The sequence below is a fragment of the Ostrinia nubilalis genome, chromosome 18 (assembly GCF_963855985.1).
Source record: "Ostrinia nubilalis chromosome 18, ilOstNubi1.1, whole genome shotgun sequence".
Taxonomy (NCBI): Eukaryota; Metazoa; Arthropoda; class Insecta; order Lepidoptera; family Crambidae; genus Ostrinia; species Ostrinia nubilalis.
The window spans coordinates 926,556-1,046,218 of NC_087105.1; the positions used below are offsets into that span (position 1 = coordinate 926,556).

Consider the following 119,663-nt stretch of genomic DNA (forward strand, 5'->3'; position numbering starts at 1 on the left):
GCGGCCCGTGCTGTCCCGGCCGGTTACCTCAGCTCCAGGCGGTCGTGGCGCAGCAGCTGGTGCAGCCAGGGCATGGCGCGGCGCGTGCCGTGGCGCTCCACCAGCTCGAGCAGCAGCGCGGGCTGGCGGCCCAGCAGGCGGCCCGTGCTGTCCCGGCCGGTTACCTCAGCTCCAGGCGGTCGTGGCGCAGCAGCTGGTGCAGCCAGGGCATGGCGCGGCGCGTGCCGTGGCGCTCCACCAGCTCGAGCAGCAGCGCGGGCTGGCGGCCCAGCAGGCGGCCCGTGCTGTCCCGGCCGGTTACCTCAGCTCCAGGCGGTCGTGGCGCAGCAGCTGGTGCAGCCAGGGCATGGCGCGGCGCGTGCCGTGGCGCTCCACCAGCTCGAGCAGCAGCGCGGGCTGGCGGCCCAGCAGGCGGCCCGTGCTGTCCCGGCCGGTTACCTCAGCTCCAGGCGGTCGTGGCGCAGCAGCTGGTGCAGCCAGGGCATGGCGCGGCGCGTGCCGTGGCGCTCCACCAGCTCGAGCAGCAGCGCGGGCTGGCGGCCCAGCAGGCGGCCCGTGCTGTCCCGGCCGGTTACCTCAGCTCCAGGCGGTCGTGGCGCAGCAGCTGGTGCAGCCAGGGCATGGCGCGGCGCGTGCCGTGGCGCTCCACCAGCTCGAGCAGCAGCGCGGGCTGGCGGCACAGCAGGCGGCCCAGGCGCAGCTGTCCGCTCAGCGCTTGCAGCGTCTCCAGCACGCCGGCTGGTGGTTTGCGCGCCGGGCCCAGCGGGTCCATAGTCGTGAGCTAAGGGGACACAAAAAGCTTTATCAAAAATGCAAAGTTGCTTTCTTAGGTTTGATTTCCTCCTACGCTGACGTCGGTCGCGTACATCGGTCGAGCGTACGAATAAACACAATGTTCTATGAAGCACCGCACTGCAACGCCGTCGTCAGCGGGAGATGATTACATAGAACTAGTGTGTAACCGTGCGCGCCGCTGATGTCGGTCACAAATGTCAGCCTAATCAAGCCTTAAGCTTCTTGCACATAACCTGCGCAAGCGCAGCGTGATGTTTCGACTCCAATTGACAGCCCTAAACTCGTGCGTGTGTAACAATACAGCTTTGCATAAAGCACCGTATGTTCAATGGAATATTTTGCACTGCCAATCTATTGAAATACTTTATCGTGAACTGTCAATGAGGGCTTATCGTTTTTATACTTAACAGTTGGCACCCCTGGCGATTGACAGGACCTTACTCTACAGTGGCGCCATCTTGATGAGTGCAAATGCGATAGTCCTCCTACCACTTTAGCGCTCACCAGTTGGTGCCACTGTCTTCGCTACTAGCAAGTGACAGGAGCTTACTCTACAGTGGCGTTAACTGGTGAGCGCTAAAACGATAGCCCTCATTGGCTTCCCCTTGTACCTGGCTAAGCAGACGCGAGGAGTGTTCAGTGAGCGGCAGCTTGGCGTTAGAAGCGGCCGCCAAGTGTGTCTCCAACTGCAGGATGGCGGCGCGCTCGGCCTCCGCCCGCTCTGCCTCCGCCGCTGGGTTGGTGTTCCACTCTATGCTCGGTTTTCTGAGGGGCATAGATTATGAAACTTATTTTAAATCTATACTAATATTATAAAGAGGAAAGATTTGTACCTACCTATTTTTGTATGTTTGTAATGAATAGGCTCAAAAACCACTGAACGGATTTTGATGATACTTTACAGTATTATTGTTCATAATCCAGAATAACATATAGGCTATAATTTATGACGATCTGTGACAAACGAAATTTCACGCGTGCGAAGCCGCGGGCGGAAAGCTAGTGGGTTATACATAAATGCAGATTGTCCCAAAATTAACATGTCACACTAACACTAGAGATAGATAAGCCTAAGTGCATCTTCAAATTACTACTGTAGTTTACAATACTAGTTTCCATACAATATCTAGAAGCACAACAGCCGCACGTCTTTGTTACACTGTCACTTCCGTAGTGGCGCTGCAACTGCGCATTTAAAATTGTATGAAAACTATGAGTGACGCAACAAGCTCTCCACAATGCTGCCACTGCAGCGCTTCCTCGCGCGTCTAATTTGTAGGCGCCCTAAGACACATATTCACGCCCGTATTCACAAACATTACTATGAGGTCTCGTGCGCGTAGACGCACAGGTTTACACGTGAACCAATCACAGAGCTCTATTCAACGCTGTGTGTTAGATTTGCTGCGTCACTTGAGCAAACATCGTTTGTGAATACGGGTGTCAGTCGTGCTAATTTTGGCACATCCTGGATAAAAAAGAAATAATCTTTTCATGTTGAGCTATATTCTTTAGGAGTGGCAGCGACAGCGACGTATAGCAATAACGTCACTTATGCAATTTTTTTAAAAACTCAACTGATTATGAGAAAATACTCAAATCTACCTCTTTACTTGGTTTACTTTGATTCAGTTAAGTTTTGAAAAAAATTGCATAAGTGACGTTATTGCACCGTAGGTGTGGTATAGATGACCCACGCTGAACTGTCCCACCAAACTCAATGACAGGGGGGCGCTACCATCGTTCAACTATATGGTTTCCAACATGGCAAAAATCGGAACCAGCGACCCGGTATTGACGGTGGCGCCCCACTGTCAATGTCATGCATAGGACAGTTCAGTATTTTGGAACTATACAGGGTGGAAACGATAAGTGATCTCACTCAATTATTTCTAAACTATACAAGATATCAATAAACTAGTTACTGATCCTGAAAGTACTTCATGAGCTCTATCAAACGGTATTAATAATAGGTTACAGAATAAACTGGATCCATGCGAAAATTCAATATTTTCAGCTTCCATACATCTAGTAAAGTCACATTATTTTAAAAACTACACAAGATATCGTAAAACTGATTTCTGATTCCAAAAGTGCTTCACAAGTTCGATCCAATGGTATCAATAATAGGTTACAGAATAAACTGGATGTATCCAAAAATGCAATGTTTCCTTCTTCCATACATTTAGTACTACCACAGTGATGGCACTCATCTCTTGACAATATTATAGCAAGTAAAGCCTAAAACCAATGTTTTCCATGAATCATTTTAAATAATAATACAATTCACGACTTTATTTTAAGAGTTTATTATTAAATAAAAAAAATTACACTTCTAATATTGTGTGTCTGGCATACATTTAGTATGGAAGCTGGAAACATTGAATTTTCAGATAGATCCAGTTTATTCTGTAACCTATTATTGGTACCGTTTGAAAGAGCTCATGAAGCACTTTCAGGATCAGTAACCAGTTTTTCAATATCTTGTATAGTTTAGAAATAATCGAGTGAGATCACTTAACGTTTCCACCCTGTATACTGATGATGATAATGATGCTGACATGTTCACTGACCCGGTGATGCATGTCTCGATGAGCGCTCGCAGCGTGGGGTACGTGGCGGCGGCTCGCTCGGCGAACGACTGCGGGTTGTGTGCCGCCAGCATCGCCAGCAGCACCCAGCCGCGCCAGTACAGAGATGTGATGGCCAGCGCGGGAGGCGTGTACCTGGTGGAAAGATCAGTGCCATTGAAAGAAAGAAAGAAACATTTATTGCCATGGACATCACAAAAGACAAAAGATGTAAAATAAAAAAAAAAGCAAATAAGACAGAGGTGACATAAAACATACAATGAAAGAGCAAGTAAACTAAACAGTGCCACCCTGTCGCACAGCGATGCCCATCGCAATGGGACCCCACTCAGCATATGCCGTGGCCCCCGGTGAGGGAGGCCACGACGCTGGTTTTCAGTGTGCCCCATGCCGAGTGAGAGTCACGGACACTAACCGACTAACTAACCATTGGTTAGTGAGGGCACTTGCCAGTTGACGTCAATCTGGTGAGTGAGACCCTGATACTCGCCAGCTAGCGGCATTGACAATCGAATAAATGTCACTCGTCAGTTGGCGCCGTCGCGTCGTCGAATAAGTTCCTGTCACTAAAGCCTGGTCCGTGAGCACGTAGAATTTTGTCCAATGACCCCAAACTACCCATCCTTATTGCTCGCGCGTAATTATGTTGCTGTCGCGCTCGCACACTCACTGCGGGCGCCCGTCGCACAGTCGCGACAGCAATATAATTACGCGCGAGCGATAAGGATGGGTAGCTTGGGGTCATTGGACAAAATTCTACGTGCTCACGGACTAGGCTTTAGTCAGTTGCCGCCACTGGCGAACAAGTCCTTGCACTCGTCAGTTGACGTCATTGGCGAGTTAAGTTTAGTGACTCGAAGATTGGGGTTAGTTAGGGGCAAGTTAAATTCTGTCATTCGTCAGGTGCCACTAGCGAGGCCCTGTTAAAACTCAGTTGGCACCATTGGCGAGAAGTTTTGTCATTAGCCACTTAGCGCAAACAGCGATATGTTCTTCTAACGCACACTAAATGGCATCCGGTGACACGTAGTCATAAAAATAGATCAAAATATCAGGATAAATATAACTACATATATCAAATCTACCTAAGCATTGATTCATCCATCATACCTAAGCTAAGACAATAACATTAAATCCAGATCAATTTAACTTAACTCACCCGGCAGGCAGCGTGATGTTCTCTGGCGGGGAGAACTGGCACAGCTGGAACACATATTCGGCCAGCTCGAGCTTGTCCACATGCAGAGGGTTGTCTTCGGGTGGTAGTGCGCAGGCTCTTCGTACCAACTGCTCTACAAGTTCTAGGGCTTCGGCTGGAGCCACTGGAATGTCCTGGGGGAAAACTGTTAGGTGAGGAGCTGTTTGGAGGGTACATATTTCAAGTAATGAGTAAAACTTTAGCTCATAATTTGACATTTTAGTCATAGGACTGCTTAAGACTCCCTCAATGATTTCCAGATTAGTTAGTTGAAGAAGCTTGCATCCAGTGCTTTCGTGCAACCTTCTTAGATCTGTATTTTGACGGATTCAGATCGGACTTAGTGCGAAACTGCACTGAAGACCTACGCTGAAACTTGAGCGGGCGCATGCACTAGAAAGTATAGAATGAGCACTATGAGCAGCGCAGTGTGGAGCGGACGCGTGAGAAGTGTTTGGCGGACGCAAGTCGCGAGAGTGTATCGGTAGACGCTACCCGCCCGCTACAAACCTTAGGAGCGTCCGCTCAATGCGCATTTTTTACTGTATTTTTTTTAAAGATTACTAGTAATTTGTTATTGCACAAATTAATTACTAATAGTCCCGTTAGCCCCTCGCTACTAAGCCAAATATGCTTGTCACGAGTGAGCTCATCACAATACTCGGTCGCGGCGGGGACCGATCCCGCGTTCTCCAGATCACGAGTCGGCCAGTCCGACCCCTTCACCGTTCGGCTATCGTAGCTTGGTGGTATTGTACAGCACTGCGCAGTACCTTGGACAGCCCGATGAAGATGATGCGCAGCAGGTTGTGCTGCGGCAGCGGCGCCTCGCAGCACACGCGGTGCGCCAGCGCGCGCTCGCACTCCGGCGGCCAGTTGTCCGCCTTGCTGTCCGCCTGCTCTCCACGAACATCATCCGACACAGACACTGCGCAGTACCTTGGACAGCCCGATGAAGATGATGCGCAGCAGGTTGTGCTGCGGCAGCGGCGCCTCGCAGCACACGCGGTGCGCCAGCGCGCGCTCGCACTCCGGCGGCCAGTTGTCCGCCTTGCTGTCCGCCTGCTCTCCACGAACATCATCCGACACAGACACTGCGCAGTACCTTGGACAGCCCGATGAAGATGATGCGCAGCAGGTTGTGCTGCGGCAGCGGCGCCTCGCAGCACACGCGGTGCGCCAGCGCGCGCTCGCACTCCGGCGGCCAGTTGTCCGCCTTGCTGTCCGCCTGCTCTCCACGAACATCATCCGACACAGACACTGCGCAGTACCTTGGACAGCCCGATGAAGATGATGCGCAGCAGGTTGTGCTGCGGCAGCGGCGCCTCGCAGCACACGCGGTGCGCCAGCGCGCGCTCGCACTCCGGCGGCCAGTTGTCCGCCTTGCTGTCCGCCTGCTCTCCACGAACATCATCCGACACAGACACTGCGCAGTACCTTGGACAGCCCGATGAAGATGATGCGCAGCAGGTTGTGCTGCGGCAGCGGCGCCTCGCAGCACACGCGGTGCGCCAGCGCGCGCTCGCACTCCGGCGGCCAGTTGTCCGCCTTGCTGTACGCCTCCGCGCTCTCCACGAACATTATCTGACACAGACACGTTCATTATGTATTTTATATCTTCAATAAGGTTTTTTTTAAGGGACGCGCGCTCGTAACTTGGAGAGCTTTTCCAGCTTCACCGGGCAGAGTGGTCATTAGCCACTTAGCGAGAGTGGTCGGTCGCAGACCGACGTTCGCGATCGGGCCGTATCGAGCGCATAAGGCGCCCAATCAGTGGCGAACCCAACTAAAGCCCGGACCGTGAGCACGTAGAATTTTGTCCAATGACCCCTAGCTACCCATCCTTATCACTCGCGCGTAATTATATTGCTGTCGTGACTGTGCGACTGACACTCGCAGTGAGTGTGCGAGCGCGATAGCACTAATTACGCGCGAGCGATAAGGATGGGTAGCTAGGGGTCATTGGACAAAATTCTACGTGCTCACGAATCAGACTATACAGGGTGGCCAAAACAGTGAGGTCTAAAAGAAAAATTTAGATTCCTTACATCAAGGTGTACCTAAATCACCCCCATGTATATAATACGATTGTGCTTAGTTCAGGAAATAGAGTTAATTTTGTGATATTTTTAAATTTTATGACCTAGTAGGCTTTAAACATTTTTATCTTTTTTTTGGGTTGACTTTTTTCAGATTTCTTTTTTTCGACAGATTTGTTATGAATTGCAGATGTTTGAAAAAAATAATCACCTTCCTATCTTTGATTCAAGATACAAAAGTTTTGCTAGAAACATTAAAATTATACTTTTATCGGAACACTATCAAATTTTCAACTTAAAAGTTTAAGCAAAAAAAAGAACTTCCATAGGTCCAAAACCATTTTAAAAACTGCGCCGTTTCCTGAACATTCATAATAATACGATGTTTGCGCTCGCTGCTCGGCCGTTATTTATTGTGAAATTTGTCAAATAATACAATCCAAGATGTTCAACTGTCCATTGTGTAACAATAACTGCTCGGACGGTGTTAGATGCTCGAAGTGCACTGTGTCATACTGTTTCTCGTGTGCAAACATAACTGAAGCTAACTATCGTAAACTTGGGCCGGCACGACAAGCCAGCATCCAATGTACCAGTTGCAAGACCAACCAATCTCATGTGGCTGCGATGTCCCCTGGAGTGCCGTCACCTTCCTCTGCTGCGACCCTTGATCTTGTCCTACAGGAGTTGCGCAGCGGTATTAATGGAATAAATCACCGCCTTGAGCAGCTACCGTCCATCGTTCAAGATATAAAAAACATGAAGGATAACTTACAAAATCTCGAATTATCGTTGAGTGGCATAAGTCAAGAAGTATCTGGAAACACAATTAAACTGGCGAAAGTTGAGGAAAGAGTAAATAATCTGGAAAAACGCCCCCAAGCTGATACAGACTACCCTCAGCTACGGGCTGAAATTACCAAATTATCTAATGATCTCACTATCAAGGACCAATTGTTGAGATTTAACAACATAGAAATCAAGGGAATCCCACAGAAAAAAAACGAGAATTTGTTTGAGGTACTGTGTAAAATTGGGAACGCACTAGGCCAACACATTGATAAAAATGACATCAATTTTATAACCCGTGCGCGCTCCACAACCCAACAGAAGCCAATTATAGTGGGTTTCTTAGTCAGATATAAGAAACAAGACTTTGTGGCCTCCGCCAGGCTACGCAGACCAGGCCTGACGGCCGAGGACCTGGGCTTCGCGGGAGACCCGACCAAGATCTACGTAAACGACCACCTAACAAAAGAAAACAAGCAACTTCTCACCAAAACCAAGAGGATAGCCGCTGAACGGGGATATAACTATGTATGGATTCAGAACTGCAAAATTCTAGTCAGAAAAAATGAAACATCTCCAATTCTAGCCATAAACAGTGAAAGTGATCTCCCTAAAATTAAATGACTATTTTCTGTGTCTCAGTTAGTTCTAAAATACTACGAACCTATAGTATACCTAATTCTTTCTGTATTTGTGTTATGTTTTGTGTACAAGCCATACCAGGATGTCGAAATGTCGTTAAAAAAACAGTATGTATCATTTAATTTTGTTTTTTTGAAGTCTAATTGCCAAAATGTCTCCAACTCTCATTTAATGCCGTTAAATTGCTACTTCAATCATGATTTAATAAACAGAGTACTTAATTACCTACTTATTATCTGTTTTTTACCTATACCTGTGCATAATACAGCAAGTAGAATTCCTGACACATATGCAATTCTTTATTTTGGTTACATACACAGCCACTTCTACATATTTACTATAAAAATACGTCATCATTTATCTCACTTATGCCACTGCCGACCTACGAGTCGCATAATACTTACTTATTTTGCATACCAAACGATTTACCTACCTCAACTCAATTATGTAGACGCATTCACTTTACACAGTTATAAATTATATTGTGCCGCCCTCGCTCCGTTCACCTCTGACATTCTAAATACATTACTGAATACGTGCTTATTTATTTACTGTTGTGTGGTTCGGCCCGGCCGAAAATTATATTTTGGCCGGACCGTAATCGATAATGGTTAATATTTACTATCAGAATGTCAGAGGTCTGCGGACGAAGACGGTACAGTTTAAACGAAGTGTGCAACTACACAACTATGATATTGTGCTGTTAACTGAGACGTGGCTACTTGATGGAATTAGTAATAATGAACTATTCAGTGATGTGTATACGGTGTGGCGGCGAGACCGCGACTACTCGAGTGTCGGGCAGTCGCGCGGAGGTGGGGTCCTCATTGCGATCCGCCGTGACCTTGTAGCGCACGCGCGCCCCGAATGGCATTCTACGGCGGAGGATATTTGGGTTTCTCTTGATATTGGTGCGAACAAAACAAATAATTATCCTTTTACATTACATATTGGCTGTATATATTTATGCGAACAAAATCAGGGTTTATCTCTCGCCACGCAATTATCTAATTTTTCTGACAAAGTCCTTTCTGCCTGTGCTAGTAGTCCTCATGACAAATTTTTTATAGCCGGTGACTTTAACCTGAGCGATATTTCTTGGTGCTCGCTAAGTCACACTACTCATCTTACTCCTGCATTTCGCAGTACTGATATCAATCATAGCGAAATACAAGACCTATTGAATATTTGCGACCTGAACCAATTTAATAACATTAGGAATCATAGGAGCGAGTTACTTGACCTAGTTTTATCAAATAGTGATGTGTCGGTTTTCCACTGCACTGAACCACTGGTGGAGGAAGATGCTTACCATCCAGCCCTAATTTGCCACTTAAACTCCATTGAGCTACCTGATTTAAAGCCTCAACCTAGACCCAAATATCTTTTCAACAAGGGAGATTTTACCGCCTTATGCACTGATCTTGACAACCAGGACTGGGATACCCTTCTGTCCTGTGGGACGGTGGACGATGCGGTCGAGTCATTTAACACTTTACTATGTACCTTAAGAGACAAGTATATACCGTCTAAATCTGTCCACCCGGGTCGATACCCAGTGTGGTACTCTCCTGCGTTGAAGAAAATCCTTAAAGAAAAAAATAAGGTTCATAAAAAACTTAGGATATATGGTAATAGGGCCGATTATGTCACATTCAAAGTTCTACGGGAGCGAGTAAAAAGGGTGGAACAGGAATGCTTTGATATTTATATAAAGAATACTGAACTTTCCATTCGTGATAATCCTAAAGCTTTCTGGTCCTACATACATGCTAGCTCGAAACATAGCTCGTATCCCTCCTCTATGACTATTGATAATAGTACCGTAACGTCAGGTGACGAGATCTGTAATGCCTTTGCCGAGTTCTTTAGCTCTAACTTTCTGAAACCGGGTTCTGAAACTAATGTTCCTCCCAGTGATACTTCGTTGTCTGATGTGACACTCTCGGTCTCTCCCGATATTTGCTCTATCGAAATCGTTGAAGAAAAAGTGTACAATATTCTAAAATCACTCGATTGCAATAAATCGGCGGGACCAGACGGCTTGCACCCGGTCCTTATTTCAAGATGCGCGGAAAATCTGACTTTTCCTATTAGTTATTTGTTTAACCGTTCTATAAAAGAAGGTGTGGTACCTAGGATCTGGAAAACCGCGACCGTCACTCCTATTCATAAAAAAGGCCCTAAACGTGAGATTGCAAATTATAGACCAATATCCAAACTCTGTGTTTTAGCTAAAGTACTGGAAAAAATAATTCACGAACAAGTGTATGTTGCCCTCAAGCATGCTTTCATACCCCAGCAACATGGTTTCTTAAGAGGAAGATCTACAGCTAGCAATCTCGTGGCATTTCTGGATGACGTATCTCATGGTATGCAGTCCGGAGGCCAGATTGACACAATATATACAGATTATACCAAAGCATTTGACCGAATTGATCACGCGATCCTGCTCACTAAGCTACAGTCCGCTGGAATTCACGGGGATCTCTTTAGATGGTTTCGATCCTACATCGCGGATAGATGTCAGACTGTAGTTCTTAATGGTTTCTCTTCTAATTCACGTTTCTCCGCCATTCCATCAGGCGTTCCACAGGGTTCGATCCTGGGTCCACTGTTATTTATACTTTTTATAAATGACATTCATAAATGTTTCATTCATTCTCGGTGTCTATTATTTGCTGATGACATGAAGGTATACAAAAAAGTTAGCACTTTGAGTGACTGTATTCACTTGCAGCAGGATCTGGATAGACTGCACCGTTATTGTATCTTAAATAAACTTGATCTTAACATTTCCAAATGTAGCTGTATGACATTCACTAGATCCCGAAATGCAATATTCTACAAGTACACATTAAACGGGCAAGCGCTTCAGAGAACCGAATATATACGAGATCTTGGCGTCATTCTGGACCCTAAGCTTCTTCTTGACAGGCATATTGACTCAATAACTTCTAAAGCCACAAAAACCCTTGGATTCGTAATTAGACTCACGAAAAACTTTAAAATGGCTAAGTCACTTAAAATATTATATTGTTCACTGGTTAGAAGCCAGCTTGAATATGCATGTCAAGCATGGAATCCCCAATATGATTATTACATACAAAGAATTGAAAAAATTCAGAAAAAGTTTCTTAGATTTTTAAACTTCAAACACCGGATAATGGGCACGACTTACGAGGCTGACTGTAAGCATCATCATCTACTTCCATTAAAACTGCGAAGAGAAGTCGCTGATCTTACCTTCCTCCATAACCTAATTAATGGTAAAATAGACTGCAGTGAGCTTCTTTCGCGAATCAAGTTACAGGTGCCAACTCGTGCCAATGTCAGGAGAAATTATCTTAGACTTCACGTTGATGCATGTACCACTAATTATGGACGCAATTCCTTCTTTAACAGAGTTTTCAAAACTTTTAACAGCAATTATTCTGAAAATGTTGACCTTTTTCATATTGTGAGACCAAACTACTTCAAAAATCAAAGTAATAAAGAATTCTTTGGCGACACTACTTAGCACTCTCCCGGTAAAAAGTTGAAGTATCTGTTTACTGCTTAATATTCTGCTATTTTGGTATGGCTTTAGTAGGTATTTTCTGTATTGTTTTAACTTTTTTCATATATTGTAGTTATACTGCATGCTAAATGGTTTTGTTTTGGATTGTATCTTGATATGCTATTTGTGAAAACTATGTAAGGCATTTTTGATCTTAACCGCCTCATCTATTAATAATGCATATATGCTGTTTGTTTTCCATAAAATAAATAAATAAATAAATAAATAAATAAATAAATAAATAAATAAATACAAAAAAACATGTACTTAATAGGCCACTATTTCCTGTAATCGGTCCACTAAAGTGGTAAGTCGGAGATTCCGTTACATGTTTTTGACTTTCTTAGAGTGAATTAATATTGGGAATCCTCTAAGTTTACATTACGTAGAACAAATTTAAAGCAGTAACTGGACAGAACATGTTTTTATTCTCAACGAGGAAGCTCTTGCCCTTCATCACACCTGGTGGAAACTGATGATTAGGCTGAAGGTGGAAGGGAACTTCAACTACAGAGGAACTATGGCTTCCTACCTCCAAATGCCGGAATACAGTAATGCTATTAACATTATTGTTATAGTGACAGACTTAGGAAAATAGAGTTGCTAGCCAGACAGACTTAGATCAAACCCTACCACCAACCAAACCGAGCAGAAAATTTCACCTCCACTGGGAATCAAACCCGGGACCTCTGAAGCTTACCTCTTACCACTTGAAGACAGAGGCAGTTGTTACATTTTACTATTACCCTTGAAATACCTACTACAGTGAGAAGAAGAAGGAGGGATATTTGGTTTAAGTTCATCAAAACTTACTTAAAATAACAATGTGTTCCGGAATTTGGAGGTAGGAAGCCATAGTTCCTTTGTAGTTGAAGTTCCCTTCCACCTTCAGCATAATCATCAGTTTCCACCAAGTGTGATGAAGGGCAAGAGCTTCCTCGTTGAGAATAAAAACATGTTCTGTCCAGTTTTTGCTCTAAATCTGTTCTACGTAATGTAAACTTAGAGGATTCCCAATATTAATTCACTCTAAGAAAGTCAAAAACATGTAACGGAATCTCCGACTTACCACTTTAGTGGACCGATTACAGGAAATAGTGGCCTATTGAGTACATGTTTTTTTGTATCATTATGAATGTTCAGGAAACGGCGAAGTTTTTAAAATAGTTTTGGACCTATGGAAATTCTTTTTTTTACTTAAACTTTTAAGTTTAAAATTTGATAGTGTTCTGATAAAAGCATAATTTTAATGTTTCTAGCAAAACTTTTGTATCTTGAATCAAAGATAGGAAGGTGATTATTTTTTTCAAACATTTGCAATTCATAACAAATCTGTTGAAAAAAAGAAATCCGAAAAAAGTCAATCCAAAAAAAAGATAAAAATGTTTAAAGCCTACTAGGTCATAAAATTTTAAAATATCACAAAATTAACTCTATCTCCTAAACTAAGCACAATCGTATAATATACATGGGGGTGATTTAGGTACACCTTGATGTAAGGAATCTAAATTTTTCTTTTAGACCTCACTGTTTTGGCCACCCTGTATCTGCAAAAAATAATCCAACAGTAATCAAAACGAGTTCAAAGAGCGAATTTGACTATGGCGGAGACTGAATCGAGTCTTGATCATTATTAAGCTTCATGTAGTGTTTTGAGTTAATGATAGATCGCGCTGTGTGTAGGTTGATTGCGGTATGTAAGATTTTGACGGCTACCCAAGTAAACTCCGACAAACGTTACTTCCGACAAAGGATATTCGCCTTTGTCTAAGTAGTGTAGTGTGTCGAAGTAAAGTCATGTCGATATTCAGTAGTGTCGTAGTAACGTAATGTCGAAGTAACGTTTGTCGGAGTAGCATTTTATAGCCGATTTTGACGGCCCACACATATTGTCAATCTTGTTCCGGAATAAATGAGACTTGCCACTGGAATCTTCGTTTTATTCAAGTGACTACCTGCGGGCTTTTTGGTACTTGTACAAGTGGTGCTGTACCTTGGCACCTTGGATGGCCACGTGGCGCCCTGAACTGCCACGTTGCGCCCATGATGGCCACGTGGCGCCCTTGACGGCCTCGTGGCGCCCTGGATGGCCACGTGGCGCCCTATATGGCCACGTGGCTCCCCCGTGTGCTGCGTACCTTGTTGAGCGCCAGTTGGAAGTCGTGGCGCGAGGGCCGATAGACGAGCACGGCGGTGTCGAGCAGCCAGCTGAGCGCGGCGCCCTATATGGCCACGTGGCGCCCCCGTGTGCTGCGTACCTTGTTGAGCGCCAGTTGGAAGTCGTGGTGCGAGGGCCGGTAGACGGGCACGGCGGTGTCGAGCAGCCAACCGAGCGCGGCGCCCTGGATGGCCACGTGGCGCCCTGTATGGCCACGTGGCGCCCTATATGGCCACGTGGCGCCCCCGTGTGCTGCGTACCTTGTTGAGCGCCAGCTGGAAGTCGTGGCGGGAAGGCCGGTAGACGGGCACGGCGGTGTCGAGCAGCCAGCCGAGCGCGGCGCCCTGGATGGCGCTGAGCTGTGCGCGGAACTCGGGCACGTGCTTGCTGTGCGAGCCCGTCACCAGGCAGCAGCAGCAGAACAGGTCCGCCAGGGATGAGAACGCGCGCTCGCGCACCTGGGACACAATCACAATCCATTACAATTATAGTCCAATCGGAATAACCTTACTTTTCGAGCAAGCTCTTTTAACTTAACCAGACCTGTTTGTCTTCCCGAGTAGCTATGGAAAACAAAACTCGCACAGCGTACCCGCTGGCAGGTTTAATCCGACTCGGACAAAGGATTCACGATCAAGCTCTGTGAAGCAAGCGCGGTTACTTCGTCCATTGTAAAAAAAAAATACTGTCACAGTTAAACACGGTCAAGAGGGCACGCCTTAATAAACTAATCTCGGCAGCGCGTGCAAGCGGCAGCAGCGCCTGCGCATCGGCTCTTGCTGCTCTCACGCACTCTCTCGTGAGTGCTCGCAGCGGCCGGAGATAGTCTTCTGGCCTTAGCAGCAGCTCGTGGTAGAGTCAGCGTCAAGTAATTCGTGACACCCAAAGGGCAAAATAGTCAAAAAGTTCGCAACACGCCCTTTTTTACTATTGAAATAAGGTTGTATTGTCGACTTTCTGGCCACTTTAGGTGTCACGAACTATTACACGCTGACTGTATGTATTGTGTCCCTTATAGACCAACCTCAGCGGCGGGCTCGTGGGGCGGCGGCTGCGCCAACGCCCTCGCAAGCGGCAGCAGCGCTTGCGCATCAGCTCTTGCCGCCCTCACACATTCCCTCGTCAGCGCTCGCAGCGGCCGCAGATAGTCTTCTGGCCTTAGCAATAACTCGTGGTAGGTGTCGGCCATAGCGGCGGGCACCAGCTGCGGCTGCGCCTGGATGAGCGCGGCCAGCACGGCCAAGTTGTTGGGCGACCTAAGATAGTTAGATAGGCCTAAGATAGTCTTCTGGCCTTAGCAGCAGCTCGTGGTAGGTATCTAACATCGCTTTCACATTTAGGCGACTTGTGCGCAAACGTACGACAGTCGCGTTGCTAATAATTCCATACTCTATGACAGCGCGGCAACTGCTGAAAAAACTGCTGAGTTTTTATTATTTGAAAGCCTTAACTCCTATTGAACCAACCTCAGCGGCGGGCTCATGCGGCGGCGGTTGTGCCAACGCACGTGCTAGCGGCAGCAGCGCCTGCGCATCGGCTCTTGCTGCTCTCACACATTCCCTCGTCAGCGCTCGCAGCGGCCGTAAATAGTCTTCAGGTCTTAGCAGCAGCTCGTGGTAGGTGTCTAACAGCGCTTTGACATTTAAGCGACTTTAGCGCAAACGCACGACAGTCGCGTTACTAATAATTTTATACTATTTTTATAAAGTGAAGGCTGACATCGACTGCTATCGTGCTTCTGACGCACTAATACCTATCGCACTAACCTCAGCGGCGGGCTCATGCGGCGGCGGCTGCGCCAACGCCCTCGCAAGCGGCAGCACCGCTTGCGCATCTGCTCTTGCTGCTCTCACACATTCCCTCGTCAGCGCTCGCAGCGGCCGCAGATAGTCTTCTGGCCTTAGCAATAACTCGTGGTAGGTGTCGGCCATAGCAGCGGGCACCAACTGCGGCTGCGCCTGGATGAGCGCGGCGAGCACGGCCATGTTGTTGGGCGACCTAAGATAGTTAGATAGGCCTAAGATAATCCCTAAGACTGCGATCAACGCGTCACTATGCTTACTATAGAAATGCATTGTGGTGGTCTCTTACAGATGTTGAGGGCGTATAGCGTTTAATAGGAGATCGTAGCATAAGGAACCAACCTCAGCGGCAGGTTCATGCGGCGGCGGCTGCGCCAACGCTCTCGCAAGCGGCAACAGCGCCTGCGCATCGGCTCTTGCTGCTCTCACACATTCCCTCGTCAGCGCTCGCAGCGGCCGAAGATAGTCTTCTGGACTTAACAGCAGCTCGTGGTAGGTGTCTCACAGCGCTTTCACATTTAAGCGACTTTTGCGCAAACGCACGACAGTCGCGTTACTAATAATTTCATACTATTTGCAGTTTTTATAAAGTGAAGGCTGACATTGACTGCTATCCTGCTTCTGACGCACTAATGTCTATCGCACTAACCTCAGCGGCGGCGGTTGCGCCAACGCCCTTGCAAGCGGCAGCAGCGCCTGCGCATCGGCTCTTGCCGCCCTCACGCACTCTCTCGTAAGCGCTCGCAGCGGCCGGAGATAGTCTTCAGGCCTTAACAGCAGCTCGTGGTAGGTGTCGTAACCCTAAGACTGCGGTTTCCGCATCACAATGCTTACTATAGAAATGCATTGTGGTGGTCTCCTTCAGACGTTGATGACGTATAGCGTTTAATAGGAGATCGTAGCCTAAGGAACCAACCTCAGCAGCGGGTTCATGCGGCGGCGGCTGCGCCAACGCCCTCGCAAGCGGTAACAGCGCTTGCGCATCGGCTCTTGCTGCTCTCACGCACTCTCTTGTAAGCGCTCGCAGCGGCCGAAGATAATCTTCAGGCCTTAGCAGCAGCTCGTGGTAGATGTCGTAACCCTTAGGCTATGCGCATGGTGACTTTTCACCGTGACAGGTATGACTATCTTTTTCTGTTTATAAAAGTGTAAAAAAGAAAGATATACTGTCACGGTGACAAAAGGCACTCTTTCGCGTGCGCTTTTGTAAACTAACCTCAGCAGCAGGTTCATGCGGCGGAGGCTGCGCCAACGCCCTCGCAAGCGGCAACAGCGCTTGCGCATCTGTTCTTGCTGCTCTCACACATTCCCTCGTCAGCGTTCGCAGCGGCCGCAGATAATCCTCTGGCCTTAGCAACAATTCGTGGTAGGTGTCAGCCATAGCAGCGGGCACCAGCTGCGGCTGCGCCTGGATGAGCGCGGCGAGCACGGCCATGTTGTTGGGCGACCTAAGATAGTTAGATAGGCCGAAGATAATCCTCTGGCCTTAGCAGCAGCTCGTGGTAGGTATCTAACATCGCTTTCACATTTAAGCGACCTTAGCGCAAACGCACGACAGTCACGTTGCTAATAATTCCATACTCTATGACAGCGCGGCAACTGCTGAAAAAACTGCAGAGTTTTTATTATTTGAAAGCCTTAACTCCTATTGAACCAACCTCAGCGGCGGGCTCATGCGGCGGCGGCTGCGCCAACGCCCTCGCAAGCGGCAACAGCGCTTGCGCATCGGCTCTTGCGGCCCTCACGCACTCCCTCGTCAGCGCTCGCAGCGGCCGCAGATAATCTTCAGGCCGCAGCAATAATTCGTGGTAGGTGTCAGCCATAGCAGCGGGCACCAGCTGCGGCTGCGCCTGGATGAGCGCGGCGAGCACGGCCATGTTGTTGGGCGACCTAAGATAGGCCTAAGATAGTCTTCTGGCCTTAGCAGCAGCTCGTGGTAGGTATCTAACATCGCTTTCACATTTAGGCGACTTGTGCGCAAACGTACGACAGTCGCGTTGCTAATAATTCCATACCATATGACAGCGCGGCAACTGCTGAAAAAACTGCTGAGTTTTTATTATTTGAAAGCCTTAACGCCTATCGCACTTACCTCAGCGGCCGGTTCATGCGGCGGCGGCTGCGCCAACGCCCTTGCAAGCGGCAACAGCGCTTGCGCATCGGCTCTTGCTGCTCTCACACACTCCCTCGTCAGCGCTCGCAGCGGCCGCAGATAATCCTCTGGCCTTAGCAACAATTCGTGGTAGGTGTCAGCCATGGCGGCGGGCACCAGCTGCGGCTGCGCCTGGATGAGCGCGGCGAGCACGGCCATGTTGTTGGGCGACCTAAGATAGTTAGATAGGCCGAAGATAATCCTCTGGCCTTAGCAGCAGCTCGTGGTAGGTGTCGTAACCCTAAGACTGCGGTTTCCGCATCACAATGCTTACTATAGAAATGCATTGTGGTGGTCTCCTTCAGACGTTGATGGCGTATAGCGTTTAATAGGAGATCGTAGACTAAGGAACCAACCTCGGCAGCAGGCTCATGCGGCGGCGGCTGCGCCAACGCCCTCGCAAGCGGCAACAGCGCTTGCGCATCTGCTCTTGCCGCTCTCACACATTCCCTCGTCAGCGCTCGCAGCGGCCGAAGATAGTCTTCAGGCCGCAGCAGTAATTCGTGGTAGGTGTCAGCCATAGCAGCGGGCACCAGCTGCGGCTGCGCCTGTATGAGCGCGGCCAGCACGGCCATGTTGTTCGGCGACCTAAGATAGTTAGATAGGCCTAAGATAGTCTTCTGGCCTTAGCAGCAGCTCGTGGTAGGTATCTAACATCGCTTTCACATTTAGGCGACTTGTGCGCAAACGTACGACAGTCGCGTTGCTAATAATTCCATACCATATGACAGCGCGGCAACTGCTGAAAAAACTGCTGAGTTTTTATTATTTGAAAGCCTTAACTCCTATTGAACCAACCTCAGCGGCGGGCTCATGAGGCGGCGGCTGCGCCAGCGCCCTTGCAAGCGGCAACAGCGCTTGCGCATCGGCTCTTGCCGCTCTCACACATTCCCTCGTCAGCGCTCGCAGCGGCCGCAGATAGTCTTCTGGCCTTAACAGCAGCTCGTGGTAGGTGTCTAACAGCACTTTCACATTTAAGCGACTTTAGCGCAAACGCACGACAGTCACGTTGCTAATAATTCCATACTATATGACAGCGCGGCAGCAGTTTTAATTATTTGAAAGCCTTAACGCCTATTGAACCAACCTCAGCGGCGGGCTCATGCGGCGGCGGCTGCGCCAGCGCTCTCGCAAGCGGCAGCAGCGCTTGCGCATCGGCTCTTGCGGCCCTCACACATTCCCTCGTCAGCGCTCGCAGCGGCCGCAGATAGTCTTCAGGCCGCAGCAATAATTCGTGGTAGGTGTCGGCCATGGCGGCGGGCACCAGCTGCGGCTGCGCCTGGATGAGCGCGGCGAGCACGGCCATGTTGTTGGGCGACCTAAGATAGTCTTCTGGCCTTAACAGCAATTCGTGGTAGGTGTCTAACAGCGCATTCACCTTTAGGCGACTTTTGCGCAAACGCACGACAGTCGCGTTACCAATAATTTTATACTATTTGCATTTTTTATTAAGTGAAGGCTGGCATCCACTGCTGTCGCGCTTCTGACGCCTTAATGCCTATCGCACTAACCTCAGCGGCCGGTTCATGCGGCGGCGGCTGCGCCAGCGCTCTCGCAAGCGGCAGCAGCGCTTGCGCATCTGCTCTTGCTGCTCTCACACATTCCCTCGTCAGCGCTCGCAGCGGCCGAAGATAATCCTCTGGCCTTAACAATAATTCGTGGTAGGTGTCAGCCATAGCAGCGGGCACCAGCTGCGGCTGCGCCTGGATGAGCGCGGCGAGCACGGCCATGTTGTTCGGCGAACGCACGTTGGACAGCTCGTTGTAGATCGTGTGCGTCACTACGCTGCGCAACAGCGCGGGACTGTCTGACACCATCTCCCTGCAGGCGAATTGTGCACTTTAATTGAGAATGTTACTAGGTATGCAAAATCACTTGAAACCTATGTTACAGTTAAGCTTTTACATTTACAAATACATTAGTTTTTATTTCATTCAAAAATACCCAGTAGTTATGATTTTATAGGCATTCAAAGTTCGCCTAAATATCGAGTCCCGCCGACGGTCACGTGACCCCGCGTGACTTACATTCACAGTGTCCGCTCACTAGAAAACGGATATAAACATACTTAAATACATTTTTTTTTGTAAATACAAACTTATTATACATATTAACACCCAGACCCATCACAGAAATTAAAATTGAACCAAACCCAAACTTGATGCGATTGTGTCGTTTTATTGTAAATTACCTTCCAGCTCCATCATTAGACCCTGATTACTATATAGAATTGAAATACTCATCAATACAAAACGAACGAGCCCAAACTCGATGCATTTAAGTCGTTTTATTATAGAGTTCCTATGGCCACCTTCCAGCTCCATCATCAGATCAGCTCCATGTCATCATAATATTGCATGGTCATCCAAATGATATGTGTTTGCGAAATTACAGCTTAATCGGTTGCCTGGAAGTGGGTCTTAATTCAGCTTGCAAGATTCCACCCCTACAAATATGAGCCAGTCACTGTAATATGACGTCACGCGCATAAAATGGAGGGCCGGCCGCCGCCCGCACTTTTAAAATTCAATATCTTGGAAACTAATTGACGTATCGAAATAATTCTTTCACGTGTATTTTTTATTTTTAACAGAGAATACAGAAAGCTAAAAAACAAAATTAGTGAACATTCTTCATTGCTGCTTGTGATACTCATGAGGGAAAATATCCATTAGTATTTGTATCGGAAAAGACATTGACAAATGGAGTAGATGGAATTTTGATGTTGATAACTTTTGGTTGAATGTAAGTAGGGTAGGTTTATGTTGCAACTTCAAGCAGGCCTAGTAGACAACCTGCAGAACAGTACAGTACAGTACCTCAGGCAGGCCTGGTAGGCGGCCTGCAGCGGCTTGGTCTTGAGCCGCATGCGCGCCAGCTGCGCCAGCACCTCGTGGTCGCGGGCCGCGGTGGGCCCGCAGGCGTCGGCGTGCAGTACAGTACCTCAGGCAGGCCTGGTAGGCGGCCTGCAGCGGCTTGGTCTTGAGCCGCATGCGCGCCAGCTGCGCCAGCACCTCGTGGTCGCGGGCCGCGGTGGGCCCGCAGGCGTCGGCGTGCAGTAAAGTACCTCAGGCAGGCCTGGTAGGCGGCCTGCAGCGGCTTGGTCTTGAGCCGCATGCGCGCCAGCTGCGCCAGCACCTCGTGGTCGCGGGCCGCGGTGGGCCCGCAGGCGTCGGCGTGCAGTAAAGTACCTCAGGCAGGCCTGGTAGGCGGCCTGCAGCGGCTTGGTCTTGAGCCGCATGCGCGCCAGCTGCGCCAGCACCTCGTGGTCGCGGGCCGCGGTGGGCCCGCAGGCGTCGGCGTGCAGTAAAGTACCTCAGGCAGGCCTGGTAGGCGGCCTGCAGCGGCTTGGTCTTGAGCCGCATGCGCGCCAGCTGCGCCAGCACCTCGTGGTCGCGGGCCGCGGTGGGCCCGCAGGCGTCGGCGTGCAGTAAAGTACCTCAGGCAGGCCTGGTAGGCGGCCTGCAGCGGCTTGGTCTTGAGCCGCATGCGCGCCAGCTGCGCCAGCACCTCGTGGTCGCGGGCCGCGGTGGGCCCGCAGGCGTCGGCGTTGCAGCACACGTAGGCTAGAAGCTCCTGGGCGCAGCGCCACAGCTTGCCCGAGTGCAGCCACGCTTCCAGCCGGGATGCGGATATCATGCGGATCTGCGGGTGCGAGAGATGTCTCCAGGTGCTTGTTTCGCATCGCACAAGAGACAAGGAACCGAGATAGGAGACTGCGACCGGTACTTGACTTTAGGTAATGTATAAGCATCAATTCGCGAGCGAGATAGAAGTCCTAATGCCCGTTTTCACCATCAATCCCTAAGTTTTAAGTGACCTCTATGAAAACAAAATTCCTGTTATGTGTTAGCATAGGGGTCACTTAAAAATTATGCGTAAAGGTTGCGGTCTCCTGTTTTGATCGCTTGTCTCTATCGCGGCGTCAACCGACGCCATCTCAAAAGATTACCAAGAAACAAATTTCTTAACTTGACTAAATTAAGCAGATGTATTAAATTAAATATTTATTGTGTTTCATCAAATTCAAATACGTCCAAAATAAATAAACACGTTATTTTAAGAATTTATTACCTCCGGAAAACCGCAAGTAGCAGCCAGGAGCTTGAGGAACCCGCGATGGATGGCATCAGGGGCTGCGCGGCGGATTATCTGCTCCTTGATGGCTTCCAGCACCAACGCCTCCACTGTTTCATAGCTACTGGAATATCTGCGCCAAAAGATTAACAATGGAGGTGTGCTTTAATATATTTAAATTAAACAGAAAAACAGCAACATCTTGATGTGAAAGCAGTCTAAGCAACATGCACAGAATGAGGGTTTTCGCGATTGAAAAATCCGCCAGATGGCAATACGTAGACGCGAGGTCCAAATGCTGCATGATTGGTTATTTTTGACATGACATTGACAGATATGACAAAATCCACCAATCACGCAGCAGTCAGACCCCGCATCCACGTCCCGCCATCTAGCGGATCTTTCATTCGCGAAAGCCCTCATTGAAATCATTTTGGGAACTCTAGATCATGGTGTTTTACAATGGTGAGTAAGATTAGATTGTAAATATCATGTTAAATGTGAGACTTACCTCGGAAATACGGAATACTCTAGTTCGGTATTATCAGTGTCATCATCAGTGCTGCCCATCAATGGAGAACCAGAGCCAGAAGGTGACATTGTACCTACAAATTCAAGTTAGTTATCACCTTAATACATACTGGACTATATGAAACTAAAAATACACTGTACAAACTATGGTGCTTTGCAATTATTGTTGCTTACCAAGTGTATTTTCAGATGGTATGAGGTATGGTGGTGGGTGTTTCGTGTTGAATGCCGTGACGATGTTTTCAACCAAACACTTGCACCAGGAACATTCTACCCACCAGCGCTCATTTAAAGCGTCTTCAATGTACACCTGCAGACACATAGTAATACATAATGAGTTGCTTGCATAATTATTTAATTTTATTACTGATTGATTTTGTTTATTTGCAAATAATTGTAGGTTCAAAAGAGATGTGTTGACGGTTTACATGACTAAAAAACATAAAAAAGTGTGTAGAAATTTTTTTTTGCTTTATTCTATCTGCAATCAGCCATCAGCCTTTATCAGATTAGATGAATTCGCATTAATGTAGAAAATATGAAATACCTTTATAAACGTATCTGGCCAGTTGTTACTCTCTTTGTGCCCTGCGTACAGCATATTGCAAGCCAGCACAAACACCAGCGGGTTCCCCTTGCTCTTGAAAGCCGCACCTTGCTCTCTCTTCAGGAGTGTACACAAGCTCTGAGTGACGGTCTCATGGGCAAACATGTTGGGACGTATCTTGGTGAGGTAAAGCATACTCATGCAGAGAATCGGGTCCGGTTTAGAGCGCTGGGATTTCAGTAGGCGAATCGATCCAGTCAGGAGGCCAAGCTGTAATAATTACATTTAGAAAATAAAAAATGTCTGTTGTAGCTCGTCTTCTCAGCACTTGCCAAATGTTTGTCTCGAAGCGCTGGTAGGGCAAATAAAAATGAGACTCCTTAAGAGCATTTGACGATTTGTAAGTACTCATTTAATTAGTCTAAACAAAGATAATTTTGATTTTTGAATGATTCAAACTTTTTAACATAAATTTGATTTTCTGAATTGACCAACCAGTTTGTCAGAGTTGTGTGTGTCCAGGGCCTGCAGCACATTGGGCACCAGGTCCACAGGGTCGACTTCCAGGGAGGTCCCTCCGACAGCCTCTGCAGGAGATCCGATCCTCGCTCTCTTGCTTGGTGGTTGGCTGCCAAAGCCAGCGGTCTCACGCTTGCGTTCGACGCCTTGAACACATTAATTTTAGTATGTTTAGTACGATAAGGCCTGATTATGCTAATGAAAAACCCGCGGCAGAGGATAACAGCCTAAAAGATGGACGGATGACGGCAACAAGCTGGAATAAACTGGATGCAAGCAGGGACAAAAGTTAGTTGAAGGTTGAAGAGGAGGTCTGTGTTCGAAGACGAACCCCAAAGGCATAATCAGATCGATAGATGCGATCTAATATTATTCCAATTTTTGTAAAAGCTAAACAGACACAACATAACCTCTTACTTACCGCTGGTAGAGGGTTTGTGGATGTTCCGTTTTTCAGAGTCCCTGTTAACGACCACGGTGGACTTGCTGCCCAGCGCGAAGATGTCCTGCGGATGCTGCGGCGCCTTGGACTTGGCGCCGCGGCCCGCAGACGTCATCTTGCCGCGGTCCATCTTGGTTGGGACTTTATGCTTTCGTCAGGTATGCGAACTCATGAAGATGCCTTTAGTTGCGTGTCGCCGGAATCTTGCTTGAATGAGCAAGGTTTTTTGAGAGAAAAGCGAAGTTCCGGATTGGTAACGCCGACAAACAGAAAAGCGATTTTTCGCAGGAAAATAGCAAACAACTGTTTGACAAACAGTGTTTGTCAGAATTTGACAGTTTGATGTTTGACGTTTGCGGTTTGGCACATTTTTTTTCTCCATTAGGTGAAGGCAACGACATACGTGTCAAACAGTTTACATCAAATTCAGAAATAATTCAATCTTTACTTATGTATGCCTGACCAGGAACATAAAAACCCTGGCATAGAGGCGCGTCAATTGCATTTGATAGTGCAACACTGAGTACAGTCGTACATGTGTTAAATTAATAGGCTAAATTTATGTATCAGGATTCAGGATTACGGGCTAATCTGATATTTTCATAAATTAACGAAAAAATATTATTAAAGGTAACCTGGTTTAAAAAAATTAAATGAAACCATCAATCTAGCTAGTAGGATTTATTTTATTATTCATCAATAATCAAATTCAGAACTTGAATATTCAACTGCAATGTCTGCTCATTAACGCTTCAAACTCGGTACTTCTTTCCCAATTCCATAAAATTCAAAACTTAGAAAGTGACAAAAAACTTTAAAATAGGTAGTTGAAACAGAATACAGCTAATTTTCATAGTGGACTGTACTATACGATAAACATGTCAGTCAATTTGACAACCTTTGTCGGAAACATTATTCAATGAAAATATTGTCCGAACCCTTAGTATTTCTCTTCGACAAATACATTAACACATTGTGAACCACTTTTCTTTCACGACTATAAAAATATTTTAGCAATTTAATTCACAAAATCAATTGCACACATTTAAAATAAAGTTTGTTTACACTTTGACAACAATAGACTGACATGCAAGGTGACATGACAATGAAGTTTTCAGTTACTGTTGCCATTAAAAGAAATTAGTACCATTAGTTTTCCGCAACATGGCGAGGGTTTTTATGTTCCTGTGGGTCTAGTCAAAATGCCATCGCAAACCAATGTGAAGTTTTCACTAATGTCAGTCGCCGCGTCACCAGTGATTCGATTCGATCGGAAAATGGCAGCCAAAATGCACATTGAACCACCAACGACGCGGCGATATAAAAGTTCATTCAAAATCGAATAAAAGTTAAAAAATGTCTATGACTTTGCGATTGTTTTTACTTTTTCTAGCTTTTTTTTTTAAATTAGTTTCTGCCTTCTTTCTGTGGGTCTAGTCAAAATGCCATCACAAACCAATAGGAAGTTTTCACTAATGTCAGTCGCCGCGTCACCAGTAATTCGATTCGATCGGAAAATGGCAGCCAAAATGCACATTGAACCACCAACGACGCGGCGATATAAAAGTTCATTCAAAATCGAATAAAAGTTAAAAAATGTCTATGACTTTGCGATTGTTTTTACTTTTTCTAGCTTTTTTTTTTAAATTAGTTTCTTCCTTCTTTCTGCTCTCTGTTTACGTCTATGCTTCGCTGTCAAACTAGCTGTCAAAACGACATCGCGATACGGATTTGTCAAAACAACCTTAGGGTGGGTTGCACCATCTTAGTTTAACTTTGACAAACGTCTAAAATCTGTCAAACTCCATACAAAAAACACCGGTTAACGTCATAGTTACGGTCAAAGTTAGGTGGTGCAACTCACCCTATTGGTTTCGATCGAATCGAAGCTTATCACCGGGGTTTTAGTAATCGCAATGAAAATGGCGGGTGTTGCGATTCGATTCGATTTTGATTGAGTCTTAAATGCATGTTGGCTAAGCCTTTGTATGGGAAATTTCAATCCAGTCTTTCGATTATCGATAGGTAGGGCTTTGCGATTCGATTTTTTGCCGTTTGACTAAGCCTTTTTTGTTATCGACCTCTTTTGCGATTTGTTTATTTGTTTGCGACTGGTTTGCGATGGGTTTGCGATTTTAAAGTGCGTTTTGACTAGACCCGCTGCTCTCTGTTTACGTCTATGCTTCGCTGTCAAACTAGCTGTCAAAACGACATCGCGATACGGATTTGTCAAAACAGCCTTAGGGTGGGTTGCACCATCTTAGTTTAACTTTGACAAACGTCTAAAATCTGTCAAACTCCATACAAAAAACACCGGTTAACGTCATAGTTACGTTTAAAGTTAGGTGGTGCAACTCACCCTATTGGTTTTCGATCGAATCCAAGCTTAACACCGGGGTTTTAGTGATCGCAATGAAAATGGCGGGTGTTGCGATTCGATTCGATTTTGATTGAGTCTTAAATGCATGTTGGCTAAGCCTTTGTATGGGAAATTTCAAACCAGTCTTTCGATTATCGATAGGTAGGGCTTTGCGATTCGATTTTTTGCCGTTTGACTAAGCCTTTTTTGTTATCGACCTCTTTTGCGATTTGTTTATTTGTTTGCGACTGGTTTGCGATGGGTTTGCGATTTTAAAGTGCGTTTTGACTAGACCCGCTGGTCAGGCTATACGAAGTTCGAATACACAGTTCAATTTTGTGGTAATCTTGGGTATTTACAATCACCTACTTTAAAATCGCTTTAATGCTACAAAGTTCTAATGCGAACAAAACTAAAATAAAAACAAAAAAATTATAATTCAACGAAATGTAATTAACAGCACATAACAAACAACGTTTATAATTAATTAACAGTAAAGTTAAACGAAACCAATTTATTTTTATCTTTTAAATCAATATTAAATCAAGTTAAAATTACTTCAACTTCTTATTCTTTGGGTCTGAGCGCTTGCTTTTGAAAAATGTTTTGTCTTGTTTCTTCAAATCATTCTTCACTTGTGAGAGTGAAATTAGATCCTGCAAAGAATATTCAATTAAAAATAGTAAGTATGGATATCAATGAAACAGCAATGTTTTCACAGAATGGTGCAATGGCGGCTTGAATTAACTCACATCGTTATTATTGCTGGCCTTATACTTGAGACCCCCATGTGCCGCCGGTACCCCAGCACGTCTCTTCAGCGAGTTGAGAGGCGTGGGAGCCACGCGCTCGCCGCGTGACAAAGCCTCAAAGCGGCGGTTCACCTCCGACGGCTGCAAAATTTAAACTGAATTTTAGAAAAAAAAAATACCTTCCCACTTCCAATACGTATCACTTATCTTTTGCTGTTAATTCAAGGACAGATAGTGAAACCTTGAAGGATCTAATAGTTTTGCACTCTTTTACCACAGAGAGCTCGACCATTGAAAGTCTCGTCGAGCACCTGGTATGATGAGTACTAGCATAGCACTCGTACTTATCCATCTGTTTACAACCGAGCCTAATGTTACAGGTTGTAAATGTTACGCTACTACAACCTGGCCCATCTTTCCCATTGGGCACTTAGGGCACGTGCCCAGGGCCCCGCGACCGAGGGGGCCCCCGTCTGCTCAAAAGACCTTTCTCCAGATGATAAGGGCCACCCTTGATCCTTAAGTACCTAGGGCCCCTAGTAAGTTAAAGACGGCCCTGACTACAACTCTTAAAGTTATTCTTCTCTGGGGGTCACAGCACAAGACACCTCTTCTTTTAAACCATCGTAACTTTGCAAATACAGCAATATCAAGGCTTACGTCAAGGGTATCCCCGTCCATGCTGCCGTCACTGAACAGGCTGAATAGCATGCTGTCCAGCTGCTTCGGCTCGGCGCGGGGTACTGCGAACTGCGGCGTCGGAAGCTTCGGGGATAAATCCTGGAAGGAGAAAAGTGGAACCTTGGAGATTGAAGCTAATTTCTCATTCATATAAACATCATCATTCCAGCTACAGGATTTCCTCTGCTGAACATAGATCTCTCCCAAATGGTTTCCAGATTGATCGGCCTTCATCCAGCGCCATCCTTTGAGGCAGGCAATTTTTAACCACAAAATAATCTATACAATCTTATAAGATGCTGATGGCTGAAAACAGAATCTGCTACTAAAGCCCGGTCCTTAAGCACGTAGAATTTTGTCCAATGACCCCTAGCTACCCATCCTTATCGCTCGCGCGTAATTATATTGCTGTCGCGACTATGCGACTGGCACCCGCAGTGAGTGTGCGAGCGCGATAGCAACATAATTACGCGCGAGCGATAAGGATGGGTAGCTAGGGGTCATTGGACAAAATTCTACGTGCTCCCGGACCAGACTATAACACAAACCTTGGAAGGCGCACACATGACAGCATTGTCGTCTTGCTCGGGCGGCAGTCGGTTTGCGGAAGGCAACACTCGCCCGGTCAGCTCCTTCTGAATGTTGTCGATCGTGTTCTGCATGCTCTGGATCTTGTCTTGAAGCCGTTCCTACAGGAATCAGTGATCATTAGAACATCATCAAATTAAAATTGTCTTTAAAATTCATGACTCATACCTTCTCAGCGCGGATCTCCAGAATGATGGACATTTGTTTTGAGAGCTCGTCATCTTTAGTCTGAAAATTATGTAAAAAATATTCCGAATTACTTTCCACTATAAACATAAAGAAAAAGCTGTAAGTAGGTAGAAATAGAAATAGGCCTACTTTCCACCAGGATATAAAAAATAAGGTAATTACTTAATTAAGGGTAGAAATGAATCAGCTCTTGCGGTTGGATCCAGATCATCCAGCATTTTGTTTCAGAATTAAAATTTCTAATCTCAAGCAGGAAAAATACATTATGGATAGAAATTACTCAGCTCTGCCATCAGATCTATTGACATAATCCATCGTCAGTTGACCACTAACCCTGACGACGACCTCCAGCTGCTCGACTTGCTTCGATATCCTCTTCTCCCTCTCACTAGCGGCCTCCCTTTCCATCTCGGCCTCCTTGCGAAGCTTCTGTACACTAAGCTCGAGGCGGCCGCGCGCGTCCGTAGCGGCTTTCAGCTCAGTCATGAGTTGAGCTATGGTGCTCGCCTTCGTGTCTAGTTCCTTGTCTTTGGAGCTGATGGCTTCGGATAGCTCTTTGGTTTGCTGTGAGGATGACGCCCTGGGAAAGGCAAGATAGGTAGATATTTAAGACCGTAGTGAACTATACTTACGAGCAAAAGTAAAATCACCCCCTTGTCTTTTTATCCGAGCGATCTTAAGAACTGAATGACTGTATAAGTATCTATGGTATCAATTTAAAGTTTATCATATTACCTTTGAAATGGTACCATTTTTATTTATCTTCTATAAGTCATTTACTTAGTTCTTATGATCATTCGAAACAAACAGGGTGATTCCATATTTTTGCTCGCGAGTGTAGTTTTACATGGGAGATGAAGATTGCAAGAAAAGTCTTGCTAAGTAACCAAGTATAACTTGGTGCTAAATTATGCATAAATAGTTGCTTCTATTCCAGTCTGATCCTCTAAAACGATGTAATATTCTTTGTTTAGAATTTAGTTGATACAGTAAGTAGGTACCTAGGTAGGTACAGAGTAGGTAGCTACGCCAACATAATGCAAAAATAAGATTGAAAACTTACTTCAGTTCGTCCAACTCAGTTTCACGATCTGCTAACTTCTTCTGCAGATCCTGAACCTGAGTCTCCAACTCTTGAATACGCTGGGCCTTCATGTCGCAGTCTTCTTTTGATGCAGTCAGATTGGCTACTACCTCTGTATTCGCGACTTCCAATGCAGATAACTGATCCACCAGTTTCTGTATTTCTGCTTCTGAACTCTTTTGAAGCTATTCAACAACATAATTAGGTAAGTAAGCTATTAAATTAGTAGCAAATTCCAAAAAACTAAATAATTTAATGTCCTATACTGACCTGATCTTTCTGGGCGATATCATTCCTCAGTTCATCTTGTGTCTCGTTGAGCATGGCCACCACTGTTTTGTAATCTTCATTTTTCTCAGTAGCAGCCTGTAAAATTGCAATCCCATCAAAAACAATACTTGTAAAAAAAACCAAGTCTCGCAACTCAGTTGTTCTACGGTAAAAAGTTGTGAGATCCATGTAATACCAAGTCCAGGCCAGGAAATCTTTAACGTTTTACATAAATTATTGACTTGGCCATCGCACTAAATAATTTAATTTACACGTGTTTTCATGCGATGGCCAAGTCAATATATTATTTCATTGTAGTGCAACCGACTACCGTGCCCCCAAATATTTTAGTTTTTCCTTGATTCTTACACCAAACACTACTTAAATTCCAAATTTGAAGCTTCTAGGTCTGCTAGAAGTGCCTTAGAATTTTGATGATCGGTGAGTCAGTGAGTCAGTGAGTGACAAAATTAAGTAACTTTGACCCGTTATAATTCTTAAACTACTGGTTCAAATTGAATGAAATTTTAAATATACCGTGTCTTTACAATGCCTGCATAGCTAATGAAAATTCAGCCTTCTAGTTTTATCCACAACGAAGTTACATGCGGTCGAAAATGGCCTGAATTGCTTCGAGAAAAGGATGGTACGGCCGTGCCGCTTTTTTGCTCGACTTGGTGGGGGCACTGCCGTGCCCCCAGATTGTTTCACAGGAACTATAGGTAAGTTTAAATAAAATAAGTGACTTTCAGCCGATTTCAAGCAACTAGCTAAATAGTAAGTACCTACCTATGTCTAAGGATTTATCAATGATCTTTATTTTTACCTGGAGTTTTGCCTCCAAGTCCTTATTAGTGTTGGTCATAGCAATGTTTTCATCCTCTAATGCAGATAACTTCTCCTGAAGCTGGTTGTTCTGGTCGCAGATGCCCTTGGTGAAGGTCTCCTGGTTGCTGAGGGCCTTCTTCAGTGCTTCGTTACTTTCTACTGCTTCTTTGAGTCTGGAGAGTGCAATACGTAGGATATAATGCAGAATTTTTAAGACATAAGTAAGTAATACAAGCAGTTCAAATTCAGAGATGAAAAACATCCTAGCGCTTAACAATGCAATGATATAAACTCTCGTGAAGAGCCAATACGAATATATGGAATCTACTCAATAGAAAGTAGTCCTGTAGTAACTGCTATCCCTTTTTAACTCTTACTCTTTTTCCTGTTTCAGCATAGAGCTCTTCATGTCGGAGGCCTGTAAGTTGAACTCGTGGAGCAGTTGTTTCATGTCATTCTGAAGAGAAGAGATGGATTCCTCTTTCTAGAACAAAGATTGGTTTATTAATCTCATCTTCTCATCACTAGGATTCTTTTTTACCATAATTAACTGCAACAAATCATTCTCGATTCTTCCCTTTTTTTACAAGATTATAAGATAAGAGGTAGGTAGGTATAAAAACTTTTAAACTTGAATAAGCAGTCAAAAACACTTTAGTAGAGAGCTTAGTCAGAAGTTGCTAAACCTTCGCATTTATTTTTAAAATCTAGTTCCTCGTTAATTTACCTTCTGCAAGTCGTGTTGATTGAGGTCCAGACTCCTGCACAGCTCGTTTAGGGCTGCTACCAGCTCCTCTTTCTGTGTAACGGTAGCGGCCAACTTCTGCTTGGTGTCGGCCAGCTCGGCGTCGGGAAGTACCTACTGCAAGAACTGGTTCAGAAGTCTAAGATGATCAAAGACGTTACCTTCTGCAAGTCATGTTGGTTGAGGTCCAGACTCCTGCGCAGCTCGTTTAGGGCTGCTACCAGCTCCTCTTTCTGTGTAACGGTAGCGGCCAACTTCTGCTTGGTGTCGGCCAGCTCGGCGTCTCCCTGCTGCTGGCTGCTAACAAGTACTGCAAGAGCTGGTTCTTAAGTCTAAGATGATCAACAACATTACCTTCTGCAAGTCGTGTTGGTTGAGGTCGAGACTCCTGCGCAGTTCGTTGACGGCTGCTACCAGCTCCTCTTTCTGTGTGACGGTAGCGGCCAACTTCTGCTTGGTGTCGGCCAGCTCGGCGTCTCCCTGCTGCTTGGCCGCCGAGAAGTGCTGCAAGAGCTGGTTCTAAAGTCTAAGATGATTAACAACGTTACCTTCTGCAAGTCATGTTGGTTGAGGTCGAGACTCCTGCGCAGTTCGTTGACGGCTGCTATCAGCTCTTCTTTCTGTGTGACGGTAGCGGCCAACTTCTGCTTGGTGTCGGCCAGCTCGGCGTCTCCCTGCTGCTTGGCTGCCGAGAAGTACTGCAAGAGCTGGTTCTGATGCTCGCTTGTTAGTTTTACTGCAACGAATTTAAAGATGTTGTAAGTCGGCTAACCTGTGAACTATAGTCTGGTCTGCGAGCACGTAGAATTTTGTCCAATGACCCCAAGCTATAGCCATCCTTATCGCTCGCGCGTAATTATGTTGCTGTCGCGCTCGCACACTCACTGCGGGCGTCCGTCGCACAGTCGCGACAGCAATATAGTTAATTAAAATTCTACGTGCTCACAGACCGGGCTTTACCTGTTACTATAGCGCCACGATCTCGACAAGTTTTACACTTATTACCTTTTTCTTCAAGTCTCTCGATGACTTGGCGGTTTTTCTCGTCTCCTTGGAGTTGCTTCTGTTTGATGTCCCTCACGAGCTGTCCAGACTTCTGGTATGCGTCGTACAATGTGGACTGATCGTTCTTGCATCGGGACAGCGTTTCCTTTAGCCGCTCGCTGTATTCCTCTAGCACATCACAAATTTCGCGGGTGCTACTCATTCTGTAAAATAATCAGGTAATTTTAAGAAGTTCGATTTAAAGCGTAAAAAGCGTCTATAAATTGAACGCTTTTAGTAAACGTGTCTCTTACTTAGGTTATTTTCAAGACAAATTGATTATTTTAATATTGATTGATAAGTAATAAGGATGAATTTAATACTTGTTCAAAGTTTCTGGTCGAAGCCTAAGTTCATCTTGGTACTGCCCGGAGATTGCCTCGTGTTGCATCTGCACCTCGACCATATTCTGCTGCAGCCGCTCATGGTTGCCCTCAACCTGCTGGAGCTTTTCCTTGAGGTCCCAGTACGCGGTGTCTTGGGCGACCTAAGGGCACCACGCAAAAAGTTATTGTAGTTAGTATAGTAACTATCAGATTTTTAGTATCTTAATCTTAAATAGTAGGCATTTATAAACGATTAGGAGCACAACGTATTGATTAAAAATGTAGCATAAACAAAAGAATGCTAAACTCACCTTCAACTTGATAATTTTTGCAGTTTCGCGAGAAACTTTTTCACGAAGTTTCTCAGCATCTACGTTCAGTCTTTTTCTACTCGCAACTTTACTTAAGTCACCGATATCCATATCTGACGACTATTTAATTAATTTGTTACTGATTAAAGTTGAAACTATGAATACGCGCCGAATGGAATGATGGACGGTCAACGTAAAAATGGCGGGAACTCAACTCTTAAGTTTTTTTTTTGGCAAAATCCAAGCAATGACAAAAATAATTATAGTGCATTCTAAAAATATTCTAAACAAGGTTTGGATATAAATTATCTGTGGTCTGGGTGTAGCACTCTAATCCATATCTGTGGTGTAGCACATTAAAAAAAAACCAACTCCACTGTCAGTCATCTGTCAAAAACTGTCAAAATTCGGAAGACAGTAGTGAACACAAAAAGGTAATTTGGTTTAATAAAATAAAATTAAATCAGTATTTATAGAACGATTTATTAAATACCCTCACAATATTTGATGGCGGTACTAAAATTTGTTAACAATTATGATATTTTTTAACATTTGTTATGTAACTCGTATTTGAGGTTAGATTCGTACCGTATTTCAGATGCTCAGCTCCTCACTTCTTGGTGGCCTGCGGGCAGCTCGCTCCTCGGTGGTGATTACCCGCAACCTGGCGGCAGCGCAGAAGGCCACAGACCCCATCCAGCAGCTGTTCTTGGACAAAATCAGGGAATACAAGCAGAAGAGCTCGTAAGTTCATTCATGATTGACCTTGCAGTTTTCAAATTGGATAATAGTGATGATACTTTTGAGGTTTGGCTGTAATGTAATCTAATAGTTTTGATTTTTGATAGAATAGGTACATGTTGCACTGTATAAAAAAATCAGTTTACATTATTCTTCATGATTTACGATATTTACCCTGTAAATCTGATTGGAAATTAGTAAGATAAAATTTTCATACTAAAGAAATAATGTTCTAATCACTTTCTTTCAGTGGTGGAAAACTGGTTGACCCCAGCCCAGCTATTGAGAAAGAACTCAAAACTGAGTTGGAGAAACTGGAGAAGCAATATGGTGGTGGTTCTGGTGTAGACATGACCTCATTTCCCTCATTCAAATTTGAAGAACCCAAGCTGGACCCCATCGATGAGGCACAACAAGTGGCGAAGAAGAAGTGAACGTACTGATAGCAATCCATAGCATAATGTGCATCCAATGTGTTAATGTCCTCAACATTTAAAGCTGGTGAATAAATTATCGTATTAGGTTTTTGGTATTTTTATTTTCCTCATATTATTATCGCGTTGTTGACAAACAATACTGAAAATATTTGGCTTCCCATCATTTATTTTTCTTGGTTGGTAACTTGTTAATGCGGCAATAGGAATAAGCATTACATTAAATAATGAAAACTACTTACTGACGCGTCGTGGTCTTAGCTTAATAATTATTAAAATAATTTCTTTACTTTGATGAATAGGGGATGAAAATCTGCTTAAGAGCCATTTTACATTTTCGTGCGAATTTCTAAGATTTTGGAAGCATGAATTACTATCTTAAGCAACACCCAGAGATTATTGAATAACTGCGAAAGATAGGTCAATCCTTGGTGTTGACCATTAATGAAACGGATTTACTAAAACTCTTTTGCTTAATTCACAGTGCCCCATCTCCCACAACCATTTTACGGAAAAATTGCCGCAGACTCATTTTCAAAGTCCTGTATCTATTATTTATGCTCATATAATAAGCTTAAAAATATATAGTAATCATCGGACATTATTCTTGTAGTCCATTAATGAAATAGATTCTTGAATTTCATTACCATTATTGAGTAAAATCTAAAAATAATTTGCCAAATTTGAAGATTAACGTCACATTTTGATCGTGGTTTTTGGTTTAAAAACACAGCAATAACTGCAACAAAAGTATCCCAAAATAAAGAATATTCATTGTAGAATTGATTTCTACAGTTATTGTTTAAATATTAGTAACCACTTTGTCAAAATATTGATGTGAATATCAGTATAAATTACAATGCGCAAGCCAACATTGATTAGTATGGCGCGAGCGCCCGTCAAGGCAGGACCTGTGTCATTTTTCCCGCCGTGACGTTTACGTGCGTTCGTGTCGTAAAGCGGTGATTTGTACGGCGACCAAATACATTTGATACTATGCCGAGAGGCTGTTTCGAGTCGGCCGGCCGAGCAGAAATTGAAATGTTGAATTTTAATTTCTTTGACGGATCTGGGTGTAACTATGTATAAGTAGGTACCATGTATTTAATTTAATAAATAAATTATAAAAAAAGTATATCCATTATGCTACCACCCTTAACACAAGTATATTGGTTGCCTACTTTTGGACTAGATGGCGCTTTGAAATTGTTCAAAGATTTGTTTATTTATTTATCCGCTTTGAGTTTTGTTTCGTGAAGAAGAAAAAGAAGCGTTTTGTTTCGAGAGGGAAGCTTTGTTGTTAAATCTATACTAATAAAAGAGGAAAGATTTAATTGTTTGTTTGTTTGTTTGGAGGCAATAGGCTCCGAAAAATAATTCTTTCTATGTAGGCTATAAAATATTTTCAAAAACTTTAGTACAAAATCTTTGATAACTTATAAATATACATATATCCTATTGATAGATGACGTGCTTCGTATTTTATTAAAATAATTACCTGACTATGTTAAAAAGGTGTGGAATGTTATTTTGGAGATAACTTGGTTCCATAGAAATATAGAGAGATGCTAAGTAATGCGCTGAGTTCGAAACTCAGTGTCGTATTAGAAATTGACACACACAAAGAAATCAAATTATGTGATCATTATCCACTGCGGTATCAGTATTCAACGTTCGAATAATCTTTAGTACTATGCAAGCAATATAAACTGTTTACATAATGACGTCGGTACTGTCATCATTGCTTTCACAAGCAATATGTTCCAATTTGTCCGTTGTCACATTTCCTTTTAGTTTCTGTGATCTGTGCTTGTTTCTAAGTTGATATCAATGAAATATTCCTTAGTACTTTTGATTTTTTTTTTTTATTTGTTTTTTATTGTCACGTGTTTGAAAAATCAAGGTCAGATTACAATAAAATAACAAGTGAAAACGTAACATTGCATTGCAACTCGCAATTTCGCAATATTGATGAGGAGATTCCATTGGAAAGTCTGTATTTATTCCTAGGATTCCCCCAACACCATCAAATTCAAGAGAATTCAAGAGAGTGCAGTTTCCCATCTCATGCTTAGGGACCACGGTTTAAAATAGTGTGGTTGCATAGAGCCTGCAACGGGCAACCTCGTGCGCAGCTGCTCATACTAATTTTCGATAAAAAGCAAGTGTTGGCGCCCTCACGAGTTTTAGCGGAGTTCCATATGGTAGCGGGAGTAGACTTAATGGAAATCTATGCTTCTCCGACGACCAGTTAGTATGTGGAATACTCCAGAGTATGCGCACACAATAACCTGGTGATTTTAGCACCTGAAGGAAAAACAAAAAAACATTGTTTACAAAGAAATCTGCGGCAGGTGTAGCGTTTTAATTTTGTTTTAGAAAGATCTCATAATTTTGTAAGTATTTAAACGTAATAATTTGTAGATTTTATATAAAAAAAACATAATCATTTATTTTAGCAAAATTAATTTTCTTAGAATATTTTAATTCTATTAGAACCATTTTCCACTTCATCGCAGAAGAAGCGGGCGAAAAGCTAGTATGAAATATGTAGTATTGCCCCCGGCTTCACCCGCTTTAAATTTAGTTTGTCACAGATCGTCATAAATTATAGCCTATACATTGTTATTCTGGTCGATGCCAGGGATGGATGAGCGTCGCTGTCGCTGGCGACAGGGTCTTCTGGTTCAGGGTTCATGGCGTAGGTCTCAGGCAAAATGAAATCGACTCGTAGAAATTAATAAACTCAGTGTATTCACGAAAATAATTACACACAGCACTAGAGTCGTATCGGAACTGAGTGAACCAAAGGTCCTGCGATAGGAACTGCCGACCCGAGTGATAGTTGAACACAGACTGCCTAGTACTGCTGTACTGTACTGTAAAGTTTCATCAAAATCTGTTCAGTAGTTTTTGCGTGAAAGTGTTACAAACATCCAGACATCCACACAAACTTTCGTATTTATAATATTAGTAAGACTAGTAAGAAGTAAGATAGTAAGATGAATTATTTTAGTGATTTGTTTACTTATAATAATATTTATTTATTTATTTCTTAGCTCTGTCTGATAATGGATCTGGAGGAGATGCAATGGCCACCTCCGTAACAAAACAATAGAACCCTATGGAGTTTGGGCTTGTGTGATTCGCCTTGACGAATATTTCGTATCCAGGGCCCGATGATGGAGCTGTAAGGGGGCAGATTTTTTTTTCACTATGTGACTGTCTTTATTTTGTACTTAATATATATTTTACATATTATAGGTACCTATTCGTGTTTCATTATGAATCGAAATATAAAAGACTTATTAAACTCTATTAAAAATTTAAATTAATTTATCAAGTTTGAATACCTCATTCTACCTTAAAATTAATAACTTAAATCAAGTCTTAATACGGTCACGGCTCAAGATTTTTTTGTCCATTTCAGCGTTCTTTTTACTCTTTTGACGTTGCGTTGACAGCTTTTACCTAAATTCGCGCGGAATATTTTTGTGAAATGGCTCTTAAGAGCGTTGTAGCAAAAAGTTGGCGTTCGAATTTTAGGTTTTTATTGCTTGACGTCGCGTAGTGAGTGCGCAAACTGCATTTATCTGTACAATTTCAACGCTGCGTCGACTAAACGATCTTAATCCGTAGTTGTATCGTACCTAAGACAGTACATCATACATAATAATAAAGAAATAATGTATAATTTACCTATTTGATTTTTTCTCAGATCAGACTTTTAGCAAAATCAAGTTACGTAATTAATGTATTTTTTACACTAGTAAATCCCGCAACAAGTTTTTAATCTTTAAATTGAGTAAAGTAATAAGTTGATGGGTTTGAAAGAATTTATGTTTTATTTTATTCTTTTTACAGCATCAAAAGCTTGTTTATGTAAAATATTTACCATTTAAATTTTACTTTTGACTTTTTAGTTTTTATGATGCGGGATGGAAAAATTAAAATTTATTCTGATTTTGTGACGTTTCCGCACATAAATATGGATAGGTTAAATAAATAGAATGAAATGTATGAAAACGAGCGTGCCATTTTTTAAACGTTATCTACAGGGTGGAATTTTGTAATGCCACCTGGAGGGAAAGTACTCTTAATATTGTAGATAGAAAAAAAATCTCAAAGAATACATTCCTTTATTTTTGAAATGAAATAGAACTGCATTCAAAGATTTCCAAAAATTTGCTTGCCACACCCGGAAATCGAATCAACTAAAATCTGTTAAAAATTACACCCTGTATTTTTATTACATCGATCGTTAGGGTTAAGTATAAAGATGAAATCTCTCTAACAAACTTGATAAATCAAATGAAAGGAAAACTATGCAATCTTAAATTATTTTAATTATGTTACAGAAAATTGTATGGTATGGTAGTGACTTTTCCAAAAAAAATCGAAAATCTTTGAATGTAGTTCTCTTTGTTTTCAAAAATAAAGGAATGTTTCCTTTCAGTAAAATTTTTTATCTGCAGTATTAAGAGTACTTTCCCTCCAGGTGGCATTACAAAATTCCACCCTGTATAATATCTGTGTCCATCAAAGAGCTCGTAACTAAACATCGTAAGCGCCATTCACATTATTATCTAAAAGTTAATAATAAATATTTAGTTTTTGTAAATCTAAACAAGTCAGGAAATCAAAGAGGTAAATACTGATATCATTGTGATTTTATAGAATTTATTATTATAAACCACGGTCGTATAATGCTAAAAAATCAGAGGTAACTTTAAGATTTTTATCCATAGAGCAAAATTTATCTAATCGTGTTTTTAAACAGTTATCCCATTAGGTACACATGCGTTCTGTAATACAAACCCATCAAAAACAATACTTGTCAAAAAACCAAGTCTCACTACTCAGTTGTTCTACGGTAAAAAGTTGTGAGATCCATGTAATACCAAGTCCAGTCGAAGAAATCATTAACGTTTTACATAAATATATTGACTTGGCCATCGCATGAAAACACGTGTAAATTAAATTATTTAGTGCGAAATGAAACGAAATTTTGCATGCCTGTGTAGACATGCAAAATTTCAGCTCAATGGGAAAACGGGAAGTAAGTCAATTTTAAGTTGCAAGATTTTACAACTCCAGATGTCAATGAAAATAAAAGCTTGTAGATAGCTTTACAAAGAAAAGAAAGATTTATGAAGAAAATAAAAAGTACTGTCTACGATACATTTGTTAAGCCGTGTTGCACCGTCTTACTTTAACATTGACATCAAAATTTTGGATGTCAAAAATCTGTCTAACATAAAACACCGGTTATTGTCAGTTAGGGTCAAAGTTAGGTGGTGCATCTCAGCCTTAGTGTATTTTAATTAAATTTAATACAAATAAGGATGACGAAAATAATCGATAAGTGATCTCACTCGAATATTTCTTATAGTAGGTATACAAGATGTCGAACAAATGATTACTTACTGAAAAAGTGCTTCATGAGACCTAGCAAACGGCATCAATAATAATTATGTTTAAGAACGAACTGAATCTATTCAAAAAACCTATATTTCCAGCTTTCATACATTTAATACACTTACAAACAAACACGAAATCAATGGTTTCTGAGAATTCTGAGTGCCTTAATGCCGTCCCCTTTATCTGTTTATTTAGTATTTATTAATTAGTATCTCTTGATGATATTGTAGCAAGTTAAACCTAAAATCATGTTTTCCGTAAATAATTTAAATAAGAATGCAATTTACGAGTTTGTTGTTTGATTATTATATATTACTCAATTAAATTTTAAATTTAAAAAATTAACACTTCTAATAGGTAGGTATGGCTTCTGGTAGGTATGGCTGGCGGCATACATTTAGTATGAAATTCGGAAACATTGAATTTTCGCATAGATCCAGTTTATTCTTTGACCTATTTATTGTTATTGTTTTAAAGAGCTCATGAAGCACTTACAGAAACAGTAAACAGTTTCTCGATATCTTGTATATTTAAAAATCAAGTGAAATCACTTATCGTTTCCACCCTGTACCTATACTTTTAAAAATAAACTCATTTTATACGTTCATTTGTGTATAAGTATCTACAATACAAATACCTAACCAACTTAGTTGACGTTTTATAAAACTATTTGTCTAAGTGTCATCGAGCGACCGCTGGTGGATTTGCCATTTACCTGACCTACCCCTTTATTACTAAACGTTTAATATCAGATGAATAGTTACGCACCAATTTCTTTCATTCAGTCGTCAGTAATTGAACTTTCGGAAAAACATGACGAAGCGTTGTGTGACCATACAGACGCTATTCAACTTTTATTAGTAAGGAAGAGTATATTTTATGTTGGTAGAAACAAAATAGCATAGACTAATGTTTTGACACCCTGTTAAAATTTTTATTAGTCATTTATTTTTTCCTGACCAAACAGATACCATAATAATATCTTTTATCTATTCTACCCATATTCTGTAAGTAAAATAATAAAAAGTTTGAAAAGAAAGAAATTACAAGTCCGATTTACCTAAACAAATAAATTAAAAATACTTGCGGATCAAAAGTACTCAATCATACTACAATTTACGAAAAAATCACGCGTGACGCATTTACGTCAGTGGGCAGTCAACTGACATAGACCCGGCGTCTACGAGTGCCAAAGCACGACTGATTTATGCCATTTGATGCACCCGATTTTATAGTATTTTCAAATTAATTTTTCATTTGAAGATTGAAGATAGATATTTTTTCTTTTTCACACAATAATAGTACTATGTTTCTTCTTAAGTATAAAGTAGTTTATGTTGCCAAATGACTTTTAGATTATGAGATGTGACCTGTTTTCTTGCAGTAATTTTCTCGAATTTTGACTATCTTAGACATGATAAAAATGCATTTTAATGAATTAAACATCAAAATTTTCTCAATACACTTTCTTCTTCAGGGTATGCTTATTCTAATGAATACATTATATCTTCTTACTTAGAAATGAATTTGTTGTAATATTAGTTCAAAGTTGTGCCTTCGCGAGTTACCTGGAAATCGGGCTTTCGAAATTCGCTGTTTTCGTAGGCAAAAATCCAATTTGAACGAGATTTTGTCAATAGACATTCCGTAAAAACGTATGATAATTACGATGATATAAGTCAAAAGAAGCTATAACAATAAATTATATGACTAAAATCATTTCGAAATCTGCCAAATTCTCGATTTCTGCATGAAAAATGTGACAACGCTCTTAAGTGGAAATGTTTCATAGGGTATGCAAGCAGTAACAATGTAAAAGTAAATAACTACTTCCTAATAAGCGAACAGATGCGAACTTAGCAACTTAATTTTAAAGTATTATATTATCTGTTGTTTTATGTAGGTTATGTGTAGGTGTTTTATGTATGTAGTAAAATATTTGATAAAACCAAAATATTTTTGCAATAAATTGACTAACGCCATCTAGAGTTTTGATGTGGAACGATCCGTCTATAGAAGTTAATCATAAAGTAAGTATTAACCAGGCGATTCAGTAGAGGTCACTAGTAGGAGTAGTAGGCACTGCTTATTGAATTTTATTTTATTTGCTTCATTAGAATAAAACTTGGATTCTTAAAATGTTTTTAATGTGCATGTGCTTTCATTTTTTATTTTTATTTCCTCTGTCATTTAGGATCACAACGTTTTTTTAGAATGGCATCACTAAAATTCGGGGAATCCTGTATTGTTAGAGTTAATTTTGTAATGGTAATGGTGAGAAGCACGAGCAACACGACTATTAATGAATGAACAATACTCTTTGCTGATTACGTGGTGGTCAGTGTGCGGTTCATGTCCGTTTGTGTAACTCGTATCTCAGTTTCTGTATACTTACCTAATGATTTGATATTACTGTAGTCTGTAACATTTTGTGCAGGTAGTCCTACCTTATCCTTAGTATCACTTGTTATTTTTTAATATTAATTAATTTATGGGAAGTTACTTACCGGTTTTGAAACAAGAAAAATCCATGTGAGTACCTACCTCTAGCATGAACAACTTTCGTCTTCGAATCGTTTGCGTACTCGATAAAATTCGATACTTAATCTTCGAATTAAATGATAACGGGACAATTTTGATACTCAAAATAAGTTTCGTGCAACCACATCTCATACTAAGTTCACTTTATGACACGTTCACAAGGGCGCTGTTGTAGTTTTCTTACTAAATCTTTTGATGGCGATTCGAGTACGCTAACGATTTGAACTCGAAAGTTTTTCGTGCTAGCCGTATAGTAACACCTACTTATTAGATTTATCCATATTTTATAATATGCAGGGGTTTAATTTAACACATCATAACACCATCAAAATCAATACATCATAACTACTATACCAAAGTTTTTGAGTTAAACCAGTTAGTTACTTAAACGGTGACTCTCAAATCTATCAGTAACGTAGTAATTTGCCATAATAGGTATATTAAGCTAAATTTCATAAGAGTTCAGCCACAACATTATTTTTGACATAAAAATTTCATAAGGAGCTTTTGAAAGTCTGCTTATCGCAAACACGTTGATAAGCGTCGCGCCTCTCTCGCGTTGACATGAAACATCCGACTTTGTCAACTTTGTTCAATAAGTAGGTACCTACTTTGGTTATTAATTATATTTATAGCTTTTAGCCTACTATTATTTTATTAAATAATTTTTATTTCTTTGATTGTATCTTTCTTGCACATGGTGAAGTTGTAGAAATGGCGGACTTAATGCAAATACGCATTACCTACCTATATGTAGATAGAACCTCTTTCTTTACCTAAGCTTATAACTAAATATTCATCAGACAGAGAAAATTTAATGCAAGCTATGCATAAATTCCTGACAGTCTTAACAAATGTAAATAGTTAGGTCCTAAGTATTTAACTTTACTTGGATATACGAGTTTAACTAACCTACCTACTTAAAACAAGTAACCTTTAATTTTATTAAACACGTTTACTAATAAGTAGGTACATAATAGTCTAGCTAGGAATGGCAGAGATACATACACGTAGGTACCTTGTGTTTGTAAGGGTTTTCGATAGATATAAAATATTTTTTATATTATCACACTACCATTCAATTTATTTATTCATATATATTTATTTATTTATTTTCAGTCAGTAACATGAGTGGCGAAAATGAAGAGAACCCTACATTTGAATGGAGTGAGGACAGATTGGAAGAGATCGCGTTTAAAGAGTTATTTCCACTATCTGTCACGGACATATTATCAGTTCAAAAAGATATAATAAAACGGTTCCTCGATTTTTATTTAGGAGGTAGAGTCCAAAAAGGCATAGGTGTGGACGACCTAGTATTTGCTGTTTTGTCCATATTGCCGGTATCTCCGTATGATGAAAAAAAAATATGGAGTGACGCAATGTTTACAAATGGCGGTATGGCTTTCTTTTTAACTCCCGAAGAAAAAAATGCGTTTCAATCCCGATCGACGAACGACAGTCAGGAAGACGTCCAGAGCACAGGAGAGCCGATGGAGTCGCCTTACCCAGAGTCTGTAGACTCTACTGAGGATCCTGTAAGTATTTCTAACGATACCGAAAACATTCACCTAGATGATGATGATGATCATGATGATGATGAAGGAGATTTTACAATAGAGGATGAGACTACAGCTAACCGAAATAAAGACAACCTTAGTGAAAGCAGCAACGAAATAAATAATGTTTATGATGATGATGATGATGATGATGGTAATAGTAACATTTCCGAAGAGCCAATCAATGAGAATATGGAACCCGAACCACAACCATTCAGTCCACCTATAGAGTTGCCGGAAAATATAAATTTCGCCCAGAAACCAATTTCGAAGGAAAATAAAATTCTGACTTATGGCCCTGTTGAAAATGCTGCATTTATATCATGTTGCCATGAATTACTTAATAGATGGGATTCAGAGTCACGTTCCAGAGCAGTACTGAAATCGTTCTTTGCTGTGGTAGCTTTGGTGCTGATGCGTGCTACTACGAAGGGCTACAAACATCTCATTTCTACGTTCTACAGTCAAAAGTTTCTTCGATTACTTCGCCACAGTATCAAATGCGGGCTCTCGAAGTATTCTCCACCGCACAAGCGCTGCCTCAAGCGAGCCTATAGGACTTTCCGTCGAAGAGACGGTAACACGCCCACAATGTTCGCTAAACTCGTATTATTATCGAAAAATTTAAGTAGATTTAAATACATAAATTATATCATATTTAACGGTCTTTTAAACTATACGGCAGAATATGGGTTTAATTTGATACAGCTGCTTCGAACTTTGTGCAATGAAATTGAAGATGGTAGTGTGACAAGGGTGATGGAGGCGACCTGGTGCGAAGCTACTGCGGCGTCTTGGATGAAAGTGGCGATATTTTTGAATGAACGTTATACGACTTCGTCTTCGGATTCGAGTTACAAGTGGGCACGAGTGTTGGACGGACGGTTCTTCAAGGGATTGTCGTGCCAACAGAACTACGGTCTGGCAGTGATAATGTCAATTTTCGTGGAGAAGCTCACTGGTAATTTAGATGTATGGAAAGCAACTTGGGTGGAAAACGATGAATTGGAAAAGTATCGCGAACTCGGAAGTCGATTATATGAACGGTTTATTTGTTGAAACGATGAATTATTAAAAATATTTATTGTTTCGTTCCTAGAATAGTAAATTGTTATTGTATTAAACACAAAATATAGTTTTATTGGCATTCAATGTTTTTTCTTTTTTTACATTAGGTGTGGTTTATTAGAATGCTTGGTATCTTTAGAAGCAATTCAAGTACCAACTTAAGGTAAACCTACAATGTTGCGTTTCACCAATCAAGATAAACGCCGGCAGGCTGGTAACCCTGCGCTCCAGGCGCTGTGACTTCGCACTTTAGTTAGCAGTCAGTAGCTACGCGTACTGCCGCGTGGTCGGAGGTGTCGTGCGTCATGGCGGCCGGCTTCGTGGGCTCCACCAAGAGTTTCCCGTTCTCCTTCGATGTGGACGTGGAGGAGGAGCTGGAGGACCAGGGAAGAGCTGTCACCCCGCACCTGAGCAAGAGAATAGGTCAGTGGCGACACATGTTTACATTTTGCAGGATTGTTTTGTTTAGGCGGCTCAGTAGGCACAAACAGTAAATAAAACATTCGGTTTTGCAATATAGTAACTTGGATAATAATTCAGCTAAACTGAACAATTTTTTTACGACTGAGGCATTTTCAGTTTAGACTTATTCGTTCTATTTACAATTATATTTGATGTAGTAGGTATTGACTGTTAATTAGTATCTAAAGGAAAATTTTAACAACAAAGGTCGTGTTACTCATCACATACATTTTTACCTTTTTGTTATCACGCCATAACGAAGCAAACAACACAAAATACCTACCTTCTAGATAATAAACAGAAAACCTATCTGCACCATGGAAAATTCAAACAAAAATCCAGATAAATAATTTGTAATGATGATTTCATATGTAAAAGACACCAAGATGTTAATCCTTGATTCCCTAATAAATGCAGAAACAGATGATCTGTCAGCTCAATCAGATAAAAGTTAAGCAGAAATAAAATTCAAATCTAAGGTAGGTAGTTGATAACAATGCGTTATTGCGTGTTTTTATTATGGTCAGCTTACTCACACCACTCACCATACTGCGGTGTTATAATAACCCTGCCAGTTCGGAAAGCCCCTGCTGCCCCGGTTGCTAACCGGGAAAGGCGCCCATTTCCCACGCGCCGGGTGCTCGGATCGATACGGCATCAGCTGACGGGTCCGTCTGCCGCAAGTCTCAAACGTGTGTTGTGTATGTGATAAAATGTATACCTACTACACTACTTACTCATTCGTCTTCTTTTTGAACTGGCTGAATTGTTAGGAAACGTTGAGGCCTTCTTTTGGTGTTCTTAAAAAAAGAATTAGGTACGAGTACATACGTAGGAAATTCATGTGAAACTTAAAATCTTGTAAAAGGCTTTGGATTTCAGAAAGATCGATGGAGTCCTTCAGGGAACTAAACTTTCACCTCTAAGTTTTATTATGCGAAAATTAATTTGAACATCATCCCAAACATAATTAGCTACTTACTTAGGTACCCTTTGGTCTAGTCTAGTGATTCGCTAACCAGACTGCATCGCTATGCTAGTCACGGACTTTAAAATAAGTTAGGTCCCTAATTTCGCTATAAAATTAACCAAACTAGTTACAGGCTTTACAATGAAATCCCTGTGAACGTTCAAGCTGAATAATCAGAGAAATATTTACCAGCCAGATAAGCTGTTTCATATACTTATAGATAAGCAACTCGTGGGCGGACAATGCCGCTTAATAATTTTCCGACTGTCTGCAATAATTCATTGAAAAGACCAAATTTTCAGGATTATAACGCAGATTTTTTGTGCATTCAGAGTTACCTTCCTGGGGGTGTTCCCTTTGCCGCCTAGAATCGATTAAAACTACCTAGATTGTTATATTTCAATAATTATTGGAATGTGTGTGAAGAAGAACAATTATTTCATTTACCTAGATATCGTGACTGTGAGAACTGATAAGGATAAGATAGCGCACTTTACAAACGCCCTGCTCTACCTATCGCGATATCCGCCAAAGAGCCGACCAAAAAGATACAAATGATTATAAATTCACAAGGTTTTTTCCATAAAATCACGTAATAAGCACCGCAAGCGTTTAACCACAGCAAACAATACCCATTGTAGGAAAACCAGTTATCAGTACTGAACCAGGGTGACCCGAATTATTTTTGAGCAAGGGACACAAGAGCAAATTACAACCTATATCAAAGAGCTTTACTCAAATGGCCCCTGTCTGATGCGATGTCTGTTTTCTAGACGCCTAGCCTTTTGTGGCTCACAGGCCTTTATTTTGAAAACGATTCACGCAATGTTAATTCCTTGTGGAATTCGATTTGATGAAGTCGAAAAACTTACAGTTTTGTACCCAACTGACGGAACTTTCTAACTCTCAATGCAATCGCGAAACTGAGTAGTTTTATGGTTTACTCCTACTAAATTTTAACAATATGAATGACTCTCGCTATAAGTAGCAGTCCCCTCTTTCCTACGTCAAAGCCCCGTTTGCTCTAGAAACAGCAATAACACCTGTAAATACTAATTGTTTGTAACGTGATCGCTGAAAAGTTATCTAATTTTGCAATTTCAGATAAAAAAAAAGCTTGATCCTTAAAAAAATGCTTATGACCCCCAATGGGTTATAGACTGCCTTGATAAGAAGTACCCTTGTAGTACAGTAGACAGACAGACAGCCAATTGATCAGTAGTAACGTTGTTTTGAGCGGACATCATTTATAAGGACGATAGCGGCCCCCACCGACTTATTATTGTCACCCCAGCAATACCCAAACGTTTCAATAGGGGTCACAAATACGTCTTAGATGAGACACAAAAGATTATATTTTGTTCCCCTTGACAATCCGTATGAGGAAGGACAGTGCAAGGCCACGAAGATGTATCGTGGGAAACGCAATTGTGCTAGTAAAGATTTCTGCGTCAAATCAGTAACTCTGCAGCTCCGTGGAAAATTGAACTGTATGAAAATACTTCATTCCTGAACTTTCTATTCATTCCCTCCTAACAAATCCTTCCGGTCCTGCACTGTGCGTCTTTTGTAGAAGTAGGTTAACGGGTACAGTCAACAAACAGGATTGGCGCAACTGCGCGACGCGCAGCTCAGTGTGACCTATCTCTACATTGGGCATTGGCTACGTCTTAGAAAACTTGTTTTGAACGGACAACGCATATCAGGACTCAGGAGTGAACAGGACGATAGCGGGCTTCGAATTATTTCGCGATTTTATTTTTACGAATCCAGATTTTGTGATGTAAGTCACATCTATTGGCAGGCCTTTACAGGCACCAACCCACATTGGTAGAGCTAGAGATCGTTGACTTGTAAGCCAGCGATATAAAATTACAAACAAACCATTTTTTACACTTCTATCTAATAACGTTAGGATCATAATATTAAAGCTTATGTCAAAACCTCTCCCAAGTTTTAGGATTTAGTCAGTCAACGCCTAAGATCATAGTTACCGTGTTATAGTCTGAGGTCAGCGCTATACTAGGTACCTACTCGTACGTAGGTGTATGCTCCTATCACGCCACATGTGTTTTATTATAAACAAGTTTAAAAGTAAATCAATCTAGAGATTTTTTGTGAATCAATTTGGGTCAAATCTTCTCCGGTACATCTGTGATCTGGCAAGGATTATGTCTCATTTCATTCTAATAAAATTAAACCTGTGAAGCGATAGCTGGCCTCGTGCCAATAACAGGTAAAAATACTGGAAACATTTGATCAGAGATTCAATCGTGATATTCGTGGTGTTCTAAATAGATCGTAGGAACTATAACCAGTTAAAATAATTTGAATACACTACGTTATGCGGACTGTACACGGAATATTTCCAGTGTCTGACTTCTTGTTCTACAGGTCTTTGACAATGATAAAATACTGATTGTGCTCTATCTACATTAGTACTTTTACAGGTAATATTGGATCAAAACTTTATTTTATTACAAGTAAAAAGTATTTCAGTGCTATTAAAAACTATCTAACTAAAAGTTACTGTAGCGGACAGCCGACAGAATAAAGATGTATTTCTGCGTTAAATGCCCTGACGGCTATCAAAAAACATATACTTTCAAAACTAAAAACCAAAAAGTATTAAAAATAATAAAAAAAGTAAAAAAACATAGACAATTATCAAAAAGAGGTTGGTCCACCTATCGGTTCCCAACAGTTACTATTACTAAAAGTTACTATTACTAACCCTAGTTAAGTAAACTTATATCTATCCTAGATTTTCCCGAATGATAGGGAAAGAGGGAAAATACTAATAGCTAACGTCCGATAACATGCATACGAAGAGTCCCCAGAACAAAATATGATGCGTTTTCAGCTTTGTCTGTTGCTCTACGGCGTAAGGCGTAGGCGACGTGGGCCACCGCCTACGGCCTCGCGGAACAAGGGGCCTCGCGCATCAAAAATTTTGAAACATTGACTATTAAATAATATAAATTATTGATAGCTAAACAATGTAGATAAATTTTTTTTTTTCCAAACAAATTCAGCCATAATCAGACACAAAATTAAGCAACAACACGCTTTAAGTGACGAACATTATTCTTTGGCGCAAAATTCCTTTAAAAATAATCACTGAATCAAGAAATCAGAAACTGTCAATGAATAGACCCGTTTTTTTTATTATTTCATAAAATCCGTAGTTGCGTAGTAAGTAGGTAGGTATGATGTCATTCTTTCTTCTGTGATAGTACCTAGGTATGTTTAATTTATTTGTCTTATGTTAAAATAGGTATGAATGAAGACATTGTATTAAAATAAGTACTTTTTTATCCTAAGTAGGTATTTAAAATGTTATTTTTACAAAGGTAAAATAACACTAATACTTACCTACATACGTACCTCATTACAAATACCTAAGTATGTAGATTAATTCTATTTTTTCACTAGACAGCATAGCAACCCTAGCAGCGTAAGAAGAGTTCAGAGGCACGCGATAGAAAGAGACAAAACTTGTAGGTGAATAAAATTGTAGGTACGTAGTGCTGTGCGAGCTGAATTCCACTGTATCGCATCGTAGCAAGACTCGCATTTATTTAAATCGTCTTGCGGAGTAATCCTTCTGTACCTGTACTATTACTTATTCTGTGTCTTCAGGTCGCCACAGAACAAGGCCTCGCGAAATCTGTCTTGCCCACATCAAATTTAGGTCTTGCCCCGCCACTGACTCATATCATCATGTCTCTACAATTAGACATGGAATGATTTTGTGTATAACAACGACGTGCTCAGCATAATGAATATTCTAGAATATAATTTGTCTTCGCTTTTACATTTTCAGAAAGAGTTACTTTATGTATTTTGTCTCTATCATTACTGCGATGGAGTATATCGTCATATCTATTACTCGTAATTAATGGTGTTGCGGTTGTGCTTAAGGTTGCCAGGTGTCCGGCTAAAGTAGTAAGATGATAGTTGATGATAGTACTCACTTAAAAAAGGTATGTCCGGTAATTAGGTTTGTCCGGCCAAATTAGGTTAAGTGTACGGCCAAATTAAGCACCGAGTCTGGCTTTTGTTGGACCTGGCAACCCTAGTTGCGCTCTCAGCAATGGAAAATTTGCTTGTTATCTAATATGGTATAGGTGTAGGTGAGAGACTGCGACCCCATCACCTTTGTGGTCGTTCATCGCCCTCTGTTGCCCTCGGCGAGACAGGTCGAAGCTATTTCAGTAAACACGCTTCCAAAGTGCCGCGTACGTTCATAATTTCAGTTGCCATAAAAATGATCATGCAACAACAGAATGCTGTCTCAAGATATGAAGTAAGTACTTAAAGTATAATAAAAGGGTAATGTTAACTATTGTTTGCCATATCTACTCGGAAAAACGCATCGCGATCGGAAAATTGTTGGGAAATTCTATGAGAAAAACTCGTTATGTTACTTTGAATTTCTTTGTGATACGGTTAGGAAAAATTAGGTTCATAAGAACCAAAGTTTACAAAGGTATTAGCAATGTTTAGTAGACAATCTAATTTGGAGTAGAAAAGAAAATGATAGGTCTTATTTCTCGTCTCTTGTTTCAATCCAATTTAGAGAAATTTCAATCCTGAAACACAATGTTAGATGAATGTTAGCGTAGGTATTCTAGGAACTGAAATGAACGGAATTTTCCTTTTCCCCGAAATAAATTATTGTTCATTTGTGTTATCTAGCAGAAAGAAAATGACCTTAGTTTGTTCTACGGTAAACATTAGCCTATATACGTGAATTACCCACGTTAATCTTACTACTAACAATGTTTTTAATAGAACGCCGTGACGACATCGCGACATGATTGTGCTAAACACAAAAGCGTGCCGAGCGGCGCCCGTGCCAGCCCGTGCTCAGTCTACGTCCCAACATTCGTACAATAACATTCTCTAGTATTTTTCAGAGAAAAATATTCAAAAAGTGCATTAATAAGTGAAAAAAGTAAATTTTAATTTTGGAGGTTAGTTTTGGCGCGAGTTTTGACGTTAGACGTGAGTTGGCGCGTTCCGTTTCACACTGGAAAATTCCAGTCCTGAATTTATGAGGCGCAGGTGTCGTTTTCATGTTGCTTTGAATGCTGAAGTGTAATTGATGCTTGCATTTGCGTCGTGGACGGTGGCATTGAGGTGTGGTGAGCGTGAAATTGATCAGACGGACTCTGCTACATAACACCCGTCAACGTATAAGATGGCATAGTTAGTTTATTTATGAAACAGAACATTATTAATATTGAAAACAACACGATACAGCTTATTCATTTTTGTGTAGTATTCATCTAGAATGATGTTATCTTTTTTCTTGTCCCAAGAATTTTGTTTCAAAGAAATGCTCTTTATAAACTTTCCTTGCTGCTTCTCAGAAAGTATGAAAGCTTTTTCGACCTTGAGGTTTGAATGGTCCTTTCATGCGTCTTCATCTACATAACACCGTTTAACGTCGACCTTGTTGAAAAGACAGACCTTGAAGTAGTTTCGAACTGCTCCAATTACTATCTGTTCCAGTTTACCCTGCTAAAGTCGAAACGCTAGATTTTTCTGAAAAATTACCTGAAAAACTTTCAAGAACGACTGCCGGATGATCATGAAAATAATAATAAAGAATCGTTTTCACTACTTACAGGACAATGTTTCACAAAAATCGAGTTGCTTAATAATATGTTGATCTCTACCATATCATTGAATAATAAAAGTCATTTACTGCCACAAAAAAGTTTTGGAAAGTGGAAATGAAAATTCGTCATCGGAATTAGGCAAAAACGAGTTGATATTCACCCTTATCGATGCTTTGCCTCTTAGTGAGTACGATATTTAGTTTTTCATGGGGTATTGTATTCTGACTGACATTCAAACAGTAGCGCTGAATACTTAATGGTACCCACTATGTATCAACAATAGCCAATCCATGATTCATTCGTCGGAAATCTGAAACATTTCGCTTTGTTATTTCTCCGATTTGGTGAATGTTTTCGATAAAATCACGCGCCAAGAGTTATTCATGGCTGACAAAGCCGGCTACATAATGGACCAGAACTTATTTTCCTCAAGGCAATCTAACAATTGGTTTTGTTGAGCACGTGGATCGGAAAAAAACTGTATTTTTGTAGCCGTGCTTACAGACTTCATAAAATGGTTTGATATTAGGTACTGATATTACTTATTAACAGGGGCTTCAGCTCTCCCGAAATCAAGTAATGAAAATGAAAATTTTCCTTTTCATGGGATTAAGTTTTTTCATCTTGCTTGATAAGACAGATTCTTGTGATTAAATCTTATGGATTCGCAATAGCTGCTGAAGAAAATGAAAATCGATATTGTTAAACTACTCCTTTTCCCTCTGATCTAGGCAAGTAAACGTATCGCAATAACTACTTACAATTTACAAACTACAACCAGATACAACAGAACTACGAGTATAATGGTTGTCCTACCTACTTTCGGTGTTTCTTTTGGTAGGTCAATTAGGCTTAAACCTGAAATATCCTTACCAAAATTGGGAACCAAATCAGTGAATTCACAAGTCTTTGTTTGCACCGGGAAATGGAGAGTCCAAAACACTTTGTGGAATAAATCAGTAGGTCTTTGACATTGGCGCGGCGATCGAGTGGGCGGCGGACGAAAATAGAGAGTGCGCACGCTGAGTAATCGCTATAATACGGTACGTCGTGTGCTTCCGATGCAATAATTAATTAGTTGTGTTGCAAACGGAGTAATTACTTAGATAGGATGGACAAGCCACGCTTGCCGACCGACCGCAGATAGACGTAGTCTTGTTGTTTATTGGTCTTCTATCGACCTCAAACTGCAGACATCGCTTGTTGTTTATTGGTCTTGCCATCAAAGCTTCAAATCCCACGGACGTAGGCAGTCATTTTGAGTCCAAATTAATTAGACCACCTACTAACAAGCTTCTTTGTACATACTTAACTATTGTGCATAGAGTTCAGACACGTTATAAACGTTTTCTCTTTAACACAAATGACTTGTGGTCCTGAAAAGAGTTTTTCTCCAGAAAATATTTCAAATTTCAGTTTTATTTAGTACAAGCTTTGCTTAGTTTGGGACTAGAAGCGTAGTGTAAAATGTCCAAGGAAATTTTTTTTTATAAATTTTACTTAGAGCAGGTTTTGTGACAAAAAATGTAGAGGCGGTTTTGTCTTAATTCTATCAATGTTTGTGTCTTTAAAGGCATTTCAGGTTCGAATATACAGGGTGGAATTTTGTAATGCCACCTGGAGGGAAAGTACTCTTAATACTGCAGATAGAAAATTTTACTGAAAGAAAACATTCCTTTATTTTTGAAAAGAAAGAGAACTGCATTCAAAGATTTTCGAAAATTCTCTACCACGCCATACAATTTTCTGTACATAATTAAAATAATTTAAGATTTCATGGTTGGGTACTTCTCATTTACACTCAAATTTGATGGTCACACAATAATAGTTCATAAACGGTATAAGTTAGAACAATAACTTTGTAATCAGATGATAAAATATCTATTTAGCTACATACAAAATAAATTTTATCGTAATAGAAGCAAAAATAATACGAAAAAATCACATGAAACGATAAAAAACGGGGTCATTTTTCGCGTTCTCATCGTGTCACACCTTCGGTTGCAATGAAACATTTGGTTACTGCATTCACAATTTTCATTCAATTTGTGTGTAGCATATACTAAAATCATCGTAATTAAATATACTTTCTACACAATAGTCAAAAAAATATCTTCTTATAATTATTTTCAATTGAGAAAGCGAAATACGTTGGTCACACGATTTTAGGTACCTAAAATTTTGAGTAATAATACAAGATTGCCGTTAAACCGAACACCAACAACCAATCACAGCGTTCTATTCGGTTAACGTCAGTCGCGCTTCGACCATTGGGGAGGTGAGATAGGTCGATCGTCGCTCCGCGAAAAAAATACGTAACTTTTTGTGATTATCCATAGACATACCGTCGCTTGCTTGAACAATATTTTCTACCTCAAATATTTAAACAATTTAATTGAAACTTTGCCATTGAACACTTAACATGTTAGACTTATTTGTGTAGTATTCAACTTGAACCGTTAAATTCAAATTTAAGGATAATTCATAAAAAACTAAAATTTTCGTCACCTTCGTGGCATCACCTTCGTGGTGTTTTATACACGAAGGTGATTTAAGGCCACGAAAGTGATTTCTTGCTTTGGTTTATTTTAAAATATAGTGACTGGTGTTTATGTTTTTACAATATTTTAATAACTAATAAATTATACGTGGTAAGTAGAGATCACTACATCAATAAATAAATAAGGGCCTCGTATTTTTGTTGTCTGTCTGTCTGTGTGACTGTATGTATGTCTGTATATGTGACTGTGTGTGTATCTGTTTGTAAGATAAATTTAATCTGAAGTTTGAGTTAAAAGTTGTACAACAAAAATGCGAGGCCCTCTGCCCTAAATAAAAAATATATTTTTGTTGAGGGACTGATAATCAGTTCTTTTTATTGAGGTACTGATAATACGTTTTTTGCTTCTTTAGCATATCAGAATGCCACCAGTGTCACCCTTAAAACCAATTGCGTAGAATCTTGTAACTTAGTAGGTGACGTAATCGGTAAAATTTTATCTCGTATTTAAGTAGGTACCTATTTATATTATGTTATTGCTATTTATCTATGAAAATAAGACAAAATATATGTTTTATAAACACTTAAAAGAGTCATTTACAGTAGTGAAGTTTGAAAAAAATATTGCTGTGAAGTACAGAATCACTTTCGTGGCATCAAAAAATTCTTCCAAACGAGACTCACTATTTGACTGATTTACTGAGAATACAATCTTCACATCAAGCGCTACAATTTTTGTTTAAAAAAAATTGAAATAAGTTAGAAATAAAATTCGCCACGAAGGTGACGATGAGAACCGTGGCGATGAGAAATAGCCGGTTATCCTTTCATTTGATTTATCAAGTTTGTTAGAGAGATTTCATCCTTATACTTAACCCTAACGATCGATGTAATAAAAATACGGGGTGTAATTTTTAACAGATTTTAGTTGGTTCGATTCCCGGGTGTGGCAAGCAAATTTTTAAAAATCTTTGAAAGCAGTTCTATTTCTTTTCAAAAATAAAGGAATGTTTTTTTTGAGAAAAAAATTCTATCTACAATATTAAGAGTACTTTCCCTCCAGGTGGCATTACAAAATTCCATCCTGTATACCCACATATTAATATTAAAATTAAATGGAATCGAAATAAAACTAAAAACAGCGAAGTCGTCCACATTTTTCAAGAAACAAAAACACGTAAACAGCAGCAGATTTAAACGTTTCGAATTCAGGTTGTTTACAGGATTTGGGTCGGATATTGATCCCATATGTTTCTCTTTGAAACTGTAGTGTGCTGTGAAATACAGAATTGGCAAACGATATCATGATTCACTTCGATGTAAAAAATATCCAAAGGAACTGCCAGATTTTGCTTACCGTATATTTTTAGCCGTTGTTTCTAAGTAGCTCTTTTTGTCTTGATTGTAGAGTGATTTATTGTGTTTATGATGACACACAGATCACAGTAAATTTTTAAAAGTGACGGTGTTATTTTCCAGTTGGAGTAGATTTGCACTGTTTATTACGGTACTCTAATTTCAGGCACTGAGTTTCTGAAAAAATTCAAACCACTATTATAATTATCATTAAAACACCGAATAGGTAGGTAGACCAATAAGTTAATTATCTAACTAATAGCAATAGTAAAGGAGCTTTAGTGTTTATTTATGGTTTGATAGAGTCACCCACCATCGACTTTTCAACTAATCTGAAAGTTTCTGGTTTCCATCAAATCTAAAGACAATCTTACCTTATCGTCTTACCTACTTCAACACTGCCTTAATTGGTCCTAAGTACATAATAATGCTGACGACAGTCTAGCTAGAGCAACCTAAACTTTTTTCAAAACTATGTTTTTACCGAGTTACTCGGTACTCGAATAATACAAAACCCGTAAATAGACAAATAAACATTATTCCGTTATCATCGGCACACATCATCAATCACTATTACTGATTATCACTGCATTACCCGCCATTACACCTCTTATAAGTATTATCACTATACTTATTTCCCAACAAATATTTGCAGCGCCAACTCGCATCTAATGTTATTTAAAGTGTATTTTTGTTAAGTTTTGTATGAATATAGTGTTGTGTATGTAGTGAGAAATAAGTGAAAATGTCTATACGAGGAGTGCCAGATGGGTCGCGGTCTCCGCGGATCATGACCGACTCATTCTTCGATGACGGAGGTAAGGAATCAGAGTGAGGTCGACTGGTTTGTGTTACTAATGCAAGCTAGATACTAATAACACATTTTTATTGCAATTTTAATAAGATAGCACGGGGCTATTCCCACCTCTCGTTCCCACTGCTGCATCTCCTGGTTATCAACAATGTGAAAATCAACAATCTTAGTCAGGTCTTCTAATAAATAATATCTGGCGCTTATCGTTGCGAAACGTCATGTGTTTCACAAAAATTACCTCATATTTGCCATGAAAAAAAGTTGCCACTTTAGCTTAATTGACAAGGATCACGCAATGGCGGATGTAGGTACTAGTTTCGGTAGAAATGGTTCATTTTTTGTTGTTTTGGTGTGAGAAATGAAACACCAAATGCCTCAAAAGTAGTTAGCAGCTCTACATTTAAAGTGTTTCGTGTGTTGATAATTTCTATCTGGACCTGAGCCTCTCGAAGACAATAAAACCCACTATAATTTTTTTTTTTATGTTATTTTCTTGATTAGGAAAACATACGTAGCTTATTATAAACAGGTAGCATACAAAAAATGTCTTACACAGCGAATTTATAATTATCGTAGTCCATCTACAGAATAATAAATTGATTCTGAAATAAAGAAATCAAAATCAAACAAAAGTAAATAATTAAGTATCAGAAAAAAATACAAAAAGATTCCTTCGAGCCGGATTTGAACCAGCGACCTATGGATTTCAACAGAGAGTTCACTACTACAGTCCACCGCTCTACCAACTGAGCTATCGAAGGTATACGAGTGCAGTCGAAATTATCTTACGCTGTCTAAGAAAAAAGATTAGGGTGACCTCGTTGTAATTGCGCAAAACAGAACTGGATTTTTGTTGGCATTATAACACTGGAAGATTTTATAAACCTTTTTTTTTACAAAAAGACTCCTATTAAGTATTGTGTTAGTGTCCTTTTTGCGTCATAATAGGTTACCATTTATAGGACTTGATAAATGACTGTTGTTTTGTATGTGATGAATATTAATAGTAGTCTTAATTGTTGTTGTGTGTGGCCTTTGTAATTTACCTACAAGTCTACGATAACAATGACGCTCCTTGTTTACATTGCGCCTGTTGAGTCGTGCGAGAAAAGTTATGAATGTTATGATGTTATAAAATATTATTTTATATAACATAGATAATAATAATATGTTCTTATCATAAAAATATGCATTTTCCACGTTTACCACTTTTAGTAAAAGTTTTTTTTTTTACTAAGTATGAATAACTAGCTTTCCGCCCGCGGCTTCGCCCGCGTGGAATTTTGTCTGTCACAGAAAAACTTTATCGCGCGCGTCCCTGTTTCAAAAACCGGGATAAAAACTATCCTATGTTCTTTCCCGGGACTCAAACTATCTCTATGCCAAATTTCATCAAAATCGGTTGCGAGGTTTAAGCGGGAAAGCGTAACAGACAGACAGACGGACAGACAGACAGACAGACAGACAGAGTTACTTTCGCATTTATAATATTAGTTGGGATATGAATAACTAGCTTTCCGCCCGCGGCTTCGCCCGCGTGGAATTTTGTCTGTCACAGAAAAACTTTATCGCGCGCGTCCCTGTTTCAAAAACCGGGATAAAAACTATCCTATGTTCTTTCCCGGGACTCAAACTATCTCTATGCCAAATTTCATCAAAATCGGTTGCGAGGTTTAAGCGGGAAAGCGTAACAGACAGACAGACGGACAGACAGACAGACAGACAGACAGAGTTACTTTCGCATTTATAATATTAGTTGGGATTATGCACTGAAACTAGCTTTCACTGTAGGTAAGCAAATCATTATTTATGACATTACTTAGAGAAAGAAGTACGTAAATATCAAAACATAATGAGGGAATTCAGATAGACGTGTAGGTATGTTTTTATGTTTATACCTACACAAGTAGGTAATTATTGATTCAGCTGCATCAGGAAGTTCATACAGTTCGTACATCAAACGCGTTAGCAAATGCGCAGTTTGTGGTTCACGAAGTTTGTTATCACCTTTAAAAAGGTTAATCGTAATAACTGGTGTTACACCAAGTTTAAATTATGCAATGTCGATTCCGTTTATTGCCTCACCTATTTGTTTGCTGGGGTCGAGTGCAGTCCGCCGCCCGCGGCATTCGGCAGCCACCGCCACTTCGCCAGTAGGGCCTCGCCGTCTGAACCGCTCGCTAGCACGGCTGGCGTGATTGACAACGCGCGTGGCAAAACATATTGATAATATACCGTAACTTGACTGTTCCATATCGATTTTTATGACACTGTGATTATTTCTGTCATGCTTAATTAAAAATTACCTCAAAATACAACTTATAAAGTGATATTTGCACAGTTACTTGACAATATGTTGACTACGCTGTTGCTCGCTGGAATTTAAATCGCGTGAATGTCAATGCAGATTCCTCGTGTCTAATTGACGAACCTGTTGTGTTTTCGCCTGCTTCTTTCCGGTGTGTCATTCCACTTTTTAAAACATCCGTTAGCGTGATGGTTCCCTGCCGAGGATAATGTGCGAGTATTGTTTTAAGTTTTTAACGTATTCTTAACGTTCTTACAATGGTTGTTTTTGAAAAGTTACTAATTATTTATGCAATGAATTGTAATCATACATCTATCTACTAACCTTTGGTTCTAAGATATCTAAAAGTGTGAAAATCGTCACATCAATATCATATTAACTATTATGATTGATAGCTATTGAACTTTTGTTATTGGCACATTTCGATAAATTTTCATCAGTAGATGAATGGTATAATAGTAGCCCATATGATATCATAGCAAAGATAACAAATGCCAAAGCGATTCTGTCTGCTTATCATGTAACTGGGAGACCAATGGAATACAAATTAAACTTCGCTGGAGTTTAACCATTGCGTCACAATGTAACATTTTTGTGCTTAAGATTGCAGGTGTTTGTTTATCATAACCAGGTTCGCATAAATTAGAAAGTTCTACCAGTCAACTTTGTTAAATACCGGTAACCAGGTCCAAATTCGTAGGGTCATTACAATGCATTTATAGTCACAATTTTTTATCTTTTCTCAATTAAAATTAATATGTGATCTCATACATATTATCGTATTATTTATTAGAATTTTTGACATATAAAATATTATTTTATTATTGTTATAGGTAATTAATGAAAATTTATCCTCATTCCCGACCCCAAGCTTTGTTATCAATGTATTGTGGCCTGAAATAACGTTAATAATACCTACCAATAATATGAAAAATTGTTTAAATAAAATTAGCACATAGAAATAATTTTACAATTTGTCTGCTTGACCTCGTCTGAGCGAAGCAGCTTGTAATCGTAATGGTGTGATAACAACACGTAATAAATACGCACTTCATCACGTAATGTAGTCGGGACTTGGGGCAAGGAGTGATGGGGTCGTAAATTGGAAGCCAAGTGGCTGCTCGCCTCGCCCAGCAAACCAGTGGCGGGGTTCCGTCGTACACTACATCAATTATGACTGTTATGTTAGTTAGGTTTAGGTAGTAGGTACCTATGTTTGGACTATAGAAATAGTAATACACTTTAACAGCATTCAACTAAATTCAAATGTTTTATCCAGTGGATAAATCATGGCAAATCTGATATTTTAATAGATATTTTTACTGTTGATTATTAGAAGCCTATTTCAAAGCATGTACCTATTTCAGCCGAATCCGTGGCCACCCTACTTTTCCGTAGAATGTTTTTTTTTGCGAATTTAGTAAATTCATTTCACTTGTAGATTTTTTAATTTTTAAACAATTTCATGTAGAAATAGGATTTCTATTTCATTTATAATTTAAGAAATATCAATAACTAAGTAGCTATTAAGTAGGTATCTGTTATAGCCCTTTTACCAAATTATGGTTGTGATTATCTTTTTTCATGTCATTGTTTATCGCAGATCTACTTACGCTAGATTAATCTTCAAACAATGTATAGGAAAAAAACACAACTGAGCAGAAGAACAAACATGGCTATTGTGTACAAAAATAAATTTATCGGAATCGCCTTTGAACTGTGCAAATAAAGCTTTCTTACGACAGAAATATTCCTGTGTCATAACATTAACTTGCGTAGTTATTTTGAAGCTTATCTTGAATGAGAGATAACCTCCGACTCATCTGGTAAAAGTAATACCAGTAGGACAGTGAACAAGACTGCTGTGCTGACGTGTGGTGACAATAATATCCACGAGTGATGTGATTATTACAACATTTTATATCGATAGTGATAAACATGTACAGCTTCGACAAGGACCTGTGGCATGTGCGCCGCCCTTCCGAAACTCAGGAGGAGACCGTGCCAGGTGATCGGAGCAGTAAATATTTTAAATATATTTTCTTTGTTTAATTACAGAAGTATTTGGGTTGAGGTTTCCACTGGGTAATCTGAGCTAGAGAGAATGTATTAGATTTAAAAGTAAAATAATTCAAGCGTGTAAAATGTAACATATTATTTGCTGAGAAAAATCCCCATAATTCACGAGACAAAGAAAAATCTGTAGTGTAAAGTCAAATAAAAATGCTTACACTAAATTATTCTTTCAATAATTATTGTTTTTAGTCTCGCGACATCCTAATGCGCCGTGGAGTGCAATAAATAATTGTAATGTGTCGCCGTCCGCACACCCGCAATGCGTAAACCGATTTTATGAACCACTCGAGTGGCGCTTGGCAGCGGACTGCGGGCTCAATGTACTTCCTTGGTCTTACTCGGACCACCGAATCTTTAATGGGTTTGGAAGTTTGGACGACAGTTAACTTTGCAAAATATAATACTTTGAAAAGTCTCGGTTTTTGGAAATTTTAATCAAAATGTGTTGAATTTACCATTCAAACACAACTACGAATATTTTTTTGTGGAAAATTTCAGCATCGTTTTCTCGGAAAAAGTTGTTGCAATTGAGTAGGTAGTAGAATTAATTCTTTTTGATCACCTACCAATGAATCACCCTGTAATTTGTCACCAACAGCGTCACTATTCTAGGCAAATTTCGGCACTTTTAGTATCCAATGAAATTACAAAGCTCTACATTCCACGAAACGGCTTTTCCTCAGTTAATAAAACCAATTGTATTCGTCCATTCTTTTCATGAAAACACCTGCTTTAATTTGAGATGATCAAATTGTTTGTTCATCCATTACTTTACGTTTGTTTCGTAGTTTCATTCGACATTGTTGTTCATTAATCGGTGAAATATTTTAGAAATCGAGCATGCATGTCAGTGCTGGATTGGTCTCGTTCGTAGTTTACTTTCCGTTCTAAGGAAGTTTTCCATTTTTTTACCCAATTTGACAACTATTCAATTCATTACACTGGTAGTGTCCGAAAAGTATGAAAAAGTACATAATGTTTATTATTGCAACATTTGTGCAATATCTCTACTATCGATAGTAGGTAAAACCTACCTATTTATTCAGTTTTCACCTCCAATGTAAGGTTTTTTATTTAAATTTCAGATGCATTTAAATTGAAGCAGCTTGTTTCGAACTCTAGCCATTTGCATTCTGTCACGTTGCTCGCGCGAGCTACATTATGCATAGCAGACCTTGACCGAATGCGTTGTCGGCTGTGCCCGATCCCCGATCCCTTCGCCCCCTTACCCCCTATTTCTCTGGTTAGTTCAGCGGTCACGTCACGACTGAACGACGATTATCAGTTTGTCACTTGGCAACAAGTTCCCAAGACTGACAGCCCCTTGAATATAAATTTTCAAACGCTACCAATTTAAGAGTTTTTGTTAGCTATAGAACAAAACCAAAACAAATTAATGACGTAGTTAAATCACTTAAAAAAACATGTTATTTCCAATAACAAAATAGTTATCGTATATTGACATTAATAAATGTATACTTTTTTTAAAGTAAGGTACTTGATACAAATAAGGCCTACCTAACTTTAAATGCTTATATTTCAATAAATATTAACGCCAGTCAACAAAAACAAGGTTTATTAACTTCTTCCATCCTTTAATTTTTATAATATTACAAAAAATAACACAATTTTTAACTAAATCTATTCAAAATAAGCAAATTACGAAACCACTGATTTTGGCTTTATTAAATCACCTACACGGAATAAGGCCTATATGATTCAAATGCCTGTAAGGTAAGTGCCCCCTACTTCGGTATATTAAGGCTCTTACGACTTTAACATTTTATTTAAAAATAACCAAGCATGATATCAGTATGAAAGCTTTTGTATGCTAAACTTTGGTCTTTTGACAGTAAGTTAATACATAATTTATAGTTATATAGTTTGAACTTTTTTTTATATTAATTGTTCTGCGGACCTCTTGTTTGGATCCTGTTTCGTGACAAAATTTTGCTCTGTTTCTAAGTTCGTGAACTCATGTCCCCTATTTCGGGATAAGGTTTTATGCATCCAGTTAGGATATTTTAATAATGATTAAGGGTTTAATAAATTTAAAAACGATAATAAAAATTTAGAATAAAATAATTATGTGAAATTGACGATATTACTTACCTACATAATTAATATTACATAAGAAATATTGTGTCTAGTATAATATTTTGATTTGTTAATTCTAACAATATGTGAAAATATTTATACTATAACCATTAGAAATGTAGGGGGGGGGACTTAACCCCCCCCCCCCCCCCTTCGTACCCATAAAATTTTGATTTGTTATTTCTAGCGACATGTGAAAATATTTATTTAACCATTAGAAATGTGGGGGGACTTACCCCCCCCCCCCCTTCGTAGCCATAAAATTTTGATTTGTTATTTGTAACCCCTCCCCCCCCCCTTTCTCCCCATAATCCCACCCCTGGAGCTGTTTCAAGTGACGGTAGCCCCCCCCCCCCCCCTAAAAATAACCCCAGATACGCCAATGACTCATAATAAAAAGTAAGTAATTAATTAATTTCTTAGGTAGGTAAGTATTAAAAACTAAAAAATATGTCGATTTCTTTAATGGTATGTGTCATAAAAGTACCTAACACCATACATTTATATGTCACGAACTTGGAAAAAAGTAACAATAATACGGTTCCTTGTTTCGTGATACTGATTATTCCAAATTCCCCAAGTAAAATTCATGGATTATTGTCAAAATGTGTCAATTAACTATTATCTATCCCATATAAAATACAAATAAACAAAGATAAATAAAACAAATCGAAATAAACCCAAAATTATGCTGGTACTACTTATGCTAATTTATCTTAAAATTGGTCATATATGTGAACTTCAAACTGGTGTCATATAAATTCTAGTGAACGAAACATATACCGAATTTAGGTCATGAGAAACTTAAATAAATGCATTATTTGTTTCATAACTTACATTTAAATTATCATAAATAATCATTTAAAAACCAAGCATCAAAATGTTATCCATAATATCCTTGAATCGGTAGTGTCACGAAATAGGGGACACCCGAAAAATAATATGTACGCTATTTCGTGAGTCAATTAATCGCAATTTTAAAGGAATTCTAAGTTTTCATATAACTTTTTTCTAAGCCAAATCCATTGTCAACGAACACATGAAACCACTATTACAAGTTTTATTTAAATGGACGTTCCTTCGCCTTTTTATAAGCTTAAGAAGTTGGAGCGCTAACCTTACGGTGAGAACAACCTTTGCAAGCCGCACGGCTGTTTTTGGCTCTCTGAGAGTTTGAAGCTTCGTATTGCTCTCATTTTTGGCGCTACAATGTTGGTACTTGGTTTTTTAGATAGCTTAAATAATAGAGTTTTTGTAGTAATGAAGAATTTTTATAAATAATATTCCAATTGCTTATTATTTGAGCTAGAGAAAAAACTTACGAACTTACGTACTATCACGAACTAGTAGCCGTTTACCTTAGATCTTAAAATTGAGGTTGTATTAAACAAAATGCGGTTTTATAACATTAAACACGTCGATTTGTTTGCGTCATCAAAATTTTACATACCAAGTAAACAGAAAATATACTGTATATCTCTAGATAAACTTAAATTCCACTTATTAAGAATAATACATAAATTATAGATAAAATTAAATATTCATAGTAACAAAGTAATGATTCTTTACTTAAATTATCAAAAAAAATATCAAAAACAAACAATATTATTTTTTTGTATAGGGCTTATTAAAACACCGTGTTCGAATAAGGCCTACACATAAAACCTTTTAAATAAATCAGTTTAGGAACATCATTTAGTCTTGATTTTTTGTAAACAAAATGAGATCTCAATTTTTGTTAGAACCAGGGCATAAAAAGGCTTCTGAATCATCTTTACGAACTCCTACACAATCTTTATGATACCACCAAAAGCATTCCTTTATGGTAGCATATCTGCTACATTGTCTTCGAGACAGGCATGATAATACCAGCTTTGATTCTCCTATCCTTTAGAATTATACATACGGCTTTTTTTTCTTATTTTTTATTGGTTTTGTATTTTGTTTCTTTTTTTTACAGGTTTAGTAAATTTTTTTTACTCTGTTTTCTTTTTATTTTCTGTGCTGTTAGTAACATTCTTATTAAATAAATATTTAGTTACTCTTTGACTCATTTAGTTTAATGAATTTGTCCGTAATCAGGTGTTGACATAAGTATCCAATATGGCCTACCATGCTGAAATAAGGCCTAGGCCTTATTAGATATCTCGCTCTTGTTGTCTTTAAAAATTTACAAATAATGCATCTATAGCCAGTAGTACAAATTAAGGTAATTATTAGCTAGTAAGAAATATTTAGAAACGATTAATAAGAAAAGATCAATCTAAAACAGCGTTATTTTACCGAAAATTTAAGATGAAATCGCCAGATTTTTATAAGAGAGCACGAAATCACCCACCACCTTAGAAGAACGCGTGCCAATTGGTGCTGGGATCGTGGATCGCGACACTCTTGCACTCTACCGGGTTGTAGGGCATATGAGTACGTGTCCTTGAAGTATTATCCCGGTTGGATTTATTTATCTGTGTTTTCTGATGTATAGGCCTTATTTGTATCAAGTACCTTAGTACGATTTCAAGTGAAAAAAGATTGATAATTCATGTTATAATAAGGAAAATATGTCCTAAATATCCTAATTAAGTCGTTCTCATGGTTACCCTATTGTTGTCATAGACTTTAAAAAGACAGTATCGAATCTAGCCATGTAAGATACCTACATAAATGTCTAGACTTGTTATAGCACTTGAAGTTTCTTTATTGTTCGGAGACAGACATGAATTTGACTTACAAAATACCTAACAATGAAAATCCAGTACCTATGCATTTTTCAAATCGATAGGAATCAAATCCATCGATTCCTTTGTTAGAAGTAGCGTGATGAAAATCGGGTATTCGGGTCAATGCCCGATTAATAAATATCGTAGTTAAAAAGCTAACTGAGCTCTAAATAACTACAAAAACATTGAGTAGTTAGTTAAGTACAGTTACAAGTATGTATTTATTTAGTTCAATAACTAGGTCTTTCATGGCAACTCTAGTGGCATTCATTTTGCTATTCAGAGTAATGACTAATGAGTAATGAGTTATTATGAAGTGGAAATGGGGTAATTTTACTAATTAATCAATTGTCCAACTGCACAGCAACGACAGGGCAGCATAGCAGACACATTTTGAGTGACTGATTTTAATAAATGTCCTAGTTATTTACGTATTTAATAAGTACAGCCAGGGTATTTAGTAGGAAAAACTAGAATTCAAATCTACGACCAACAGAAATGGAAACCGCAAAAATTCCATCCCCAAATTGTATTGTCTCGCGTTGTATTGATTTTTTGGTTCTTTTGGCCACTCGCGCCTTATTTAGAAGTTGGGGTTTGCATTCTGCAAATGGATTTACTTATTTACTGGGCAAAAATACTGATTACAAATGGTTTGATCGAATTTAATTTGTACATAATTATTAGGGGCCGTAATGAAACGACAAACGTGACTCTACATTCGGGAAAAAAATCGACCTACCGGAAAAAAGTCGACCTTTTGAGAGTCGGTACTTCGGTAGTATTGAAAATTTGAAAGACATTTTATAGTTTAAGCCCATTGTAATTCTAACTTAAATGATTTAGTACCTACCTTGATAATACTTATACACTTGTTACGATGTCGTAAAGTGATGAAATAGGAGGGTGAATGATGAAAGAGCGGTAAATTTATTAGTTTATGACCTCTAGTGAAATGTAAACTTGTTTATAGCTAGTTATTTATCATAGCCTAGGCGTATGTTTCAGACTTGTTACGAGCAATCTGCAATAGAATTTTATTTTGATGTGTCTGCTCTACGAAAAAAGCTTTAACACAGGATAAAACAATTATATAAGGTGTTATTTTTTGTACTGATCATACTTTACCAACGCATCTAATAAAATCATACAAATACAACCCAAGTGTTTTTAAAAAAAAATTCAGGCTAGTTTTTGTTTTTACTTTTCCTAACAAAAAAAAGATATTATTTTTACAACCATCCTGTCTTCACTCACTGCCTCTCTCTCTTTCTTTACTCATTTCATTCATACGAGTACGAACAATGGCCGCGCGCATTCATTCAACGTTCACACACATAAAGGTTTGATTACACTAAACCTACGTTACCAAAAATTATCACTCGTGAGTATGTACGATGTTACGTCATGTTAATAGGTACTACGCGCTGGGAGAAACAAAATCTAGCTACATAAGTAGGTAAATAAGTGTATTTTCATTAGTGTAATAGCGGGGGACTTTTCCAACGAACCGAGGCGAATCATCCGCGTTAAACTAGAAATTTAAAAAAGGATAGAAATTGGAATTCAATATCTACGGTTTCGTAATGCCTACGCAATTTATTTAGAGACGTAATAAAAAATTGATAGGTACATACCTATTACTACTTCGCTTCGCTTCAGTGGAAATGCACCCTAATATTGAATATGAATAGGTGTTGTAAATAAAACTCACTGATCAATTTTCCTGGTTTTAATTCCTAAATTATGATTTGCCATCACACTTTAGATTCATTGATTTTACTTATTCACACATTTACCTATTTTGAATGTTGTTATTTAAAGTTCCTAGGTTATTATTACACTAATCACAATACATTTTGAACGTCAAGCCTTTGTTGAATGTTCACGTAAACACTGTCTTGCACTGTCTAATCTAGCCACGATCGAATTGAGGTAATGCTTTCGGGCTGCACACTTGCTTGCTGTTCACTAGACACCACGTCGGATGTTGTATTCACAATTCGCGCACTAACTTTTTTACGGAAAAAGTCCCTTTCGCGTAAACAAGCACTCATCTGTCCAAATCACACTGTAGGTATGTACCTAGGTAGACTTCCGCAATAACCATCGATAGAACTAGGTCGCGGTCGTGGCCCTTTGGCAACAACTCCTTGATAAGGCATTCCGTATTTTTACGCAAAAGCCGCCGTGGGTACCGCCAGCACTGTGCCGGTGATTGAAATTGAAATCCAGAACTTCGTCCTCGAAGCGCACGGAATCTCGTCAAGTCAGGATACGGCTGCGCTCCCTGAAGCGCTGCGCGGCTCCAAACAAGCAATGAAGGTTTTCGACTCGTCAATGTTTCTCGTCGGCCAGTTAGTGTGCCCGAAACATAATTTCACCTGCGTTTTGTTATTGATCAAGCGCGGCATTGTAATAAATCACACATACACTGCAATACGTTTGGGCGCATTGGACGGACTGGGACGATTATTTATGTTGTTGCGCTCCCGCATGCCGATCGGCGGCTCGGCGCGGGCTGTGGGCGCGGAGCGACTGGCATGGCAGCGAGCGATATCAATATGGCCGACTCACGCGGCACGGCACGTGGCAGGTCGTTGCCCTCGGCCGGCTACTACGATAGTGCGTACAAACAAATACTCACCGCGCTCAAAGGATGATTTATTTTTTATTTTTTTCGAAACATTCTTTGTCGTTTTACTCGAAAACTAGCCTGAATTTTTTTTTAAAAACACTTGGGTTGTATTTGTATGATTTTATTAGATGCGTTGGTAAAGTATGATCAGTACAAAAAATAACACCTTATATAAGTTTGTAAATTAATTGAGACTGATATTGTCAAGTTTGGTTCAGTTTGGTTTGGACATGAAAGGCAACATGGAGGCCAAAAATGCCATAAATGGCATCAAGTCCGCCTTTTGCACTCTAATATTGTGGGCAGTAAATTTTATAAAATTTTTGATAGTAAAAAAATGATGTCACACAGTTAGATCTGTTGCTACTGCTATCAAACCTTATTTGGAGTTCTCAAAGCTAAACTTTATGGGCATCGACTGTAGACTGCAATTATTCTTTCTCGACAGACCATAAAGATGTTGAATCGTAAACAAAACTGGCAATGTTTACAAATAGGAGGACATTTGTATGCACTCGTCGTATCGTATCGCGACCTACACGCGCAGGCTGCGTTGTTGTGACGCACTCCTAACACCTTCTGTGGGCTATTTATATCGTAGGAGTGAAGATATATCGATCGGCTATTCGAGATGTTTACTCGAATGAAAGAGGAAGATTAAGATGAAATGAAATGATTAATTTAGTAACAGTAACCTTATCAGTTGAACCTCTCTCGTAAACAGTCTTTAAGTTTTGAGATAATAAGTTTTAATGCATTGTTTATGCCTATATGTTAAAAAAATGTTAGAGACTTGATAAATCTGTAAAAAACTTAGCATTTGAGTTGCTATCTAACTCTGCTGCATAAATAAATTGCAAGTTTTATCGCGTATAGGTACTTCTTAGTTCCTTGTTACTAAATAGTATGAGTAAATTATGCTTTTTTTTGGGGAAGGCCTATGTTCAGCAGTGGACGTCCTGTGGCAATGATGATGATGATGCTTTTACTAACTTTTGGACTTACGTCGGAGAATATTTTGTGCAAAATGTTTTCTTTTTTCTTTTTCTCTTTTAGCCTTGATAGTTCCTATCACTCCAACCTGACGGTGACTTTTGTTTGCAGGCAGCGAGAGCCCCACCAGCGCGGTGGGGGCGGAGGCGCCGCGGGAGCTGCCCAACGAGCTGTCGGCGCCCTACGAGGTGCCGCAGTTCCCTATCGAGCAGATCGAGAAGAAGCTCCTCATCCAGAGGCAGCTCAATGTCAAGTAAGTAGCGATCAGAGCTTTAACCCTTTGGCCTGATTTCCGTCAAGGAGAAGCGGAAAGGAGTATAGTCCAGTCAATAAAGCATTATAGATGGAAATCCGTGGAACACAATTTTTGACTTCGGGACTTTATTTAGACTAGTCAGGAGGTGAACATAGCAAAAGTCCCCGCCTTTAGCCCTTGAGCCGGCGGGGAGAGGGGGGTTTAAAGGTACCACTTTTCGGTTTTTCGCGTAATCCTCGGAAACTATGCGTCTTAGTGACATAGCTACTATGAACCAAAAAAAGCTTTTTCAATTTGCTACAGGGTGAGATAGTCAAGTTTTTCTATATCTTGTATAGTTTTCGCGGCATCTGCTCTAGAAGGTCTGTAATATTGGAAATATGGACCTATAAAAAAAGGCGGACGGAACTCGCGCTACAACAAAACTGTGACGCAAAATTTTGGCGTTTGTCTATTGTGTGAGTGAATTTAGGGATGCCATGTTAGCCAAAACATTTTACCCATTTATTTTAAGAAAAACATAGATCGGCAGATGTTACTTGGAAATGTAGACAGAATTATTCCGTGCCATTTTAAAAGGATGAATAGAAAGGTGAATGCGTTGAGGAAGGCGCGAAATTTTCAATGTTCAAATTTTCTTACATTGTTTGCAAGTCAGTGTGTCAGGGTATGTACATAATGTTGATCAAAAATGATTCACGCAGTTACAAATTACGAATCTTGTGTACATTATAATCATAATCTTATGCATCATCAATATATTATTATTATCTCTTGATAGATTTTTTTAACACACAACCTGACACTGACTTGCAATCAATGTAAGAAAATTTGAATTTCGCAGTTCCACATTTGGGAAGGATCAAATTTGCCTATGAAAATATATCCCATTAAAACAATAATTATTATGATAAATTATTTTATTTCCATAGTATGCGTAATTAATAACTAAAAAGTCCTAAAATTATTATTAATTTCCCATATTTCGGGTAATTTTCCCACGTAAATAACTGAAAACACTGGTCTTTGACGTATTATTTTTTCGAGTGAATGACGTTTGATTTCAATTAATTTCAATATTTTAATGTCGGGAAATAAGTGATTGGATTATTATTTTGCCTGTGAAATGTGATTCCTTAATTTTTGTTTGTTCGAACAGAACGGTTTTTACACAATTTCATCACCCAAGACATGTCGTATTCGTTTTGTTTTTTCGCTGCTTAAATGTGTCAACTGTGTGAAGTTTGCACTCGAAGTGGTGTAACAGGGTGTGAATGTGTGCGTGCCGGCCTGTACGTACAGGCAAGCTGGTGTATCCTAATGTCACAGTATTTTGTTGATGAGAATCCGTCCGACTTTTTTTATAGGTCCATGATTGGAAATTTTATTTTTGTCTAACATTATTCCATCAGGAGAAAATCGACTAAATCAACATTGAGCTAATATTCTAGACATGCGGGAGCATGTTAAGCCTAGTTCCAGGGAGGAGACTGCACCGTGCGTATATTTAGACGAACCAATTGGAGCCACTTTTGACTCCTCATCACTCAAAAAGTACCGTGCATTAACACTTCAAATTTGGAACAGCGTCTCTACACAGTCAATGAGACTGGACTAGTAGTGTTTTGAATAACCTATCGGATTTCATTATTTCTACATCTCCTCTCCGCTCCGCCGCCACTGACAAATTCTATAGGAAAATTCGTCCGCCCGACATATCTTTAGTTTTCGCTCCGCTCCTGCCTACTACCTTACTTTAACCGTACTATAACTTTAACCGGTGTTTTGTATGGAGTTTCACAGACTATTAAATGTATAGGTGCCACCCACCTTGCACGTTGCGATTGCGATAGCTTCTGTATCGTCTACCTTCTGTTCATTGATATTTGGCAATTGTCCCACCACAACGACTAGCTTAAAATATTCAGTTCATAAGTATTCATCCAAACATCATAGGACAAACCATACATGCCGTTCATTACATACGTATACCTACTGCAACATTAAATTCCAAGAACGCGATTAGAGCTATTGATTTCTGATTGCGTGGCGCTGAATGATTATTGTAACTAACTAGGTAGTGTCGCTATACGAGTAAGTTCATAAATGGCTGACTGCGGCTGAAGTTACATTGCATTGCTCAACCTTTTTTAAAGGGAGCCAGCTCACCGGACCTGATGATTAAAAGCTTCTCGGTGTGACAGCTTTTTCCATCTTGGTGTTTTCCCCTGTTTATTGGTAAAAAATTGTTTGTGACAAATTAAAATCGTGCATACTTAACTCTTCTTCAGGGTCTAATCTAACTCAATGTTAACTAAACTGAACTAAGTAAAGAAGTAAGTAGAGACGGAAAAATGTAAAGAACAATTGCTTTTCAGGTACCTAGAGTTCGTAACTTCGTAGATACTTTTGGACCTTTCTTGTATACGGTATAAATAATTTTTGCTGCTTGCCTAATTAAATATGTAGAGTCATCCTGGCCACATTATGTGCATGCTATGTGATGTGGCTCACATAGCGAATGCCAAAGCACGAAGCAAAGCGCGGCTGTGTGGTTAGGTTAGCCTTTGTGAATTTATGTGTTCGTCAAACCGTGTTGGGGCGTGTGCCGACTCCGGCTGTCACGGCGCCTCTCCCCATAAACTGTCACTTAATGTTATGGTTCACACGATTGCTATTGTTTATTAGCAGTCTAGACGCTATCGCCGTGCCTGCGGTTTGATTTCAGGTTGGGTCAAATTGTAAAAGTAACGAAAATAAGGTAATTTGTGTGTCATAAAACAAGAAGACCAAGTTACAGTTTATGATCTGACGATCAGTTTTATTGACTGTTTTGTCTGTCAGGTATTTTAAGAATAAGAATAAGAAAAACTTTATTGGCACAAAAAGAAAATAAAAAACAGAACAAAGGGACTTAACTATACACGCATACTTTTGTCCATATTTTACATCCTCCTAATCCAAGCATCTCTGAATTAAAAGCAATCCCTGAACATACATGAGGGTTCAATCAATAGGTACGAAACACATCTCTCTTCGCACCGGCTTGACGCCTCACAGGAAACACCCTATCATAAAATCATTTCAAATCAATATGTTTGTGGTAGATTTTTTCTGGACGTTAATCGTTATTGACTGTTTACCAAACAGTCTAAGTTTCCGCTAGTAAACAGCGGAATGTTTCTTCCAATAGCCGAGATGCCCGAGAGTAGAACCGACCGGGACTGTTTACTCTCATTCCGTTACGGTATATTGCACAATGTTTCTAATTAAGCTGCCACAAGAGTTTGATTGTACCGGTGGGTAATTAAAGAGTCATAAATGTCTAAAGGTTTTTTGAGTTTGCCCAAAGGAGTTCTTTGCTAAGATCAAGTTAAGTTCTGAAACTTCATTTTCGGGAAAATTCGTAGTGTGGTGACATCTTCATGAATTTCGAATTTCCACGCCCTTTTCTTGACACTAGGACGATAGCTGTGTTGTTAATGTAAGACACATAAATTTATTTAGCTTTTCAGCTTTTCTTGGTTTTCCTCTTGCCTAATTTAGAACAAATTGTTAATGACGAAGTAGGTACTAAACAAGCCATGTTTCCGCTATTATAGCTGAAGCTGAAGAATTGAAGTGTGAAAATCTTTGCTCGTAACTTTCCGCTGCGTCGCATTTTACAATGAGTCCAATTAAGAAGAACCATAGACACGTTCGTTATTAATGGACCGATCGGGGCTGTTTACTGTGCTCCGCTGCGCCTTATTTCGTTGCACAATGTACCAATTAGCGGCGACATTCATAGTGCTTGATTCTATCTTTAATTGAAGAAACATTGTTCATATAGTTTTGTTTACATGTCGTTTCAAATTAACTACTTCATTAAACGAGTCATTGTTTTATTGGTACTTAAAAGTTGTCAATATGATGTAATTAATTAACTTCGACAATTACGTTATCTCATTTACTGGACAAATATTTTCAATTTTAATTGTGTTAGTATATCAATAACAAATTAATTTTTAGTCTGTAGGTTTCCTCTGCGTGTTAATGTTGTCAAAATTCAATTACGTGAAGCACATTTCGTGGCTGTCATCAAATTCTCCATCTGGAATCTCCTCACCTATCGGATGCCTGCCGCGTGTGGGCGTCTGTCCATATACCACTAATATAAAGCCACCGATATTATTAGTGGCATAATTGGATCAGCCTTGCTGCGACACTAACCCTAGCGAAGGGATGCGACTCGTGTACGGCATTGGCAGGCTAGCATTTCGGAGCGCCTGTTCTGTTATGCCTTTGCCGTTGATTTAAAAAGTGGAAGCTGAATAAGTTTGGTGTCTGTGCGAGAAAAAAAAAAGTAAAAAATAAAAAAGAATAAACGCGCGGTAAAATAAGAACGTTTATAGTGGAGTTTAAAAATGTTTGGGAGTAAAATCGAATGCCAGCGATGGACCTCAACTAGAAATACAAGGTTAGTTTAAATATTTGCAAAACATGAAAACGGGTTTGTTTACGAGCCCATAGCCAGGCACACTTCAGGCGGTCTGAAAACAAAACTAACCACAGTATTTCAGTTGACATCATGTCGACTTTTTTTGTCCAATCCTTTTTTTAGAAACCGAGAGGGAGAATAATGATCTCACTGTTCTGATACAAAGTTTATAGAGAGGTTTCCCTCCCCCCTTCAGAAAGAAAAAAGTCGAAAAAAAGTTTCAAACGTGCCAAGTTAATTGCGAAAGGCAAAGTTAATGATGAGGTTTTAAGGAAACCCTCGGTCAAAAAATAGCACAAATTATCGCTGGATTGGAACGTGGACAAGTCAAGCGACAAATAAAAAGTTACTTCGTTATGAATTACACCCACGAGGCGTCATCCGAGGCGCTCGCTCGTGTAGAGATAAGCTTCGCGGAAATGCATGCCGCTGTGCCGATAACTTTCTTCAAGAAAGATATATTTAGCTTTACTTTTTTATATTTAGCTCATTTTATTACTCGGTGCTTCAGCAGACCTTGATTTATTCCCTCTCGTAACAACTTCTATGAAAGAGTTTTCTTTCAGGCTATCTCACTTATGGTTGTTTCTAGTAATCTGACTAGTTCTATGCGATGTTATTTTAAGATTTCGTTTTAAATTATTTGTAGCAGGTAGTAAGTCGAAATTATCTTTCTATCATGTCCTCTTCTACCTGGGCAAAAAAAGGGGAAATTAAGAAAACACTTTTATTTTGCCTATTATGCAATTTTGAAGCTTTCTAGGTGACATAGGTGAGCATCGGTAGATCTATGTAACTATAAGATAAATTGTTTTTATGTCTTTAAAAGGTTTTTCTTTATCTTATCTGATAGTGTGCAAGTTATAAGCGTAGTAGTGATTCAATTGTTTTGATTTAGATTTGAGATGCGATCGCAAATTCTTGGAGGTTTTTCATCAAGAACGTTCAACATTGTTGACATTACCAACCTTCTCGATTACGTGGCGTGGGTCTATGCTGTAGTAGGAGTCAATTAAATATCAATTAATGAAGTCAGCTTCGGTCAGAGCAAACAGATCTCAAAGGGTAATTAAGCGGAGTTTGCTAGACTGTTGTGGAAATATTGTAGTCGAAAATGTGTACAATGACTCACTCCAGTCCTGAACCAATATTCGTTGAACGGAACAATAAATAATGGCAGTAACTGGTCTCTTCATTATTATCATTTATTTAATTTTGCTTCTAAGTGTATAGAACTTTATGTGTGTGTTACAAGACAATCAGCTGCATCAATAAATAGTGTTTTGTCACAAGAGAAACCAATATGCACAGCTATAATAGGTAACATAGAAATTAGAACAGGTTTCAGTCATAATATTAGCTATTCGCCTGACGATTCAACCAGGATGTCGCGAAAGTTTTAAGTCTAGTTCAGATAAGCGATGATCGCGCGGTTGGAGCAGTTTTCGTAATCTCGTTTGATGCAAATCAAACCGTATGCCTCACCAGTGAGAACCACCCAGAAACCGCTTGGCTTTTCGCATGGATACCGCGCGTGACTGAACCGGGCCTTAAAGAAAATTAAAAGTATCTATAGATTGTGCGACGGGCGCCCGCAGTGAGTGTGAGAGCGCGACAGCAACATAATTACGCGCGAGCGATAAGGATGGTTAGCTTGGGGTCATTGGACAAAATTCTACGTGCTCACAGACCGGGCTTTAACCGTCATTTGTTTGTTCTCAGAGCGGCAGAATGCGGGCAGTCAGTCCGGTCCTTCGCCGGCAGCGAGGCGGGGGGCGGAGTGCTGGAGGAGGCGGCGCGGCTGCGGGTGCCGGATGATGACGAACAGGAGACCATACTCCCGCATTTTCAGAGAGTGGCCATTAGCGGGGAGGATACTTCTGGGGTGATTATAAAATTTCATACTCCTTCCCTCTAGCTAGTCTATTTATACCCTATTCTTGAACACTTTGGGAACTTGGAAGTCACTCATTCAGTAAGAACGTGGACAGTAGTCGACTGCCTCTGCACCTATATTACCCAGTTTCTAGAGTCATTCAAAACGTCTCTCTTTGAAACGCTTTCAAAATGCTTATGAATAAATATATCCATAGACGAAACCACGCCACAGCCTTGCCGACCCCCATCCTCTTAAGATTACTTGACTTAAGATGATTTCACACTGCTGTACTGAACAAGTGCTCGACAAACTGTCTAGAGATCCGCTGCTAAGCTCTTCAAACATCAGTCAGTTATGTGGAACCTCCGAAGTCTTTATAAAATATCCTTAAATATCTCATCAGGTGCCCTTAGAAGACTTGCAGCAAGCGTCCTCATACCTGGTGCAGGCGCTGGAAATCCGCAAGAGGTACATGGAGATGTCTCAGCAGAGCTTCTACGCGATCACGGCGAGGTTCGTCCGCAGCATGGATGCGGATGCGCCCGCCAACCACGCGCCCATCTACAAGGTCACCAAGAGCCATATAGCAGGTGAGAGCAGAAGCACAGTAGAAGTCTAGGGACTGGAAGAAGAGCTGACTTTTCTTTTACTGCCAGAGACTATTCTATCTATATCTATCTCAAAATCTATCTAGTCTATTGCTGCAACTTCTGTGTCTATAGCTCGGATCTACAGCTTGACAGTGACTTAAAATCAACCAGTGGAAGCCAATTTTATCCTAGGCTAATGTCAAACTGTCATTAGTATGCAACGAAATTGAAGAGGAATAGGAAAACAGGGAAAGTACAGGACATAAGAAGAAAACAACACTCTCCCTCCCTTTTCCACTCTCTAGTCTTCTTATTATATTATCATAGAAATAGGACACGATAAGATAAACGACTAATGGTATTTTTTGGTCACCAGATCACATGGTCCATCCACCCTTCAAGGATGGCAAGGACCCTTGGGAGGGTCCCACGCCCCCTGCGAAAGGCTATACCATCAAAGTGGACCATGGGGTGTTCAACCTGTACAAGAAGGGCGAGGATGGCCAGGAGGCCAGGGTGCCCTACGAGTACATCACCCTGCAGCAGTATATCCAGGATAAGATTACCATGTGCAACATGATCTCAGATGGACCATTGTAAGTTTTTTTATAGTTTTTCTTCTTGTAGAGCTCTACAAAGGCCTTTATTTTTCAAAGATCACTAAACTAAAAGTAAACTCCTGCTTTGTGTAACGTTGCATGACCGAATAACAAGGTAATGTAAATACATTCGTTCCCGTTGTCTAGATATTTATCTAGAACATTTTTTTTTTATTCCCAACGGGGAAGCTCTTGGCCTATATTCTCACCTGATGGTAAGTGATTTAACTTGTAAGGAATTCAACTTGATCCTTTCTTTTTCAGGAAATCATTCTGTTACCGTCGTCTTAGTTACCTGTCCTCGAAATTCCAGTTACATGTTCTGCTCAATGAGCTGAGAGAACTTGCCTCTCAGAAGGCAGTACCTCATCGGGATTTCTATAACATCAGGTAATTTCAAACATAACTTCTAAGCCAAAGGACGAGTAAACTTTTGGAAATATCAGTGATTATTGAGGATCCTTATTTCCAGGAAAGTGGATACGCACATACACGCAGCATCTTGTATGAACCAGAAACATCTGCTACGGTTCATCAAGAAGACTTTGAAGAAGCACGCCGACGAGGTATTTACTGATTTTATATTCTTATCTTTAACATTAGGGATGCACAAGATTATACAGGGTGACAGGTAAAGCGATACATTCCTTGAAAGGGGTTAAAGTAGAGCTTATTTGCAGTCATTTAAGTCATAATGACACCATGTCCGAAACTTGTTCATTTCCAAGTTATTCAAGATTTAAGTATTTTTTAAAAAATCTCCAGTTTTTATGTTAAAATGTACCCTTGTAATGAAGAATACGGAATAATGTTAACTTTTTTGTTGTATTCGTATAGCTAAATAATAAGATTGACATTTTAAATTAAAATTTGCAAGAAAGAATCGTCATTACTCAAGTAAAAGCTAAAAAACCATGTATTATTTTGCAAAAAAAATATGTTTTAGGTAATTAAACGAAGAATTTCCAAGAAAAAATGTATGGAATGTTGTGTACAAATTACAGAATTTAGTTCCTTGATTCATTAGCTATTCAAAAAGGTACAGGTGTTTAACAAACACTACATAATTATTTTTTTATTTGAATTTAAATGTCTAGTAAGATACTTTCATAAAAAAATAAATAAATAAAAAAGTCACACTAACAACTGTTCTTGGGTCTCAATAAATGAAAAACTTAGTATTTTAATAATAATTGTATCACCTAATTTTATCTAGGTACATTATTTTAAGTCCTGCTCAAACTGTGAGCCCCGTCTTCTAATACAACCTCGTAGTCTGTTTTTCACTTTTGTTTTTGTGACTCTTGTTGTCAAACTGCTGAATATCTTGAGCTGCCCTCTGAATGCGCTCACGAAGCTCTTGCTCGTTGTTTACGGGGGTTACATACAAGAGATACTTCATGTGACCCCATAAATAAAAATCGCAAGGGGTCAGATCCGGACTTCTGGCTGGCCAAGGAATGGGTCCACCGCGCCCAATCCAACGAAGTGGATATTGGTGATCCATCCATTGGCGTACACTGAGTCGAAAGTGTGCTGTGTGTGTGAAAGCTTCGTGAGCGCATTCATAGGGCAGCTCAAGATATTCAGCAAAGTTTGACAACAAGAGACACAAAAACAGAAGTGAGAAACAGACTACGAGCTTGTATTAGAAGACGGGGCTCACAGTTTGAGCAGGACTTAAAATAATGTACCTAGATAAAATTAGGTAATACAATTATTATTAAAATACTAAGTTTTTCATTTATTGAGACCCAAGAACAGTTGTTAGTGTGACTATTTTATTTATTTATTTTTTTATGAAAGTATCTTACTAGACGTTTAAATTCAAATAAAAAAAGAATTATGTAGTGTTTGTTAAACACCTGTACCTTTTTGAATAGCTAATGAATCAAGGAACTAAATTCTGTAATTTGTACACAACATTCCATACATTTTTTCTTGGAAATTCTTCGTTTAATTACCTAAAACATATTTTTTTTGCAAAATATTACATGGTTTTTTTAGCTTTTACTTGAGTAATGACGATTCTTTCTTGCAAATTTTAATTTAAAATGTCAATCTTATTATTTAGCTATACGAATACAACAAAAAAGATAACATTATTCCGTATTCTTCATTACAAGGGTACATTTTAACATAAAAACTGGAGATTTTTAAAAAAATACTTAAATCTTGAATAACTTGGAAATGAACAAGTTTCGGACATTCTTAAATGACTGCAAATAAGCTCTACTTTAACCCCTTTCAAGGAATGTATCGCTTTACCTGTCACCCTGTATTTCTCAATGTCCTCAATGTACGAGTACACCTACAGCTTTAATAGATCATTGAGTTTTGCTACAAATGTATTTAGATGACGTCGTTGTGTTTTCTTCGTCCGCATTGAAACATTTTGGTTGTCGTAGGTGGTGACCCTGCACAAAGGCACGCCCATGACGCTGAAGGCGGTGTTCCAGTCAATGAACCTCAGCACTTATGATCTGACTGTAGATATGCTGGACGTGCATGCGGTGAGTTTCCACAAGTTTAATTATACCTAGGTATGTACACTTTGTAAAAGACCTAAAGTACAAACTGGCAAAGGTACCTATTACAGAGTTATCATTTACAAGATTACCTTTTTACTTGACATTTTATGAAACACTGGATATGCCTTTATTATTTCTTTTTCAAAGTGTTTTGGAGCTGTTGTTGATCAGTTTGTTGCGAGTTCTAAAACTCAAAGCTAACTTTGGAGCTTAATTAATGTTTACCTATTCAGTTCATTAATTTCTTTGGCAATGAAACTGCTTATAGCTTCGACGATATGGCAGAAACAACTGAACTGGCAACTCAAATGAATTGTCTTGTTTTATCGTAGGACCGCAACACGTTCCACCGCTTCGACAAGTTCAACGCGAAGTACAACCCCATCGGCGAGAGCCGGCTGCGCGAGGTGTTCCTCAAGACCGACAACTACATGAACGGGAAATACTTCGCTAGGATCATCAAGGTAACTTTATTCTTCTTTACGTTTAGATGCCCAAATATATTCCTATAACTGATTGTGACAACTTAGTGGCTTACGACTGATAGGATCGATAGACCAAGCGCTTATACGAATGGTTTCATCTACCTATCAGTACCTATGGTACCTATCAGTTGAAACATTACCTAATACGATAGTGGGATACAGGTCCAGGATAAGGATGTAATTTAAATAATGCCAATTCTTATTATATCTTGTGGGTGGTTATGACAATGGTTTACAGATTTTAATGTTGGGGTTGCTGGTTCACCTTAGACGTATGTTTCCAATTTACGACCAAACAGAAAAAGAAATACTAGACCATAGGGATCGATGTTACTAAGAGTCTGGAGAAAACATATTAATTTTAATTACCTCATTAGGAAGTGGCATCAGACTTGGAAGAGAGCAAGTACCAAAACGCAGAGCTGCGGCTGTCCATCTACGGCAAGAGCCCGGGCGAGTGGGCCAAGCTGGCCAAGTGGGCCATCCAGTACGACGTGCACTCCAACAACGTGCGCTGGCTCATCCAGATACCGCGCCTCTAGTGAGTATAGTCAGACTTGGAGAGAGCAAGTACCAGAACGCAGAGCTGCGGCTGTCCATCTACGGCAAGAGCCCGGGCGAGTGGGCCAAGCTGGCCAAGTGGGCCATCCAGTACGACGTGCACTCCAACAACGTGCGCTGGCTCATCCAGATACCGCGTCTCTAGTGAGTATAGCTTCAGACTTGGAGAGAGCAAGTACCAGAACGCAGAGCTGCGGCTGTCCATCTACGGCAAGAGCCCGGGCGAGTGGGCCAAGCTGGCCAAGTGGGCCATCCAGTACGACGTGCACTCCAACAACGTGCGCTGGCTCATCCAGATACCGCGTCTCTAGTGAGTATAGCTTCAGACTTGGAGAGAGCAAGTACCAGAACGCAGAGCTGCGGCTGTCCATCTACGGCAAGAGCCCGGGCGAGTGGGCCAAGCTGGCCAAGTGGGCCATCCAGTACGACGTGCACTCCAACAACGTGCGCTGGCTCATCCAGATACCGCGCCTCTAGTGAGTATAGCTAAAGCTTCATCCACACCAATGCGTGCAGATCGCCATCGCCGGCGCGATCATAGGCCAATGAAAGGTCGCGCGACCCATGATAGTTCACGCGACTTGAGTCGCGGTCGGGTCGATCAGCGTTTCCTTGATGTGCCATCGTCTGCCCTTTTATTTCGTTTTGTAACGAATTCATCATATTGGTAACGTTACAGGGCGCATGTTAGGTAGGTACTTATTCTCTCTCTACATCCTAAATCCGTTGTGTACAAGATAACAACAGAAAATCTCATTGGCACTAAAATTCGAAAAGGCCGAATTCGTTTTATCACTTGAACATTTTCAGTTAGCTTCATACATTAACACAGAACTTAACCGATGGTCACCTTCTTCCAGTGATATCTTCAAGTCGAACAAGATAATGTCGAACTTCCAAGAGTTCCTCAGCAACATCTTCCAGCCGCTGTTCGAGGTCACCAACGACCCCAACAGCAACATTGAGCTGCACAAGTTCCTCACGGTAAGACAATGCAAGAATAAACTTCCACATCCAAGAATTTCAAACTATTTTTACGATTCTTTATTTGCAAATTATTCGTAATTTCGCAACCATATGGTTGAATATGCTGATATTATGGTTAAAGACAAGGTAAAGTAGATACGTATAGGGGATCAATAAATGAAGATCCGTTGTCAAAAGTAGAGATATCTAAGATCTACACAACCATTTTCTTTCTAGTTCACACCTTAGAAATAGCGAGGCACACACTCTCCACTTGTTTGTCGCAGGGATAAGAGTTGTTTACTCGTAGTTATGCTGCAAAGTAGTTGCTTCTCGTTGCTCGTTTTTACATAGTTTCAAGCTCTACTAGTTTCTCATTCAACGTCCTCGGTGGCACAAATGCCCAGGCGGAATGACTACATTGCTCGCTGCTTCTTCTCAGCACTGGCCCATTTATTGTCCTGAAGCAGTGGTAGGATTAATACTGGGACGTGTAAAAGTGCTTTTTTAAAACCTATTTATAGAAATAAATGAGTTTTATGAGTTTTTTATTAATCATCAATTTATCTCCCTCAGCACGTGGTCGGCTTCGACAGCGTGGACGACGAGTCGAAGCCCGAGAACCCGATGCTGGACCTGGAGGCGCGCGCGCCGGCGCAGTGGGACGACGACGAGAACCCGCCCTACGCGTACTACCTCTACTACATGTACGCCAATATGACCGTGCTCAACCACTTCCGCAAGTAAGTACCTACCTAATGATTTAAATGCAATCGATTGATATGAGCCATAACAGCCATGAGACTTATCTTAGTAGGGTAAACTGCCAGTCATTGGACACTTAAGAAAGTTATTGGATAGTTATTTACTGAATTAAAAATAGCATTTCTATTTCAACAACTGAGAGAATAATTCTGACTGATGGAGATAAAAGGGCGTTTTTTTGAAGGAATATTCACTGTATTTGAAGGAATATTCATTTTAAGAAAATTCAAGGGTTGTTTTGTCCAATAACTGGCAGCGTCCAATGACTGTCGGTTTATCCTACATGAAATGTTGTATGTGTATGTCACCAATTCTTTATTAAATTAGCTAAAACATTTCAGGACATGACTTTCAAGTGTCCCTTGTCAACAAATGTATATTTCATTTCAGTTTTGTGCTAGATTCAGATATAACTTTGCAAACTCTGCAGAGAACATTCAGTTTAATATTTTTACTAAACTTAAGATTCTCCTATAACTCATATTCATATTCATTTATTCAACTACCTTTTTAACTTATGAAATATCACTCAAAGTTAGATAGGTATACCCGCATAGATTCTAGCCTTTCATTGCTTGAACATTTTGTCTTATCACTAACTTTGAATCCATACTTCAGTCAACGTGAACTAGCTAATTCTCGAAAGTGTTTCCACAACACGAGTCCTAATATTCCTGCCACCAAGTTAAATTTGTACCTTCTGTGTTGCAGGGAGCAAGGACTGAACACGTTCGTGCTGCGGCCCCACTGCGGCGAGGCGGGCCCGGTGCAGCACCTGGTGTGCGGCTTCATGCTGGCAGAGAACATCTCGCACGGCCTGCTGCTGCGCAAGGTGGGATATTTAGTACATTACCAATTTTAAATTTGATCCTATAGATAAGACTTCCGTTTCGAACTTTAGATTATGTACTAGGGCTTCTTTTATCATGACGGATAACTCTTGGCCTGAATCCGAGTTAGAAGAAACCTACACCTGAAATCGTAAACACTACACGACCATAATAACGTAAGGCCTACTGCTACGCAATTTTGTCATCAGGTCTAGCAGCGCCTCCCTTAGATGCAATGATTTTGTAGATAGGTCTAGCTAGCCCAACGGTGAAGGTATCGGATTGGCGAACTTGAGATCCGAGGAACTCTGGTTCGAACCCCGCTGGATTATTGTGGTGAACCCAGTCGTAACACAAGCATGTTAGCTTAAAAACTTAAAGAAAATTGTCAATATCATTATATTAGTGCTCATGATTTCAAAACTTCTTAAAGTTTCTAGCGGCTGTAGACTTCATTATTTTATTGTTTTTGTATCTGAGTTAACATTTTGTTTACAGGTGCCTGTGCTGCAGTACTTGTACTACCTGGCACAGATCTCGATCGCGATGTCGCCGCTCAGCAACAACTCGCTGTTCCTGAACTACCACCGCAACCCGCTGCCCGAGTTCCTGGCTAGAGGGCTCTGCATCACGCTCAGTACCGACGACCCGCTGCAATTCCACTTCACTAAGGTATGTGAAGTCTCAGACTGGAGAACAAGCAGGGCCGTCTTTAACCTATTAGGGGCCCTGGGCACTTAAAGATCAAGGGACCATATCATCTGGAGAAAGGTCTTTTGAGTAGACAGGGGCCCCCAGTGCTACCAACTTAAGGGTTTTCCCCCCAGGTTTAGGGGGTAAATAAGTGAGATGGTCTAAAATTTTTAGGGGTATTAATAAGGATTTTTTGACTCTTTAAATACATATTTTTAAATTTATAATATTTTTTTTTTTTTAAAGATAAAAAGATAAAGAGTAAATACTTAAGTACCTATACAAATGGTAGCCAACAGACATTAATATTTAATTCTTGACTTGAAATATTTCATGTATTTAATAATTTATTGGCTACAAATCTCATAATCACGCCTCTGAATGTCCGTTTTTTAAAGTTACGCTACCCCCGAAAGCGTAACTTTATAAAGTGTCTACTGTAAATATTTTTTAGGGGGAAAACTCAATAATTAAGGCGATTTTAGGGGGTTTTGACACAACTTTAGGGATAAATATTTTTGAGATTTGGTAACACTGGGGGCCCCCTCGGTCGCGGGGCCCTGGGCACGTGCCCAAAGTGCCCAGTGGGAAAGAGGGGCATGAGAACAAGAAAGAAAAGAACTAATTTTTCTTTTATCGGTTGGAATTTCAACAAACTGGGGAACCAATTTTGATGACATGGGAGAGTCGCTATTTTATTATCAGCTTTGTAGCAGTCCATTCTTCACGCCATTTAGCCTACCATCGGTTTATCGCATAGAGCTTGTGCTAAAGACCTTTCGGAAGTCTTCACTCTACTAAATTGCATAGCGTTCTAGTTTCGCTTACCGAGTCGTTATTATGGACTCGACTACTTTCTTTCGACGGTTCTTCAATTTACTACATTGCCGGTGTTTACTGCATACATTTTCTCTGCCAACCTACTAGTAGTACCTTGTTATTATTTGTTTAATCATTTAATTTCCCGTCAATCAGGAACCGCTGATGGAAGAGTACAGTATCGCGGCTCAAGTGTGGAAGCTGAGCTCGTGCGACATGTGCGAGCTGGCTCGCAACTCGGTGCTGATGTCTGGCTTCCCGCATGAGGTATGAATTATTTTAGGTCTTTGTTAAACAATTGGTCTTTGATAATCTGAATACCGACAGACACTAGTGAAGTTTATTGCATTATAGCACTTCTTCTCAGCACTTCCAAATGTTTGTAGCTCTGGTAGGTCAAGAAGATATTTTATGAGATAATAATTGTAAAGGCTCCTTAAGAACATTAATTTGACGATGTGTAAGAACTAATTTAAGTAGTCTCAACAAATAAATATATTTTTGATATTGATATGATTTTGTTAAAAAGATAGTAGCTTTTACTGAGTGGGTGACCTCTTTGGCAACATTTTTTTTTCTCCGCCTCATTGTGTTTGTACTTTTTAGTTGTCAAATAAATATTTTTTCTCTCTTATTGAAGAGAACGCTAATGAAACGTATACCATCAAAGGCATAAAAGTCCCTGCGTCTTATCAATCAGACATCTCAGTTCTTTCAATCCCCGACATTCCAGATGAAGCAGTACTGGCTGGGCCCCAACTACATGAAGGAGGGCGTGGCCGGCAACGACATCACGCGCACCAACGTGCCCGACATCCGCGTCTCCTTCCGCTACGAGACGCTGCTCGACGAGCTCACCAACATCTTCAAGGTAACTTACACCTTGTCACATTCACAATACACGCTACAATAGATTAATGCTAAGTAGGTACTGATTAGGTACGCTAGAGTAGAACAAAGAGAACGTATAATCTACAATTTGAACTGGAAGATTCGTGTCTGTCCAAAGTTTTAGTAAAATACCAAGTAAATACTTAAGTATACGTTAAAAAAATTTTTTTTAACTCAAATAGCCGTAGTATACTAATAGAAAGCCATGTAATTATCATTTTAGTCCCATTACAATCTACTGCTCATGTTCGACTTTCTTTTCGAATTTCACTAGATTCATGTTCGTCCCAGGGTAGTCTGAATTCATGAGCACGGTATAATAATAATACTTTTTTGAATTATTGTAATGCCAAATGGCAAATCGAACGAACTTAAGAAGTTACACTCTTATTTATTATTCTTTTCCTATAATAATATGCCAATATGAATACGACTACCTTGATGATATCATGGTTATACTTCAAAGCGAACAGAAGCATAATATTATCATTTTCCTTTCGTCTGTATTGATCCCTTTGAGACATATAACAGAATACACATGGAGAATGTACATACATACTCGTATAATCCATAGTAAAACTGGGGCTTACTTAGTGAAGTCTGCTTGTGTTGCCTTGCCTGCTAATAGATTAGAAACTTTTTTCCTCTGTGATTCGTGAAATATTTCTAACAGTGTACTAACCTTTTGTGATTTGGGCACGTTTATATGTTTGTGTTAGTAATTAAAGCTAAAATTTTCAGGAAGGAATGTCGTCGCGCACGTAAATACATCCATACGCTGAACAATGGATGAATCGACGACCATACGGCTTAAACTTAAACTTTATTAACCAATGTGTGTATATCTGTAATCAAATTTTTATAAAAATAAAATTAAAAAATGAAATTAAAAAAAATATCTTATTATAGGGCTGCGTTTGCCCCAATTAAAATATAAGCATAGAAATAGACATTCCGAATGTGATAATTGTGAAAATGAAAGATTGAAAGTGCCATTTCATTGAATCTGTGTTAATTGCTTCTCCTAAATACGCATTGTGCTTACCTTTCGAATAATTACCCTATTAAGTCGTTTTCATGTAGATAAAGGTGCTACCTATGTCCTAAGCCTTAACATCCTTAAAAGTCCTGTAAAATACTAAATAATGAGTATTTATTAAGTTTATAATCATGTTGATTTAGATTAAGAGCATCCGATTCCTCATACAGAAGTGAGGGTTTATAGTTGTTTTATATTTTTGTAATCAAGATCATTGTTGTTAACTTAGTCGTCTTTCTGATCGTTAGCTTCGACCACTTTTACAAATTCTGCTATTGGCGTAATTGTGTCTATTTCTTGTAATTCTAATTTGTTATGAGCTAATGATTTGAAAGTCTAATGAGCATTATCAAGCGTTAAGAAATCTTTATTGAATCCCCTGGAAGGCTTTTTCCATTTTTATTTCTTACGCTCGAAATGATTAATTACGCTTTCGTGGTTGTAATGTTTGCTTACGTTGTGGTTGCTTATGTGTTAACTTTGTAAATGTGTTATTGTTTATTTTTTACAAAAGAATCTACTGTATTTTATGAAATGTTTGCTTCATTGAATGTAATCCATGACCTTTTCCTTATTCATATTTTAATGAAATTTCGTATAAGTAAGTTCTGAACTAATTAATCGACTTACATAGTACAGTCCGCACCAATAGACTTTGCCCAACATAATTATAACCGACAAATATACATAATTTCCTGTGTTACAAAACGAAATAATTGACACTAAAAATATTGTCAAAGTCTATTTGCGCGAACTTTACAACTTTGTACTTAATAGTAGCTTCCCTGAATTCATTGGAATCAGTTAGGTCTTAACGACAGATGTTTTTAAAAATCTTTTCAAATAGAATTTTACAAATACGAACTGAATGTTAATAATCATGTTGTTGGAAATAAAATTGCTCATATACAATTCTTTTGTGGTTATTAAAACTTAACATCTGCTCCTTTCTTTTTAGAACCAGATTCTGAAACTTTGTCAAAATATGTAATTTCATTGCTTTTATATGAACCTCCAATATTTATAGTTCTCTTCTAGTTACTTGTAGATACCTACTTAATGGTTTTTTTTTTAATTTTGTGGTGTTTTTTGGGATAGCTAAAGCGGTCTGGTTCGCCCATCGCGTATTAAGGTATTAGTACTTTAATGCATGGTTGCTGATAACAGTGTTAATAGTTTGTGACTCATTACATTACTTCGGAGTTTATAAGCTTTGTAAATACGACTTCATAAAAGTGAAACTCCTAGACTTTCAAACTTTCCTACGTAGCTCAGCAATACTCAGCATTTCTTCATGACGGAATGCGATTTATTTATCATTTAATACTATGTAAGTTACTAGAATAATACCTACCTGCATTAAAGTATTTTCATTTTAGGGGATGAACATTGTGGCGTCAATGAGTGTCTGATGAGTCTTTGTTGTGTGTTGTACCAAACATCAACTAATGTCAAACATATTCAAATATTAATAAATAATTTTACCATCACACTTCAACTCCAAGACACAAAATAAACACAAAATTTTCTAATCTTTCCTATTTTTATTTCTCAAAATGTAAATGTAATAATATTTAGTAGGCAACTAACTACCTACCTATTCTTAGCAGCATTTCCGCATCCAAAACCATTGGATCTATTGATCAAAACAACTGGACCACAAAAGGTACTGGATACGATACGATACACACCGAACAAATCTATTTCACTTTGATCATCTGGGTCTTATCCAGCCCGGCTAGGATGCGCGCCGTGAAATACTTTATCGACGTCAAAATGTATGGGAAAAATCGATAAAATGGCGTTAACCGCTTATCGCGGCGCGCATCCTAGGCCTACAGATGTCTTATCGCGTAAAGTCGATAAAATGGCGTGATAAAAGCTTATCGCAGCGCGCATACTAGGCCTACAGGTGATGAAAGTGGAATAGACCACAAAATTAGATTTACGCCCGTATTCACAAACTATGCTTGCTTATGTGAAGCAGCAAATCGAAGGCACAGCGTTGAATAGAGCTCTGTGATTGGTTCGTGTGTCACCCTGAGCTTCCACGCACACTGTGAGACCTCATAGTAATGTTTGTGAATACGGGCGTTATCAACGTATGTACCTATAGATGACCCACGCTGAACTGTCCCACCAAACTCAATGACAGGGGGGCGCTACCATCGTTCAACTATATGGTTTCCAACATGGCAAAAATCGGAACCAGTGATCCGGTATTGACGGTGGCGCCCCACTGTCAATGTCATGGATAGGACAGTTCAGTGTTTTGGAACTATAGCTGAAACTCTGTCTGTCGCCAGGCCTTGCACTACCCCGGCTACGCCAACGGCTCGGCCACGCCCACCACGCCGCAGCCGCCCGACCTCACCGCGCCCATCGTCAGCCTCAAGAGACCCTCGCTCGTCTGATCCGTGACTATTAACGGCCAGTTTAAAAACAAACAGTTACAAAACTATTTCTTGCCTTATTCCAAATTCGAAAATAGACCAAAATAACAAAAAAAAAAAAAGAAAGATACCTGCTACCTTCCTATAAGTTTCCCTACCTTTACCTTACCTCGTCGTGGCTGACGCACAAGCCGTGCATGCCATCATAGGAAAAAAAAAGCTACTTAATACGTAACCAAACCATTTTTTGAAACGATTGTTCCTTGTGCAGTAAGAATAGATTTTGTAATGATAGCGTTATGAAACTAATTGAATAGATTTAGCGAAGTTTTATATTCCCTTTGTTATCGCGTATTGTAGATTTTGTAAAAACAATAAAATTATATTTCACAATATTTGAGTTATTATTTTATTACCTACGCAATTTGAATAAGGTGTTGCGCTAAAGATCCGGGTACCTATATTACGAAAGATAATGTGCCTTATTCCACTTATTCCCCATTGACATTCCCCGTCTACCGGGATTAGTGGAATAAGCCGAGAATGTACTATGTATCGTAAGTTAAATCTACCCTCTTGTAGGGTATTTGGGGAATAAACACAATAAACAATAAACATTACCGCCAAAAAAGTATGTATCCTCCATGTTTAGGGTATATTAAAAAAAAGAATGAAAAAAGGTCGCAGTTTAGATGTAAGAGCAGAGTTAAATAAAACCTATTTGTTGACAAACTTTTTTAATCACAACCTCCTTGCCAAAAACTGTCATCTTCTTGTCTTTAGCTTTGGGTTGTCAAAAATCATCTGGTGCAGTCAGACCTAAATAAACATAATTTGGTAAATTATTAGCGAAATAAATTGATTGAAATTAGATTTTCGCGAAAATGGGAGAGAAATTGTTCGTTCTCTACGAGGTTTGATTCGTTTGGTGCTCACACGACACTCGCGAGCTATCAAAGGCGCAGTGTCAACATGTTCAATACACACAGGGAATACAAGAAGTGGACGAGATCTCGCTGGTAAGTGGAACAGCTTTATATATTACCTACATGAAGTCATAATAAGTCTATTACAAAACACAAATCATATTAACGCCGCTACCAACCGTGCGATGTGGAAGTCATTGGGGGAGGCCTATGTTCAGCAGTGGACGTCCTGTGGCTGAAATGATGATGATGAAATCATAAATTAACAACACGGCCTGGTCAATTGCAAGCAAATTGTAAATATTTTTTATCATAAAGTGTTTGCATCTGACTTCGGTGGCATGCATGAGACCGTGGTACCAATACTACCAATTGATTTCTACTGTTTCTTGAGTTGTGGGTAACTACTTGAAGGCTAGTAACTAACTAATTATATTCGAAATCCCGTTATATTTCAAAGCAAAGAAACGTCTCAATCAAAGAAAGTCGTTACAGAGTGAGTGTCCTATTCTAAATTCAGACATATTTTTCTGAAGAGCTAATTTTTCCGATGGCGACTTTTGTTTTGCGGAAAACGCAGCGTGAGACGTCCACCTACAAAGTGGACCGACGACATCGTAAAGGTAGCAGGGAAGCGCTGCACGCAGGTCGCTACCAATCGATCAACGTGGAAAGCATTGTGGGAGGCCTATGTTTAGCAGTGGACGTCCTATGGCTGAAATGATGATGATGACTTTTGTTTTAACCGACGTTTGGTAATAGAAAAATTACCTACGTGAACAGCCAGAGATGATCATTTTTGATCATGGTCATATTGACGCAGTGACACGCAGAAGAATGAGAGCCGCGCGACTCGCACGCACGTGCGCGGGCCGGGCGACATCGGCAGCAGCAGCGACGTGCCCTTCCAGCGCGTGTCCGTCACCGGCATACACGTCACTGGGGTAATATACTACACCTTTCGACATTAGGTATTTCTAGAATGTGACATCATAACGAACCTCTCACTTTTTGATGTACGACGACGAGTACAGAAGCAATACTATCCATTATCCTAGAGGACTTGGCGACGCCCGGAGCCAACGCGTCGACTGTCACTCACTACAATCAGCAATGTGAAAATGTGAGAGCTACTTATGGTAGGACGCTTATGGCGTGAAGTCCTGCCGGAACAAATAATTTAGATTTGAAAATAGATCAGCTACATTCATCCCTTAAAATGTCAAGGTTAAATACACCCTAGGTGCCCCTGGAAGACCTGATACGCTCGACATCGGCGACATGGAAACATCAGGGCAGTCGTTCTCGCAGGCCGTGCGCCAGCTCATGATGATGCAGGGCATCCGCAGCTGTATTTTACTTAGCACTGTAATTCACTCAAAATACATCTTACGTTTAATAGCGCATGTCTTGTTAAAGGTAGATTCAGTCTGGGAGGTCCTACTACCAACTAAATTTACCTACTTGAGAATAGGACAGCTTTCTTACATCCCTTAAAAAACCTCAACACCAGGTTCCCCTGGAAGACCTGATACGATCAGCAACGCTCCTGATCGACGCACTCGGCATGCGGCGTCAGTACATGGAGACGTCGGGGCAGTCGTTCTCGCAGGCCGTGCGCCAGCTCATGATGATGCAAGGCATCCCGCAGCGCACGCAGCGGAACCGAAACCGATTCTCGCTGGAGTTCGACCGAGCGCTGCAGCATATTGGGAGTTAGTTTAAGAAATTTCATTTCTTTAACAGTATTAGGCCCTTTCCAGGGCACGTAGCTTTCCCTACCACCACTGTTGGACAAGATTCAATGGGCTGGTTCTCTGAAGATGGTTAATTTAAGCAGTTCTTGACTTGATTTTTAATGGTCGTGGGCTCGTGGGATGTTGGAACGTTGTGATGGAATGAACCCTACTCAGTGCCAAAGATACTTAATACTCATAAACAAATTGATGTATTTAATCAGAAGCTTAAGTATATTGACTTTTTTCAGGGTTTATTCAATTTGTGTTCCATTTTTCCTAACAGCTGAAGAAGCAGAACGATATTTGCAGCTGACAGCGTGCTCATCCGAGGCACTGAGACATCATCAGCCGCCTCTTGTCAGCCCGCAGAGATCCGACACGAACAGTAAATACAATAATTTCTCAGACCTGGTTCAAACAGCGGTTGCTGGCCAGTTCTTGTACATTTGCATCAAACCGTAACCGCCTCAGTGCATCGCCAATGAGAAGTGAGAACTACCCAGAAACTGCGCGGTTATCGCGCGTGTCTGAACCAGGCTTTAATGTCACCTAAACCACTTACGCCCGTATTCTTAAGTACTTGCTTAAGTGAAGCAGCAAATCGAACGCACAGCGTTGAATAGAGCTCTTTGATTGCTTCGTGTGTGTGTGACCCTGTGCGTCCACGCGCACTGTGAGACCTCATAGTAATGTTTGTGAATACGGGCGTCCAGTCGAAACTAAGACCCACATTTGTTTTGCTCATAGCTCTGATCTTTCACAATCAGGCTAAAATCAAATGCACAGATGGTTTATTGTTCCAGTGCCAATAATGAGGCCGCACATGAGCTTCATCAGGCCGGCTGACACCATAAGGACGTCGATCGAGAGCCACGATGAAATGGGAACTCGTCTGTCACCAGGTATTTTTGGTGGCCTTCTTTTTTGTAGAGACGACAATAAGGTAGTCTGTGGGTGGGTAGTCCAACGGTTTCGGTGTATCTGATTTTCAGATGGGTAGTTCGTTCCCCGTCGACCGCTGAACTTAAAAATTAGGCTATTAAGTAGGCCCCAGGAATTCAACCTGTATCAATCACAAGTACCTAAACATCTGCAGAGGCGCAGCTAGAAATCCAACGCCCTGGTGTAAAATGAAAAACACTGGGGACCTTGTTAAATATCTTGTATGTTTGCTAGTCATTTACCTAGTGGGTTCGAAATACCCCAGAACTTGTGGGTGCACGGTACCGCATAGCCCTCCAATAGCTACCATGATAATTCAGATTGTTCTTTACTGTAAGAAACTACTTGGTGCAGGGATGCACTACGACCCTTGGGAGTGCCCCATGCCTCCCAACCGGCACTACACGTGCCGCTGGGTGGGCGGCGTGATGCAGTTCTACCGCGACGAGGCCGACGCCGCCGCCGACAACCCGCTGCCCTACCAGTTCATCTCCTTCAAGCAGTACGTGGAGGACCTAACCAGGCTGTCTGACATGATCAGCGATGGGCCGCTGTAAGTGCATCTTCTTTTCGTGGTCAATACAGAGATTAAAATAAACCTGTTGGAATGAAATCGGGCATTTGAACATGGACGTTTGCTAACGCTTTGCGGCAGAAACGCAGCGTTACCGCGTACTGCCTATCAGCCTATAGGATATACCCGTGGTTAAAACAAGTGGCAATTAAAAAAACGTACAAAATAAGTTCTACCAGCGCGATTGTCTTCTCTGCCTAGTTTTTAAGTTTACTTCAGTCATATTATTTCAGTTTTCAGCAGAGTTGATTCTACCAAGAAATCACTTCGTAACCGATGGTGAAGGAAGACAAAAAGTAATTTCATCAAAAGTGATTTTACCATCATGCCACACTTCCCTTCTATGATCTGAGCACACAGCGGTTCGCTGCTGGTTATTGTGGTCCATGGCATTCACAAGTAATTCTTTGCAGCAAGTCGTTCTGCTACCGGCGGCTGAGCTACCTGTCGTCTAAGTTCAAGATGCACGTGCTGCTCAACGAGCTGCACGAGCTGGCGCTGCAGAAGGCCGTGCCGCACAGGGACTTCTACAACATCAGGTCAGCTGTGTAATAACAGTATTTCTTTAGGCGCGTGACCCTCTCTGTACTGAGCAGATGGCCAGGAGTTCCACTGTAGGATTTATTAATCTATGTCCTCAACTTTTAATTGATAAAATGTTGTTTAAACTAGGTTAAGCCGATTAGGATAAAATAAAATTGCTGCTTCATGTAGTGAACTCCTTGGCCCTCTGACTGGCTTTGATCTTCTTATACAATTTCTTTGTTCAATTGTGTTTTTACTTTCGATGTTTCCTCGCTAGGTAGGTACCTATATTATGAATAGAATTTGTAATGAATCCATCGAATCTGTGAACTGTGATACCTCGACGTCTCACTTTCACAGTTCACGACAAACATTTTGTTTGTACCTTAGATTGTCTTTACTTTACTCGAGCTATAAGATTAATGTTCTGTTCAGAAAAGTGGACACTCACATCCACGCGGCTTCGTGCATGAACCAGAAGCACTTACTGCGCTTCATCAAGCGCACGCTGCGGCAGCATGCTGGCGAGGTTGTGACGCTGCACCAGGGCACGCCCATGACGCTCAAGGCCGTCTTCGAGGACATGCAGCTGGATGCCTACGACCTTAACGTCGACATCCTCGATGTTCATGCGGTAAATGGAGTTGTAGACACCCAGCTCTTGATAGTAAAGCCTAAACAAGAAGTTGGATCAATGTGGATATCCTCGATATTCATGAAATTTTAGTCCTAGACACTCAGGTCTTGCTGGCAAAGGATAAACAAGAGCTGGCTCAATGTGGATATCCTGAATGTTCATGCGGTAAGTAGTTATAGCAACACAGCTGTTTGTCAAGAGCACGCTACGATAGCACGCGAGCGAGGTTATGACGCTGCACCAGGGCACCCCCATGACCCTCAAGGCTGTGTTCGAGGACATGCAGCTGGATGCATACGACCTTAACGTCGATATACTTGATGTTCATGCGGTAAATGGAGTTGTAGACATCCAGCTCTTGATAGTAAAGCCTAAACAAGAAGTTGGATCAATGTGGATATCCTCGATATTCATGAAATTTTAGTCCTAGACACTCAGGTCTTGCTGGCAAAGGATGAACAAGGAGCTGGCTCAATGTGGATATCCTGTATGTTCATGCGGTAAGTAGTTCTAGCCACACAGCTGTTTGTCAAGAGCACGCGAGCGAGGTTGTGACGCTGCACCAGGGCACGCCCATGACGCTTAAGGCCGTGTTCGAGGACATGCAGCTGGATGCATACGACCTTAACGTCGATATACTTGATGTTCATGCGGTAAATGGAGTTTGTAAAGCAAGGAATCTTGCTGATCTTGGCGTTTATGATGATGAGGGGAAAGGCTGAAATAGGTTTCAAACTTCACTGGAAAAAAGTTATTGTAATGAAAAGCTTCTCTACTGGCTGAAAACTTATGTTGATTATTTCTTGGTCATGATAATTTAAATATGGTAATATGGCTCTTCATAAATCTTGTACAAAAGCCAGGAAATACTTAGCAATCATCAAACATTAAGCAACAATTTGCAAACAGGATCGAAACACGTTCCATCGGTTTGACAAGTTCAACGCGAAGTACAACCCCGTTGGCGAAAGCAGGCTTCGGGAGGTGTTCCTGAAGACTGACAACTATCTCAACGGAAAATACTTCGCCAGAATCATCAAGGTCAGATATCAAAGACGACTTATTACACTTATGCGCTATTTACTTCATCTTGAATTGATTATAATGTTTGAAGATTATTCACTAAGGGACTTTTTGATAGGAAGTAATAGCAGACCTTGAAGAGAACAAGTACTCGTACGTGGAACCCCGCATATCCATATACTGCAAGAATCAAAACGAGTGGAGCAAGCTCGCATCTTGGGCTCTGCAGAACGACGTGCATTCGCAGCACGTTCGCTGGCTAGTTCAAGTTCCTAGGCTATAGTAAGTTACAAATCAGGTCTATGGTCTGATACATTTTAGACCCTATTACATAGACTTTCGTAACACAATTTTCCCGTTCCAGTGACATTTACAGGATAAACAAGCTGTTGAAGAATTTCCAAGAGTTCTTGAACAACCTCTTTGAACCTTTATTCCAAGTTTCCCTCGACCCAAGCTCCAATCCTGAACTTCACAAATTCCTTACGGTATGCACGAAACTTGTTCCATTTCCCTCGTTCATTTAGTAACAGATCTAGAGTCTAAACAATAAATTCTTAAGTTCTAAAGCCAAAGATATCTAAGTCAAGAATGACGTGCAGGGGAAATGTGGAAACAACAGGCCCCTCTTTCCGCCCAATGGGATTGTGTCCGTGTTGTTTTCTGTACTCTGGGCAGTGAGAAATGTCCAGAATGGGAATGTGCACAGAGCCCTGTGATCGAGGAAGCCCTTAAATTGGAGAAACTTCGCATAATTTTACAGTTTTTAGAGAAAGAGGTCCCTTTTGTTCTTTAAGTGCCCTGGGCCTGCTGCAGTAGCAAAGATGAATTTGAGAAACAAAACACACCAGTAGAGTTGATAATGTTTTAAGATTCAACGCTCTTCCTTTGCCAGCAAGTGATCGGATTCGACAGCGTGGACGACGAGTCGAAGCCGGAGAACCCGCACCTGAACGAAAACATGAAGACTCCTGAGGACTGGAGTGAGGAGGAGAACCCTCCCTACGCGTACTACCTCTACTACATGTACGCTAATATGGTCATGCTCAACCAGCTGCGACAGTAAGTGTTCCCATTCAACTTCTTAATAATAGCCTGATCATTTCTGCGCGTTGTTAGGACGGGAGCGAGGAGGACTACTATTGATGCTGGAGCAGCATTTGTTAATTAAATATTGGCTGAAGAGTTTTTCTAAAATTAAATAGGTACAAGACGTTCTTAATTTGACTTTCTTCCTTCCGATTCTAATTTTTGCAATAGGTAGTTCAGTAATCGTCATCCATAGCCAAGTGTCCTTGATGAGAACAATATTTTGGTTATGTTATAGGCAACTCCTGGGCGACCAATGGCAAGTATATCGCATAAAATTAAGGCCGCCATTGTTCTCATTGTCTGGAGACATTGATGATGATGTTGATGATTCATCCATCCAAACGATTCCGGCCAAGGCGACCACTTCCAACTTTTAACTGTCTTAGCGGCGCTGGTGCGCCCGAAGATGACTTAATGGTGAATCTGGTTTTGTCGACAGAGAGCAAGGTCTGAACACGTTCGTGTTGCGGCCTCACTGCGGCGAGGCGGGCCCGCCCATCCACATGTGCGCGGGGTTCCTGCTGGCAGAGAACATCTCCCACGGGCTCATGCTGAGAAAGGTAGGGCACCTGTTTTCAATTGCTATCTTGTCACGAGCTCTTGACTGTCAAGTAGTGCTAAATAGCAGTTGCAGGCACGCATGATTACTGTTCCATTTTCCTCATTAGTTAAATTAATTGCAATGAAAGTTAAATTGCTTTCAATGCAGTGGCTAAATACAATCAGTAGATAGGTGGTAACTAACTAGTGTGCAACATAGCATTTTAAATGTAAGCGAGGATCATATTGCTGTACATTTTTGCTGCTAAGTCGATTACCAGTTACCAGCGTCAAAGCTACCCTCGATGGTGCAATGACACACGTGTTGATATAAAGCATGGTCCTTTATGTCTTCTTATATTCCGTCCATTCCAGGTGCCAGTGCTCCAGTACATGTACTACTTAGCACAGATCTTCATCGCGATGTCGCCATTAAGCAACAACTCGCTATTCCTGCGGTATCACCGCAACCCGCTGCCGGATTTCTTCGCCAGGGGGCTAAGAGTAACCCTGAGCACTGACGACCCGCTGCAGTTTCATTACACAAAGGTTGGTGTGGCGGAGACTTCTAAATTTGTTTAATGCAGAACAGGCAGGTCCGCAATCCGCGATGTTAAGTGATATACAATCTAGTATAGTAGCTTCTTATGATCATAGTAATTCTACTCTTTTTCACCCACTAGAAAAAGCGCTTGACCTACATCTCACCAGATGGAAAGAGGTGATCAGGCCGATAGAAGTGCGCTTCTCTCGCAATCTTCCACCACAGACGTCAAATGGAACTGGCTATTTTACCTCGAACTTTCGAACGCGTTTTTTTATGATAGCTTTAGCTACTTCATGCCACTACTAGGCATCCCCTAGATTCTCACAACCCTGGTCCTAGTTTAATGTTAGCACCTTCTGGACCTTATTTTGGTGAAGAAATCTGTACCCATCTGGTGCCCAAGTTATGTCATCAGTACCTACCGATTACTAATTATTGTATAGCCTGACCAGGAACATAAAAACCCTGGCATAGAGGCGCGTCAATTGCATTTGATAGTGCAACACTGAGTACAGTCGTACCTGTGTTAAATTAATAGGCTAACTTTATGTATCAGGATTCAGGATTACGGGCTAATTTGATATTTTCATGAATTAACGAAAAAATATTATTATAGGTAACCTGGTTTAAATAAATTAAATGAAAACATCAATCGAGCTAGTAGGATTTATTTTATTATTCATCAATAATCAAATTCAGAACTTGAATATTCAACTGCAATGTCTGCTCATGAACGCTTCAAACTCGGTACTTCTTTCCCAATTCCATAAAATTCAACACTTAGAAAGTGACAAAAAACTTTAAAATAGGTAGTTGAAACAAACCACAGCTAATTTTTATAGTGGACTGTACTATACGATAAACATGTCAATCAATTTGACACCCTTGTCGGAAAAAATATTCAATGAAAATATTGTCCGAACCCTTAGTATTTCTCTTCGACAAATACTTTAACACATTGTGAACCACTTTTCTTTCACGACTATAAAAAGATTATAGCTATGTAATTCACAAAATCAATTGCGCACATTTAAAATAAAGTTTGTTTACACTTTGACAGCAATAGACTGACATGTCAATGAAGTTTTCAGTTACTGTTGCCATTAAAAGAAATTAGTACCATTAGTTTTCCGCAACATGGGGAGGGTTTTTATGTTCCTGGTCAGGCTATAGAAGTTCATCAAGTGATTTCCAAGCTAATTTTGTGGCTGCTTTTCAAGCTGGCAATGTTTGCAGGAGCCCCTGATGGAGGAGTACAGCATCGCGGCGCAGGCGTGGAAGCTGAGCTCGTGCGACATGTGCGAGCTGGCCCGCAACTCGGTGCTCATGTCCGGGTTCCCGCACGAGGTATTTGGAAATTATTTTTAGGCAACAAATTAGCTAACACAATATCATGATACCTAAATCTGTTATCTTTTCTCTTTGCCACATTTCCCGGATAATAAGCTTTTAATGAAAAGAAAAATTGCTGCAGCTTCCCACATGGATGTTGGATGACAGTACACTTTTTATAATATATGTAAATGTGATGTCGCTCTGTTTGTCAAATAAAACATTTTTTACATTTTTTTTTACAGTAGGACGTGATTTCAGGTCAGTTGTTTTATGACGTCTTAGGGCGTGTGTTAACGAGCCAGTTTCTACCCGGTACAGCATCACTGGTTAATGCCCAATTCGAAAATTACTGAGCTGAAGTGCGGCTTTATTCGTCTATATGCCCCGCCCGCGTGAGTTCTAGAGTTATAGGACCGTTTTCCATATAAGTGGAGACGAGGCGAGATGTGCAGCATAGCGGGCAGATTCCACCAAAGCGGTGCGGAGTCCAGCTCAATCGTTCTCACTGAAGCTTTGCTGCCCTGCTCAATAGTCTTCACAGAAGCTTTATGATCATGCCCGGCAGCTGAAGCAGTAGCGTAGTACTGCTCAAATCTTTACTGAAGCTTTGCCCTATCCCCGTCAATTGAAACAGTAGTAGAGTTCTGCTATGCCCGACAGTAGAAACAGTAGCGGAGTTCTGTTCAAGTCCTCGCTGAAGCTTTTTCTCTGTCCGGCAGCTGAAGCAGTACTGGGTGGGCGCGGACTACATGACGGACGGCACGGAGGGCAACGACATCACGCGCACCAACGTGCCCGACATCCGCATCTCCTTCCGCCACGAGACGCTGCTCGACGAGCTCGGGAACCTCTTCCGCGTCAGCACGGACTAGACCAGTGTCTTACCCAGTGGTAAGCCGTTCTAAACTATTCTATGGTCCGTATAAAGGTGCGTACGGATTGCGCGATCCTGTGTTACGCGTAGTTGGAAAACACTGTCCACGCGTACATTGGATACGCGTACAGCTCCTGTACGGACCGCCGCGAACCCGTACGCGAGGTCAATCGATCCAGAGCGCTCCGCGAGCCCCAGTCATTCGCCATGACTCCGACAAACTTGGCGGTATTTTCATTATTGAAACTCGAAGAACACGCGTGTTTATTCATTTTGCCGTCTAAATATAGCGTAGCCGGCCGCGTGCGTCCTCTTTGACGCGCGACCAAAAACCGACAGACGGTGGCTCGCGCTGCGTGTTGGTACGCGTACCCCAAGTGAACGCGTAGCTGCAGGTATGGACTAGGCCAGGGATGGCGAACCTTTATGTATCAACGTGCCACTTTTCCGAAAAAAATGTTTGATAAAGTCTTAGACGTGCCATCAAATATCACCTAATGCTATCAATGAGGGGTATAGTACAAGTGGTGCCACTGGCGAGTGACAGGACCTTACTCAACAGTGGCACTAGCTGATGAGGGCAAATACGATAGCCCTTATATAAAACACATTATTTTATAGTGAATTTTGTGATAGGTGGGCGTGCCCTAAATATTGTGGCGCGTGCCATCAATGGCACGCGTGCCATTGGTTCGCCACCCTGGACTAGGCGTTTCGGATACGCGTAAACTGAGTACGCGTACCAGGGTACGCGCAATCCGTACGCACCTTAACAAAACAATACCTCCTTTTTGCAAGTCAATCAATCAAAAACATAGATCTTTTAGACTTCGCTAAAACTCGTGCGAAGGCCTAACTAATCAGATACAGTTTTTTAAGGTTTCGTACCCAAAAGAGGTCAACTGAGGACTTAGTGTGAGTTTACATCAAACGTCCTCACTATAGTCTGGTCCTTGAGCAAGTAGAATTTTGTCCAATGACCCCAAGCTACCCATCCTTATCGCTCGCGCGTAATTACTTTATATTGCTGTCGCGACTGTGCGACGGGTGCCCGCAGTGAGTGTGCGAGCGCGACAGCAACATAATTACGCGCGAGCGATAAGGATGGGTAGCTTGGGGTCATTGGACAAAATTCTACGTGCTCACGGACCGGGCTTTAGTGAGCGCGTAAAAAAGACATTAAATGTATGACGGATTGTACAGCGCCCCTAGCGGAAACTTTCAAGAACTAAAATTTTATTTTTTTTTAACGTGCTCACTAGTGAGGTCTTTTGACGTAAACTCACACTACGCCCCCTGAACCCTATTCATGTTTTTTATGAGACAGTGTGAGGTGCCTGTAGCTTGAAGAAAGAAACTAAATTATAATAGGTTAATTAATCTACATATTACGTAAGTAGGTATACCTTCTTTCAATATTTTATCGTCTCTTTTTATTTCAGGTAAAGTTTATTGTGCGAAAATTAAAAGAATGTGGTGAATGTGTATGTATTTTCGTTTATTTAAATTTTTGTCTGAACATTATCATGTTAAATAAAGGTTTATACAGTGATTTGATTATTAACTTGTATTATTTATAAAATAATGCAAAGTAGACGTTATAGTTTATTCGTAATATGATAACAGCCGTTTATAACTAAGATAACAAAATAAAATTAAATCACAGCATATTATCGTATGCACTAGCCACATCATGTTATGGATAAAGCTATTTACAACACTAAATAGTGAATTTGGACGTGATTTCAAGTGTAACGTCCCAATATTATTGATACACGTGGGGTGCAAACGTTTAAAAATTCACGTTTACAATGATTTAATAAAAATTAGAGATGAAACGGATAGTTGTTTGGCCGGATACCGGATATCCGGCCAACTGTTAGGCCGGACAGCCGGATATCCGGCGGCCGGATAGTTGGCCCATTGTCTCGTTGCATGTCGTGACGAGTATTTATAGCGCCGCACAGGTGCTTCGAACGCCGAACGCGATCAGTGGGTCTCTAGACTAGTCAAACTTTTCGAAAATCGAATCCGTTCGAATAGAATTACAGATTTTGCCACTTGTCTAGGGGGCAGATCAATTCAATTTCGGTTGCAATCGTGAGTGTGTAATTGAATGGTGAAAATTTAATTAGTTGCATCATGTCATCAGACCATCAGTGAAAAAAAATCGCCCATTTTATTGGGAAACATTTCGACATTAACAGGTATTTACGTATTCGTCATTAGAGCTGTGATTAGAGTGAATAGCCTCGAAAAAAAATTAGTTTTGAAAGGCCTTAATGTGGCTTTTTTGTAACTTTTTGGACTTTAAATAAAAGCCGTCATTATTGTAAGCCATTTTATTGATATTTTATTGATTTTACTTCAAAGATTAATGTCATTCATTTTATTAATAGGAAATTGTCGTAGTTTTTTAATATCCGGTATCCGGCCGGATAGTGACTTACTAGTAGCTGGCCGGATATCCGGTATCCGGTATCCGGCCAAACAACTATCCGTTTCATCTCTACTTACTATCCGGTATCCGGCCGGATAGTAAATTTAGGCCGGATATCCGGCCTACCGGATAGTTACCGGATATCCGTTTCATCTCTAATAAAAATATCTATATGCTCCGTAAATGAGGTCATTTTTAAAAACGCACCTGACTCTTTCTACTATTTATTCGATCTCCCTCAGGCTTTATCCCTAGCCACTATTTACTTTCGCCACTAAACTATCCTTCCGTTCTTGCCGTATTGCCTATCCATTATGAACTTTACCGTCTTGCATTAAAGTCCAAAACAACAAAACTTCTTGCCGCGTCACTGTGACATCAGAAGCCGGTGACGTTCCTGATGGCCTTCTCCTCATCGTGCGGTGCCATCTGGCGGTTGGAGTGGAACTCCATGGAGAAGGATGCCAGTCCCGAGCTCAGAGACCGGAGTGTCGTCGAGTAGCCCAGCAATTCGGACAGCGGTGCTAGGCACTCGATCACCTGGGAGTTTTTTTTTATGTGATTATCATCATTATTTTAGAAAATTGCAAAGGCAGACTACAGCTGGATGTGGAAATATGCCTCTCCTAAGATGGGATTTAGGCATTTTTTTTGTCGCTACCAGTTCGCGTCATCTTTGCGAAGTTATTGATATTTAAATTTTTATTGTATTAGACTGTACTTATTATTTTCAACACTACTGGCCACATAAATGAGCATGTTTGTGTGAAATGGTGTTTTGGTAATGTTTATGCTGATAACTAATTTAATTTTAACTAAGTTGAATTTTGAAACAAACGGAATTTGATCAATGATGTTTTTAGCCCAAGCTAATTTTTAATGAAGCTGGTCCTTCTGGGCCGTTGCCGCAAGTTAGATGGGCACGCAACAGTTGAATGTTTCTCTCCGAAGGCAGTTTTTCTGGCCAAAACTGCCAGTTAAATAGCCCCTAGCTAGAGTTAGAATTAGCCTTGTCTCACCTTGTTCTGGTGTCGTAGCTGTACCTGCTTTAGCTCGGCGCGGCGCAGCGTGGCTCTCGCGCCACCTCTAGCGACATCACCGTCTCAAGCAAGACTAAGTCTACACCTGCTGGCAATAGAAGCTACAATAGCTCAACTCACCTTGTTCTGGTGTCGCAGCTGTATGTGTCTGATCTCAGCGCGGCGCCGCGTGAGGTCGGTCAACACTCGCGCCGCGTGGCTTTCAGGACACACTACCAGGCCTGTTCATCTCCGCGAGTTTACATCGAAAACAAAACACGCACGATGGCCCACCTACAGGATACTGTTCGACAAGGCCTCACATACGAGCGAACATTGACTCACGCACGCGTATTCTTGTGTATGATGGAAGAAAATAAAGAAAATGGTGTACTAAATACTGTGCAGTATTTAACTGCCTAAATAATAATAAAAACACAGAATGTACTTTTTTAAGTTGCCTCAGGACACTGAGAGGTAAATAAGTAGTTAATATTATTCATGATAATTCATGCTAAATCATGTATTTCCTCCGCCATTTTCCGCAGTTTGGCACCTCACGTCACATCATTTTACCGAAGTCAGCCCTATAGCTTCGGCGCAGTGCCGATCACTGACGTTTGTCAACAAAATGTTTCTTGACTCTTGAGACAGGCTAAATTACACCATATTGTTAATGACATTGAGCATACATTTTTTTAAATACCTTCGCGAAGTAAAACTTCTGTACGTAGTACTTATTATTATTCTGTGATACTACTTTCAATGACACACAGGTTCAAGCAAGACTGAGTCTACGCCTGCTGGCAATAGAAGCTACAATAGCTCAGCTAACCTTGTTCTGGTGTCGCAGCTGTATGTGTCTGATCTCAGCGCGGCGCCGCGTGAGGTCGGTCAACACTCGCGCCGCGTGGCTTTCGGGACACACTACTTCCAGCGACACACAGGTTCAAGCAAGACTGAGTCTACACCTGCTGGCAATAGAAGCTACAATAGCTCAACTCACCTTGTTCTGGTGTCGCAGCTGTATGTGTCTGACCTCAGCGCGGCGCCGCGTGAGGTCGGTCAACACTCGCGCCGCGTGGCTCTCGGGACACACTACTTCCAGCGACACACAGGTTCAAGCAAGACTGAGTCTACACCTGCTGGCAATAGAAGCTACAATAGCTCAACTCACCTTGTTCTGGTGTCGCAGCTGTATGTGTCTGATCTCAGCGCGGCGCCGCGTGAGGTCGGTCAACACTCGCGCCGCGTGGCTTTCGGGACACACTACTTCCAGCGACACAGGTTCAAGCAAGACTGAGTCTACACCTGCTGGCAATAGAAGCTACAATAGCTCAACTCACCTTGTTCTGGTGTCGCAGCTGTATGTGTCTGATCTCAGCGCGGCGCCGCGTGAGGTCGGTCAACACTCGCGCCGCGTGGCTTTCAGGACACACTACCAGGCCTGTTCATCTCCGCGAGTTTACATCGAAAACAAAACACGCACGATGGCCCACCTACAGGATACTGTTCGACAAGGCCTCACATACGAGCGAACATTGACTCACGCACGCGTATTCTTGTGTATGATGGAAGAAAATAAAGAAAATGGTGTACTAAATACTGTGCAGTATTTAACTGCCTAAATAATAATAAAAACACAGAATGTACTTTTTTAAGTTGCCTCAGGACACTGAGAGGTAAATAAGTAGTTAATATTATTCATGATAATTCATGCTAAATCATGTACATATTTCCTCCGCCATTTTCCGCAGTTTGGCACCTCACGTCACATCATTTTACCGAAGTCAGCCCTATAGCTTCGGCGCAGTGCCGATCACTGACGTTTGTCAACAAAATGTTTCTTGACTCTTGAGACAGGCTAAATTACACCATATTGTTAATGACATTGAGCATACATTTTTTTAAATACCTTCGCGAAGTAAAACTTCTGTACGTAGTACTTATTATTATTCTGTGACACTACTTCCAATGACACACAGGTTCAAGCAAGACTGAGTCTACACCTGCTGGCAATAGAAGCTACAATAGCTCAACACACCTTGTTCTGGTGTCGCAGCTGTATGTGTCTGATCTCAGCGCGGCGCCGCGTGAGGTCGGTCAACACTCGCGCCGCGTGGCTTTCGGGACACACTACTTCCAGTGACATCACAGGTTCTAGCAGCATTGAGTCTGCTTCCTCGAACACCTGGGAATTTACGAACAGGTTACTGAGATAACAGCAGAAGATTTCAACGGAATCTACGGTTGAGTCAACTGCGCATCTGGCTGTCGTGACGTCACATCGACGCTCTGCTACGGATGGGGCGAATGCGGAGGGATGTGCGAGTATGTGGGAGGGAGAGACGCTTTCCAGCGAGTTGCGCAGTTAGCTCGATCAGGTTGTAGTTTTGTTGTAAAAAAAGTCCCAAGTACTCAAATAACCTCGTCATGTTAGGAGTCACTACGATAATCTAGCGGTTGATGAGGACCGAACTAGTGCTCTCCACTGTCTTGTGGGCATTCCGATGGTCAACGACCGATGACCAGTGTCCGACGTTGATTATTGTCGCCTCTGCTTTTAAGTTTTGTAAATACATAAAATATGTCAATGGGGCCGTCTTTCGCTATCGTTACGTAATATCTGAGATATTAGTGGAAACGTGATTTATGTAAAAAAAAGTATCGAAAACAAGTAGCACAAACACCTTTTTTTTGTAACAAATCGTATTTTCGTACAGTCCACAGCACATCAGGCTACATTGCAAAATAGGCCCTATTCCAAGTACATTAGATGTCACTGACCTTCCGGAGGCACTGCACGACGGTGGCGCCGAGCACGGAGTCGGACGTGCTGCGCGTCACTTCCAGCCAGTGTAGCGTCACCTGCACGTCCACCAGCTGCCCAGGGACCAGGGACCAATAACAACAATGTTATACAGGTTGGTCATGTCAAGAACGCGAGAGCAAGGAATGGACAGGGGATCAACAAGAATAAATTAAACAGGGTGGTTGAACGAAATTTACGTCTTTCACTACGAGGGATTAATTGATTGAAAGGCTTTGTGGTGTAAAATAAAATTATATTGTAAAAATAAAATCAAGTTACATGTTGCTTAGTTCAGAGTAGAAAAGTCAAGAGAAGAGAAAAAAGTGACAATCGATAAAAAACATAAAAAGTAAAAAGAAGTTTCTCGCCGGCCGGCGCGCGGCCAAGGAGTTTGGTCGCACATAAGCGACCTTTACAATTTTACCTAGGCCGTCATTAGACAGACCTGTACTACACCAGCTGCCCAGGAAACCACATTAATATATTATACAGGGTAGTCATGTCAAGAACGCGAGAGCAAGGAATGGACAGAGAATCAATAACGAGTGAGTTTGTTTTGCGGCGCTTCTTCTCAGCACTTGCCAAATGTTGGTCTCGAAGCGCTGGTAGGGTAAAAAGATTATGAGACATGTAGGGGCTCCTAAAGAGCAAAATATTTGACGATTTGTAAGAACTATTTAATAGTACAAATAAAGAAATTTTGACTTTGACTCAAGAATAAATTATACAGGGTGGTCTTGTCAAGAGAGCACGAGAGCAGGGGAGTATCATTCTTCAGTTTAGACACATTAGGCGTATGACAGTAAGTTGCTTATCAGTCGCATGCGAGATGCGTCTCGCGTAGTCATCTTTTTTTGTGATATTTGCATCGAACAATGATTTCTAAACAATCTTATTGTTGCATGACAATTTAGCTACTGAATTTACCCTTAAAATACTATATAAACAAACTGATTGTTCTATTATTTGTACATACAATTTCTTGTTAATGTTCCAAGTAATTGAAGGAATCATGTACTCAATAGTATTGGTCCTTCGAGCCGGATATGAAAACAAGTAAAAGGTAATTTAGTTAACCCTTTAACTGGTATAGAGAAAAATATTTTTCATTAGTTTTGTACCTTATGTTTTCTCAATAAGGTTCAAAATATGGTGGCAACAATTCTGCCACTACCAGGTAAAGGTTTAAAGGTCTAGGTGAACTTACCGGGCAGCCAAGCTTGGGCCCGTGCTGCAGGGCCGTGGCGACGGCGGTGTTTATCGTCTGCAGCGTGCGCGGGTGGATGTGAGACAAGTTTGCCGCGCTTTCGGCCGATTTGTCTAGCCTGGGGACAACATTTAAAATTACTAATAAGAGGTACGATTGTTTGTAACATAACGTAGCAATGCAGATTTAGGGAGAAGCCATACGGTGCGGTGCGACGACGCACCGCAAACATTTTGCCGCATCACTGTACAGATGTGGTATGCGGCGCCGCAACGGCACCGTCTCGCTCAATCGAAGTGAGGTGTGCCTGCGGTGCGGCGCCGGAACGCACCGTCTGGCATATCATTGATTTTATATGCAGGACGCCGCAGCGACATCGCTCCGGCGCCGCGCCGCGACCGCACCGCACCGTGTGGCTTCACCCATAATGTCAATTGAGTACTATGCTGGGACGGGATTCACATGAGATCCGCAAACAAAATAAAAATGAAAGAAAAAATTGGTATACCTACCTATAAATTTTCTCTGACCCTGATAACACAATTCAGGGTCTACTTTTTGTGACAAACATAATTTGTGTAATACTTTTTCAAGGAATAATTATTACTTTATACTTTCAGTCTATGGGTAATCGTGTACCAAAACCAAAGGGTCGATGAAAACGGTACAAATTGTAAACTAACCTCAACACCTTATCATGCGCGACCTTCGCATTCTTGGCAGACATGGTGATCTTGACCTGCTGCTTGAAGCTGCCGATCTTCCTGTCCACTGCTAGGGTATGCTTAGCCGTTCCTACCAGAGCCTCGCGGTAGGCGATCTGAAGCGGCCCTAGTTCCACTTCTATTTTGTACTCGCGGATGATGCGCTCCTTTATGATTTCTAGGTGAAGCTCGCCCATTCCTGTAAATGGACCGTGAGATGAGTTGCTGTTTGATAGCTTATATTTTAGCTGGAATATCGATAGAAGAAGCGTTAGCACAGAATAAGTAATAGTACAGGTACAGAAGGATTACTCCGCAAGACGATTTAAATAAATGCGAGTCATGCTACGACGCGATACAGTGGAATTCAGCTCGCACAGCACTACGTACCTACAATTTTATTCTCCTACAAGTTTTGTCTCTTTCTATCGCGTACCTCTGAACTCTTCTTACGCTGTTAGGGTTGCTGTCTAGTAGTGTCTAGTAAAAAAATAATTAATCTACTTATTTGTTACTAGCTTTCCGCCCGCGGCTTCGCCCGCGTGGAATTTTGTCTGTCACAGAAAAACTTTATCGCGCGCGTCCCTGTTTCAAAAACCGGGATAAAAACTATCCTATGTTCTTTCCCGGGACTCAAACTATCTCTATGCCAAATTTCATCAAAATCGGTTGCGTGGTTTAAGCGGGAAAGCGTAACAGACAGACAGACAGACAGAGTTACTTTCGCATTTATAATATTAGTTGGGATGAGGTACGTATGTAGGTAAGTACGCATTCATTATGGAAAACCTTGGGAGAGGCCTTTGCCCAGCAGTGGACGTCATTTATTTTGGCTGAAACGAACGAACGCATTCTGAGCAGTAGTCATGGTAGGTTAGGTTCCTATACTATCCTAAGAATTATTGATTACCTACATGGTCAACATACCTTTCAGCATCTTTGGGAAGCGAAAAAAAAGATAAATACGGTAGATTTATTTTCGAATTTAAACACCCGAACGCCGCACAATAATATTTCTTTCTCTTTATGTCCATTTTTAAATAATACTTCGATCATAGAATTAGGTACTACAACGCACGCCAGCGTCCTGACGGGCGCGCGCGTGACACTCGACTGATATAATACCCGCCGGCGGGGCGCTTCGCTGTAGGTAATTATCGGATGTACCGCGCGGAGTGAGCCAGGCCTGGCGTTAGTATTGGTGGAGATATTTTTCTATGTTGCTTGTTCGACATTACATGTTCAAAAATGTATAGATGTGTTGTTTTATTCTTCTGCGTATCATATTTTTTTAAAGAAATAAACGAGGCAACCTGCACGGGTCTAAGCTAGGTTTACAAGCATCTAATCTGCCTTTGATAAATGTTTATGGTTGTTTTATTCTTCTGTTATATTTTTTTGAGAAATAAACGAGGTAACCTGCACGGGTCTAAGCTAAATAGGTTTTCAAGCATCTAATCTGCCTTTGATAAATGTTTATGGTTGTTTTACTCTTCTGCATGTTATATTTTTTTGAGAAATAAACGAGGCAACCTGGCACGGTTCTAAGCTAGGTTTTCAGGCATCTAATCTGCTTTTGATAAATGTTTTTTTTTTTGCTATGAAACGTACGTCTTGACACAAAAGGCTTTTTGCTTTAGCAGAAATGCTTGAGAACTGGCTATGGATAACGAGAATGCTTACCAGCCAAGACCATCTGGCCGGTCTCGTCATCGGTGGAGACGCGAAGACTCGGGTCTTCCCGGGTGAGCTCGGCAAGTGCTATGTCAAGTGCGTTCTGGTACGCAATGCTCGGAGGCTCGATGGAGCACAGGAATACTGGCTCGGGGATTGTGGTTCCTGAAAATCACGAAATATGAAAGAAAAGTCAGCAAATCTAGCATTATAGTCACGCAACATACGTCGAGCGTGACTTTCTGTGATTAGAGGATGATTTTTAACCGACTTCATTTCTTTTACGTTTCTAGTACCCAGTGCTTCGTGTAAGCAATTTTAGGTGTATGAAGGGTGAATCATCATCATCATTTCAGCCATAGGACGTCCACTGCTGAACATAGGCCTCCCCCAATGCTTTCCATGTTGATCGGTTGGTAGCGGCCTGCGTCCAGCGCTTCCCTGCTACCTTTACGATGTCGTCGGTCCACCTTGTAGGTGGACGTCCCACGCTGCGTTTTCCGGTACGCGGCCTCCATTCCAGAACCTTTCTGCCCCATCGGCCGTCAGTTCTGCGTACTATGTGCCCTGCCCATTCCCACTTCAGCTTGCTAATCCGTCGGGCTATGTCAACGACTTTGGTTCGTTTACGAAGGGTGAAGAATACATCAGTCAAAAGAGCTTAGGCACTTATAATATCAGTGCTTAAGAGGTTCTTAACCTTGCCAGATTCCTAATTCTAATAAATGTACCTTTTCATCCAATATTTCATTTTAAAACAGGCTTTTACATCTTTGGACTTACCGATTCCTAGCAAGACGTCAGCCAGCTCCTCATTACTGGGCTCTGTCTCCAAGGCTTGGAGTCTCTGACGGGCGCTCGGCAGCATCAGCTGTTCAACCTTATCCTGCTGCTTGAGGGTGGTTGCAAGCCGCTCCTTGGCGCGGCCGGCGGCTGACTGCGTTGACGTTACCAGGTCGCCGGTCATGGTCGCCTGGAATGAAGCTGTAGTTTACGTTTACTCATGTCTTTGGCGAAAATAAGAGTATGTGAAAATAGGTTAAAGCATAATAATAATGGGCGTGCCCATTCGGATGGGTTGGGCAGCTGCCCCCCTTTGGAAATCTTGCAGAAAAAGTATGAACTTGCCTAAAAGCGCTACAGTCACTTTGAAGGAGTTAAGTCTAATGAATTTAATTAGTCGTTGTTATTTACATCCACAAATTACAACAAACAAGCTAAAATGATAGTGTGCTACAAGTAGCTAGACAAAAAGTATGTACTAACTACAGAAAATATTATGTTGATAGCACTAACCTTGAGAGCACTAACGACAGCGATATTCCCAGCGGTAACCGTCTCCACTGGCTTGTATTCGTCCGCGAGAGCTACGTATAGAGCCCCAGCCTGAATAAAAATACAGGCAAAACAGGTTAAACAACTGTTTTAAGTATTTTGCTGCAATAGTAACAAAAAAATTTTTTTTTTCTGTGCATACCTGTTCACTTCTTTCCCTGGCCAAGTTGTATATCTTCTGTCCCTTGCTGATCTCCCCTCCATACAGTCTTAGGAACGTCAGAACCCCCCTTTGATCGTCGTGCTGCACTTTAAACGCGCGCGCAGCCAAGTCCTGCCCGAAGCACTTGTGCAACTCATTACATTGTAGCGGAGAAGGCAGGTAAGATATAACACCGTCCATCAACGTCTGAACTCCTATATTCTTGTACGAACTACCACAGAGCAACGGAAACCCTTTCATGTCTATGGTACATCTTCTTACAGCTGCTTCAATGTCTTTACTGTTCAAATTATCCAGAGATTCATGTTGTATGATAGTGTCGGCTAGCTGGTCGTCCATAGAGGATAGAGTGTCGACGAGTTGTCTATGGCTGTCCATAGAGGTCTCCCACTTGTGGCCGTCTTTGGTTTCAGTCAGTTTTCGCCGGATGAAGTTCTGACCGCGGCCTTGCGTCCAGATTACTTCTTCCAGTGTAATTAAATCTATGAGACCTGAAACATGGGCAATTAGTGCATAAAGTATTTTCAGATAAAACACAAACGAAAGTACGACAACATAGGAGTAAGGGTTGCTAGTGCTACACACACATTTGGGCTGGCATCTTCGGCTCGGAAGTATTTGTTTTACGACAATGCCGACCCGAAGAAATTACTAACTACTTACACTTCGGTTAATTTATTCGGGTCAACACCTCATTAAAATCGGTAAATATGTGGAACAAAAAAGTGCCCAGTGCCCGTTGCCGATAATGCCCGCCGATTATAAGTGTGTTTTGTTATATTCAAAGCGTAGGCACAGAATAAGTAATAGTACAGGTACAGAAGGATTACTCCGCAAGACGATTTAAATAAATGCAAGTCTTGCTACGACGCGATACAGTGGAATTCAGCTCGCACAGCACTACGTACCTACAATTTTATTCACCTACAAGTTTTGTCTCTTTCTATCGCGTGCCTCTGAACTCTTCTTACGCTGTTAGGGTTGCTGTCTAGTGAAAAAATAATTAATCTACTTATTTGTAATGAGGTACGTATGTAGGTAAGTAAGTATTACTGTTATTTTACCTTTGCAAAAATAACATTTCAAATATACCTAAGTAGGATTAAAAAAAACTTGTTTTATTACAATGTCTTCATTCATACCTATTTTAACATAAGACAGATAAATTAAACATACTATTACAGAAAAAAGAAGAATCCTATACTATCCTAAGAATTTTATTATTGATTACCTACATGGCCAACAATACCTTTCAGCATCTTTGGGAAGCGAAAAAAAAGATAAATCCGGTAGATTTCTTTTTGAATTTAAACACCCGAACGCCGCACAATATTTCTTTCTCTTTATGTCCATTTTTAAATAATACTTCGATCATAGAATTAGGTACTACAACTCACGCCAGCGTCCTGACGGGCGCGCGCGTGACACTCGACTGATATAATACCCGCCGGCGGGGCGCTTCGCTGTAGGTAATTATCGGATGTACCGCGCGGAGTGAGCCAGGCCTGGCGTAGGCTTCAATTTAAGGCTAAATGGATCCTAAACCTTTTCATACTCCAACTGATAAAAGAAACCTTCCCGCACCTATAAACCGTCCCTCATGGTGCACAGGCGCGTGCAGCACTAACGGCTGCGCTTGCAACTTATCCCTGACGGCGCTCGCGCACGCCGCATGGTCGGCGTCGGCGCGGTCCATCTTGTTCAAGTAGATAAGCCGCGGCACGCGGTAGCCGCCGGCCTGCCGCCACACTGTGAGCGTCTGCGCTTCTACTCCTGCAATGATATAGTCAGAATCAAGAAAACTCTTAGGCCCAGAACAGACGGTGAAACGAAACTGCAACTTTCTGATGATTCTGATGAATGAAACTGAAACTGAAAGTTTCAAACTGGTCGCGTCATGTATTATCTCTCAACGAACGCTACATATGGCAGAAACTTAGATGCAACTCAAAAGTAACTAGCAGTTGCAGTTTCGTTGCAGTTGCGTTTCACCATCTGTTCTGGGCCTAAGTTGGGATAATTGAAAAAGAGGTTGACACAGGTGACTGAGTTTCTTCCACCAATTCTTTTCAACACCAGCCCATATCGTCGCCAATCGATCAATGATTATGAGCAAGTGTATTTTTGTAGGGATGTTTTGAATAATATACATTCAGGTCACATTATGTTGTCTTGAAGTGGCAGAAGTACTGAATAAATGATTTCAATTTGTGGCATGAGTCAAAAAGTATCTTTTGCCTAATGTAGCTACATGTGTTAAGAGGGTGGCTACAAGCATAGCTGGGCACCGTTAATCAAATAGTTAACTTCGTTAATCGTTAAACCGTTAATAAAAAAATTAACTTCGTTAAACGTTAAAACGTTACATTTCGCAAGATTTAACGCAAGTTAACGTTAATCGTTAATCCGTTAACACGTGATAATAAAACAAAAAAAAAATTGTATGCAAGGTTCAAATAATTTCGCAAGCTTGTATCGCGCATGGAATTTATTCCTCTTTTATGCTTGCGCTACAAGCTTTCGAAATTATTTGAACCTTGCATAAATACAATTATTTTTTTCGTTTTAGTACAACTTTCAACTGCATTTCAGAATAAAAGCTTGTTTTTAAAAAAGTTTAAAACACTTTTTAGGGTTCCGTAGGCAAATGGCAAAAAACGGAACCCTTATAGATTCGTCATGTCTGTCTGTCCGTCCGTCCGTCTGTCCGTCCGTATGTCACAGCCATTTTTTTCCGAAACTATAAGAGCTATACTGTTGAAACTTGGTAAGTAGATGTATTCTGTGAACCGCATTAAGATTTTGATGCAAACATTAAAAAAAAAATTGGGGGCTCCCCATACTTAGAACTGAAACTCAAAAAATGTTTTTTCATCAAACCCATAAGTGTGGGGTATCTATGGATAGGTCTTCAAAAATGATATCGTGGTTTTAAAATATTTTTTTTCTAAACCGAATAGTTTGCGTGACAGACGCTTCCAAAGTGGAAAAAAGTTTGTCCCCCCCCCCCCCTCTAACTTCTAAAATAAGAAAATGAAAAATCTAAAAAAAACATATGATGTACATTACTATAAAAACTACCAACGAAAATTGTTTTGAACGAGATCTAGTAAGTAGTTATTTTTAATACCTCGTAAATCGTAAACCGCTTATTACCGCGTAATCTTTCTTACAAATAACTAACTTAAATTAAAAAATAATAATTTTAATTTCATAAATCAATGGCACAGAACCCTTTGTGCGTGAGTCCGACACGCACTTGGCCGGTTTTTATCATCTCAATCTCAGAGCCTTGGTTCAATTACAATACAATTTAGCACCAAGGTGCTCGAAAAGACAAATCCAGCAAACCCAAACCCGATAAGTTTCCACCGTTTCGTTTAGGAATTCCTATGGCCACCACCTGACTCCATCATCAGGACCCTGGACATCATCTAGTACTAAAGTGCTCGAAAAGACAAATCCAACGAACCCAAATTCGATGCGATGCCGCCGTTTCATTTAGGAGTTCCTATGGCCACCTCATGACTCCATCATCAGACCAGATCAATGGTACCATAACATTGCATTGTCATCGTACCTACTTACATAAGAATACAAAATTTCAGCTTAATCGGTTCAGGAAAACTGGTCTTAAATTCAGTTGCAAGAGTAATTGTCCCACACATACAAACAAGTGTCGTTAGTGATCTGGTTACAAAAATTTTTGTTTTGGGTTCTGGAAGTTCTGGAAGCCCGAGCGTACTTGTAAGAACGCGTTTTTCAGCGGGCCTGCTGTATCTTTTTGGTAAATAGTAGGTACTGGATTAACGATTAACGGACTTAGGATAATTTAACGGAAGTTAACGAGTCCGTTAACATTTTTTAAAGTTAACTTAAAAGTTAATCCGTTAATAGAAATGTTAACTTCGTTAATTAACGATTAACGGATTAACGAGTTAATGCCCAGCTATGGCTACAAGTCAGATATTGTAACTTCCTGGGTCTCTATCTTATCAGAAGTTTAAATATTAATTTTGACATCCCTGACTAGAAAAAATCTTTATGACAATTACTCCCAAAAACTACATGCACTATTTCAACTTTAAAACCTTTTGATGATAGTGGTGGTGGTGGTAGTAGATTAAACAGTGACTTGGTTCTTTACTCTTAGTCAGCTGTGGAAAAATACTTCAGAATAGCTCAACTTCAATTATTAGTCTTACCAGCAGAAGCATCCATGACTATCACAGCCCCATCAAGCACAGCAAGGCTCTGTTCCACTTCCATGGTGAAGTCTATGTGCCCCGGGGTGTCTATCAAGTTGATCTGGCTGCCTCTCCATGGGAACGACACTGCAGCAGCTGTTCATGGAAATTTAAGATGTTAATTAAAATATTCAGATGCAAGTGAATTGCAGAAAACATCTTTAAATGCTAGTTCTTACATGTAATGGTGATTCCCCGCTGCCTCTCCTGTTCCATGTAATCTGTGACAGTGTTCCCATGGTGTACCTCTCCCATGGACCGAATTTTGCCAGAGTAGAAGAGCATGCGCTCGGTTGTGGTAGTCTTACCTGAATTAGAAATAGACCACTACAAATCAATCTTGTACACTATTTTAATGTTTATATTATGATTCCATTCTCCGTTAAAACAAACAATTTCAGTATTTATTAATTTCCTTAAATTATGTAGGTACTTATAGAGAATTTTAATGGAAACAGTTTGGTAATTAGTATATGATTATAACATAACCTCCAGTTGGAATTTTTAAGGCTCTGTTTCCATAATAGTCGCTTTCTTGAAAACTACGATTATTGGATTTAATGAAAAGCAAAAGGGGGCCAATTATGAGCTACCATTTGAGGGATATTATACAGGTAAAATAAAATAACAACTAAATTCTAACCTGCATCTATGTGGGCTAATATACCAATATTCCTTATATTTTCAGTATTACTATCGCTTACACCAGAAGAGTAATTTCGTATAGGTGCTTTTCTAAGCAGTTTTCTGTAATAATTAACATAACAAAAAGTCTTCATTTTGTTTGATTTGCACTCCCCAAAGTCCCCAAATCCACACACTCCCTGTGCACACTCCTCAGCACTCAGCTGATTTTGATTGATGACAAGAGTTTGACAGCTGACATTTGACAGACCAGCCAGAAAAATTCGTTGTAGTGATGTAGACAGATGTAGATTAGAATAGAACGTTTCGGTACGTATGTTACATAGTGGAATTAATCTTATTAAACTACATACTACTTCTTTTGCCTGCTAGGGCCTAGAGCCCTACAAGAGGCACGTTTTGATCGCTTCAAATATAGATTTATCGCATTCAAAAGTGTATATTTTTTTTATTTGGAACAAAACATTTTTTTGCCAAAATTTTGTTTTTCACGAGAGCCAAAGAAGAAAAATACTCGTTTTAATTATTGTATTTAACAAATTTTTCTTAAAAAATATTCCCCGACCCGACACGTTTTCTTTTTTCGGTCGGCTTTCGAACTCATGACATGAATGCTATGGGACATCACTATTTGAATTTATCTATAGCCTGACCAGGAACATAAAAACCCTGGCAATCCTGGCATAGAGGCGCGTCAATTGCATTTGATAGTGCAACACTGAGTACAGTCGTACCTGTGTTAAATTAATAGGTTTAGGCCCAGTTTTTTGATTCATAGTTAAAATAACAAATTGTTAAATTTTGCTACTAATGGTTAAATATTAACAAAATGTTAACTAATAGTTTAAAAATGTACTAAAAGTCAAGCTAACCATTGTTCGAAAAACTTCTTCTTCTTCTTCTCCTCTATGGCTACTGTGTTTCCACGTTTGCCAATGTCACGTGAGCATAGCCATTACACGGTATATGAAGTTATAAACCTTGGGGTTGAGTGCTATTAGGTATAGTCTAGCGTGCACACCTAAAACAGACAAACACAACGGCACAAATAAGACAACACAGTTAGTAATATACATAATAAAATCACAAAAAAAAAGGCACGAGAACAGACAACAAGTAAGTGGGTAGTAGGAGGGAGGAAGGGAAATAAAATAGAGTTAGTGGAGAGGGGGAGACGTGAACATTTATTAGAGTTTTATTTTATTAATTAGGATGAATTTTGATAGAATGTCTAAAATAGGGGAGTGAACAAGACCGAGGATTGATTTAAGATTGCAAGGACGGGGAAAGTCTTGAGGTAGGGAGTCGTATAACGACGCGCCTACCCTGGGACAGTTAAAAAATATGTGGTCAGCAGAGCCTTCGTCCAAGCCGCATTCGCAAAGCGAACTATCTTTCACTCGGATTTTGTTTAAGTGAACAGGAGTACATGCATGACCCAAACGGAGACGACAAATAATAGAAACTACTTTTTTAGGTAAGTGATGGTGTTTAAAAAACCATGGACGGCTAGGGATTTCTCTTTGGATATCGAAATAATATTTGCCCGCTAGTCTCCTCGAGTTTTGCCAATCAGTGCACCATGATGTAGATAAATGGTTAAGAGCCAGGCAGGAGAGATCATGGGAGAGAATTTTGTAATGCTCCATTGAACCTGAAGCGATTGCATTCTTTGCACAGGAGTCCACTGTCTCGTTACCAGGGATACCACAATGGCTAGGAATCCATGCTAAAATAATATTGAGACCTTTTTGATTGCACCTGTAAAGGGCTTCTCTAATTTTAAATAAAATGGGATATTTGGTTTTAGATTTGAACGGGTTGGAGGAAACACCTTGGAGGCAACTTAAAGAGTCTGAGAAGATTACCGTTTTGGAGAAATTGTGGGATTCAGCGTAAAGAATGGCTTCAAGAATGGCTAGAGATTCGCCTGTGAAAACAGAAGAGAAAGGAGGTAATTTAAATGATAATGCAATTTTAAAGGCAGGTATCCAGACCGCAGAGCCAACGCAGCCATTTATATCAAGTTTAGAAGAGTCTGTATACATGTACTGCCAGTCCGGCCAGTGTTTGGCTACAATATTTAAAAAAATTTTGGGAGCACCGGGGCAGTCTTTATCTATTCCCAAATTTAAAATGATGGATGGATTAAAAATTAATGATTCGAAGCTTATAGAGTACAAAGGGTTTATTTCCATCTCTTCGATAGGAGCCGGGAGGCGAGAAAATTTAGAAAAAGAATGATGAATACAAGAACGTTTTTGAGTGGAACTGGCTGAGTCACACAGACTCGATAAATGACGAAGTTTTTCAATGAGGGGGTGACCGCGATTTTGGATAGTCTTCGCAAGGAAGCGGTCGCTGAGAAATTGTCTGCGTAAATAGAGAGGAGGATCGACGCATTCGACTTGCAGACCGTTGATTGGAGAAGACTTCATGGCTCCCAAAATAATACGTAAACATTTAGATTGAATTTTTTTGATTTTATCTAAAGCTGATTTATTACACGGGTCAAGGAGAAAGGAGGCATAGTCCAGGTGGCTACGGACGATAGCATTGTAGAGGAGTTTTTGGGAAAAAGGATGGGCACCCCAACTAACTCCAGAGAGAGAACGTAGAATGTTTACTCCTTTCTCAGCTTTCTCAGTGATGTAATTAAAGTGAGGGATTCCAGATAATCTGCCGTCCAATATCAACCCCAAAAACTTAACCTGATTTTTTGGTTCAATCAGTTGGCCATTAATGTAGATATTCGGATCAGGAATTGTATGTTTCCTTGTAAATACAACGGCTGAGCACTTGGGAACCGAAACTGAGAGACCATGGTCCGACAGCCAGTCATCCAAGTATCTTAGAGCGGAATTCATGCGGGAAGAGGCTTCTGGAATAGACTTTACAACGACATAAAGAGCTATGTCATCTGCATATTGTAAGATATTAACGAACGGGAGGACCGTACGTTCTAGATCGTAGGTGTAGATGCTGTATAAAAGCGGACTGAGCACAGATCCTTGTGGTAAGCCTTTCCATACTAAACTTGGTGAGGAGCAGTTGTTTTGGAATTTTACTACAATCGATCTAGACATTAGAGAATTGCAGATAAAGCGGACCATCTTCGGCGAGCCACTCAGCTGAAGCAATTTTTGCCTGAGTGTTGGAAGAAGAACGTTGTCATAAGCAGAGGCAATGTCTAGGAATACTCCTACCAGGTATTCCTTGTTTTTGAATGCTGTGCGAATATCTGTGGTTAGTATGCTCAGACTGTCGAGGGTGCTGAAACCTTTTCGAAAACCAAATTGAGATTTAGCAAGGGTGTTTTTTGATTCCAAAAACCACTCGAGGCGGTTCCTTATCATATGCTCGGTAATTTTCAGTAAAACGGATGATAGGGCAATTGGTCTATATGAATTATGGTCCAGAGGATCCTTGCCAGGCTTTAAGATTGGGATGACAGTTTGCTGTTTCCAGGAATCTGGAATAAAACCCTTGTCGAAGAAGCAATTAACTAGGTTAAGGAAATACAATTTAGCTGCATTGGAGGAT

The 119,663-nt window shown here is 40.6% G+C and overlaps 8 protein-coding genes and 1 non-coding gene across 9 annotated transcripts; 3 read left to right on the forward strand and 6 right to left on the reverse strand.

Annotated features, from left to right (window-relative positions):
• Nucleotides 1–556: 556 nt before the first annotated feature.
• Nucleotides 557–18,300, reverse strand: LOC135080829 (integrator complex subunit 1-like). The gene is made up of 12 exons (XM_063975553.1): nt 18,011–18,300; nt 17,666–17,897; nt 14,032–14,229; nt 6,022–6,168; nt 5,856–5,978; nt 5,690–5,812; nt 5,524–5,646; nt 5,358–5,480; nt 4,546–4,718; nt 3,369–3,521; nt 1,407–1,560; nt 557–781 (listed from the first exon to the last, which is right to left on the reverse strand). Exons 1-12 carry the CDS (start codon nt 18,298–18,300, stop codon nt 572–574), a joined length of 2,049 nt encoding a protein of 682 aa, XP_063831623.1. The 3' UTR covers nt 557–571.
• Nucleotides 18,301–20,917: 2,617 nt separating this feature from the next.
• On the reverse strand, nt 20,918–24,153 carry LOC135080830 (integrator complex subunit 1-like). The gene is made up of 7 exons (XM_063975554.1): nt 23,821–24,153; nt 23,376–23,545; nt 22,881–23,150; nt 22,508–22,643; nt 22,314–22,407; nt 21,800–21,935; nt 20,918–21,370 (listed from the first exon to the last, which is right to left on the reverse strand). The coding sequence occupies exons 1-7, from the start codon at nt 23,969–23,971 to the stop codon at nt 20,918–20,920; spliced, it is 1,410 nt and encodes a 469-aa protein (XP_063831624.1). The 5' UTR covers nt 23,972–24,153.
• A 2,509-nt stretch (nt 24,154–26,662) lies between these two features.
• LOC135080831 (myosin-7-like) lies at nt 26,663–33,169 on the reverse strand. The gene is made up of 15 exons (XM_063975555.1): nt 33,019–33,169; nt 32,705–32,868; nt 32,343–32,545; nt 31,886–32,073; nt 31,692–31,841; nt 30,970–31,076; nt 30,591–30,765; nt 29,765–29,860; nt 29,474–29,679; nt 28,744–28,990; nt 28,390–28,449; nt 28,182–28,322; nt 27,613–27,732; nt 26,953–27,093; nt 26,663–26,856 (listed from the first exon to the last, which is right to left on the reverse strand). Exons 1-15 carry the CDS (start codon nt 33,127–33,129, stop codon nt 26,755–26,757), a joined length of 2,211 nt encoding a protein of 736 aa, XP_063831625.1. The 5' UTR covers nt 33,130–33,169; the 3' UTR covers nt 26,663–26,754.
• Nucleotides 33,170–33,366: 197 nt separating this feature from the next.
• Nucleotides 33,367–34,284, forward strand: LOC135080474 (ATP synthase-coupling factor 6, mitochondrial). The gene is made up of 3 exons (XM_063975109.1): nt 33,367–33,452; nt 33,617–33,762; nt 34,010–34,284. Exons 2-3 carry the CDS (start codon nt 33,617–33,619, stop codon nt 34,191–34,193), a joined length of 330 nt encoding a protein of 109 aa, XP_063831179.1. The 5' UTR covers nt 33,367–33,452; the 3' UTR covers nt 34,194–34,284.
• Nucleotides 34,285–45,031: 10,747 nt separating this feature from the next.
• On the forward strand, nt 45,032–89,513 carry LOC135080475 (AMP deaminase 2). The gene is made up of 17 exons (XM_063975110.1): nt 45,032–45,205; nt 69,455–69,596; nt 75,802–75,964; nt 76,362–76,548; nt 76,925–77,144; nt 77,412–77,537; nt 77,620–77,713; nt 79,556–79,660; nt 80,011–80,142; nt 80,541–80,704; nt 81,585–81,708; nt 82,267–82,433; nt 83,167–83,287; nt 83,784–83,957; nt 84,954–85,064; nt 85,531–85,668; nt 89,034–89,513. The coding sequence occupies exons 1-17, from the start codon at nt 45,088–45,090 to the stop codon at nt 89,139–89,141; spliced, it is 2,394 nt and encodes a 797-aa protein (XP_063831180.1). The 5' UTR covers nt 45,032–45,087; the 3' UTR covers nt 89,142–89,513.
• On the reverse strand, nt 57,184–57,275 carry Trnay-gua (transfer RNA tyrosine (anticodon GUA)). Its single transcript is given in 2 exon segments — nt 57,184–57,219; nt 57,239–57,275. It is a non-coding gene; the product is annotated as a tRNA-Tyr (tRNA).
• Nucleotides 89,514–89,920: 407 nt separating the features above from the next.
• On the forward strand, nt 89,921–101,434 carry LOC135080476 (AMP deaminase 2-like). The gene is made up of 17 exons (XM_063975111.1): nt 89,921–90,139; nt 90,870–90,990; nt 91,560–91,761; nt 92,069–92,170; nt 92,589–92,687; nt 93,082–93,280; nt 93,715–93,840; nt 94,262–94,460; nt 95,373–95,504; nt 95,605–95,768; nt 95,851–95,974; nt 96,382–96,548; nt 97,018–97,138; nt 97,494–97,667; nt 98,902–99,012; nt 99,720–99,891; nt 101,317–101,434. The coding sequence occupies exons 1-16, from the start codon at nt 90,093–90,095 to the stop codon at nt 99,870–99,872; spliced, it is 2,241 nt and encodes a 746-aa protein (XP_063831181.1). The 5' UTR covers nt 89,921–90,092; the 3' UTR covers nt 99,873–99,891; nt 101,317–101,434.
• LOC135080832 (ribosome-releasing factor 2, mitochondrial-like) lies at nt 101,352–104,788 on the reverse strand. Its single transcript, XM_063975556.1, has 3 exons — nt 104,776–104,788; nt 103,475–103,575; nt 101,352–102,854 (listed from the first exon to the last, which is right to left on the reverse strand). Exons 1-3 carry the CDS (start codon nt 104,786–104,788, stop codon nt 102,693–102,695), a joined length of 276 nt encoding a protein of 91 aa, XP_063831626.1. The 3' UTR covers nt 101,352–102,692.
• LOC135080477 (ribosome-releasing factor 2, mitochondrial) lies at nt 104,174–116,300 on the reverse strand. Its single transcript, XM_063975113.1, has 12 exons — nt 116,119–116,300; nt 115,655–115,783; nt 115,434–115,571; nt 112,813–113,001; nt 111,208–111,719; nt 111,027–111,116; nt 110,514–110,703; nt 109,740–109,895; nt 108,036–108,255; nt 107,353–107,470; nt 106,121–106,216; nt 104,174–105,524 (listed from the first exon to the last, which is right to left on the reverse strand). Exons 1-12 carry the CDS (start codon nt 116,252–116,254, stop codon nt 105,369–105,371), a joined length of 2,130 nt encoding a protein of 709 aa, XP_063831183.1. The 5' UTR covers nt 116,255–116,300; the 3' UTR covers nt 104,174–105,368.
• Between the last annotated feature and the right edge of the window lie 3,363 nt (nt 116,301–119,663).

Bases quoted from the DNA above. Each gene is read 5' to 3' on its own strand.
- LOC135080829 (XM_063975553.1), bottom strand. From the start codon at position 18,300: ATGGCCGTGCTGGCCGCGCTCATACAGGCGCAGCCGCAGCTGGTGCCC. The intron at 6,169-14,031 runs GTACGCAGCACA...TGTCTGTGTCAG, and splicing joins TCCAGCTGGCGCTCAACAAG to ATAATGTTCGTGGAGAGCGC. The intron at 4,719-5,357 runs GTACTGCGCAGT...GTTTTCCCCCAG, and splicing joins TCTTCATCGGGCTGTCCAAG to GACATTCCAGTGGCTCCAGC.
- LOC135080830 (XM_063975554.1), bottom strand. From the start codon at position 23,971: ATGGACCGCGGCAAGATGACGTCTGCGGGCCGCGGCGCCAAGTCCAAG. The intron at 23,546-23,820 runs GTAAGTAAGAGG...AATGTGTTCAAG, and splicing joins CCACAAACCCTCTACCAGCG to GCGTCGAACGCAAGCGTGAG. The intron at 23,151-23,375 runs GTTGGTCAATTC...TAATTATTACAG, and splicing joins CACACAACTCTGACAAACTG to CTTGGCCTCCTGACTGGATC.
- LOC135080831 (XM_063975555.1), bottom strand. From the start codon at position 33,129: ATGGATATCGGTGACTTAAGTAAAGTTGCGAGTAGAAAAAGACTGAAC. The intron at 32,074-32,342 runs GTAATAAGTGTA...AATTCGTTGCAG, and splicing joins CGAGAGACTTGAAGAAAAAG to TAAAACTAACAAGCGAGCAT. The intron at 31,077-31,691 runs GTAATGTTGTTG...TCTTTGTTCTAG, and splicing joins ACCAACACGACTTGCAGAAG to AAAGAGGAATCCATCTCTTC.
- LOC135080474 (XM_063975109.1), top strand. From the start codon at position 33,617: ATGCTCAGCTCCTCACTTCTTGGTGGCCTGCGGGCAGCTCGCTCCTCG. The intron at 33,763-34,009 runs GTAAGTTCATTC...ACTTTCTTTCAG, and splicing joins GAATACAAGCAGAAGAGCTC to TGGTGGAAAACTGGTTGACC.
- LOC135080475 (XM_063975110.1), top strand. From the start codon at position 45,088: ATGGCGGCCGGCTTCGTGGGCTCCACCAAGAGTTTCCCGTTCTCCTTC. The intron at 69,597-75,801 runs GTAAGTAGCGAT...GTTTGTTCTCAG, and splicing joins CAGAGGCAGCTCAATGTCAA to AGCGGCAGAATGCGGGCAGT. The intron at 85,669-89,033 runs GTAACTTACACC...GTCTGTCGCCAG, and splicing joins AGCTCACCAACATCTTCAAG to GCCTTGCACTACCCCGGCTA.
- LOC135080476 (XM_063975111.1), top strand. From the start codon at position 90,093: ATGTTCAATACACACAGGGAATACAAGAAGTGGACGAGATCTCGCTG. The intron at 95,769-95,850 runs GTAAGTTACAAA...TTCCCGTTCCAG, and splicing joins GTTCAAGTTCCTAGGCTATA to TGACATTTACAGGATAAACA. The intron at 99,013-99,719 runs GTATTTGGAAAT...TCTGTCCGGCAG, and splicing joins TGTCCGGGTTCCCGCACGAG to CTGAAGCAGTACTGGGTGGG.
- LOC135080832 (XM_063975556.1), bottom strand. The intron at 102,855-103,474 runs GTGAGTTGAGCT...AAAAACTCCCAG, and splicing joins AGCTGCGACACCAGAACAAG to GTGATCGAGTGCCTAGCACC.
- LOC135080477 (XM_063975113.1), bottom strand. From the start codon at position 116,254: ATGAAGACTTTTTGTTATGTTAATTATTACAGAAAACTGCTTAGAAAA. The intron at 106,217-107,352 runs GTAAGTTCACCT...GTCCCTGGGCAG, and splicing joins GGCCCAAGCTTGGCTGCCCG to CTGGTGGACGTGCAGGTGAC. The intron at 105,525-106,120 runs GTCAGTGACATC...GTAAATTCCCAG, and splicing joins TCGTGCAGTGCCTCCGGAAG to GTGTTCGAGGAAGCAGACTC.